At 40.1% G+C, this 122,516-nt stretch overlaps 4 protein-coding genes and 2 non-coding genes across 9 annotated transcripts; 2 read left to right on the top strand and 4 right to left on the bottom strand.

Moving 5' to 3' along the window:
- Positions 1-4,163: 4,163 nt before the first annotated feature.
- Rmdn3 (regulator of microtubule dynamics 3) lies at positions 4,164-25,124 on the top strand. Its single transcript, XM_020176071.2, has 13 exons — positions 4,164-4,367; positions 4,599-4,792; positions 6,986-7,178; positions 7,624-7,767; positions 13,808-14,081; positions 14,893-14,995; positions 20,947-21,007; positions 23,146-23,221; positions 23,378-23,455; positions 23,795-23,893; positions 24,151-24,204; positions 24,337-24,417; positions 24,508-25,124. Exons 2-13 carry the CDS (start codon positions 4,606-4,608, stop codon positions 24,559-24,561), a joined length of 1,404 nt encoding a protein of 467 aa, XP_020031660.2. The 5' UTR covers positions 4,164-4,367; positions 4,599-4,605; the 3' UTR covers positions 24,562-25,124.
- A 106-nt stretch (positions 25,125-25,230) lies between these two features.
- Positions 25,231-47,975, bottom strand: Rad51 (RAD51 recombinase). 2 transcript variants are annotated; one of them, XM_020175997.2, is made up of 10 exons: positions 47,752-47,975; positions 46,238-46,326; positions 44,116-44,253; positions 41,760-41,877; positions 39,684-39,775; positions 32,371-32,465; positions 28,556-28,669; positions 28,032-28,161; positions 27,709-27,830; positions 25,231-26,844 (listed from the first exon to the last, which is right to left on the bottom strand). In XM_020175997.2, exons 2-10 carry the CDS (start codon positions 46,322-46,324, stop codon positions 26,721-26,723), a joined length of 1,020 nt encoding a protein of 339 aa, XP_020031586.1. In that variant the 5' UTR covers positions 46,325-46,326; positions 47,752-47,975; the 3' UTR covers positions 25,231-26,720. The 2 variants fall into 2 exon arrangements, with proteins under 2 accessions (XP_020031586.1, XP_073921786.1); XM_074065685.1 differs by lacking the exon at positions 47,752-47,975 and adding an exon at positions 46,878-47,366.
- On the bottom strand, positions 31,355-31,458 carry LOC141421012 (U6 spliceosomal RNA). The gene has a single exon (XR_012445719.1). It is a non-coding gene; the product is annotated as a U6 spliceosomal RNA (small nuclear RNA).
- A 4,333-nt stretch (positions 47,976-52,308) lies between the features above and the next one.
- On the bottom strand, positions 52,309-107,549 carry Knl1 (kinetochore scaffold 1). 3 transcript variants are annotated; one of them, XM_074065682.1, is made up of 26 exons: positions 107,446-107,549; positions 103,469-103,522; positions 102,660-102,699; positions 101,332-101,391; positions 99,017-99,078; positions 90,295-90,347; positions 89,871-89,904; positions 87,276-87,313; positions 84,612-84,670; positions 78,359-83,377; positions 75,629-75,767; positions 75,177-75,244; positions 74,722-74,820; positions 71,470-71,585; positions 68,165-68,255; positions 67,468-67,584; positions 66,085-66,172; positions 62,239-62,316; positions 62,055-62,094; positions 60,880-60,981; positions 59,864-59,964; positions 58,202-58,270; positions 57,066-57,175; positions 56,757-56,875; positions 55,700-55,822; positions 52,309-54,150 (listed from the first exon to the last, which is right to left on the bottom strand). In XM_074065682.1, exons 2-26 carry the CDS (start codon positions 103,501-103,503, stop codon positions 54,036-54,038), a joined length of 6,975 nt encoding a protein of 2,324 aa, XP_073921783.1. In that variant the 5' UTR covers positions 103,504-103,522; positions 107,446-107,549; the 3' UTR covers positions 52,309-54,035. The 3 variants fall into 3 exon arrangements, with proteins under 3 accessions (XP_073921783.1, XP_073921784.1, XP_073921785.1); XM_074065683.1 differs by having other exon boundaries at positions 107,460-107,543; XM_074065684.1 differs by lacking the exon at positions 58,202-58,270.
- A 340-nt stretch (positions 107,550-107,889) lies between these two features.
- Positions 107,890-107,971, top strand: Trnas-gcu (transfer RNA serine (anticodon GCU)). Its single transcript has one exon. It is a non-coding gene; the product is annotated as a tRNA-Ser (tRNA).
- A 10,463-nt stretch (positions 107,972-118,434) lies between these two features.
- On the bottom strand, positions 118,435-122,179 carry Rpusd2 (RNA pseudouridine synthase domain containing 2). Its single transcript, XM_020176315.2, has 3 exons — positions 121,540-122,179; positions 120,048-120,344; positions 118,435-119,365 (listed from the first exon to the last, which is right to left on the bottom strand). Exons 1-3 carry the CDS (start codon positions 122,164-122,166, stop codon positions 118,643-118,645), a joined length of 1,647 nt encoding a protein of 548 aa, XP_020031904.2. The 5' UTR covers positions 122,167-122,179; the 3' UTR covers positions 118,435-118,642.
- Between the last annotated feature and the right edge of the window lie 337 nt (positions 122,180-122,516).

Raw genomic sequence — 122,516 nt, 5'->3', positions numbered from 1 at the left:
TGATATTGTTGTGTAATCCCTCTCCCCGCCCTCTGCCCCTTGGACTAATAATTTAGCTAATAGGATAAGCACGTTCTGCTTAAAAAGGGTGTGTTAAAACCCACAAGAGGACCTTCATATTAAAGAACGCCTACAGAGCCGGGTTTTGGTGGTGCAGCCCTGTCATTCCAGCACTCAGGAGGCCTAGGCAGCAGGATTGTGAGTTCAAGGGCAGTCTGGGCTACAGAGGGGGGACCCTGTAATCAAACCAGCAAAACAATAAAACCAAATTGTGGAAGAAATAGAGAAGTTCTATTTACATAAAGTCCATAAATGTGTTAAACTAAACAATATATTGTTTGGGGATAAAAACTGTCAGTCAATGCAAATTTAGAAAGTGTAACCATAAAAGAACTTTATTTGGAGGTCTTAGGAATTGCAATTTGGGAGACAGGTTCAGATGGCTCTGAATTGCTGTTCTGAAGGAGGTAGGGACAGTGGAGCTTATACTGGCAAAAGCTCTTAAGCCATTACATGTAATTGTATTAGTTAGCTTTGCATTACTGTAACAAAATACCTGAGACAGTTGTAAAGAGAAAAGGTTCAGTACTCAGGAGCCTGGAGCAGGACGATCAGGAGGCGGAAGTGTCCTGTTTTCAGTGCTGCTTCTATTGGGATGTTCCTTTTATCTTCACAAAATGTATGTGGTCAAGTTAACAGGAAAGTAGGGAATGATAAATAAAATATTCAGGGGAGCAGTTTACTTCTGAGAAGGAAAGGATGGAGGGGGATAGCAGGGGCATGTGATGTTCTCTTTCTTATACCAGGAGGTGGGTGCAAGGGTTTCTGAAGGTATTCTTAATCTTCAAACATGTGTTATTAATGTTCTTCTGTGGCCACTTAAAATTGAATAAAAAACATTTTTTTCTTTTGCTTTAAGTTATTTTTCAGGTCTCCCACTTTTTTCCCAGGCTGGCTTGGAAGCATGGCGCTCCAACCTATACCTCCCTTGTTCCTCCCTTGTCCGTTGTACAAGTGCCTGCCACAATGCCCAGTTTGTTTGCTGGGCTGCCCTCAAACTTTGATTCTCCCAATCCCTGTCCCCTGAGTAGCTAGAATTATAGGCATGAGTCATTAAGCCCAGCTTAAAAATAAGAATTTAACAAACGAAAATGTTCAGGACCTTAAGAGATAAGCTAGCAGGGGTAAGGCGACTATCACCTCCCTAGGCAGAGCCAGGTAGAGGAGGCAGATGTTCCTGGCAGAGGGCAGGACAGGAGTTTGGGGTCTGCTCTGCTCACCTCTCTCCCCTGGGCTGTGGAGGGAGTGGGAAGGGGACAGAGGGCCATGCATGGCTCAGGCTGTCGGGACTTTATTTTGATGGCAAAGGTGGTCTGAAGATGCAGCCTAAGATAGAGTCCTCCATCCAAACAAAGTAGTGCACTGCACTGCAGCCTCATGCCTGATAGCATCTTTAATATTCAGGGGAAATGAATTCTCCCGCCTCTCACCAAGACCCGTTATCTAGCAGAGCTGCCTCCCGCCCAGTAAAGAGGAGAGAAATCGTCCTTCTGCAAGTGACCTTTTCCTCCATCCCTTCCTTCTCCTTCCTTCTTCTGTTCAGCTTTTATGGATGGCTCTGCATCCATAGGCTCAGGAGACAGGGACAGGAGTCAGTTGTATGAGCCCTGCCCTGGGAGGGCAAGCAGTCTGGTGGGTACACAGACCAGAAAGCAAATAATCCCAGTGTTCTGGAGTAAGGGAGCCCAGGGAGCAAAGAAACAGAGATTCCCTCTCCAAGGTTTGTGTGTGTGTGTGTGTGGTGGGGAGTGGAGCTGGGAAGGCTTCCCAGAGGAAATGAGTTTGTTTCCTTGAAAATAAAGTTAATTTTTTTCTTATACAGAAGTGGTACCTGTTTAACCCAGAACAATGGAAAAATACTGGAAAGATATTATAAAAACACTTTTTCAACATTCATACTTAATCCTTTCATGTATTTCAAAAGGAACTGAGTTTATTCTTTTTTTCTTATCTTTTTGGTGGTACTAGAGTTTGACTTGCTGGGCAGGTGCTCCACTGCTTCAGCCATGCATCTGAGTTTAATCTTTAAGAACCCATAGAAGGGCTGGAAGTGTGGCTGAAGCAGTAGAGTGCCTGCTTTTCAAGTGTGAAGCCAAGCTAAAACCCCAGTTCCAACAAAATTAAAAAAAAAAAAGAAAGAAAGAAAGAAAAGGAGGAAAAGAGGGAGAGAGAACCAGAGAGGTGTGGCATGCTTGCCTAGCTTGGACAAGGCCCTGGGTTCGATTCCCAGCACTGCAGACAAACAAAAAATGAGAACAGGTATTGATGAAGCTCTGTTCCCTAAACTATAGGTGATCTCAGTGCTTTCATTCTTTTTTTTTTGTGATGGTACAGGGCCTCCTGGGCACGCCACTGCTTGAGCTATGCCCCCAGCCCTCATTCTTTACAATGTAAATATACATCAAACTTATTCTTATAATGTATAAAACACCTCACAATTTAAAGATAAGTATCTAAGTCTAGTCAAGCATTTTGAGAAGACTGGCTGAAATATTTCCACTGTTGCTACAGCAGAAAAATGGTTTGAATGTATATAAATTAGGAATTCTTAGAAACTGGCCCATATAGCCTGGCACTGGTGACTCATGCCTGTAAACCTAGCTTCTTAGGAGGCTGAGATTGGGAGGATCACTGTTCCAGGAGAGAGGCGGCAATTAGCAAGACCCCATCTCAACAGAAAAAAGCTGGGTGTGGTGGCTTGTGCCTGTTATCCCAGCAACAGCAAGCAGCATGAAACTGGAAGGTTATGGTACTGGCTGGCCTGTGCCAAGTGAGACGCTAACTCCAGATAACCAGAGTCAAAGGGGCTGGAGGCATGGCTTAAGCAGTAGAGGCCTGCCTAGTAAACTGAAGCCCACAGGCCCAGAGACTCTAATCCCAGCCCTGGGGAGGCTGAGGCAGGAGGATCTCAAGTTCAAGGCTAGCCTGGACTACACAGTGAGACCCTGTCTGAAAACAAAAGACCGGACACATAGTCATTGTATATATTTATCACAATGTGATGAGAAATTATAATTTCTTCTTGTTTTAGACTGGGTCTGGCTATGTAGCCCAGAAATTGAGATCCTCCTGCCTCAGTCTCCCCAGTGCTGGGATTACTGACACATGCCAGCACATGTGACAATTTCAACTCTTAAGAAATACATACAATAAAAAGGAAATCATGTCTACAAAGTCAGTGTTAGTTTCTAAAATTACAAGAAGTTTCATAAAATCACAAGTGTAAAAGGAAATTACAAAAGAATTTAAGAGTCAATGGTTAGCCCAGAAAAACTGATCAACACGGGTAAAAACAATAAACCCAAAATGGAGTCAGGCATGGTAGTAAGAACCTGTAATCCCATCACTCCATTAAGATGAGGCTGGAAGATAGCGGTGCCTGGTTTAAGACCCTATCTTAAAAACCCAAACCAGCTGCGCACTGGTGGTGCACACCTATAATCCTAGCTACTTAGGAGGCAGAGATCAGGAGGATCATGGTTCGAAGCCAGACCGGGCAAACAGTTAATGAGAACCTATCTCGAAAAAACTCAAACACAAAACAGGCCTGGCAGAGTGGCTGCCTAGCAAGTGTTAGGCTCTGAGTTCAAACCCCAGTATTGTAAAAAAAACCCAAAAACCAAACCAAACAAAAACCCAACGAAACTCCGTGAAATGATATCTGAGCCAATTTAAGCTATCTCAAGTTTCAGCCTCACCCAAATGTTTAAAAATCTTACTTATCATCAGATAAATGAATTTCACAGATTCACTATGGAAACAGCTTAACACCCTACTGCGGGGATGGAACCCCGGGCCGCCGCTGAGCCGCGCTCCCAACCTGGCAGATAACCCACAATTTCCCTGTTCTGATTTCACCTGGTTTAGGACTTAGTACAAGGTTTGAGTAGAAAAATCCCTAAACTATGTAAAGAAGCGAAGGAAGGAAGCGTGGCGCGGCCAGAGCACCTGGACCCGACAGCAGGTAGCTGGTGTGACCAGGCCGTGCTATTGGTGCTCAAGCTGCGGGCTCCGCCCCTCGAGCGCCCTGGGCTCCGCCCTCGGGAGCCGGAGCGAGAGGCAAGATCCGTGAGGTCATCTCTGCGCGCCTTCTGGCGGTGCGCCCACTTGGAGGCGCCGTGTGATGACGTCACGGTCACTGACAGCGTGAGGCCGCGGCGCGGGCTGCTACTATGGTGGCTGGCGGCGGGGTAAAGGTCTGAGTTGATCTCCTGCTGAGCCCAGAGCGGCTCCCAGCGGTGCGAGGGGAGGCCCGGAATTTGTAGCCAGGGTGGCGAGCGTGGCGTCTGCACTGCGGCGAGGCCGAGGTGTGGCTGAAGGCTCGGAAGCGGGGCTGTGTGATCCGGGTCCTGGGCTGCGTTGGAGGGGTGCCCGGCTTCCCGCGGGGTGGGAGGAACGGTAGCAGGGCCAGGGGGCCGGCGGGACCTCAGGTCCGCATTGGGGTGAGGGTAGTCGGGAGGTCAGGTTGGGCAAAGGCATCTCTCCTGGTCCGAATCTCCCGCCCTCTTCGTCTGCCCCGCGGCTCGGCCGGGCTGCAGGTGCGGCATGTCTAGACTGGGGGCTCTGGGCGGCTCCCGCGCCGGGCTGGGACTGTTGCTGGGCACCGCCGCCGGCCTTGGAGTCCTGTGCGTCCTTTACAGCCAGCGATGGAGACGGACTCAGCGCCGTGGCCGGAACCAGAGCCTGCCCAACTCCCTGGACTACGCGGAGACATCAGAGCCCGCGCGCCAGGGTGAGTTTGAGGCCGAGGTCATTGCTATAGATGGACCTGGGGTCCACGTGGCCCTTGGCAGAGCCTGTGGGACAGGGCGGCGGAGGGGGTGCCTGAGGGTTTCTTTTTCGGAAAGACACTGAAAAGGAAAGCTGTCTTCGTTTTCTATGTACTTTCCCCTAGCACCCCAGGAAAGCATCCTGCGAAAAGACTGCAGCTTTCACTTATAGTCCTGGCCACAGTGACACTGTGTGTGCATTAAAGGCACTTGCTTCGTGTGGGGCGAGGAGTGTGTTAAGTAGAGGAACAGTCCAAAAGAAGGCAAAGGAATACGTAATCTTGCAGGAATTAAAACTCTTGACGTTTATGTTTTAAGTTACACATTAGAATTTGAAGGGAATTTGGGGGACTAATCCTTTTTTTTTTTGTTGTTGTTTTAATCTTTTTTATGAGGAAAGAGAGATTCAGAAAGATTGTGTAACTTTTTCAAGGTTGTCACAGTAAGTGGCAAGGTTGGGCCTGCTCACCCGGCCCAGTGTACTTTCTGTAGTATGAGCTGGGCGCACACTCGTGCAACTGAAGCTGAATGTGGCTGGAAGCCAGCCTCAGCTGAAGTGGGTTGTGCGCTCAGCGTGGTAAGCCTTCAGTTTAACTCGTCTGAGCAAAGTATGGAGGGCTGGCTCAAACGTTCCCCTGCTGAGGATCAACAGTGTAATGAGGACCATTTTAGTCATCTCACACAATGTGAATTGGAAATGAGTGTTTTCTCTAACTACGATGGTTTGGGAAAGTTAGTTTTGGAAGAGTTTCCCAAGAGTTATCACCTTAGATTGCAACCCTCAGCTTTCCATGGTGTGGCATGGCCAGTGTGCTGTCTTACCTTTCCTTGTGCTTTGTCATTTGTTTGTAACTTCCTAGCAGTAATCTGTCTTCTGAGTTTGGAGAAGTGGCCACGTTGCTATGTGTCTTTCTTGCTCTACATTCTTTCTTTTCTGTATTTTGTATTAGCATATAATTATAAAAAAAGGTTTCACTGTTACATTTCCATACACACATATAATGTTCTTTGATCAGATTCACCCCTCTGTTACTCTTATCTGCCTCCCCCTCATTGAACAGTTTTTAACGGGTTTCACTATTCTGTTTTCATAAATAAATATATATGTATAAAGTGCTTGATTCATATTACCCCCTCCTGCCAGTCCCACCCCCAAACAGTCCTGGTGTGTGCTGCATTGTTGAACACTGTTTGGTATGTATTGTAGTCTGGCCTAGGTTATTACTAGCGCTCCTTTAATAAGGGATTTGTGCTCGCCTGTCCTGTGGGTCCCGCCTTCCTGAGTTCTTTTCCTCTTTTCATTTTTCAGTCCAGTTGCCCAAAGTGGCTCCCACGCTGCTAGCATTTCACTGTTGGAATTCACCTAGTGCTGAGTTTGGGGGTTGGGCAGGCAGGCTTAGCAGTGGTGTTTTTCTCCTGGGGTTTGGCTGGGTTTTCTCCATTGTACCCTTTCTTGGCAACTGACTCAGCTTTTTCTCCTTGCCCTCCTTTTTTTTTTTTTTTTTCCAGTACTGAGGCTTGAACTCAGGGCCTACACCTTCAACCACTCCGCCAGCCCTATTTTGTGATGGTTTTTTTCAAGATAGGGTCTTGCACACTATTTCCCCAGGATGGCTTCAAACTGTGGTCTTTCTGATCTCTGCCTCTTGAGTAGCTAGGATTAATAGGCGTGAGCCACTGGCGCCTGACACTCTTTTCCCTCTTTGATAATACTAAATGTAGTTCTCAAGAGAAGTAGAGTTTTCTTTCCTGTTCATTGTGAAGTGGGAGATCAGAATCTGAGTGAACTGTTGCTGTGTAGTTGGTATTGACTGCCTGGCGTTTGGTGCTGTAAAGGCAGGTAAAGGTTTTTCATTTACTCTAGTAGGGTGCTGTCCTGCCGTCTGGATACACCCGTGCAAGCATTCACATTATCTTCTGTGTGCAGCATTGCGGAAGGACCCTGGTGTGGCAGGTTCTTGGAGCAGATAGCCCCTGTTTAGATATTGGAATCTCCATTTGTTTCTGGATAGTTACTTGGAATTCACCATGAATTATGCTGTGAATCTATGCTATCTGAGCCTCAAGGTCTTCTCTGTAAATCGAACTCCAATGAGAAGTGTTCTAGAATCCTCTTTATCCAATGGGTATCCCTGTCTCCTGTCCCCTTTCTTCAGTGATGCAGTTTCGGGCTGTCCCAGGTGAGGCCGGAGATGCTGCAGTGCTGCCAAGCCTTCCACAGGAAGGGCAGGAGAAGGTGCTGGACCGCCTGGACTTTGTGCTGACCAGTCTTGTGGCACTGAGGCGGGAGGTGGAGGAACTTAGGATCAGCCTGCAGGGGCTTGCTGGGGAGATCGTTGGGGAGGTCCGGTGAGTAAGGCAGCTCCTCCCCCTTGACTTTGCCCCTGTGGCTTTCTCTGCTGCAGTGCTTTTTTTTTTTTTTTTTGGTGGTACTGGGGTTTGAATGCATGGCTTCACACTTGCAAAGCAGGCTGTCTATCTCTTGAGTCACGCTTCCAGTCCTGTTGTAGTGTGTTCTGACCTTTGCTGTCTGTATCTAAGAAGGAAGTTTTATACCTTCTAACCTAATTTGGTTCCTTACCTGCACAAGCTGCTTCTGGGCCCTCTTGGTCTGTTCTAGCAGCTGAAAGTTTGTTCTGCCCAAGTGAGTCTGCCATGCAGGCTGGGCCCAGGGAGCTGTCTTGTTCTCCTGAGGGAAGAGACCCAGAATTTTCTCTGCTTTGGCCTCTTCATGGGGGCGGGAGGGGGAGTAGTAGTGAGGGAAGATACAGGATGGATGGGGCCTCCTTTCCAGATCCCACATAGAAGAGAACCAGAGAGTGGCTCGGCGGCGCAGGTTCCCGTTTGCCCGGGAGAGGAGTGACTCCACTGGCTCCAGCTCTGTCTACTTCACTGCCTCCTCTGGAGCTGTGCTCACCGATGCTGAGAGCGAAGGGGGGTGAGTCTCTCCTGGAGGCAGTTGTGCCTGTAGCCAGGCTGGGGTTGGTTAGAGTATTATTTTTCAATGGAAAATTTAAACCCAGCTGCTGTAAATAATTTTTGAAGCAAGGTGAAACTCAGAACAGTTAAAACAAAAACCCCATCCAGTTTATGTCATTCAGACAAAAGGAAATGTTAACAGTGGTTATTGCATGCATCTGTTATTTTCCTAAGTCGACTTTTTTTTTTTGGAATGGGAGTGGGATTTGAATTTGGCTTCCCATTTGCAAAGCAGGTGCTCTACACTTGAGCCATACCTCCAGTCCATTTTGCTTTGGTTAGTTTAGAGATGGGGTCCCACAAATTATTTGCCCAGGCTGGTCTTAATCATGATCATCCTGATCTTAGCCTCCCAAGTAGCTAGGATTACAGATGTGAGTCACCAGTGCCCAGCCTGATCTTTTTTTTTTTTTTCGTATGTGGTACTGGGGTTTGAACTCAGGGCCTCACACTTGCTAGGCCACTTGGCCGCTTTACCACTTGGGTCACTCTGCCAGCCACTTCTTGTGTTGGGTATTTTTGAGATTGGGTATGGAGGACTATTTGCCTGGGCTGTCTTTGAACCAGACCCTGCTGATCTCTGCCTCCCTGGTAGCTAGAATTACAGGTATGAGCCATCAGCATCTGGCCTGTTTTGTTTTTTGAGAGAGGATCTTGCTGTGGAGCCCAGGCTGGTCTTGAACTCACTATATAACCCAGTCTTGGCTTTGAACTTGTGATCCTACTGCCTCAGCTTCCCTAATGCTGGGATTGTAGGCATGTGCCACTACACCCAGGTTTTGATTTATTTTTTTGCATCATGACTTTTTAAAATTAGTTTGGGCATTTTCCTGTGTTATCGACAGATTTGGAAAGCATTGTTTCATGACTTTGTTCCTTTTGTTGAGTGCCTGTGCAGAGATCTCTGCTGGAATGTGCTCACTCCCTGGGCATTACCTTCATCTCACTGGGGAGCTTTGTCCACATTCCCTTGAATCTTTACAGTGTAGAGGTGATTGTCCTAAGTTCTCAGTGACCAAGAAGGTTTTACCAAGGACTTACTGTGAGGCTGGACAGGAGGCAGGAATCTGAGGATACCTTTCTCCAAGCTTGGTCAAGCTAAGGGATTTCAAATTTCAAATCATTTTAAAACTTTGGTTCCAAGGACAGTCTGATGCTGTTGGTGGTAGCATCTGCCTGTCTGCTGCTAATCCCAGTCACCAAGGTAACCTGCATGAGGTTTAGAGACTGATCGCTCCTTGTGTCCTCTGCCGACCTTTCTTCTTCCTCAGGAACAGACTACTACAGAGAACACCAAACTTATACCAGTCTTAAGTGGCTAAATTAACTATGATTGTGCATATGGAAATAAGAAGCTAAAATTAGCCCTTTAGCATGATCTCTACAGATTCTCTTTAGCTGAAGTACTGCCTTCTACTGAGCTGCACTCACAGCCAAAACAAGTGAAGTCTTCATACAGAGCTCTAGCCTGCATTTGTTACTGATGTTACCTGGGCTGTCTGATCCTGTTACCTGTATTTGCAAGGCAGAAGTGGGCCTTTTCAGTTCAGTTTCCTTAGCTCATCTTACAACAGTAAAATTACTATATGACATATCTGGATGGCAAAGAGAGAGAGGACGAAATAGTTGACACTGGGCACTGAGACCTAATGAGCGTCTCTCTGTCACCCAAGGAAGCAGGTCATTTGGATGGGAAATTGATGTTTGAACTTTGTATTTTTTTTAACTTATTTTTTGTGGTGCTGGAGCTTGAACTCAGGGCCTACACCTTGAGCCACTCCACCAGCCCTTTTTTTTGTTTTTGTATTGGGTATTTTTGAGAATTATCTGCACAAGCTGGCTTTGAACCTTGATCCTTTTGATCTCTGTCACCTGAGTGAGGCCCTAAGTTCAAACCCCAGTACTTCTCCCTGCCGCAAACAAAAACCCAAACCCTGGGGTCAGTGAGAACCAGAGTGGGAGCTTCACTACTTGACGTGCTCACCGGATCTCCCAAGGCCACTAGGAGCAGAGCGGGGCTACCAGCCACCTGTGATGGGACAAAGGGATGGGTTGCTTTCTTAATTATAGCTCCAGCAGGCTCAGCCCCATGAACCATCCTGTGGCACATGAAAGCCAGTAAGTGGTGCAAGACTTTGCCTCAGCTGGCTGCTATCTGGGGCAGTGGCCATGGTGAATAATTCTTTTTGTCATGTCAGGTGCTATATAGGTGAAGGGGAAATTCTGGGAAGAGGCCACAAACTCCAAAATGGCTGTGAGCATGTGGGCCTTGGGCCAATAGCTTGAGTTTCTTTGAGGGGTGAAGGACTGAGCTCTGATGGGTACTCTATTCCACTGAAAGCTATATTCCCTATTTCTTCCAAATCAATAAAATAACTTTGATTCGCATGGGAGAGGCAGAATCATTATGCAGATTTGTGAGCTTATTCCTGGGCATTGTACCAAACAATGGGTGCTCCAGGGCAGAACCCAATTTGTCTTAGAACACAAGCTCCTCCAGTCAGCCTTCCCAGGTGCCCCAGCCACTGGGATTCCACAGCCTCTTCAGCTTCATTCCTGAGCACCTATCTCACTCAGCTTGGGTCCTATGTCTCCTGCCACTGAAAGCCTCTCAGGGTCAGGGTCCAAGCTTGGGCATCTCTGAATGCCCGTGGCTCAGCCCCTCTGCCAGGAGGGGTAAATGTGGGTAATGGAGTTCTTGGCTTCTGAAATGTGGGTTGTCCTTAAGGAACACTGCCCACTGTGGGAACAATGTGTTCCTCTTGAGTGCTAGATGTCCAAAGGCCCTTTTCAAAGGTCCCTACTTGATCTCAGAAGCCCTAGGCCATGTCAGAAGAGCCCCTCCTCTCTGGTGGATTTGCAACAAGGGCTGGGTTAGCAGTGTGGGAGGTGAAAGGTGAGAGACTGGCCTAATCTCAGGCACGTGATAAGTTGCAGGTTAGCCTGGCTGATGCCAGGCTGTGGGGCTTCAGCATGTGAGGTAGAACATCTTGAAGTGGGTTTGCTCCTCCCTGTGCCAGCCTTATTGGAACCTCCCTGCCTCACAGGACTCTATCAGCTCTCACCCTCCCAACAAGGTCCTTCCTGACCTCTGCTTCTCCTTGGCTGTGTGAATTCCAGCCTTTAGGCCCCAGGGGGAAGGCAGCACTGCATCCTGATTCAGCCTTATGGGGTGAGAGCAGCACTCCCTCCCTCAGTGCTGGAGACATAGAGCCTCCCATCTTCAACTCTCTCAACATCTTGGGAATATGGTCTCCCTATTTCCAGCAAAGGGAGCCGATGGCACTGAAGCTCCTCACGCCAGATAAACCACTTACCCTTTTGCCTTTGGGCCTGACTGGGCAGAGAGGCTGTGGTTTGACTTTTTTCATTTGGGGGCAGTTATCATCCAAGTCTTAGAGCTCAGTTGGAACTTTCTCTAGGTTGCCCCTGGGTGGTCTCACTCATCACTACCAAGGTTGGTTGTAAAATCTGATGCCACTTTTCCTTGTCTTTTTTTTTGGGGGGGGGGCGGTGGCAGTACTGGGGTTTGAATCCTTGTCCCTTTAACTTCTGAAGTTTTACTGCAAAATATTAGAAAGATGCTTGTGTATTCTCTCTTTTTTTATCTTTTTGCAGTACTGGGGCTTGAACTCAGGGCCTTCACTTTGAGCTACTACGTCAGCCCTTTTTGTATTGGGTGTTTTTAAGATAGGGTCTTACAGACTATTTGCCTGGGCTGGCTTTGAACTGAGATCCTCCTGATCTCTACTTCCTGAACAGCTAGGATTATAGGTGTGAGCCACCAGTGCCCGGCCTCAATAATCTCTTTAAGAGGAGAATTTAGGACGATTTTAAATACCATCACAAGTTCTTGCAGATATTCCTGGGGCTTTTTTCAGTCAGACTGGAAGAAGCAATCAGCATGCTTAGACCAGGGGTGCCAAGTCTGTTTGCCCACTTGGTACCTTCTGCTCCACCTGCTTGTCTGACTCTAGTGGAACAGCATTTTTGCCTTCAGCACTCAGCCCAATTTTAGACAGTCTTGTGTTGATTTTGCCTCCCTCATCTCTCTCTCCTTCAGTTGTTTTGCACCAGGCCTAAGGAGCTTGCCTTCATAGGAGCCTGCCTTCATCCTTCACTCCAGGAAAGTGGAAGATTTTCCCCCAGATGACCAGAGATCATTCCTGTGCTTTTGGACAGACCCTACTTTTCCCTCACTCAGTCTGGGGGACACTGGTGCCTCTTTCTGGCCCCTGAAACTCCTGCCTTCTTACCTGTCCAGTAAGATTGTCTGACTTAATTGGCAATTAAGGAAAACACCCTAATCAGCTGCTGATGGAGACACAAATCCAAGAGAAACTTGGCTTCCTCTTTGTGGCAGAGTTGGGACTCCCTAGGAACCACCTGGCCTATGGTAGCCCCAGGGACATCTTTTCAGGGTGGTGTTTGCTGGTTTTCCTGCTTCTAGCTGCAAAATAGCCCCTACCACTCTTGCATGTTCCTGAGTTTTCAAGAGCTTCTGTTGTGATTGAGAATTAGTTGTTGCCTTGGTCACAGGTATAAGTTTAATTGAGAAAGAGAATGGATGTGTGTGGCTGCCTATGGCCTCAGATGCTGGCACCACTCATGTTGGTTCTGGCGGGTGCCTATGGCGATAAAGATAATAATCGAATTGTTAGCCTGGTGATCAGTCTAGTGGTTCTTGCCTTTTTTTTTGTTTCAGTGCCAGCCCAGTTATCTTTTTTTTTTTTTGTGGTACTGGGGTTTGAACTCAGGGCCTCACACTTGCTAGGCAGGTGCTCTACCACTTGAGCCACTCTGCCAGCCCCCAGTTCTTATCTTAAACATTTATTTATTTATTTATTTTTTTGAGACAGGGTCTCACTAATGTAGCCCAGACTGATCTTGCACAATTTTTTTTTTTTTTTTCCAGTATTGGGTTTTGAACTCAGCCTTATGCTTGTTAGGCAAGTGCTCTACCATGTGAACCATGACACCAGAAGGTCTTGAACTCCTCCTGCCTCCCCCAGTAACAGGCATGCACCACCATGCCTGGCTAAATATTTATTTATAAAAAGAATACATGCTTATTGAAGCAATTGTGTAATATTAAGATAGAAGAAAACTACCTTGTATTCCCCTACCCTGAAAGGTCTACTGGCAACATTTTTTTTTTTGTGGTACTGGGACTTGAACTCAGGGCTTACACCTTGAACCACTCCACCAGCCCTTTTTTGTAATGGATTTTTCGAGATAGGGTCTTGTGAACTATTTTTCTGGGCTGGCTTCAAATCATGATCCTGTTGATCTCTGCCTCCTGAGTAGCTAGGATTACAGGCATGAGCCACCAGTGTCTGTCTTAACTGGCAACATTCTGAATATATCTTTCTAGGCTTTTTTTTTTTTTTTGAACTGGAATTTGAAATCAGGGCCTAACGCTTGGTAGGTAGGCTTCTACCACTTGAACTACTCCACTAGTCCTCTTTTCCAGTCTTTTTAAATTTTCTGGCAAGTTTTGCTAGTAGCTAAGAACAGGGTTCTCATATTAAACCTGATCAACACAAAGCTCCCAGCTGGTTGAATATTTTTTCCTCCCAGCTCATAGTTTCCATAGTAAGCTTGCTTGTGCTTGCTCACGCTTTCTCTCTTTGATGGGACTGGGTTTTGTTTGAATTCAGGACTTTACTCTTGCAAAGCAGGTGCTCTACCACTTGAGCTACATCTCCAGTCCATTTGCTCCGGTTATTTTGGAGATGGGGTCTTGCGAACCATTTGCTTGGGCTGGCCTTAAACTGCAGTCCTCCCAATCTCAGCCTCCTAAGTGGCTAGGATTACAGCTAGTGTCTGGCTGGAAGTTTTCTTTTGAAGACCAATTTCTGCTCTTAAGTGATGAGAATGATTCTTAGCACACTGGACAACAGTGCCAGAGCCCCTCCTTGTGGGTGGAGGACAGACCTGAGAGGCTTTGAGCTGAATAATTCCCTTCATTAACTCATTCACTTACAATTCTCTGCCAGTTATACAACAGCCAATGCTGAGTCTGACTACGAGCGGGACTCTGACAAGGACAGTGAGGACGGGGAAGACGAAGTGAGCTGTGAGACTGTAAAGATGGGGAGAAAAGATTCTCTGGACCTGGAGATGGAGGCAGTGTCAGGTGCCCTGGAGGCTAATGGTTCCTCACGCCCTGAGGATGTGCTGCCCCTCCTGCAGCAGGCTGACGAGCTGCACCACGGCAGTAAGCAGGACAGGCAGGAGGGCTTTCAGCTGCTGCTCAACAACAAGCTGGCGGTGAGGCTCAGGCTGTGGCTGCCTTCCCTGCTCTCCCTTCCCTCCCTCCATTCTTCCCTCCTTGGCTCTTTCCTGACCCCTAAGGAATGAAGTAGCTAGTGACCCTACAAAGCAGCATGAAAAGGGAAATGTGGGTGAAATGGCTGGTGCTGTGTCCATCCTCCAGGTTGCATATCCTCTCCCAGGAGGCCCAGTGTGGACCCTGAGGCCAGTGCACTGCCTGCCCCAGAGATCCCCACTCCCAACCCCCAGGGAAGAGGAACATAGTCTATTGACTCCTGTAAAGAACCGCAGAAAGTGCTCTCCATAAGGAAAATGTGGAAAGGATGGGAATCTCTTCCTGCACCCCCATCTCTTCTATTTTCCTTGAGGCAGAGCCTACCCTACTTGAAGTATCTGTCACAAGTGACAACTGTATAGGTCACTCATCCAGAGTTTCCTTCTACTCAGGCTGATGAAATTTATGCCCAGTCAGGTATAAATTCTGTCCCAAAGTTAGAATTCTCCCTTTTTTGTGGGCAACTTCACATTTTTTCATATGTCTCTGAAAGACATCTCATTATGCCTCCTTATATCTTCTTGGCGTTGACCTTTCCTCCTGGCAGCATCAGGAGACCAGAATGTTCTTCCCCTGCAATTGTGCAAGCTATCACTACAGATAAGTCATCAGTTAACTGCACATGGCACAGGGGTTAGCCCCTATCAGTGATTTGTAGCACTATCTTGGAAACTCAAACTCATGGAGCAGGGGAAGGCCAGGGCCCCATTCTCCATGGCTGACAGGACTCATTCCTTTCTGTTTGGTCTACAGTATGGAAGCAGACAAGACTTTCTCTGGCGTCTGGCCCGGGCCTACAGTGACATGTGTGAGCTCACTGAGGAGGTGAGCGACAAGAAGTCATATGCCCTAAGTGGTAAGTGTAGCAGGTTCCTGGTAGGATGGTGGTCAACTGTGCAGGTGCAGTTGGCCCACGTGCTGGGGCTCTTGGGAATCACTAAAATGCTAGCCCAGGGGCACCTGCCTAGCAGGCATTAAGTGCTGGTTCAATCTCTAGAACCGCAAAAAATAATACAGCAAAGCACAGCACAGTCTACATACCTGCACATCCTGACGCTAGGGTAACACAGGTGCACGTTTTTAGTAGTTGTATCACAGAAGCATTATTCTTTGTTCTCACTCCCCTCCTTTCTTAACCAGAGGAGGTTCTGCCTGCCACTTAGGTATCTGGTTTCAGTCATGGAGCCTGTGGGCAGGTGTTCTGAGAATATAACGAGTGAAGTATATATGGAGGGCACCAAGGAGAAGCAGTTTGGGAGATTATTAGAAGTCCCAAGGATCCACTTAGCAAGTCTGTTGCCTAAGTATCCTGGAGGGGAGAGGGGAGGGTGCTTGTGACCTGTGCCAGGCTTGGGCTCGGCCATGTTAGTCATGAATTAAGAGAAAATTGGACTTGAAAAAAAAAAAAAAAGACCTAGATCTCAAAGAAGAGGTGAAACTGCTGCCCAGTCACCCCCAGCCTGACTCTGCAGCTCCTGTTGCCAGGGAGAGGGCCATGATTCAAAGGAACCAAAGCAGTTGAGGAAGGTACTTATTGGTGGTCTGAGCTTTGAAACTACAGGTGGCTCACACCTGTAATCCTAGTGACTCAGGAGGCAGAGATCAGGAAGGTCACAGTACAAAGCCAGCCTGGGCAAATAGTTTGAGAGACCCTATCTCGAAAAACACCCATCACAAAAATGGGCTGGTGGAGTGGATTGAGGTGTAGGCCCTGAATTCAAGCCCTAGTACCGCAAATAAATAAATAGAATAAAAATAAAAAATAAACTTCAGGTGATAGTTTGAGAACATTTTGAGAAATGGAGCACACTTGCAGAGACCCCCAAACAAAACATTGCAGGGGCTTTTGTTTTGTGCTGGACCATATGAGCTTGTTGATGGATATATAGCAGAACCAAAGAGAGCTGTTTCTGTGGAGGATTCTGTAAAGCCTGGTGCCATCTAACAATGAAGAAAATTTTTATTGGTAGCATTAAAGAGGTTACCTAAGAATGTAACTTGAGATTACTTTGAAAAGTATGGCAAGATTGAAGCCTTAGAAGTTACAGAAAACAGGCAGAGTGAAAAGAGAGGATTTGCTTTTGTAACTTTTGATGCTCATGATAGTTTCTAAAATTCTTGTTCAGAAATACCACACCTGAAACAGCAGAGGTAGTTATGGAGGCAATGTAGCAACTATGCTGGTGATCCTGGTTGAAGTAGAGGAGCTATGGTGGTGCTGGAAGGACCTGGAATTCAGGGTGGTGAATACATTATGATGGAGGAGCACATGATTGTTATGATGAAGGAAGAAATTTTGGCAGTGGTTTATGGTGGTGATAGGAATTAGGATTTTGGAAATTAATAGTGGACAACAGGAAGAAAATTATGAACTGATGAAAGAGGAGCAGTTTTGATGTTTGAAGCTCTGGCCATCCCTATGTTAGTAGTGATGGATCTGGTGGTGGATATATGACAGCAGTTTTTAAAAACAGAAAAGGGCTGTAATTCTTAGGAGAATAAGAAGTTGTCAGGAAAGCTGCAAATTATTTTGAGACATTCATCTCAAGGGCCTTAGAGGAACTATAAAAATCTGCCACAGAAGGAATGATGATCTGTAGTCAGAAAACTTACTGCACACTGTGGATATGGTTGTACACACTTGTAATCCCAGCACTTGGAAGGCTGAGGCAGGAGGCTTGTGAGTTCTAGGCCAGGCTGAGCTACATAGAGTTCTAGGCCAACCCTAGCTATCAAAACAACAAACACAGTCTAGTCAATTAGATGTGCATTCCTGAGATTTATTATGTGTTGTAGCTTTGTCTTTTTCTTTTTATCACATCAGGTATATTGCCCTGTAAATTGTGGTAGTGGTGCCAGGAATGAAAAATGAAGGGATTTTTAACTGAGAAAGGGACAGAGGCAGAGAGACAGACTGAAGTGTCCTGTTTAGCCACACACACCCTGCACCAGGTACCAACAATGGGCTTCTAGGTCTCTGGTCCAGTTAATTATCTCAAGGTAACTATCTAAACTGGATTCGTCTCCTCTCCTACTTACATAAATATGCTTTTACAGACATTATCGAACCTTCAATGACAAGGTCAACATACTAAGCTTTTGAATTCTGTTGATGAATAAAGACATGCTGAGTCGAAAGTTTACTGATACAGACCCTCAGAAAAGTCCCTGGAACTTTTAAAAGGTGCTCAGTTACTGTTTGCTTTTTTCTCTCAAAAAGTTTCTGCTTTCAGGGCTGGTGGAATGGCTCAAGTAATAGAGTGCCTGTCTGGCACATGTGAGGTCTTGAGTTCAAATCCCAGTACTGCTGGGGGCAGGAGGGAACGTTCTTCTTTCAGCTGTTGGGTGGTACACAGCAGTAATTCTAGCACTCAGGAGGATCAAGAGTTTGAGGCTGCTGGAGGTGTGGCTTAAGTGGTAGACCTAACAAGCACAAGGCCCTGAGTTCACACTCCAATATCGCCAAACAAAAAAGTTCATTTTCCCTCCTAAATTTCAGGTGACAATTCTGATCAGCATCTGGGCTGATTTTTTGCCTGTTGGTATGAACAATAATCTTTCCTCTTCCTTTAATGATTTCTTATTCCCCCTCTTCTCCAACCAATAGGATTTGTCACTATGAAGTCTATTTAAACAGATTCTCAGACTGGTGGTTCATGTCCCATCAGCTCATTCATCTTGAACAGGGGTCTCAACCCAGTAGCTTTTGTTTTTAGTGGAACTGGGGTTTGAACTCAGGGCTTCATGTGTGCTCCCAGTAGGTTTTCTAGAGCTACCACCTTTCTCCATGAAGTTCTGTGAGTTTTCCCAATTTAAACATGGACTTTAGTGTTTTTATTTTTCTAATGAAGATACAAAGGGGATGGATTGGCAAGCCTTTTCTCTCTTCCAGTGCTGTGTGAAATCAATTTAACCACTTTGAAGTTATTTGTACATTCAGGATCATGATTTCTACCATCTTTTGGATTTGACAGTCCTGTTGGTGCTATGCATGAGATCTTTGTATCTAATAGGTGCCTTTTTTTTCTTTTAGTAAAATCAACACAGGATAGACAACCAACCAGTAGTACTGACAATGGCATGAACTTCAATTATGGCCAGCCATTATTTTTGGCCACAGGACACATTTTGCACAGGAAAGATCCATGCCATGGAAGATAGGCAGTTTTTTGCTCCAAACATCCTCAGTAATTAGCTGTAATTTTCTAAATGAAACTTCACCATTCTACAGATCAGCAAGGCTCATTTTAAACATGACTCTTGGCCTGAGGCCAGCAGATGCAGCTCTGGTGCTGTGAGTCCTGATGATCATTACCTCTTATATAGAACATAGCAGGTGCTTTCATGTCAGACCAATCTTTCTTAGAAAATGGATCAACCACTTTCTTCTTGGCTCCTTTTTGCCACTTTTTGTAAGGTGCTTGTTTTTGCCAACTTCTGTGGTGCTGGCTCAGCCAAAAGGGGCTGGTCAGTTTTTAGTAGTGTGAGTAATCATCATGAACACTGAAGGCAGAGGTGGGGACAGTGGTTAGAGGAGCATCCACAGCCAGCACTTGTTTGGTCTGGCTTTTCAGTGTAGCCCCCTTGGATAAGTCTGTTCCTGCTGGAGGTTGGATGACTAGAGGATGCCTTTGAAGGTTCCACTCTGGAATTGTAGCCTTTAGGAAACATCCTAACTGGGGTTAAAGGTCATTTTGTTTTGTCTCTAGATTCTGAACCACCAGGAGGCAGGCCTTCTGTGGATCTCAGGCAGTGTCTTGTCTACTCCTTTTGTTTAGCTTGGCAGGAAACTAGTTGCATTATTCACTGTTATTTTCCTAGTGAGATAGAACTTTTTATTTTTTGGTGGTACTGGGGTTTCAATTCAGGGCCTCACTCTTGATAGGCAGGCATTCTATCACTTGAGCCACTCACCAGCCCTTTTATGTGTTGGGTATTTTTTCTTTTTTTCTTGGCAGTACTGAGGGCAGAACTCAGGGCCTCTTCCTTGATAGGCAGGCGCTCTATTAGCCCTTTTTTGTATTGGGTATCTTCGATAGGGTCTTGTGAACTATTTGCCTGGGCTGGCTTTGAACCTTGATCCTCCTGTTCTTTGCCACCGGAGTAGCTAGGATTACATGTGTGAGTCCCTGGTACCAGGCTGAGATAGCACTTTGAAGGGTGCAGAGAAAAATACTCTAAGAGGCAATATCCCTCATTGGTGGGATTGTTCTTCTGTTTGGAAAGGAGGATGTAGAGCACACACCATCAATTCTTTTTTTTTGAGACAGGGTCTCACAGTGTAGCCTGGGGTGACATTGAACTCTATCCTCTTGCTTCAGCTCCCAAGTGCTGAGATTATGGGCTCCCTACTGTCATTTGTCTTAAAAACTGTATTTGTGGGGTGGGGTGTGGCTCAAGTGGTAGAGTGCTTGCCTAGCAAGCTTGAGGTCATTTCAGTTCACACTGCCACCCTCCCCCAGTTGTATTTGTTGTGAAAACAATATAATTATCACTCAAATATTAGGAAACATTTCGGATTAGCCAGCCTACAACCTCAACATATTCCATTTGTGTTCCACCTTCTCCATGTTCAATGCCTGTCCATTTTAATCAAGGAGAGCCTATTTCATTGTGTTTTCTTTATTCTCCGATGGGTAGACATGATGGTTCTTGTCTGGAGGTCTCCTTAATACTTTATAGACGAGGGAGAGACAGTGGGGGTGATAGCTAACCAATGTACAAAATAAGCCTAATCGGAATTGTCACTATGAATCCCCTCTGTAAATGAATATATACAAATAAAAAATTTTTAGTTTCAAAAAATACTCTAGAGGACCCTTGTTAGGAGTTTTCATGTGTCCAAACTCCCCTCCCCTCTCTGCCCACTGGTGTTTAAACACAGGGCCTCACATTTGCTAACTTTCAGCAAAACCTTAGTGCATTTGGCTCCTGTCAAAGAGTGTTGGCCTATGCTGGGCATGTAGCTCAGAGGCTGAATGCTTTCCTAGCATGTGTGAGGTCCTGGGTTCAATCCTCCCCACACATGCTCTTTGGCTTAGCAAGTTCAATCCTCAGCACCCCCGCCCTGACACACACACACTTTGGCTTAGCAGGACACCACCGGCTCATGCCTATAATCCAAGCTATTAGGGAGGCTGAGATTGGGAGGATCATAGTTCGAGGCCAGTCTAGGCACCCCATCTGCAAAATAATCAGAGTAAAATGGACTAGAGGTGTGGCTCAAGCAGTACAGTGCCTGCTTTGGAGTTCAAACTCTAGTCCCACAAAAAAAAAAAAAAAAAAAAAAAAGTTTTGGTTTAGAGCTGTAATAAACGTTCTTGGATTGTAGATCTTTTTGAGAATTTTACCATTTTATCAAACCTGTGAATCCTCTCTCCAATAAAACACAGCCATATCTAAAATTTTACAGTTTTAGTGATGCATGGATATCATACAATCTGTCTAAGAGTAAGGTTTGTTGGGGATAGTTTCTGATGGATCCTTTTTTATTTGAAATGCTAAAATGTGCTTCAAGCATACTAGGTAGGTATGGTAAAGACAGCTTGAGTCAGGTGTGGTGCTACACATCTGTAATCCCAGCACTTGGGAGCTGGAGGCAGGAGGATCTTGAGTGTGAGAGCAGTTGGGGTTACACAGTGAGATTCTATCTTAAAAGAAAAAAAAAGGTAGCTCAGCTGCTGATGGCAGACAGGTTAAGTGGAAGTCGTCCCCGAGAAGCTGAATGAGGCTTTTTTTCATGAAGTGCTTCTTGAGGAAGTGTGCATGGGAGCCCATGTTAACTCTGGATCTACCTTTGTTTTTCAGGGAAAGAAGAAGCAGAGGCTGCTCTGGAGAAGGGGGATGAGAGTGCTGAAAGTCACCAGTGGTAATAACGCCCTTTAGGGTTCTGGGAAGAGCCAGCAAGGGCCAAAGCACTGAGAGCCCTTGCATCTCTATTCTGGCCAGAGGCATTTGTCCAAGGAACCAGGAGGGGGAGCTCTAGTTTGAATTTCTACAGGTCCCTCCCAGCACTCCTTTCCCCACTAGGGACCAGAGAGTTTCCTTTGGGAGATGCTTTGGGGGTGAGGCAATGGGGGTGAGGGGGGGAATACAAGCCTTTTTCTGTTGGGGTTAAGAGAAGTAAGTACTTTCTAAGTCATCCTAGCTACAAAACTTGTTGATTCTTGGCTCCTTAGGGAGGTTGGGACTACTTGCAGCTCCCCTGTCCTGCACAAGCTCATTTCCCCAGCTGTGCTTACTGGCTGGTGGTGGATCTTGGCTTCTTTGCTTTGTTTGCATGAGAAAAAGTGAATGTGAGTTTACTCCCAGGAAGTTCAGAGGTCAGCTTATTAGCTTATGGAGGGGCGAAATGCTTGCCTAGCACACATAAAACCCTGGGTTCAATCCTCAGTACAAAAAATAGACCCCCTCCCCTACAAAATGCACATTAACCCTTTTTGTGGTCTCTTAGGAGGCCAACTTCTGTCAACTTCCATGCAATAGTGTCTCAATCTTACTGAAAGTATTTCTTTTCCCACTGTTACACTGGCTCTCCAGATCTCTGCCTTTACATTGTTAGCTAAGTGAGTAGTTTTTCTCTATCAGTTGCTGAAACTTTCTCTGGAAGGGCTCTTCTTACAGGCCAGGTATTCTTTCTACACCTTCCAAAGATGAAAACCAGCATACATTCTTAGCGATTCCTGAGGAACAGCTGTCTGTATTAAACATGAAGTGAGCCTCTAGAAGTGTTTTATCTTTAGCAAATGCATGAAAAGCCAGCACGGGTCTGGTTAGACACTCAACTAATGTATACTCTGCTTCTAGAAACAGTGCTTGGGGAGGGAGATAGTAATGTCTACTGAATTTATTATTTTTTTTGGTGGTCTTGAGGATCAAACGGAAGGCCTTGTGCTATGCAGCCTACCACTGAGCCAAACTTCCAGCTCCTTTTAAAAAACTTGTTTTTAGACAGGGTCTTGCTAAATGGCACAAGTGGCCTCAAACTTTCACTCTTCTTGGCCTCAGCCTCCCGAGTAGCTTGGGTTAAATAAAGGCATATCCCAGCTTTTTTCTTGTTATTGTACTGGGGTAGGACTCAAGCTTGCTAGGCAGGCATTCTTACCACTTGAGCTACTCTGCTAGCACAGCTTCTTAGTTCCACCTCTAGTCTTCCTAGGACCTTGTTTATAAAGACAGATTTCAGGAAGGTAACTGATTTGTGCTGCTGGCAGGAAGGACATAGAGGGAAGAGCCAAAACGGGTCTTTTTTCCTCTGCTTTTGTTGGTTCCCAAATGGGATTTGAACTCAGGGCCTCACACTTGCTAGGCAGGCACTCTACCACTTGAGCCACTCTACCAGCTTTTTTTGTGTTGGGTGTTTTCAAGATAGTATCTCTGGAACTATTTGCCCAGGCTGGCTTCAAACCACAATATTCCTGATCTCTGTCTCCCAAGTAGATAGGATGATAAACACTTTTTTTTTTTTTTTTTGGGTGGGACTGGGGTTTGAACTCAGGGCTTTGTAGTTGGAAAGCAGGTGCTCTACCACTTGAATCTTAATAAAGACTACCTGTATAATTCTAAGGCTAAGGAGACCTTCTTTTAGTGTCTACTTAGAAAATGACAATAGTCAGTCTTTCAAGTTTGTTTTTTTTCAGTGCTGAGGATTGAATCCAGGGCTTCATGCATGCTAGGCAAGCGCACTCCCATTGAACTACAATTACCCTGCTTTTTCAAGTTTTAAGATACCTACGACTATACTCCCATGAGAAAAGGGGAATTTGGAGATTTGGACTAAGACCTCGCCGAAATGATTTTAAGTGTTAAAGGAGAGACTTCCTGTGGAGGGAGGGCAGCTTTTTATACTTAGAATATTTAGGAGACTTGTAAGCCTACCACTGTTGCTAAATACTAACTGGTAGCAGAGGTCTGTGCTGACAGAATACTGTCAGCAGTAGTTGAGGGAGGAGGGGCAGTGCGGGCACCTAGTCCTCATCCCTGAGCTTGCTGCTGCTTCCCCTCTAGGTATGCAGTGCTTTGTGGTCAGCTGGCTGAGCATGAGGGCATCCAGAGACGCATCCAGAGTGGCTTTAGCTTTAAGGTGAGGATAGGCTTCTCCTTCCCTTATGCTGGTCTAGTCTAGATATCCTGCTCCTTCCCAGATCCCTTAGAATGTCTTTTTCACAGCCTCAGTGCCTTGTTGCTCTTACCTGAGCAACTCTGGTCTGATGTGGTTGTATTTCTATTTTCCCCTTAGGAACATGTGGACAAAACCATTGCCCTCCAGCCAGAAAACCCCAGAGCTCACTTTCTTCTTGGCAGGTGGTGCTACCAGGTGAGATATTGCCCAGGGCCTGACATAACAGTCCTATCTACCTGACACTGATTTCTGATGGGTCCTCAGCTCCCATAGTCTGCTCTGGCTCAAGTCTCATTTCCTCTGAATTGTTCATGTTATTGGTAGATGACTCTTTTCCTTGTGTATGTTTTTAAGACGGGATCTTGCTATGTAGTTCAGGCTGGCCTTGAACTCATGATCCTCCTGCCTCAGCCTTCTCAGGGCTGGGATTACAGATTGAACCACCACACCCAGCTACTGTTTTTATAGAATACTCAGTATTCCTGAAGATCCTTCTAAAAACCTTTTATTTACATCTTGATATTTTGGTGGCAGGTCTCTCACTTGAGCTGGCTAGAAAAGAAAACTGCAACAGCCTTGTTTGAAAGCCCTCCTAGTGCGACTGTACAGGATGCCCTGCAGAGTTTCTTAAAGGTATCAGGGAAGGGTGGGCAGCAGCCAGAATGTCAGGGTAACCTGTTTCTCCTGAGACCTTTAATGGGAGGAGTTTGAGGCACGAGGCAGTTTTGTTTACCTGGTATGTGGAAAAATCAGAAATAGCTTGAGAGCTTATAAAAAATACAGTTTTCCAGATCCACTGAATGAGGCTTCTGGTTGGGAAGGGACTGAAATCTATTTAATAAACTCAGCTTCACTTAAATTTATGACCCTATTTACTGAAATGTCTTCAGGCTGAAGAACTACAGCCAGGATTTTCCAAAGCAGGAAGAATATACATTTCCAAGGTAAACTCAACCAGTTTAGCATTAATGAAGAATGTTTATTGGTGCTGGGGAATGGGCTCATGGCCTTTGCCTGTTTTCTGGGAACTGGGAAGCACACGTACTCCCAAAGTTTTCATTGTTGTCTCTTCTCAGTGCTATAGAGAATTAGGGAAAAACTCTGAAGCCAGAAGGTGGATGAAGTTGGCCTTAGAGCTGCCAGATGTCACTAATGAGGTAAAACTTTTTTTTAATTGCATGCTAGGCCAACACTCAACCACTGAGCTTCTTCCCTAAACCTTATTTTTGTTTTCTTTGTCTTCCTAGGATTCAGCTTTCCAGAAGGATCTGGAAGAACTACAAGTAATTCTGGGAGAATGATCACACTTCAATGGCTTTGGTGACTTCCTTAGATCCTATTCAGACCAGAAAACCAAACAAGACTGGTTTAGGAAGTGTCCTGACCCTGTGGGCTGGGTGCTACCCACTTGCTCCCCAGTTAATTTATTCTAATCTCTTAACTAATCTAAACTTGGGGAAGTATTGCAGCTTGGGTTTTATATTGTAAGTGAATTCTTGAAAAATCAAGACTTAATGTAGCATTTACCCTAGGGTTAAGTGTGGGTGCTGTCCAGAAGGCTGCTAGAGCTAAGTCTGCTGGTGCAATAGATGAAGGTCAGAGTGAGACAGGAACAAGTACAGAACTTGTCACTAATCTTTTTCACCGATTAATGTTCAACATCTACAGCCCTAAAAATCACAGCTTCCCCATCATGTATATTCTACCTGTATTCCTGGGTGGAGGGGCTAGACCACTTGACTTCCAGAGTTCTGGCAGTTTGGAATGACAGCAAAGGGTTTATGATAATGGGAAATGATCTGAAGAGGTGCCTGGAATATATTTTGGTACACACTTGAAATAAACCAAAGTTGATTACAAGTGATCATATCCTTCCTTTCAGTTATTATTTATTCTTGTCTGGCAGCTTCATGATTATTTCCTCCTAGTGAGGAAATTGTAGACAAGTAGAAAACGCACCAAATACTTGGTTAATAGTTGTATGTAAGATACAGGCACAGAGTTTATTTTTAGCCCAAACAAGGCTTATTACAATTTTTGCCCCTCTCGTTCATTCTTAGGACCAATAGCACAAAGCCTAAAAAGAAGAATAGGACTATAGGATTGAGATGCTTCTGTTTAAGAACCAACCTTTCCCTCCAGCATCTGTCACTGTGGCCTTATTATGCTATCTCAGGTTTATTTTATGGTAGACAAAAGAGAAGACCTAAGATAGACTCAATTCTGAGAATAAAACAACTTTTGCTATCTAAAACCTAGATAAAGTTTCTAGCTAGTCGCTGAGCACCTTGGATATGATCTGGATTAGAAGTCCTAACTAGCCATGATGCCTTACCTCCTGAGAGTAGTTCAGGCTATAGTCATGTGTTACTGTGCTAATCCTTAATTCTTAAAGGACGGAACTACTTTAAAATCAAAGCTGAATTAATTTGACTAGATTCTTCCTGTTGGCCTATGTGTAGTTGCACTTCAGAGATTTTCAGGGCCTCTCCTCCCAGTACTGGCAGAGAGGCTAGCAGGTTAAACCTGTCACAAGCAGAAATACAAAGGGGAGGAAGAGAAGTAGCTCAAACCCTTGACGTACAACTAGACAAAGAACACAGGGAGTGTGGTACGTTGGTCTTGTAGTATTTTCCTTAGGGTGAAGAAGATACACTCAGTCATGAGTGTAGGACTTCCTTTTCAGTTTTCAGAAAAGTCCACAGAAACTGATCAAACTATCCAGCTCTACAGGACATATGGAAACCCCATCTTAGAATATTTAGCTGGCACTAGAATAACTCCTACAAACAGTACATGCACTACAAATACTTTATTAGCAGACTCACAGTCAATCTGCTTATTTAGCCCTTGAAATACTTCAGACTCCAGAATTGTCCTAAGTTAGTCTGAGCAGTAAGAAAAAGACCCAAGTAAGCGATGATGAAGCCCAGCAGGACGCATGTAAGATTCCTTAACCAAAAACAAAATTTTATGAGTTCAGGCATTCAACTTTAAAACCTGCTTGTGATTGACAGATGAGTATTACTGACAAAAGAAAAGAACCTGTGAAGAGACCCATTTCCTTAGCTACAGAGCTCAGGCATTTTATCTTGCCATTATTCAGAAATGAGAGAAGAGTCAGGTCTCCAGCTTTAGTCTTGGAGACATAAGATTGTTTGGTAGATAGCTGATAGACCTGAGTCCACCCAAGGCACTATGTCAAAGGTATTTCATACCTCTCCTCCAAACACCAGCGATAATAGACATTAACACACCGGAAGGAATAAACATTTCAGATCAGTTTGAGTACTGACCTATCTCCTATTTACAGGATCAGAAAAGCTGGTACAAATAGCTGTTTTTCCGGAAGCCTTGTCTTGGCAGTCACAACAGGAAGAGACTTGTGAAGAACCCCAGGGAGCATCCTCTCTATTAGGCTGTAGCACTTAAAGTTTATCACAGGAAAACAGCCAATGATTCAGTCTTTGGCATCTCCCACTCCATCCGCATTGATGGCAAACATAGCTTCAGCTTCAGGAAGGCAGGGAGAGTCATAGATTTTGCAGATTCTGGTTTCTCCTCTTCCTTTCCTCAGGTATAGTCTGATTCAAAGACAGATCAAACCATGGAATTATATAATTAAACAGTTCCATTCCTGACTTTATGATAGAGCCAATTTTTAAAGACATATATCTTTCCAGAAGGATTTTAGGGCTCTTTCTAAGTGTATTTAGTGTACTTCCAATATGGAGGAATCCATTTCTGCTCTGAATCCCCTTAGTGGAATGCTCATATTGAAGCAAACTATTCTTTTTCCTCTTAGTGGTTTGAACTAAGGGCTTTGCACTTGAAGAGCAGGTGCTCAACCATTTGAACCACATCTTTAGTCCATTTTTCTCTAGTTATTTTGGAGATGGGGGTCTTGAGAACTACTGCTCAGGTTGGCCTCAAATCTCCCAATCTCAGCCTCTCAAGTGGCTAGGATTACAGAAGCCACTGGTACTTGCAAACTTTCTCTTTTTAAATAGGAAAAGAAACTGGGAGAGTGGCTCTAGTTGTAATACACCTGCCTAGCAAGTGTGAAACCCTGAGTTTAAACTCCAGTACCACCAGAAAAAAATAAAAATAATCGGCTCTATTACTGTGTCACACCTGTAGCCTTTGTCTGCTTTAGTTTGTTAATCAGATAGGGTCTTGCTTTTTTTTGCTGGGCTAGCTTCAAACCACAATCCTATCTCCACCTCCTGAGTAGCTGGGATTATAGCAGTGTGCTAACTTAATACCTTTATGAATTAAAAGCAAACCCCTGTACCAACCAGAGCATGACAATTAAATTTAGCAAGAGTCCCAAGTATCTAATTATACAACAGCAGCTTTAATAGGGTTCAGATGGAAATGTGCTTCTGTCTGTCTCATGGTTAACATGATGTTCATTCTGAGAAGAAGCGTGTCTGCCATCACCTTACCTGGTTGTTGATGCATGGGCGATGATGTTTCCTCCAATAGGTTTTTTGGGATCTGCAGCAAACATAGCTGCTCCATCCACTTGGGCTACCACCTGGTTGGTGATTACCACTGCTACACCAAACTGATGGGAAAAGTTGTCAGTTTGTTGGCCACAGTCATTACAAGAACCTTAATCCCTGTTACCACTCCCCCCACAAAACAATGAATAACTGTTTCTTTTTTCTAAACTCCTAACTCAATGATACAGGCATGATGTCCAAGCTTCTCAGCCGGGTTCTTGTAGCCACCGAGAAGGCTTCTTTGTCCTTTCCCTACAGCTTACCTCATCAGCAAGCCGCAGAAGCATCCGCAGAAACCTGGCCAAGTGCATCTGTCTGGCTGACAGCTCTCCTCGACCTGAGTAGTCTGTTCTGTACAGGGCGGTAGCACTGTCTACAATAAGAAGTGCGTATCTATGGGGAACGAGAAATTCTCTGAAACAATTTCTAGCCAGTGTCAGATTCTGCTCCCTTCCTCACCTCCTGAAAATCTGCTATGCATAGTTTCACTTGAAATGGATGTTTTGTTAAAATATTTGTACAGCATTCACATCTGAGGAAGTTTTTTCTTGCTGTTGTTTGGACAGACCTGACCAACAAGGCCTCATGCATGATAGGAAAGTGACCTCCCACCAAGCTGTACCTCCAACCCTGGCTTCATTTCTAGTGACTTGACCTACACCACAAAGCAAGGGTGTCAAAATAGGAGCTAAAACTTAAGTACCTCCATTTCTAAATTAAGTTACTATTAACAAGATTCAAGGGAAGGGTTCTGGGAACATATGTAGTGTGTTCACTTAGCACATACCTAGATTCTACCATCATGGCTGATGCTTGATAAAGAAGCTGGGTCTGGTGGTCTGTGTTGAACCCTCGAGCATATGCTACATTATCCAGGACATCACTGCCAGAGAGGCCGTATCTAGAAAACAGAACATTTTTAGGTCGCACAGAGAAATCATGCAGACTGGAAATAATCTCTAGTACTTACATTACCTGGATGGGCAGGTAAGAAGTGTTGACTGGCTTCAAGGCCCAAGTGTATAATTTGCACTCTATTAGGAAGTTTAGGCAAGCTATATAGAGATGACAGTAGCAACTACTTTGGATAAATCTACCTGCAAAGACTTAAGGAAAAATCAAATTTATTCTTGAGGACTTCTGAACTAGAATGATAATTTCCCATCATAAGGAAACAATATTCTTCCAGAAAAATCAAGGATAACATGACAGAATTTGGAAAATCAAAACTAATCAAAGAATAATATAAATTTTTGCTATATGTGAATAAAACCTATGTAAGGATTCCAAACTGTAAGAAGTTCAAGAAAAGTGAATACATGTATTTCATTTCTTCTAAATGAAGAAAAACTAGTTACAATTTAGAATATGTGACATACATCTCGTTAGATAAAATGAGTGACACTTTAATTCCTCTTAAGGCTCAATGATTTTTTTCTTTTCATTTAAAAGGGCAAATAAGTTGTGTGTGGTGACTCACACGTATAATCCCAGCTACTTGGGAGATGGAGATCAAGAGGATCACAGTTCAAAGAACGCCTGGGGTGAGACCTCATCTCAACCAATAGCTAGGTGGTGCACACTTGTCATCCCAGCTACACATAAATAGCAGGACTGTGGCTCCTATTAGCAAAGTAATGGAAACAACTAGGGAAGTGGCTTAGGTGATAGAGCACCTGCCTAGTAAACCTAAGGCCCTGGTTTCAAACTTGACACACACAAATAAGGAGCCACCTGCACCTGAGCAGAACTGTAAATGTAAATGCAACATTCATAAACAGATTCAGCACCCTCATATCCTGTATTCTACTATCCAGTCTGAATATGGGTTTTTTGAGGGAGGAAGGGGCAGTACTGGGGTTTAGACTCAGGACTTTGTGCTTGCTAGGCAGAAGCTCTATCACTTGAGCTATGTCCCCAGCCCTTTTTGCTTCAGTTATTTTTCTAGTAGGTCTTGTGGTTTTTGGCTAGGCCAGCCTGAATGATAATACTTCTATTTACACCTCACATGTAGCTGGGATGGTAGGTATGCACCACTGTACTTGGCTTGTAGATTGAGATGAGTCTTGCTAACATTTTGGCCTTGTTTGGCCTGGAACTACAATTCTCAGATTTTCATATCCCAAGTACATAGGATTATAGGCATGAAACATTATGCCTACCCTGAGTACTTCTTACTTAAATGTTACTGGACAGGCTTAGTAACTGTCCAAAAGGCAATTCTTCAACTAGTAAATTAGAGTACTTAAAAATCTGAATTGTAGCTGAGCATGGTGGTGCATGCCTATAATCCCAGCACTTGGGAGGATGAGGCAGGAGGATTGAGAGGTCAAGGTCAACCTGGGCTACACAGTGAGAACTTGTCTCAAAAAAGTGATTGTCAAAACAACTTTGGGAAGGAAGATACTGTTCAGTATAAATATATTCAGAAAACTAGGGTCAGGTTGTAAGAATTGACCTTTTTGATGAAAATTGGAATTTGAATTTAGGGCTTTGCCCCTGCAAATTCAAGAAGGGGGTCTTGAGAGCCATTTGCCTTGATCCTCTTGATCTCAATCTCCCAATAAGCTAAGATTACAAGCATGAGCCACTGGCACCTGGCAGGAATTTTTTCTTGACAGAGATTCTATAAATAATTGCAAAGGTATGCAATTATTGATCCAACCCAATTTTATGCCTCAATGGCTTACATTCAATTGACTGGATTCCTCAAAATATACAGTGTGAAAACGAATTTGATTATAATAATCAAATTAGAATATTCTCAATTCACTCAGGTACATTCCAACTGAGTCTGACAGCCTAACGTGCAACTAAACTCTTATTTAATCACTAGGTTTCAGTAAAATGTGTGGTGAGGACTAAATGATCATATTTGACCTTAGAGAAGGAAAAATAGCTAAAATAAATTTTAGTTTATTTGAAAGCTGTTTTAGGAGAGGCTGAGGCAGGAGGAACTTGGATTTGAAGCCAAGCTGGGCTACATAGTGAGACTGTGTCTAAATAAATAAAATTAACCTGTTAAATAAGAAAGAAATTGATGAACTTTAGTAAATGCTAAGTACACCTAATTAAAGAACATTTCCATCACCCTCAAAAGATACCAAGTCCATTTGCAGCCATTCCCCATTCCACCTCTCAGTAGCCATAATCTTATGTTGTTACTGTGGTCACCCTCTGATACCTGCCTTCCAAGTACTATGCTTAACTTTTTAAGAAACCGTGAACTATTTTGAAAGTAAATGTACCACTTACATGCTAACCAGCAATGTCTGAGGGTTCCAGTTCCTCTATATTCTTATCAACATTTGTTACTATGTCTTTTGGAGACAGGTCTCACTATGTGGCACACAATCTGCCTGTTCTTGACTCCTAAAATCTGGGATTACAGGCATGTACCACAACGCCGAGCTCGTTACTGTCTTTTTGATTACAGCTCTCTTGGTGGGTATGAACTGATAGCTCACTGTGGTTTTAATTTGCATTTCCTTGATGGCTACTGATGTTGAGACTCTGTCCATGAGCTTATCAGACATTTGTATAACCTCTTTGTAGAAATATTTATTCAAACTCTTTGATCACTTTTTTTTTTATGGAACGCTTCACGAATTTGCGTGTCATCCTTGTGCAGGGGCCATGCTAATCTCTGTATCATTCCAGTTTTAGTATATGTACTGCCGAAGCGAGCACCTCTTTGATCATTTTTAAATTCGGTTGTCTTTTTATTGTTGGGCTGTAAAACTTCTTTATATATTCTAGATACTAGACTCATCAAGATATGATCAGCATTTTTTTTCCTCGTTCTTTAGGTTGTTTTTTCATTTTCTTGATACTGTCCTTCGAAGCACAAAAGTGTTTAATTTTGGTGAAATCTAACTTGTATTTATTTTTCATTCGTTTTTTTTTTGGGTGGGACTGGATTTTAAACTCAGGATTTCACACTTGCAAAGCAGGTGCTCTATCACTTGAGCCACACCTCAGGTCATTTTGCTCTGGTTATTTTGGAGATGGGGGTCTCATCAACTATTTTCTTGGGCTGGCCTCGAAACGCAATTCTCCCAATCTCAGCTTCCCAAGTAGCCAGGATTACAGGTGTAAGCAACGGGCCTCTGGCTTTATTCATTTTTGAGACTGGGTCTTGTTCCAGAGCTCAGGCTTGCCTCCCAGTGCTGGGATTACAGGTGTGCACAGTGTGTCTGTCTCTCTGAGCTTTTTCATCACCACAACTGAAACACTGTACACTTGTGGCTTATACGTATAATCCTAGTTACTCAGGAGGCAGAGATCAGGAGGATGGTGGTTCAAAGTCACCTCAGGCAAACAGTTTGTAAGACCCTATCTCAAAAATACCCAACACAAAGAAACAGGGCTGACAGAAAGGCTCAAGTGGTATAGCATCTGCCAAACAAGTGGGAGGCCCTCAGTTTAAAGCCCGGTATAGCTACAACAAACAAAAAAGAAAATGTTTTTTTTTTTTTTTACTCAGAAAGGGTCATTCTTTTGAACTTTGGTATGAAGAGTGGTAGAAGAGACATTTTCCAGCCAAACTAACCTTGGAGTGATAGGTTAGCCATAGTCTTCTCATCTAATTTAGTAACCTACCTCTCAGCCACTGCCAGCAGCCGTTCTGGCCTAAAGGTGCCCTCTGTGTCAATGTACATGGCCTTTCCTTCACCTCCACCTCGGTCAATGGGAAGCTAGAGAGAAAAAAAGGAACAGTGAAATGGTCACTATTTCTGATACAGCTGACCAAAGTCCTCATGATGGGTCTAGAATTCCTCCCACTCCCAATAAAGGAAAAACAAACACTTTAAAAGTGACCATCAGAGTTAGCAAACAGGCATTCTCCTAAACAGACATACAATTTAGAAGATATGGAGCTCACTGTGGATCACAGAACATACAGCTAGAGTCTAGTCAGAATGGATTATGTGCAAATACAGTCCAGAGAACAAGGTAAAGTTCAGACTGAATACCAACGGAAGACTGATCAGTTCAAGAGTACAAATATTTGAGATCATTTACCTTAGATTTAATCAATAAGGGATGCTAGTCTAATACTCAATTTTAGTATGTCCAAACCAAACTTACGGTTCACTTTACTGAACATCTCAATCCTGAGAGCTACACAAAGGGGCTTGTCAGTGCCCCAGAGGCACTATGAGCAAGAAAGAAAAATGGTATTTGTTCCAATAGTATATACAGATGCTAAAAATGAACAAAGGAAAAACCATTTTTCTTTTTTCGGTAGTACTGGAGGTTGAACACAGGGCCTCTCACTTGTTTAGGTAGGTGCTCTATCACTTGGGCCACTCCATCAGCCCTAGAGGTTTTTTTAAAAAAGAAAACTGTTTCATGAGCCACTTGAAGAAATGTGCTTTAGGCTATGATCCCGTATCTGGCACCTTTTAAATCTTCTCAAAGTTTTAAGTGAATGACGAAGGATAGTTTCCAACCTAGAAATCTACTTTAGAGCCACAATTCACCTTTAAATTCTAACATTAAGTGCCTGGTAGCACCATTTTTTTTTCTCTTATCTTTGAGGAATTTTTTTTAAATTATAAAAGAAGGAAATACCTGGGGTAAAAATTCAAACAACATAGTGGCTCAGTACCAGTGGCTCACACCTCTGATCCTAGCTACTTGGAAGACAGAGATCAGGAAGACTGCAGTTCAAAACCAGCTAGGGCAAATAGTTCCTGAGACCTTATCTCGAAAAGAAAATACCCAACAATAAAAGGCTGGTGGAGTATCTCAGGTGGTAGCCTCAACCTAGCAAGTGTGAGGCCGAGTTCAAAATCCCCAGTATCACACACATGCAAAAAAAAAAAAAAAATTGAAAATTTTTTTTACCACTCCCCATCTCTGAGAAATAACCTTCTAAGATTATATTCTGTGAATTTCCCCATAAACACTTTATATATGGTTCAACCACTTACTATGACTGAGAGCATTCTCAGCTCTTTTCTGTAAAATGCAGATAAAACCCACCTATGGGATTTTTTCAAAGATTAAAGTGAAACAATTTATATAGTGTTTAAACATTGTCTGATAAGCAGAAAGTACTTTCAAGATATAATCCCCCAATTTTTAGGGTACAGATTTTAATGTATACTTAGTTACAAAAGGCTTTGTTAACTTAGAAGGGGAAAATTATAATTTGGAAGATTGGCAGATAAAATATTTCAAATCATGGGAATGTATGGAAGGAACAAAGGACATGCATACAACAAAAAAGGGTCTCAATCCAGTAAAGATTTGGAACCCCTGGCCATTACAACAGAAAGCAGAAGCTGCCTTGGTTCTTAGAGAGGAAATCAGGTGAGCGAGGCGCCCTTTCTCTCACCCTGTAGTATCTGCAGGGCTATCATGAGAGGTTCTTTTGTAAATGAGTAGACTTCTTCAGGCAGAAGGGAGGCTATAGGTGACAGGGCACAGGAAGGCAGACTGACTGTTGGGGAGCAGACAACATTACAGGGCCAGCTGGGCCAGTGGCAGCCTGGAGCAGACGCGGAAGAATGGACTATATGCTCTTTCCCAGCATATAGTCTTATTTTGCTCTCTCCACCTTGCCATTTTATGTTACTGCACTGTCAGGTTAGCAGTTGTTAAATTAGTACCATAATTTAATTATGCTTCCTATTTTATAACAATACATGTTATTTCTCACTTTTATCATTTTAACAATGCTGTTGTGTAAATTCTCTCCTTATTTACCTCTGGAAATATATAAAACATCCTGCAAGATAACTTTTCTGTGTAGGTGTGGCTGGCACTGCATGTCTATAATCCTAGCATTTGTGAGGTGGAGTTCAGTGAATAAGACAGCCTGGGCTAGATGGTGAGACTATCTTAAAAACATCCAATGAATTTTATGATAAAAAGCATGTGCGTGTTTGGGTTTTTGGTCTTTGTTGGTATGAAATAGGGACTCGCTGTGTAGCCCAGGCTGACCTTTAACTCATAATCCTCCTGCCTGGATTCCAGGCATGTATCACCATGCCTGGTGAGCCAGTTTTTTTTTTTTTGCAGTACTGAGGTTTGAATTCAGATTCTCAGGCTTGTTAGGGTGCTTTACCCCTTGAGCCACTCAGGCAGTCCCAAGCATGTGGTTTTAACATTGTTGGGTGCTTCTCAGAAACCCTAGTAGCACCCAAAAAAAAAAAGGAAAAGAAGGTCTTTGCTGAATTTTAAGATAATTCTAATACTTCAAACAAGTACAAGTTGCTTATTTTGTAACCTAACTGTAGCAGTAATCTAGTAACCTAACACCTCTCTATACCTTTGCTTCCAGTTTTCTTTTTTTTTGGTGGTACTGGGGTTTGAACTCAGGGCCTCACATTTGCTAGGTAACCACTCTACCATGTGAGCCACTATGCCAGCCATTTTTTGTGTTGGGTATTTTCAAGATAGGGTCTTACAAACTATTTCCCTGAGCTGGCCTCAAACAGTGATCCTCCTGATCCTGCCTTCTGAGTAGGAAGGATTACTGGTATGAGCCACCTGTGCCTGGCTGGTTCCAACTCTTAAGATTGGTGAAATACAATCTTTTTTGAGTTGTCATGGCAATGATGGATAGTGTATACTGTACTCTAAATGTTTATTCCACACCAATCCTTTTGAAACATGGAGAAAACATTTCTATTTAAAAAGGTCACATATCATGTTTAATGACCCATGTCAGGTTGAATTGTTTGTTGTTTATTTATTTTCTTTTTTGAGACAGATCTCACCTAAATGCTTGATCTTCCTGCCTCAGCCTCGTAAATGCTAGGAGTACAGGCATGTACCCCCATAGCAGACTAAAATCCGCATTTTTGGCATATGTCATCTTTTACCATAACACAGCATTATACTGATATAACATTTTTGATAAAGTACTATTTGAATTAAGAAGAAATTATAAAGGATGGTTCTTAACTTGTTTTCTAAGGGGGAAAAAAAAAACCAAGAGAATTTATATATTTGACGTCTAAATGGATAACTGAGGCTGGCAGGGTGGCTGAAGTGGTAGAGCACCTGCCTAGCAAGTGTGAGGCTCTGAGTTCAAACCCCAGTGGTGCCAAATTAAAAAGGATAACTGAGTTCCAAGAACTACTGTTACTTCATTGAGAAACAATAACTCACACTTGAGAGAAGAAGAGTGATACACTGCTGAATTTTCTGCTTATGAAATAAAATTACTTTTCAGGATTAAATTTGAAAATTAGCACTACAGAACTGTGGATGAAGGTTTCCCTTTTATAAGAGTTTTGTTTTTTACCAGAGCTTAAACTTCCATTTGGCAATTTCTTACCTTTGAAATGTTAACATTTGCTAACTTCTGGATATCCTTCTGGTTATACCAAAGAAAAAATATGGCTTTTTTCCCCTTGAACTGCCTGCAGCATCATATCCTAATTTAGAAAGGTTTACCAAATCTATTATATATATTGAAAAAAAATGGTGAATAGCTCTTGTTAGCTAAATAAACTGATACAGGTTGGTAGGGTTTGGCTATTAATTAGCCCTGGAGAATGAGGTTTTAGATAAAAAAGATTTTTTTGAAACAAACAAACAAAAACTCACATTTGGAAAGACACTAGGAAATTTCTCTAACACAGTGATTAAAAAAAAGTTATTCTTGAACTCTACCAATCCTTATGTATTTTACATCCTTATATACTTTAGTGGTAGAGCACTTGCTTAGTGTGAATGAGGCCCTAGATTGAATTCCTCCCCAGTACTGCCAAAGGAAAAAAATGTTATGTCCATGGCAGAACTGAGAATAATCAATCTATATTAGAACAATGAAATTTTTGGCTGGGTGTATGGCTAAAGTGGTACAGTACCTGCCTAGCAAGCACAAGGCCCTGAGTTTAAACCACAGCACTACTAAAAACAAAAAATAAACTAATGACATTGTCTTCAAAATATCTAAAACTGGCCAGGTACAGTGGCTCAAGCCTATAAATCCTAGCTTCTTGAGAGGTGGAGATTGGGAGGATTGCAGTTTGAGCCAGCCAGGGCAAAAATTTGAGAGAGCCCATCTCAACCAATGGCTTGACATGGTATCACAAGAACCTGTCATCCCAGCTATGCAGAAAACACAAATAGGAGGATTGCTGTTCAGGTGGGCCCAGAAATAAAGCAAGACCCTATCTCAAAAATAACCAACATAAAAAGAGCTGCAGGAGTGGCTCAAGTGATAAGACTACCTACTGGCAAGCTCAAGGCCATGAAACCAAACCACCAAAAGAAAAAATTCTTAAAATTGTAATAAAGCCTGAAGAGATCTTAACACAAGAGTTGGTCTATCAAAATGGTCCAGACTCAAGGGTAATTTGTTAACTGGCCACTCACAACAGCATATCCTTAGAATATTAGGAAAAGAAAAAAGGGCTCCACCATGAAACACTGCTTGAAGTTGTAGAATAAGGAAAAATTCGCTTTCTCTTTTGTATCTTATTCCCCTCTGCCATAAATCTTTCATTTCCAGAGATTCCACTGTTACTTCTTCTGTATGATGTAGTTCCATATCCCTCAAGACTGTTAGGCATAGCTGCAGTCCAGCTACTTAGGAGGTTGAGACAGAAGATCACTTGAGCTGAGGAGTCTGAGATTAGCCTGAACAACACAGACCTTGCCTCAAAACACTACCAGGCACAGTGGCAGGGAGGTAGAGATTAGAGCCATTCAAGGCCAGGTAAGGCAAAAAAATTAGTGACACCCAATCTCAATCAGTAAACCAAGCATGGTGGCATATATCTGTGATCTCAGCTACATGAGAGGATTGCCATCTGAGGCTGGCCTGGATAAAAACATGATTGTACCTGAAAAGTAGCTAAAGTAAAAAAAGGGCTGGAGGAGACTGGCTCAAGTGGTAAGATTACCTGCTTAGCAAACAAAAGGTCCTGTGTTCAAACCCCTATGCTGCCAAAACCAGAGAAAACAACAAGGAAAACACTGCTAAATGGCCTAAGGGTATATACAGCTCACTGATTTGCCTGGAATGGCAAGACATTGAGCTCAATCCCAGCATCACATACACAAATTTAAAAATACTGCTAGATATTTTCACTAAGAGCCTTTTTTTTTTTTTGTCACTTCCAACCTACCACCTCTAAGTTTGAATTCATCCCTCCATAAAACTATCACCCCTTCCCAAATCCTTTGTAAGATTACAAAATTAATACATTGTTTAGCTAAGGGCTATTTTTTTAAAGGGGGACAGTAAAGTCATTAAGTGTTGCCCTTTATCATATATTCTGCCTGTTTCCCCTTGGTGATTTGTTTGGTCTAACCAGTTAATGCTTTTAGAATTCCTAAATAAAATATTCTCAGCTCTAGTCTTTCCTTTCAATCCATTCAATAGGTTGCTATCAGAATATTTCTGTTACATTTTTCGGTTGAAAAACATGAACAGAATGTGAAAAATTCTTTTCATAACCAAGTTTAAACTTCTTACCTTCACACATGTAGTCTTGTTAAATGTTTTTCTTTTGTCAGCACTGGGTTTGAACACAGAGACCTGTGCTCTTTAGACAGGTGATCTACCATTTGAATCATTCCACCAGCAGTCCCTTATTACATCTTTTTAAGGTTTATTTCCTACAACTTTTCTAAACACCCAGCAGGGCTTTTGTTAATGGGTTTATTGTCTTCTCATATATTATGCTTCCCCATTTCCTATTCCTTTGTCTATCCCATGTGATGCAGTTAAATGCTTATAATTGCTTTGTCTCTCCAAATGTAGGATTCCTCAGTCTCCTGAAATACTGTTTGATATGCAAGGGTAAAGTAACCCCTCTTGCTTCCTGAACAGTTAAGCTACTATTTCCCCTACACCATTCACTTTGCGTCGGGGCATGCCTTAGGACATCTGTTCATTCAAGAATTATGATTGAATAGGACATGGTGACATGTTCTAATAATCCCAGCAGTAGAGATAGGAAGATAGGAGAATCTCAAGTTTGAGGCCAGCCTACACTACACAATGAGACCACCCTGACTCAAAAAAATTATCCAGTGTTTACTGACTGCTGAGCACTGACTTAGCTCCCAGCAATATAGCAGAGAGCAAGCCAGTTAGAGGCTCTACCCTTATGTTTTAAGACCATGGGCTCTAAAGTCTGGCTTAATTCCTCTTTTTACCACTTAAATGCACTATATTAGGCAGTAATTTAATCCAGGAGCATAAGTAAAGAATGAAGAAACTGAAGGGGTCCAGGGAGGATTTTTTTCCTAATAGAGAAAAGAACAGGCACACCTGTGTTCCAATGAGAATAATCTAGGAGAAGTAGGACAGAGTAGTCTTTGAGAAGGTGACAGGAGATGGTTACCAGATTACACTACTAGGATGGACTATGATAGGAAAATGGACTCTTTCTCCATTCTAATTTGAGATAGGAAAAGATGGGGACAAATGTAGCCGATTTATAGATTTAATGTGAAGAGTAGGTTAGGTCATTAGCTGAGTAAGGGACAGAGGTTTGAGGAGAGCAGATAATTGCCTGAGTGACAAAGTATATTTAAATGGAGAAACTCAGTAGATTCATCAGGTAGTACAGAATACTAATTTAAAGTCTGTCATCTTGAATTTAAGGCGACAGCCCGCTAGGGATATAGCCAGTGGCAGAGCACTTGCCTAGCATGCTTAACATTCTGGCTTTGAGCCCTAGCGCTATAAAAAGTGTTTTCAGTCAGCTCTATGGTAAGATTTTTCTTCAGTATGGTCAGTATTTTAGGCACAGGCACTAAGAAGACAGGGTTCAACTAAGATTGACATCTCTTCAAATATGTAAACTGAGGTTATTTGTAAATGAATCATAAAGCAGACCAATGGAGAAAAAAGCAAGGAAAAGTTAGAAGAGGCCTAGGGGATAGTAACAAAGCACTTAAAATTAATTTGATTAGCCAGAGCCCCAACAGCTCACCTGGCATGTCACAGCCAAAGTGTGACAGATCTGGGTCTTCCCAGTTCGGAATTCTCCAAACATCTCTGTGATAGATCCAGTCTCAATTCCACCTAAAAGTATAATAAGATGCACTGTTTAGTACAACATAAACATTTAGAAACTATAGTCATAGCAATATTCTTGGAGCTGATCAAAGATTTTCATATAATTTGGAAATCCAATTTTCAACAAGGAGCAACTGAAAAACTTATCTTGATATAATTATAGATTTATAGGAAGTTACAAAGATGCAAAGAAATGTACAGGGAGGTTCTGTGCACTGGCTTGTTCTCTGCTATACTGCTAGGGGCTAACTTGTTAACTTGCCTCCACAGTGTTAACATCTTGCATAACTATAGCATAGTTATACACAGTGTACTATAGCATATTGATATCAGATGTCAGTATCAGAAAGGTGACATTGGAGGACTGCAGGTGTTAGCTCAGTGGTAGAACACTTGCCTAAGCAAGTACAAGGTTCTGGGTTTGAAACCCAAAAAGCCATAAATTGTAACTGGGCATGGTTGTGCACTCTTACAATCCTAGCTCTTAGGAAGTTGAGCATTGAGAGGTCAAGGTCAGCCTGGGCTACATTATTAACATACTGTCTCAAAAAAAAAAAAAAAAAAAAAAAAAAAAAAACCAAGTAACTTGACATTGGTAGAACCCACAATTTGCTCAGATTTCTCCACATATAAACTCATTTGTGGGGCTATATAGTTTCTAGACAATTTTATTCTATGTGTAGCTTCATGTAACCATCGCCATAAACAAGCTACAGAATTGTACAATCACAGATCAACAAATAGACTTCATAAATGATGAAGTAAGCAGGGCAGTGGTGGCTCACACCTAGCTTCTCTGGAGGCAGAGATCAGAGTTGAAAGCCATCCTGGGCAAACAGTTCACAAACTCTTATCTTGAAAACACCCAACACAAAAAACAGCTGGTGGAGTGGCTCAAGTGGTACAGCATCTGCCTAGCAAGTATGACACTCTGAGTTCAAGTCCCAACACTGCCAAAAAAAGAATTAAGTAGTATTATCTAGAAGTCACTAAATGTTTGTGCACTTAGCATTGTGCTATGTATTTATAGGCATCATTCATTTAATTCCAATAATCAAAGAAGGTATAAAGTCCTTTCATACTCATTTCGAAGAAAACTGATGCACAGAGATATTAAAAACCTTTCACCATGTAATCCAGGCAGCGTATGTTGGGAGTGGTATCACTCAAATTTGAGTGTAATTCCTGGATTTATACTATTTTCTACCCTGAAAAGTGAGAAAGGTTGAATGATTAAATAACTGGGTAAGCATCAAGGACCAAATCTAACCTTACAACAATTAGGACAGCTATACTCTCAGAGTTCAAAACCAGCCAGGTGCAGGTGGCTCACACCTATATCCTAGCTTCTCAGGAGACAGAGATCAGGAGGCTCTTGGTGTGAAGTCAGCCCCAGACAAATAGTTCTTGAGACCCTATTTCAAAAAAAAAGGGCTGGTGGAGTGGTCAAGGTGTAGGCCCTAAATTCAAGCCCCAGTACTGAAAGAAAGAAAAAAACAAACAAAAAAACAATGACTGCCTAGTAAGCATAAGGCCCTGAGTTCAAACACAAGTGCTGCCAAAAAAAAAAAAGTTCAAAACCTTACAGCTTTCCTTAAAGTCCTAAAGACGAATTTGCATTAATATTTTGGGGATGGGAATATAGCTCAGTAGCACAGCGCACATGGCCGGGATATGACGCACATGCACACCCCCCCCCCCACAGTCATTAAATCTTCAACCTTGTGACAGAACACAGTAGGTTATAATCAGTTATAGGCACAGGAAAATTATTCTGTGAGTACAATATTAAATGAAGATTGAATTACTTAATATACAGATAATTATAGTATTTTGAGTCAAGTCCCAACAGCAGGGACAGTAGTCTTTCTTTAGCAACATTCATTCTTCTCTTATGTTGTAATCACATCTAACATATAAATCCTACCCATACATCTTAGTTTTCTTCTATGGCCTGCACGCTTTGCTAACTAGAGTTTATAAACTATACCTTGAAGTAGTTTGTCAAGCTCTTTGGAGCCAGTAGTAATCTGTATGATCTCCGACCGCCTTTGGTGGAATTCAGTTGCAGTTGTGAAACCCATTGGAACTAATTTAGCTGCCTCAGACTAGGAAGAAATAAGAACTATTAGATCAAAATAATACCCGTTGAGTAACCAGAAACATTTCAGATTTAGATTTTTGTCACATTTGGAATGCTTACCTAACAAGGGATTGCGCAAAGCCCTGGGTTTGATCCCCATCATCAAAAACAAACAAACAAAAAAAACCCCAAAAAACAAACAACAAAACACTATTAATTCTGTGTGTGTGTGTGCGCGCGCGCGTATTTTTGGCGGTACTGAGGTTGAACTCAGAGCTGCATGTTTGCTAGGCAGGGATACTACTCTGTGAGCTGCTCTACCAGCCCTTTTTGTGTTGTTTATTTTTGAGATAGGGTGTTCTTACGTTTTATGTTCATGCTGGCCTGCCCTAGAGCCTCCTATTTGTGCTTCCCTTCCAAGATGGGATGACAGGCACGCACTACCACACCCAGCTCTTGGTTGAGATGGAGTCTCCCAAACTTTTTTCACCAGAATGGCCTGGAACCACAATATTCCTACTCTTTACCTCTGAGTAGCTAGGATTAGAGGCTTGAGCCACCATGCGCAGCTATATCTTAATGTATAACGAGATATTAAATAAGTACACAAAATCTCAGATTGGCCATTTGATTAAGCTACATGGCATAACTAAATGCACTGAAGCTACTCAATAATAAATAATGCATTCTTTTTGAAGCTTCTTTAGCTTTTGAAGATTATATTTCAAAGAAAATTTCTTTGGAAGTTTAGCAGTAATCAACAAAATGTATGAAAATATAATTTTGTAGATAACTTTGTTTCACACTACATAAAACTTCAAAGGTAAAGCTGAGCTTAGGGTGTACATTGGTGGTAGGGCACTTATCTAGCTTGCAGGAAGCTCTGGATTAGATCCTTAGCGATGGAAGGAAAAAAAGTGCTGTGTTGAGCCAGGTGTGGTGACACACTGTACTCCAAGCTATTGGGAGGGTGAAGCAAGAGGATCACCTTACAATGAATTCCAGATAAACCTCAGCAACATAGCAACACTGTCTCAAAAAGGAAAAAAAAGGTAAAGCTAATCAAACTGTAAATATACAAATACCAAAGCAATTAGATTCATACAATAAAATGCAGTCATGGAGAATTAAGGGGGCTACAAGAAAAACAGGAAGTGAAGTGTCATTTTTAAGAGGATGAAAATTACGGCATTCTAGTCTTAGTCTTGAGTCATGTACATGTAACGTGACACTGGATAAGATAACCTTTGTATTTAACTTTATAAAATAGAAAATATTGGTCCTGTCTTCTAAGTGTCACTATGAAGGTAAGCTTGAGACCCTGAGTTCAAACCCCAGTGCCACCAAAAAAAAAAAAAAAAAAAAAAAAAAGTAGACTTCAGAAAATTGAAGCAAAAAGATTGGCTTGGGTATAGATCAGTAGTAGGGCTCATACTCAACACAGGAAAAAATCCCTCATATTCCTATCTAGAAATAACAATGTTATTATTTTAGTGTATTTACCCATAGGGCATGTTGTATAAATACATATGTAAATACACACATTTTAAAAACAAATATCGAATATATATATTTTGCTAACCTGCTTTTGTTTTTCCTTCAGAGCTGGGAGCTGAATCCAGGGCCTAAAGCATGCTAGGTCCTGCTGACCTATATTTCCAGCTCTAACTTACATTTTCCTTTTCTTTTTTTTGACACCAGTTTTTAATTTAATGGGAAAAAATGGTTAACAAGAAATCTGGTAGCTGTTTCACTAATAATGCTAATATATAACTTTGTTTGAAATTTTTTTATTAGAGTATATTTGTTATATAGAGGGAATTCATTGTGACAATTCCAAATAGGTTTATATTGTACATTGGTTAGATCACCCCCACTGTCTCTACATTTTCTTGTATCAAGAATATTTTATCAATACTTTTCTAAACTGTTGTAGTGGCTTCATACAGAATGAATGTATTTCTAAGATATGGACCATAATATTTTAAAAAGATAATGGACACTCTAATCACTGCACGTGGGAGTGTAAATTGGAATTGAATCTAGCAATATTTTAGGTCAAATCCCATGACACTGCAATTCTCCACACAAAACTTGAATTCATGCCAGGAGGCTCATGCAAAGATAAAAAACTGATGACTATCAGTCCTAGGAAGACAGACAGGATGCCAAAAGAATGACGGTAGAGGAGGAAGACTATCTTTCATTAGGTACCGTTTTGTACTGTTCCCACTGTGGCCCTAGGTCACATAGCTGTACTTACCAGAATCTTATCAGCTTTGGCCTCACTAATTCCCTTAATATTTATTAGCTCCTTCTTTGGTGCATAGGCAACAGCCTCCACAGTATGGAACCCAGCTTCTTCCAATTTCTTCACGTCATTGGCATTTATGCCACATTGCTGTAAGTAAAGAAAACCATGGATAAAATTAAGCCTCACTTCGCTTATCTAACATGGATACTATGTCATCTCACTACTTCACAGAGATGCTTAAAGAATTGTAATACTGGACAACTGGCAGGGCTCAAGATGTAAAGTACCTGCCTGGCAAGTGCAAGACCAACTTCAAACCTCACCACCACCACCACCCACCCACCCACACACAGTAATACTATATACAAAAGTCTGAGATGTGTGCCCTACATATGAAGCATTAAGTAAATTATGAACCTTTTCATCATCAAAACCAGTAGTTTTAAACTAGCACTATGCCAGGTCTATTAAAATGAGCTCTTATTAACAATTAGGATTAAAACAGTAACTACCAACCTTTTTTGATGGTGCCTCCCAATAATCTTCAAGACCTTGACCTCTAAAGCCACTTTATTTAAACCAATGTTTCCCAACACTCCACATCAAGTACATAGAAAATGTTATTTATATACTATACTAAGTAAATACAGAAGGCCGTCCCCAGGCCAAGAAGAGCAGATCTTGGCATATTAACAATCCCCTGCCTTTTTATTTTATTTTTTTTAAGAACAGTAACTAGAAGGCTCTGCTTTAACAACTGACACTAACAGCAGAGTGTGGAGGTATACACTGTAATCCCAGCTACTTGGGAGGCTGAGGCAGGATGGCAAGTTTTCGACCAGTTTGAGCTACACAGAGTTCCAGGACAGTTTAGACTATACAGCAAGACCCTTGTTCTCCTCCTTCCTCCCAAAAAGAGAGAAAACCACTTTTAGTCAATAAATTTAGGGCTTTGTGCTTGTGAGGCAGGTATTCTACCATTTGCGGCACACCTCCAGCCCAGGCATGACTACTTTCATATGACTTCCTAAAACAAACCACCCAAGGGCTCCTCTTTCTTTCTCCCTATACACAAGGTCAGCTTTGGGTTTGGGGTTTTTTTTTTTGGTGGTACTGGGTTTGAATTCAGAATCTCATGCTTGCTGAGCAAGCACTCTACCACCTGAGCCGCGCCCCTATTTCCTCAGCTTTGGATTTATTTACCACTGAAACCAAAACTTCTGACAGAACATAAGTTAGTGGAAGGATGTATATATTTGGGGTTCAGGGCAGATTTAGGACAGAGCAAAGATGAGTATGTGCCAGCAGAAACTACATATGCTTATTAATATTTAAGTGATACCAATATGTAAGTATACATACATGATGATCATGGCACCATGAGTCATGATACAGGGCTGGGGGTATGGCTCGGTGGTATAGCACCTGCCTAGCATACATGAGGCACTGGGTGAGGTCCCCAGCACCACATAATAAATAAATGTTACAACTCTGAACTCTCAAATGTTCATCACAAATCCATTTAAGTAACTTGTAGTGTCTTGAAGCTTAACTGGAGGTGGATTATGAAAAAGGAGACAGAAGGTGATGGCTTTCCCTCCCACTTCTTTCAGTCCCAATCACCTGCCTCACAAAATAAGGAAAACCCCAGCTTTTTTGCTTGATAGTTTTATGCAGAGTCCCAAGTGGAACTTGGCTCTAATACCCTAGTAACCCCAAGCCCTTCTTCCTGTCTGTAACAGCTTTCTTGTTAGTAACTTCAGCAGAGATCTGGGTCACTGGAAGGAAAGTGCTCCCTCCTCCCTGCATAACTTGTCCAGGCCACAGTAACTCCCTAGACAGTACTTTCATACTCAGTATAAGAAGCAGATTCAACCATGGAATCCTAGGCCTTAGTTTCTGGCAGTCCAGCTCTTAGAAAGAAAAATGACAAAGTAGAAAGAGAACTGTGGACAAAAGAGAACTGGATAGCAAAAACCTACAGCTTTCTACAGAGCCCTGACAACCTCCTGAAACCAAAATTTGGGTTTTGACCTTAGTAAACCTATGGTTTATGTAAAGGTTATATGTTTATTAGGTTGCAGAATGTAGCATAGCATTGTAATTTAAATATGAGCAACGAGGAACATACCTCTAACCGTGAAATAGGTTGTGGGCCAAAGCTTTCTTCTTCTACTGACGTATCTGCATTGCCTTCAAGCTGCATCTGCATAGCCATCACTGAAAAATACAGACAGCTATCAGTATAGACACTAGAGAAATACTGTACTGTTGGGTTACGTATAGAGCTGCAAGCTAGTTTGGCAACAAGTCTCTGAAGAATTATAGCTGGCCCTCCCTACCTTAGGGTTCCCTGTGAGATTCAACCAACAGTGGAATGAAACTACTTTCCACTGAAAAACACTGGGATGGAGGCTGGGCGCAGTGCTCCCAGTTACTCAGGAGGCAGAGATGGGGAGGGTCATGATCAGAGGCCAGTCTGGGCAAAAAAGTTAATGAGACATTATTTCAATCAATAAAGCTGTGTGTGGTGGTGCACGACTGTCATTCAGCTATTCAGGAAGCACAAATAGTTTCTGTCCAGGCTAGCCTGGGCAAAAACTTGAGCTCCTATCCCAAAAATAACTAAAGCAAAAAGGCCTGGGCGGTGTGGCTCGGGTGGTAGAGCACCTGCCTAGCAAGTGAGGCTCTGAGTTCAAACCCATACTGACAAAAGACAAAAAACATTGCTCAGCTTGGAAAGAATTAAAAACAAAACAACTGTAAATTACCTTTAGTAGCTGGAAGCCAGTGGCTCAAACCTGTAATCCTAGCTACTCAGGAGGCAGAGATCAGGAGGATTGCAGTTCCCAGCTCAGGCAAATGGTTTGTGAGACCCTATCTCAAAAAACCCTTCACTAAAAAAGAGCTGGTGGAGTGGCTCAAGGTGTAGGCCCTGAGTTCAAGTCCCAGTACCGCAAAACAACAACAAAACCCCCAGCAATCTGGAGAATCATAAGTTCGAGGCCACCGTGGGCTACGTAGCCAGACCCGTCTCTAACAGCAAACAGGCCGTTATTAAATGGCGTCAGAAATGGCCGGGCGCCCGGGGGAGGCTCCCGGTGTGACGGCATCTGTTTCTCTCTGAGTGCTGATCACATGCTGTTCACTTTGCAATAATTCACGGAGCCGGGCACGCCTGCGAATTAGACACTTCACTTTACAAAGAAAGTAATTTTTTTGCAGCCCAGGCTGACCTTGAACTCTGATCCTTAGACCGGCCTACTTTAGAATTGTTTTTAAGCCAAATCTCACTTCTGATCACTCCCGAGGCATTGCACGAATGAGTCTCCACATTAAACGACGATCTTCTCGGCAACTGGAGGCCAGTGCTTTGGAAGCAGAGGGATGAAGGCCGACCCGGGCCGCGGAAGCCCTCGTGCTAACACCGAACAGCTGTGGCTGCACCTGTCCCGGGCCTGGCTTCTTCGCTGAAGCCACTACGGGGTCTAAAGGATGTCTTCCCTACCACGAACGCTGAGGGTCGGTTAGGGTCGGTTGGGTCCGGGCAGGTCCCTGCTCCGCCATTTTCGGGATCTCAAAAGCGAGGGGTGGAAGAAAGCCTGGGTCGGCTAACTAGAGAGGGGCCGCCCGCGCCGCACTCACCTGGGACTGCAGAGCGGCTCGCTCCACTCACCGCGGGAGCCCCGCTCGTCAAGTCCCCCTGTCCGGCCTTTTGGACACAAGCGAGGAGTTTCGGCTCCAAACTGCGCGCTCCCGGCACACCTCAGCTCCGCTCAGGCCCGCGCGTCTCGCTGCAGACACTCCCAGGCGGGCGACTTTCGGAAATCCCGCCAAATCCTCACGGCAGGTCACGCCGGCGTCGACGTGACGTCGCCCCGCCCTTCTCGGACGCGCAATCTAGCCACTTCCGCCTCTGCCCGCGAGCCGGACAGATGGGCCAAAGGAATTTAAACCTACGAGGTATTGTGAATTTCGGTCTTCCTTCCTCCCAAAGAACTAATTCTAACTTTCCGAGTGGTGCCTTCTTCTCCTTATAAGCAGAGGACTACAAGTCCCAAGAGGAAGCGTGTTCTTCTCCGAACTACATTTCCCAGCACGCACCGCGGCGGACGCTCCTCTTGTTCCGTTTGTGAGACATCGGAACTTGGACCTTGGAATGTTATGGTAATTCAGCACCTCCGAGTCAAATCCCGGATCCAGAAATAGTTCAAGGAATAGTGCTGTCTGTCAGAGGAAGTTTCCGGAAAGTTCTTTAAAGGATGCTAAGAGTAGTTATGTTTAGTGCAGGGTGTTTTGTAGGGAGCTTTGGACTTTCTTCATTAGGTAATGGAGAAATCTTGATTTTGTGATAAATGTTCAGCACAGCTGAGCAGCGGAGTAGGTACACAACCAACACAAACTCAAGGATAACCTTGAAGGCAACGATCCTGGACATATCGCTGGGCATACTGACCTGTTTGGATACCCCAGTCACCCCAAACTATAATGTCCCCACTAGCCATCCTGGGATAGAAAGACTTGCCTTGCTTCCAAGAGCAGATGAAATTGGAAAATGGTTAAACAAGCAATCTACTTAGGACAAGTACTGATGGGTGATTATCTCACCATCACTCTACAAGCATCTTGGAATGCCATAAGTGTACTGGTTTAACGGTGGTACTGACCATTGACAAGCAGCGACTATTTCTAAGAATTTGTGTTTCTGCCTTTCCTTATTGAACGACATTAATTTTAGAATTTTCACAAGTGAGGTTTAAATTACACTCTTTTGAACTTAGTTATGTAAATTACTTGAAGAATTGTATGTACTTCTGAGTTTGACACAGAAACGGATTTTACACAATCTGCTTATTCAGTGTGAAATCTGTATATTTAGCCATGTACAATTATATATTATTCTCTCACAACGTTGATTTCTGCAATAATACTGTTATAATATTGTCCTGATGTGAATGCTAATTGTGTTTACAATAAAGTACGTGGATAATTGAATTTGTTAATTTTATTAATTTTTTTATTAGTAACATTTCTGGTTTGGAAATGAAGGTAGTTTGCATACCTGAAGACAGAAGTTCCTAACTCTGGATTTTGGGTTGTCAGTGGCTCACTACTGTAATCCTAGCTACTCAGGAGGCAGAGATCAGGATGATAGTGGTTCGAAGTCAGCCCAGGACAAATAGTTCAAGAGACTCTCTATTGAAAACACCCATCTATTGAAAACACCCATCACAAAAAAATGGCTGGTGGAGTGGGTCAAGGTATAGGCCCTGAGTTCAAACCCCAGTACCACAAAAAAAAAGATAATTTCCTAACTCATTAATTTTTGCCCTCAATATCCCTGGTGAACTCTTTTAATAGGGGTGGAATATGTATTTGAGTCATTTGGGATTTGTTCTCCTTTCAGTCTAAACACCTTCATTTTCAGCTGTGAGTGGAACTACCTCTCAGCCATGGGTCCCACTAGACTCAGTCTGATATTATCCTTTCACAAACATTGGAACTGCAGATAAGGAAATTTTGGAAATAGATGTTATCAATATTTTGGGGGCCAACTTGTTGCCCCACAGGTATCCTTGGGTTTTTCTTTTCTGGGGCAGGGGACTGACCCAGGGCCTCACGCATGTTAGGCATATTCTATCCTTGACCTACCCCTAAGACTTCCCAAACCTTTTTTTTGGGCACAAGGGATTCTCCAACCCAGTCAGTGGAGTGGCTGATACTACTGTATGACCATGGCACCCAACTGGTCTGGCATCTAAGTCAAGTGGAGCTATTTTGAAATTATGGGGTTTTTTTGGTGGTACTGAAGTTTGAGTTCAGCTTGAGCCACTGCCCCCCACACCCCCAGCCCTTTTGTGCTTTAGTTACTTTTCAGTCTAGAGTTTTTGTCCAGGGCCAGGTTCAGACTGTGATCCTCCTACCTGGGACTCCTGCATTGCTAGGATTACAGGTGTGAGCCACCATACCCAACTTCTGTTTTTTATTTTTTTTAATGGTATTGGAGTTTGAACCTCAGGCCTTCACATTTGCTACACATGTGCTCTACTACTTGAGCCACTCTGCCAGCTTCTTTATGTTTGATATTTTTGAGATAGGGTCTCTCAAACTATTTTGCCTTGCCTAGGGTTGAACCATGCGTGGCCTGAGTTCCTGAATAGTTTTTTCTTTTTTTTTTTGTGGTACTGGAGTTTGATCTCAGGGCCTATACTTTGAGCCACTTCACCATCCCTTTTTTGTGAAGGGTTTTTTTGAGATAGAGTCTCGAGAACTGTTTTGCCCAGGTTGGCTTTGAACCTTAATCCTCCTGATCTCTGCCTCCTGAGTAGCTAGGATTACAGACGTGAGCCACTGGTGCTGGCTTCCATAGGATTTTCTATATATGAGATCGTATTATTTGCAATGCTTTACTTCTTTTTTTTTAATTTTTATTGTTTTATTATTCACATGTGCATACAATGCTTGGGTCATTTCTCCCCCCTGCCCCCACCCCTACTTCTTCCTTTCTTGTAAAGATAGATGCCTTTTATTTCTTTGCCTATTTGCCCTAATCATGGATAAACAAATGTGGGATTTCTACAGAGTGAAATGTTATTTGGCCATAAGAAATAATGAACAGATCCAGAGTCTATCCCAGTGGAGAGCATTTGCCTAGCATGCATGAGACCCTGGTTCAATCCCCAGTCCTGCCAAAATGCGGTGGGGGTAGGAAAGACTCACCTTTACATACCCTAACATAAATGAGAATTGAAAATACTATGCTAAATAAGCCAGTTACAACAGATTACAAAAAATTTATATTATTACACTTCTATGAAATGTTCAGAAAAGGTGTCTACAGAGACAGAAACAGATTATTTTACAGGGAGAGTGGGAAGCAAAGTAAAGGGAGAGGCAATACCTTTTTAGTTGTAGCACATTACACAGAATATTGCCATCTTAACCCCTTTCTTATGGGGACGACTGGAGTTTGAACTCAGGCTTCATGCTTGCAAAGCAGGTGCTCTACTGCTTGAGCCACACCTGCAGTCCATTGTGCTCTGGTTATTTAGGGGGGAGGTCTCTCAAACTATTTTGTCCAGGCTTACCTCAAACCTTGATCCTCCCAATTTCAGCCTCCCAAGTAGCTAGGATTACAGGTGTGAGCCCCCAGCGCCTGGCATCTCCACCAGTGTTTTATGCATACAGCCGTGGTATTAAGTACATACATGTTTCATAGCTTTAGCTCTCACATTTAGGTCTTTGATTCATTTTCAGCTAATTTTTGTATGTGGTGTAAGGTAAGGGTTCAACTTTGTTCTGTTTTTGTTTTTTTCGGGGCTGGGGATTGACCCTAGGTCCTCACATTCGAGAGCAGCACTGTACCATCATTATATCCCGGCCCACAACTTAATTCTCTTGCCTGTGGATATCTAGTTTTCCCAGCACCCATTTCTTGAAAAGCATTTGAGGTGATAAAAAATCTAAAATTAATTATGGTGACAGTCGTATGTATCTGAATATACCAGAGCCCAATTAATTATGTACTTTAAATGGGGAATTTTATGATATATGCATTTTGTTTCAAAAAAGGTGATTAAAAAAGAAAAGTGTGTGGAAAAATCCTACAGATTTCTGGTCCCTATAGCTTAAGTGGGTTTTGTTGTTGTTGTTGTCTCTCAGTGCTAGGGACAGAACCCAGGTCCTTGCATGTGTTAGCTAGGCAAGTGCTCTACCAGAGTTACATCTCCTGTCCCAACACCTACTTTTTCATTCTATAAGGTTTGGGGTAAGGCTGATGCTGCTAATCTGGGACCTATATTTAAGAACCACTGCATTTAGCTCACAGATATGATAGTTGTCTGAGGAACCTCAAAAATATTTTAAAAACTTTTATTATCATACTATTGTTATATTGGGTTGTTTTGTTTTGTGTGCGTGCACTAAAAATTCAACCCAGGGCTTTACACCTTTTAAGCACGTGTTCTACACAGAGGTACACTCCCAGCCCCCACACAGTTTTCATTTACTGCCCTTCAGAGACATAGGGATAGCTGGGATTTGTACCTGGTTCTTACGTTCAGGTTCTGACATTTTAGTCTTATCTCAGGTTTCAATTAGGTGAGTGCTCCTAGAGGGAGGTTTCTTTGGTATAACTTCTCAAAAGGTCTGCTGAATACATGGTAAAATACTCTCAATAAAGAGACACTATTTACAAAAGAGTTTAAGTAATAAACTTTAGTAATACAAAAAAAATCTTTCCAATTGAAAAAAGAAAAATTTACACAAACTTTTATGAAGATAACCAACACTTTGAACAAGGAAAACGCAAATTCCTACATAAACATTATAATTACATACTCCACACCCAAGAAAGCAGAAACCATCTCAATTCAAGCCAAATCATTCTTGGAGCAGGTTGTTCTAGTTACTAAATTGCATAAAACAAGACCTCTAAACCTTAGACATGTAGGAAAAAAAATAACTCCAGTAAGAAACTAACTTAAGTTTCATGGGAAACAGACCATACTGATGACTAGCCAAATGAATCTTGTGCTGACTTTTGAAGCAAAAAAGGATATGTAATCTTTTGATGCACAGCTGAGAAGTAAAAACCAAAAGAGGGAAGATAGCATTCATGGGACCAATAGAAGTTTAAACTGATCCTGAAGTAAAGAGCAAAAATTTCAGACAAATTAGTTTAAAAATGCAAATATATTTTAGTTTAGAATTAAATATGAAAGAAACAAAAATTATCATGATTAGGGTTTCACTAAAATTTGGGTAAAAGTTCTCTCAGATTTTTGTCTATGTTATACATAATACTGCTCATTTAATGATCAATGGATATACTTCTTTTTGTGTATGAGGAAGGTATGGCTTCAGGACCCAAAGGTACATTAAGTTTTTTATTATTTCCAAAAACTAGTGTTTTGAGTGTGATGTTGTTTGAAATGTCATTATTTAATAAAAGAAAATTGATAGTCTTGCTGTAAAGCATCCTTTCAAAGGATGGTAACTGCCTAGGCAGAACACCACTAACTCCTTACTACATCACAAATGCAACAACACTGACATATTTACATATATGTACTGGACAAAAATGAATTAACTTTCCTATAAAAATTGTACTAAGGAATTATTAAGAAAACATTAACAGACACTACAGAACAAAAGGCAAGGCTCTCAAGAAAAGATAGCAACTATTCCAGTAGCCTAGTGCTATTGCTTTCTCTCAATAGCATTTCTGAATGGAGGAAAGGGAAAATGAGTAGTTTGTAAGCAGACATGTTCTTTTATTTTTGAGAAGGCATCTCACAATGTTGCTGATGCTGGTTTTGGACTCAGGAGCTCAAGTCATCCTCCCTCTTCAGCCTCCTGAGCAGCTGGAACTATGGGTGTACTACCACTCGAGGCAGCTGACAGACATGTTTCTATTTTAGAGATATCTGCTAAGCAGAAGCCAGGGTACTAAAAATCACAGCTCTAAATATGGGGAAACAGCTAATCTTCAAAGAGAGCACTTTAGTTAGGAGAAATTTTCCCTAAGTGTTCTCAAATATGGGTACAAAGATAAAAAAGCTGATAACAGACAATTGAGGCTTTTAATTCCTGACCACAGATTTTAAATATTGCCATACAAACTAATTATAACATTACCAGGAGAAATTTTACTAGACTTCTATGATGCAAAAGGTTAAAGAGCAATGGAAGCCATGACATAATAAAATCATTAAGTTTTTTTGTTCTTGTTAATGTTTTGTTTTGGTTTTTGGACACATGATCTCACTATGTAGTCCAGGCTGGCTTGGAATTCACTATTGTAGCCCAGGCTGACCTTGAACTCATGATCCTCCTGTCTCAGCTTCCCAAGTGCTGTAATTATAGGTATGTGCATTATGTCCAGCTAAGTACATGTGTCCTGGATGTTACAGCTATGGTCTGTGGGTCTAGCAGTAGAAATGGCAGTCCCGAAGTAAAACTTGATAAATTTGCTTGACTACATTCTTCAGGTAATTGTCCTCTAATGGCACTTTAGATATAATGGTAGCAATCTCATCATGGCTGTAAAGAACAAAAGGTTAATTAATTTTTCTGAAAACTCAGACTTATTTCCAATTCAGTGCTATTCATGGTCTTGGATACCATCTCTGTTTCCTAGGAAATACAAATGAGCATTTCTAGATATAAGCAGCTTTGGCTAGATAAGGTGGCTCACACCTATAATCCCAGCTACTTGGGAGGTAGAGATTGGGAGAATCAAAGTTTGAGGCCAGTCCAGGCAAAAAGTTAGCAAGACCACATCTCAACCAATAGCTGGGTGTGGTGGTACATGTCATCCCAGTTATTGGGAAGCATAAATAGAAGGATCAGTCTAAGATGACCCCAAGCAAAAAACAAAACAAAACCAAAAAAATGGGACCCTATCTGAAAAATAACTAAAGCAAAAAGGGCTGGAGACATGGTTCAAGTTTTAGAGCACATGTTCTAGCAAGCATGAGGCCCTGAGGTCAAACCCCAGTACTGAGAGAAAAAAAAGAAAAAGAAAAAAAGCAGACTCTGCTTGAAATGGGATTCCAACACAAGGCCTAAGAACCACTTCTGTATATAATTGTGAAGTATCTTGACCTAGTTGCTTTCTTTAACTATAAAATTCTAAACTGTTGTTGACAGCTCATGGATTTAAAGTGGGCACATTCTAAACTCTGTATCTTCCAGTGTGTCATCAGTGTGTCTAAAAAGTCACAGTAACAAATTAAAGCTTAGTAAGGATGAGACCCTTATAGGTCTGGTTGCACATACTAATTGAGATTAATATTATAAGTGTGCAACTTCTAAAGCGATATTCTGCTTTAAGAATACAAAAACTGTTTACGTATGATCTGGGCTAAGCTTATGTAGAATTTTTTAATCTCTTGAATCCATTTTAGGTAGGAAGATTCAAAAGGTAAACAAGTATAAGAGAACAGACGGATGGTCTCTGACATCCATTGGAGATAGAAGTAAAGGCCACTGATTTCTTTTGTTTGTGTTTTGACATATCTTACAATGTATCCTAGGCTTGCCTCAAACTCACTATGTAGGCCAGGCTGGTTTCAAACTTGCAATCCCTCTGCCTCAGCCTCTCGAGAACTGGGATTACAGCTGTGATAACCATGCCTGGCCCAAAGTCACTGACTAAATTTTTTTATTGTATTTATTTACTTAATTTGGCAGAACTAACATTTGAACTCAGGGCCTCACGCTTGCTAAGCAGGTACTTTTACACTTGAGCCAGCCCTTTTTTTGTGATGGGTTTTTTTCAAGATAGGGTCTCAAGAAGTATTTGTTCGTGACTGGCTTCGAACCACAATCCTCCTGATCTCTGCCTCCTACTGAGTAGCTATGATTACAGGCGTGAACCACTTATACCTGTCAGTCACTAACTTTAAAAGGAACAAATTCTGCAAAACAGGTCACTGACTTTACAAGAACAAATTCTGCAAAATCAATCAGAAAAACAAAACATGTAGCTCTCATTGCCCATTTGCTGACCACTTCAAGGGATCTTTTTGATGAAATAATGAAGGTTAGAAAAGAGCTCAGAGTCTTATTCTGCTGACTGTTTACTTACCCAGTGTTCCCAAGGTGATTTTGAATGGTGAAGGGTATTGGTACCAATGGATAATGGGCTGAGAGAGACAAAGTTATCTCAAACTTAGCAAATGCTGCAGAGCTGGAGAATAAAAGCCTCAACCTGTAAGACAAGATTCACAATTACAGACTAAAACATGAACACATTTTCTGTTTACACTGGCATGTGAGACTTAAGAATACATGATTTCTTCTTCTTATCAAATGGGACAGAAGATGGGTATATTTGGTTGTTTTTTTCATTGTTAGTCATGAAACATATATACATATGTGTGTGTGTGTCTGTGTATATATATATATGTGTGTGTGTATATATATATATATTTTTTTTTTGTTGTTGGCTGTATTGGGTTTTGAACTCAAGGCCTACACTTTTGCTAGGCAGGCACTCTATCACTTGATCCACTCCATTAGCCTTTTTTTGCATCAGGTATTTTTGAGATAGAGTCTCTCCACTATTTGACCCGGCTGACTTCACTATAATCTTCCTAATCTCTGCCTCCTGAGCAGCTAGGATTACCAGCGTGAACCACTGGCGCCTGTCTAGTCATGAAACATGTGAGTTGAGATATATTCCTGTGTGCTGAATATGTTTTGATATGTACAAGTGCTAACCCCTAATACCTCAAAATGTGATCTTATTTAGGAATCAGGTCATTGCAAATTTAACTAGTTGAGGTTTGGGTTGGGGGTGTAGCTCAGGGATAGAGCACTTCCCTTGCTTAGTTTGCATGAGACCTTGGGTTCCATCTCTGGCACACATAAAAAAGATGAGGTTCTGTTGGTTGGAGTAGAGTGGAGCCTAATTTGGTATGACTGGGTCCTTGTAAAGGGGGAAATTTGGCCAGGTGCTGGTGGCTCACGCCTGTAACCTTAGCTACTCAGGAAGCAGAGATCAGGAGGACTGCAGTTTGAAGCCAGCTAGGGCAAATGGTTTATGAAATCCTATCTTCAAAAAACCCATCACAAAAAAGGTCTGGTACAGTGGCTCAAGGTGTAGGCCCTGAGCTCCAGCTCCAGGTAATTAATGGACTTACTCAGTATTCTTTACATCTATGTCCATTAGGTTATAATTTGGTCCCCATCTCTTTAAAAATTCAATCTCCTCTCCAAGGAGTCTGCAATGGTTCACAACCAGTGAAAGTTCTTGAAGCATCTAGAAAAAATAGACAAAAACATCAATGAAATTATAAACTATTTCATTATTTAATGACTCTATTATAACCCCCAAAATGTTAAACAATTGAGTAAACTTAGTATTTCAGTGTACCACTATATAAGGAGAAGCTCAGTAGTGCTTTATAGGACAGACTGTAAATTTTCCTTTAAAATACCATCAGACTTACCTGGGGTACTTGATGCTGTGACGTACATTGCTCCTTCCAGGATTCTTGATCCTCAATGTACTGAAAAATAAGCTTATGAACTAAAAGGGAGGAAGGAGGAGCTCTATCCTCTGGAGATGGAAAAAAAATAATCAAAAACAGGATATTATTTACATTTTATATAAGGCTAAGAAAACAATATTACATAAGCTGGAACTATCCTCAAACTACTACGTACATAAGTATCGTCTTGACTTTTACTTTAAACATGATTATAATATAGATGGTGAGTATAAGACACTCCTACAAAACCTCAAGTCTAAACATACAGAACAGTATTTGGTTTAAATGTAACATGTATCAGAGTTCAAATCCTGGCTTTTTTCTTGTGTGTGTGTGTGTGTGTGTGTGTGTGTGACTAGGGTTTGAATTCAGGCTTCACACTTGCAAGGCAGTCATTCTGCTGCTTAAGCCACACGTCCAGTCCATTTCGCTCTGGTTATTTTCAAGATAGGGGGTGGGTCTCTTGAACTATTTGCTGGCCTCAAACTGCAATCTTCCTGGTCTTACCTCCCAAGTAGCAAGGATTACAGGTGTGAGCCATGAGTGCCTGGCTAAATTCTTGCTTTCATTACCACCTAAGTAGTAAACACTTAATTTTTCTGATCTGTATTTTCCTAACTTGTAAACAGAAGTAATACCTACCTCATAGGAACTGATCCAAATAATACACATGCCTCATATAGACTAAGAAATCATAATGGTAATTTTCAAACTATGCAGCCAGCTATTGTTAATCACTGCTCAAGATCTGGTAATAAGCCGGGTGCCGGTGGCTCACACCTAGAATCCTAGGTACTTAGGAGGCAGAGATCAGGAGGATCACAGTTTGAAGCCAGCACAAGGAAATACTTAGTGAGACCCTACCTCGAAAAAAACCCATCACTAAAAGGGCTGGTGGAATGGCTCAAGGTGTACCCCTGAGTTTAAGACCCAGTACAAAAAAAAAATCTGGTAATAATAAAAATAGTTTTATATCTAAAAACCCATTTTTAAGGACAAATTTTTTCATTTATTCTGTGAAAGAGTTACCAAGAAGTAATTTATACTTGTAAATCATCAACAGATTTTTAGAGGATTAAGTATTTTGAACTTACCATCTAACAGAGACTGAAAATTAAGCTCAACAATCTTCCTCGAAGCCTTGTTCAGGAAAGGGAGACCAACTAAGAAGAATCAAAGAATAGTATTTCTTTTTACTATTTCTTGGTATGTTAGAACTCTGCTCTTCAGGGTAGCAGGGTTTTTTCATAGCAGTTAAAGGTCTACCTTTGAATTGTATCATTCTCTGTATATGGTAAAGGCACCCCTGACACTGCTCAATTACATTCATTCGGTAGGACCTTTGTAAGGTTTTTTGGCAGTACTGGGATTTGAATTCAGGGCCCCACACTTATTAGACAGGTGCTCTACCACTTAAGCCATTCCACCAGCCCTATTTGGTAGGACTTTCAGAGAAATTCAAAGTGTACAATACAGACTGCTGTATTCGTTAATATCTCCTTTAATTTTTGTGCAAAAAAAATTTTTTTCTTAGGAATCATGTAAATAAAATGGCTACCACCTCTCTACACCTATTATCCCTGAACAAGTACAGTAAAATGATTAATGCTTTTAGCATTGCTGCAGTGAATTTTAGGTAATCATTATATATGCTCACTGTAGATTCTAGAGTTATCTCCTGTCTCCCAAATTTGCATTCTTATTAATTAATTATTTTTTTTTTTTGTGGTACTGGGATTTGAGCTCAGGTGCTCTACTATTTGAACCACTCCACCAATTCACAAATTTGGATATTCTCTTTGTTGCATTCTTTGCTAAATATTTTTTAGGTGGTAGGTACTATGGGTACCATAATGAGAAACACAGACATGATCAACCCATGTCTTGAAAAGGGTTTACATCTTGAGAGGACACACAGATAACTACACCAATAAACAAGTGGAACTACAAACTGGGATGCGTGATACTAAGGAAAAGTGCAGGGAACAATGAGAGCACATAACAGAAGGGCATATGCCAGAGAGAGTAGGTAAAAAGAGAGCCATGGAAAACTTTCTTGAGAAGTGACAATTGAACTTAAGGATCATCAGTAGGAATTTATTTGTGAAGACTGGGGAAAGCTGCCAGGCATAAGGAACATCAGTATTAAAATCCTGAGGAGCTGGGCACACATCTAAAATTCCACTGTTCAGGAGATTCAGGCAGGAAGATGTGACTTCAAAGCCAGCCTGGGCTACAGAGTGAGATATTATTTAAAAAAAAAAAAAAGAAAGGGAAGGAAGGAAGGAGGGAAGGAGGGAGGGGAAAAAGGAAGGTAGGAAGGAAGGACACAGGGAGGGAGGGAGGGAGGAAGGAAGGAAAGAAGGAAAGAAGTCAGTCAGTCTTGAGGTAGAATGGAATGACTGAACATGAAAGACCATGATCACTTAAGGAAATGAAAGAAGTCTGTCCGGTCAATGTGCAGAGAATATATAGGAAGGTGGTATAAGATGAGGCAGGAAAAAGAGGGAGAAATCAAATTTATGTAAAGTTTTACTGGCTACATAAAATATTTTGATCATTAGCCTGACAGAACATACATGATTCCAATTAACAGTTACTATAGCTACAGGGTAGAGAATGAATTGGAGAGGAAAAGGAGAAGATCCAGAAAGCCCAATTGGAATGTTACTACAGTCTTCTGGGTTAGAGGTGACTATTGACAGAAGAGATAGATAAAAGTGGATGAATATTAAGAATATAGGGCAAGCACTCACCTACTGGCTCTCCAAAGGTGATGGTAAGTTCTATTGTGTCATAAACAAAGGTGAATACAGCTTGATCATCACTCCATTCAGTGACATCCCACTCAGACAAACTAGAGAGAGAGAAGCAAAAATGCAATCTTCTCCCCCACCGTGCTGAGCTATATCCCAGCCCAGAATTCTTTTGAGAATGTCTGATAACACCCAAACAGTACAAATGGTAGCTACATATTAGAGAAAAAAAGTGTATGCAAAAGTGGTAATTTTTGTTGTTATTATTTTGTTCTTTTGGCAGTACTGGGGTTTGAACTTCACTCTACTACTTGATCTGTGCCTCCAGCCCTGCTTTTAAAAGAATTTTTTTTTAAAGACAGTAGCTTGCTATATATCCTATCTGGTCTTAAACTCACAATTGTCCTACTTTATACCTTAGCCTTCCAAGTGTTGGAATTACAGGTCTGAGTCATCAGACCTGGCTTAAAAGTGTTAAATATTTTAACATCTTTCCATAGCTAGCTCTCCCATCCTGTATATTTATTTTCACCTCAGTTTTGAATACATGGACACTTTTTGAGGCCACCTGCCTGTAGTCCCATCTTCTTGGGAGGGTGAGGAGGGAGGGTTGCTTGAGCCCAGGAATTCAAGGCTAGCATGGGCAACACAGTGAGACCCTGTCTCAAAAGCAAAACAAAGCCAGGCACTAATGGCTCACACCTACAATCCTAGCTACTTGGGAGGCTGAACTCAGGAAGATCACGGTTCCAGGACAACCCAGGCAAAAAGTCTGAAAGACCCAATCTCAAAAATACCCAACACAAAACAAGTGATGGAGTGCCTGCTTCACATGAGGGAAACCCTGAGTTCAAGCCCCAATACTACCAAAAAGAAAAAAACCCAAAAAACAAAAAACCTAAAGTACCCCAAAAGCCTCTAGAAACACTTAAAAACATATCAACTACTATAGTAGGTTAAAACAACCACTACAGTATAGGCTAAAATAGAAACTAATGACACTTGCTTTTCCTTACCTCAACTGATCCAGCAGCTTTTCAGTTCTATTTATTTGATTTTGTGCAGAGTCTAGATGAGCAAGGGTCTGCTTTTTCTGAACCTCCAGTTCTAATAGCTTTCTGAAAATAAAATTAGGTATTCACACAAAGATATTTATTAGAGAATTCAGACTATTAAGAAAATGGTTTATGATAAGAAGTCACATGCTAGATGGCTCCCAGTGAGGTAATGTTTTGTTTTTTTTATAAGCATTAATTAATATAAAAGTAGGTCTACTTAGAAGAGTATAAAACATTGTCTCTCAAATTAGGATCCATGAAGATATCTTTTGGGGTTCCATGCATTTTAAAATAATTATTGAAAACTACATTATTATTATTATTATTATTATTTGCAGTATTGGGGCTTGAACTGAGGGCCTGTATCTTGAGCCACTCCACCAGTCCTTTTTGTGGAGGGTTTTTTTGAGACAGGGTCTCACAAACCATTTGCCTGGGCTGGCTTTGAACTGAGATCCTCCCAAGTAGCTAGGATACAGGCATGAGCCACTGGTGCTCAGCTTACTTTTTTATTTTTTATGATACAAAATAAACACAATGTAGATCATAAGGATGCCCACAATAAAACTACACACGGATTAACTTTGTTGCTTGCATTTGATTTTGTTTGTTAGAGTTAAATGAAATTTATGGTTTGTGTCTAGAAATTTTGCTTGCATCAATTTAATTTCAGCTGAACATTCCTATCAAATTAATAATTGTTAAGTGGAATTTTATTGATTTTGTCATAATTTTGACAATTTCAAGTGTAAGAAATCCTGCTTTGGATTAATGGCCTATAAAACAGTAACTGCTTCAAAAATGACATTGGCTGAAATGTCCTCTAGGGTATAATTCAAAGTAGAGCAGAAGCCCTGAGTCAGCTTTAAACGTACATTCCTAAATCTTGAAAGTCTTCAGGGGTAGGAAGTCATTAACCTTGTAGAATTCAGTATATCTTCCTCCCTCCCTCCTTTTCTCCCTCCCTTCTTCCTCCTTCCTTCCTCCCTTCCTTTCCTATCTCTCTTTTTTTTTTTTTTTTTGCACCACTAGGTTTTGAACCCAGGGCCCTGTGCTGGCTAGGCAGGCACTCTACCACTTGAGCCTTGCCATCACTTAGCACTGTATTTTCTAACATAGGATTGAAGGCTGACCTTTGAAGCTGCTCCTCTTCAGCTTTCAGCTGTTCCAGTTCTATGAAAAGAAAGCATAAAAAGAACACTATTAAAATGTTGCCATACATATCATCTGTTTTATTGAAATTTCTCACTTACTCTCACCTAATTTGTCAACAAACTCAGAACGAAGGGTTTCCCCCACCATTACTCTTTCAGTTACCTTTCTCTGCAGCTCTCATTTCAGAACCCTGTTCTTCCATAGGATTATCTTTCTCTTCATCTTCCAAATTCTTAGTTTCTAAAGCAGACATCATGCATTAGAATAATTCAGTCAAAAATAATTTATTAGGGCTGGAAGTGTGGCTCAAGTGTAGGATGCCTGCCTAGCAAGCACGAGGTCGGGTTTAAACCCCAATAATAGCTATATAAAAAATAAATAAATATCACAGATGAAAAGGATAAACGGTCCCAAAATGAAGTGTTCGAACTACTTCACAAACACCCACCATTCTCTGCCAATAAAGCAGAGAATATAGCACTGCCAATAAAGCTCTAAATTATAATGTCATATAATGATTTCTGGCAACCCATATGGGCTAAGCAGAAACAAACACATAAAAAAACAAGTGAGTACAACTTAAAATCTTTGTTTTTGAAACCTGGGAGTCATCCTTAAAGTTCTTTTTCCCCACATTTAAACCAAGTTTACATTTTACCTCAAAAATACCTTTTTCTTAGCTGGGTACTGGTAGCTCATGCCTGTAATCCTAGCTACTCAGAAGGCAGAGAACGGAGGCTCGCAGCTGAAGCCAGCCAGGGCAAATAGTTTGCAAGACCCTATCTCAAAAAACCCTTTCCAAAATAGGGCTGGTGGAGTGGCTCAAGTGATAGAGTGTCTGCCTAGCAAGTGTGAGGCCCTGAGTTCAAACCCCAGTATATATTTTGTTCACACTCACCAGCATTCCTTTATGTAAAGTAATGCTTATTCTTGACCATACCAGCCAATAACTACCAATAATGACTTAACTGGTTGCATTTATTCTTCGTTTTTTTTTTTTTTTTTTGAGGAATGGTTTTGCTATGTAGGTCAGGCTGGCCTGGAGCTCAATATCCTCCTGCTTCATCCTCCTGGGTGCTAGAATTATAGGCCTGGGTCACCAGGTCTGGCTTGCATTTGTTCTTGATCTACTCAAACCCAATCTTTATACCTGTAATAACATTCTTCCAGTGGCTGTTCTTGGAAAACTCTAGATCTCCTTAAGAGGCCTCTTAGACTTGGTCACTAGTAACATCTCCAGTTTTATTTCAGATCATGCTCCCTTTTGTTCTCTATTGTAGACATGTTGGCCTATTTTCAAACCCCTGCAGTTAGTACATCTCTTTCACATAACAGTTTCTATGTGCGTTATTCATAGTGAATAATCTGCTCTCCTTTCCCTTTGTACTTTGTTAAGTCCTATTCCTCTTTCAGATCCTAACTCAAATGTCATTTCTTTAGAATGAAGGCTATATTGACTTCCTAACTTGGTTATATTACTCTTGTAGAACCTCACAACACATTGTAATCTCTTCCACAGAAGTTGCCATTACTTGTTTTTCTAAAATTAATTAATTAAATTTTTGAGCAGTACTGGGGTTTGAACTCATGGCCTTGAGCTTGTTAGGCAGCTGCTCTGCCATTTGAGCCACTCGGTCAACCCAAATTACTTGTTTAAACAAGCTTATAATCTCTGTTGGACTCCATAAAGGCACAAATAATGCTTGTTTTTGGTTCCCAGTATGTTCTTAGTCCTGAGTACTGTACATGGCACATAAAAGGTAACAAGGAAATTTGCACAGTTAATAATGAAGGACCAAGAAACAGGAAGCCATTCAGTGCTACCTAAGGAGGGAAATATGGGTGGGTGCTTTATTTGTGGGGTGGAGTTATGGGGGGAGGATAGAGTTATATCCCCAGCCCAGTTTTTGGTATTTTTGAAGATGAGACAGAGTTGAATATAATCAATGGAAGTGGAAAGGTTAAATATATGAACAAAGGAAAAATTAGTGATGTAAGAGTCCTGAAAAGAAAAGAAGACTAGAAATCAATGTTTAGATGTAAAGATTGGTCTTAGGGAAAAGAAAGGAAGCATGAAAGAATGAACATTGACATATTTTTTAAAAAGTGTGATTTCTTTGGGAGTAGGAAGTATGGAAGTTCAAGCCTGGTGGCTTTTTTTTTTTTTTTTTTTTTTGTGAAGTAGAAAGTAAAGTAATAAACAAAAGGGTGTGGTAGTCTAAGACTATGAAATTCATTTACTCATCAATTCAATGCAGAACACAAAAACCAGGTAGTTTTTTACTTTTCTTGGTGGAAAACAGGTGAATGTATTAGCAGAAAAACGAGGCAGAAGGGCTGGGGTATAGCTTAGTGTTAGAGCACTTGAGCAAGGTTCTACCCCCACACCTACTCCACCCCTGGCCCCCCACTGCTACAACAAAAGCACAAAGCGGCAGAACTGTGTAGTAATGGCAAAGATTTGGTTGGAATTTAAGATGTGTAAGGAAGTAGTAACAAATAATATAAGAAAGAAAGATTTGAATTTGATTAGAAGAGAATGTTAACTGTTAAACTTAGATGTTTAAACATTATTTGAAATAAACAGACATAATGGTTTTTCAGGGGAGAAACATAATGCAAACTGCCTTTCATAATTATTAATCTGGGTTTGGGAGCATAACACCAATGGTTTAGCACCTTGTGCTTAGCAAGCACAAGGCCTTGAGTTCAAAGTTTGAACCCTACTCTGGCAGCAATGTTCAGTTTGTACTGGAAGGAGACTGAATGAAGGTAAGATTAGTAAGGAGACTCGAAATAGCACACTTCAGAATTAATGAGGTACTAAAGAAGGAATTAAGAGAGCATCAAAGAGAATGGTATGGTGGGGTGGCTCAAGTGGTAGAATGCCTGTCTAGCAAGGGTGAGGGCCTCAGTTCAAACCCCATACCGCCAAAGAGAAAGAGAGAGAGAATATCAAAGAAAATGTAAGTGTTCACCTTTTTTACTTGATTTTTTTTGGTGAGCTTAGTGTTTCAATTCAGAGTTTTGTACTTGCCAAGCGGGTACTCTACCACTTGACTCACACATTCAGTCCATTTTGCTGGGACTATTTTGGAGATGGGGGGTGGGTCTCATGAACTATTTGCTAAGGGCTGGCATGGAATGACGATCCTCCTGATCTCAGCCTCCAAGTAGCTAGGATTACAGGCATGAGCCACTGTCACCTGGCTATGTCCTTAATCTTTATTGTACATTTTTATGGTCCTCCCAACTCTTTTCCAAGACTCTAAAAATACATTCTGTTATTGGTTAGATGGCACATTGTTACCATGTAAATTTGGAGGGAATAACATGTGCACGTGCACACACATCAAAAAAGAAAAGATGAAAAAATTCAAAATTCCAAACAAATAGAGAAAGAGAGGCCAAAGAGGAGTTAAAAGAAGCAGCCAGGAGAAAAGAATAGTGTCAAATTGGTGCAAAATCATGGAGGTTAACAGAGATAAAATTTTCAGGAAGAAAAGAACAATAAGCAATGTCAAATATGGAAAGAGGTCAAGATGCCTAGGGCTGGAAAGAATAAAATTTGATGATTATGTGGAATTTTGAGAAGGTGGTTTCAGGAAAGAAAAGTAACAAGTTGGAATTATGAGAAGCCAAACTAAAAGTTTAGACAATTTTCAAATGAAGATTAAATTCATTTATTAAAAAATACAAGATTATGGGCTAGGTTATTATGAAGTACTTTCCAACGGGACTCATTATCTTGGGCATCTCTTTACTGTGTTAAGGATGATCATAGTAAAAGACTTTTAATTTGTAATTTATTTTCTCAAGCTGCTAAGATAGCATAGTAAGACCAACAACCTGCTACAGGGAGATACTGAGATAAATATTATTTTAGAAAAGTATTTATTTATCTTTTTCAGTGCTAGGGATTGAATCTAGGGCCTGCTACATGCTAGACAAGTGCTCTACAATTGAGCTACATCCCCAGCCCTTAGACAAGTATTTAAAATAGTTTACCTATTTCCACTTCAGCGAGACAGTTATTGATCTTCATAAGTATTTTGTCCATCTCATTTATCCTCATCTGAAGTTTCTCCCTCTCATTCTAAACACAAAATATTATAGGCTGTAGGTTAACTCTCCAAACAAGACATTATAAATGATCTGAACTGCTATGTCATGATCACAAACAGTCAAATCTTAAAGTCAAAGCTTTAAGTCTGTCTTAAAAATTAAAAAAAAATTTCAATAGCAGGTAAATATGAGCTAATTTTGCTTTTTCATTTATTACAGCATTTATATATGTTACATGGAATATTGGATATTAATATTTATTAAGTACAAAGAATTCTTTAAATTTTTCCCTATGGTCAGAAACATGGGAAATACTGATCAAACAGAATTACAGCATTTTTACTTTCAGACTTAACTTTAAATAAAATTTATATTTCTTTAAATAGGATACTGCATGCAACATTTCCCATACTTATTTGCCAATGTAAAGTTTTTTGTTTCTTTTTTTCAGCACTATAATTTGAACTCAGGGCCTCATGTTTGCTAGGCCGGGGCTCTAAGTTTAAGCCATCCTGTCAGCCTCTGCCAATGGAAAGGATTTTTATGGTTTTTTTTTTTTTTTTAATGGCACAGTGGACCAAAGACATAGGGCATTGAGAATGTTAGGTGAGTGTTTCATCACTAAGCTACATTCTCAGACCTATGCAAAGCCTTCTTAAAAGGATGATCATTGCTGGGCACTGTGGCTGAAGCCTGTAATCCTAGCTACTCAGAGGGCAGAGATCGGGAAGATCAGGAGGCCAGCGAGGGCAAAGTTTGAGATCCCATTTCAATGAAAGCTAGGTGTGGCAACACACACCTACCATTCCAGTTGTGCAGGAAGCATAAACAGTCTGCCTGGGCATAAACTTGAAACCCTATTCCAAAAATAGGGTTTTTGAGCACTGGGGGAGTGGCTCAAATTGTAGAGTACCTGTGAAACAAGTGCAAGGCCCTGAGTTCAAACCCCAATACTACCAAAAAAAAAAAAACAAACAACAAAAAAAGGATGATCATGTTGAGAAATGTTACTGTAACACACAGTAACTTTTAAAGGTGGGCACAAGTATGAAGAAAATACTACAGCCTGTAACAATGGGAGACCAGAATCCTATATATTTTACTTCAGTATGTACAATGAGTGGCAGTGGTTGAGATGAGACATAAGCATGTTATTAACTATGTGCCAAGAGTTGCCAGTGTTCACTAACTGAATCTCACATCCTATAAACAATTGTTTTTATTCAAGTCTCACTCAGATATCTCCTAAGAAACAGCCTTCATATTCTACAACCAGTATACAATAATTTTAGTAGCTATTTCCATGGGTTAATTCTGTCAAATTACCTGAGCTGATTGTACCAGCTTGCTGTACAGAGCCACCTTTCCTTGGTGAGTGAAGACTTTAGTCATCTTGGTAGAACACGATTTTATTTTGTTAAGGTAAGTCCCAAAGGCCTTCAGCTGTAAGGGAGAGGTAGAGTACAGTGCAGTAAAACAAATTAGTCAGATAAAGTGGTCTGGGAAGGCAGGCTCAACTGCCATGCTAGGCTTTTGCCTATTCTCGATTCTGATTACTAAGGCAGGATACTTCTCATTTGCAGATTTAATTCCATATACTTGTTTAAAAAAAGAACCAAAAATTTCAGTTTTGATTGCTGGCTTAAATTGATTTGTTCATGGTACAAATTAGAAAATGACAGGCTCTTAATTGACAAAACACTCAATATATTAAGGCACATATAAAATGGGTTGAATATTATTTAACCAAGTAAAGAGAATCTTTTCTTCATTTAAATCTGAGTGAAAGGTGAGTAGGAAGGAGGAAACTTCAAATATATTCTATATATTAAATTGATCATCACAGGTTTTAAAAGATTATATATTAACAATTACTTGTATAAATAAGAACTTGGTAACATTAATTCTAAGAAAGAATTTAAAGAACTCATCACTAGTTATCAAGTAACAGTTATTTATTCTACCATAAACATTATTCAAAATATCTGTATTTACTTTCATTCAGAAAATGAGACAAAAGTACCTCTTCATCAGAGCAGTGTCTCATTTTCTCCCACAAGTTTCTATTTACATCAGTCAAGAGTTTATCTTGGCTCATTGCAGAAACCTTTAATCTAAAATACAGAGAAGTTAGCACAGGGTACAGAAGTCAGCTTGAATGAACTGTTCAGATCTACAGACAATTAATTTAGTTCTTCTCTATGTTTTTTCCTACATAAAAAGAATTCACTCAAAAAAAAAAAAGTGGCCAGCCTGATTATTCAACACTTAAAGAACAGCAGTTCAAGAATGTCACAAACCGAAAATACTTCGCTAGGACTGGAGGTGTGGCTCAAGTGGTAGAGCATCTGCCTTGCAAGCTCAAAGCCCTGAGTGCAAACTTCAGTACTGCCAAAAACCAAACCAAAACAAAAGAAAAATTTCTCTTACAAATAAGAGTTCTCATTTCAATGTATTAGCTTGCCCCAATGTGAAAACATGTTGCTTATAACCCAAGGCTTGACAAAGTATAATTACTGTTAAGTTGTAGAGAGTATTTTAAATAACAGTCCCCAAAGCCAGGCACCAGAGGCTCATACCTGTAATCCTAGCTATTCAGGAGTCAGAGATCAGGAGGATCATGGTTTGAAGCCAGCCCTGGCAAATAGTTCATGAGACCCTAGCACCAAAATACCCAACACAAAAAAAAGGACTAGTGGACTGGCTCAAGTGGTAAAGCACCTGCCTAGGAAGTGTGAGGTCCTGAGTTCAAACCCCACTACCACAAACATAAATAATTAAATAAATAAATAACAGCTCCCAATTCAGAGCTGGGTGTGGTGGTGCTTGCCTGTAATCCCAGCACTTGGGGGCGGGCAGAAGCATGAATATCTTGAGTTCAAGGTCACTTTGGGCTACACAGCAAGTTCAAGGCCAGCCTGAGCTATACTGTAAGACTGTCTCAAAAGCAACAAAAAAATTCCAAATTCAGTTCAAAGTCTTATCTTACTTTTACAGAATAGTATTTATTAAAAAAATAGCTAAACTATTATAATCCTTATATATTAGTCTCTTGTTAATTAGTGGAAGAAATAAACTTTTGTCAAAGTTAGATAATATTATATTCAGGCACACAAACACAAAATAAACAGCAGAGCCAATCTAAACATGTTCAAGTAAGATTCCATTTCCTTTTTTTTTTTTTTTGGCAGTACTGGGGTTTGCACTCAGGCCTCAAGCTTGCCAGGCAGGTGCTCTACCACTTGAACCACTCTACCAGCCCTTTTTGGTGATGGGTTTTTTTCGAGATAGGGTCCCATGAACTATTTGACCTGGCTGGCTTCAAGCCACGATCCTCCTGATCTCTGCCTCCTGAGTAGCTAGGATTACAGGTGTGAGCCACTGGTATACAGCAAAACATAATTCTTTTTTATTTATTTATTTTTTTGAAAGGTAACTATACACATTTTAATTTAAATATACATATATTTTAAAAATGGTACATGTACATGTATGACTAAAGAGCATGCTGACATATAAGACCACGTCTACACTGGTCAGCTTTGAAGAACCATTTAATGTGCTGACAGTAGTACTGGCACAGGCAGACAGTAAGAATAAATTCTAGTGCTTTGGGAATAGCAGTAGTGACGGGCAGAGGTAACTGAGGAGCCTCACTGGATGCTGCTGCAGGAACAACCCCTTAGTAGTGAATATGCAAAGTTGCTGACCTCTGTGACAGATTGCCCAGACTACCCAGACAGCCTCCCTACTTAAAACAACAAAATTCTTAAAGATTATTTGATTTCTTTTGTTTATTAAATTGGTTCAAATGTAATTGGATAGTCCTAAATAAGTATAACATAACCATCCTTTTGAAGTATAAATTCTTTTGTGTGTGTGTGTGTGTGTGTGTGTGTGTGTGTGTGTGTGTATTACTGGGGCTTGAACTCAGGGCCTACACCTTGATTCACTCCATCAGCCCTTTTTTGTGATGGGTTTTTTTGAGATAGGGTCTCATGGAACTATTTGCCCAGGCTGGCTTCAAACTGAGATCCTCATGATCTCTACCTTCTGAGTAGCTAAGATTACAGGTGTGAGCCACCGGAGCCCGGCCCGATTTTTTTTTTTTTAATGGGACTGGGTTTTGAACTCAGGGCTTCACACTTACAAATCAGGTGGTCTTTGGCTTGAGCCATACCTCCAGTCTATTTTGCTCTGGTTATTTTGGAGACAGGGGAAGTCTCATGAACTATTTGCCCAGGCTGGCCTCGAACTGCTATTCCCCCCACACCAATTTTAGCCTCCCAAGTAGCTATGATTATAGGTGATTATGTATAAATTCCATATACCTGAGGAAATCCAAATATACCTGATTTGTAAATCAGTGTGCAATATTTATAAATACCAAAGCACTGGGTTATCTTCTGAGTAAAACAATGTCCTTTTATATATGTATTAAGGGCAAATTCCAACAGCAATCTTGACTTTAGATACTACATATAAATTTCTAAAGGGTACTATCTTCTTTTGAAGATGTTCGTTTGCAAATAATTTATGATGTCATAATCTAATAATTACTGTCTATTTTACTGAAGACTTATTTTTTGTTAAGAATGGTTTGGCCAGCTGCTGGTGGCTCACACCTGTAATCCTAGCTACTCAGGATGCAGAGATCAGGAGGTTCATGGTTCAAAACCAGCCCAGAAAAATAGTTCATGAGACCAGATCTTGAAAAAACCCATCACAAAAAGGGCTGGTGGAGTGGCTCAAGGTGTAGGCACTAAGTTCAAACTCTGGCACCGCCAAAAAAAAAAAGGTCTTGGGAGACCAAGATAAGGAAGATTGTGGTTTGAGGCAGCCCAGGCAAATAACCAGAGCAAAATGGAATGGAGGTGTGGTTCAAGATGTAGAACACCTGCTTTTCAAGTAAAAAGCCCTGAGTTCAAACCCCAGTCCCATCAAACCAAACCAAACAAAAAACCCCACAAAAACTAGAATGGTATAAAAATTTTTTTAAAGTGGTACTGGCATTTGAACTCAGGGTCCCTATGAAAACATTTTATGCAAACTATTTCTACTGCTCATTCTACCTCTGAGTAAGTATTATTATCACCACTTCAAAGATGTAGTCATGAAAGTTAAATGACTTACACAAGTTACACAGCTAGTGTTGTAGCCAGGATTGAGCTTCAGTACGTCTGATTACAAAGCCAAAATTCAAATTTTCTCCCATGTTGGTTTATTGTAATCAAAACCTTTCCACAGAGACTATTTGCTTATTAACTATCCACCCAACAAATCCCCACATAAAACTACACAGGAAAAAAAAGATTAAAACTTTCTCACTCTTCAATCTTTTGGCGAAGAACCTCACAATCTTCTCTATAAAGCTGTATCTTGGGTCCATAAACATATTGTCTTAACATCAGGTCTTCTGGAGTAGGTGATGTGTTTATAGCAAACTGAAAAAACAAACACACAAACAAGTCTGGTATCTTGAGGATAAAACCATGTACAAGAATGAATTCAAGTTTCTGTGTCTATTTTTTAAAGTTATTCAAAAAAGGCTGGGGATATATCTCATTGGTAGGGTGCACAATGCCCTGGGTTCTGTTCCCCAGCACTGTCAAAAAAAAAAAAAAAGAAAAAAAAAGTTATACAGGGCGAGGTGTGGTGGCACATGCCTGTAATCCCAGTTAATCAGGAAGTCAAGATACAAGAATTGAGGTTTGAGGCCAGTTCCAGCAAAGTTAGCAAGCTCTATTCTCAGTAAACAAGCCAAGTATGGTGGTGTACACATGTAATCCCAATTACTTGGGTGGCAGTGGTAGAAGGATCACAGTCTGGGGCCAGACTGGCAAAAAGCTTGAGGTCATATCTGAAAAACAAACTAAAAGCAAAAGAACTAGGGGCATGGTTGAAGGGGTAGACTATTTGCCTAACAAGTGTGAGGCCCTGAGTTCAATGCCCAGTACCACCCTCCCAAGACAAAAAAAATTATACAAAGAAAATTATGAATCCGCATAGCTAGTAAGCTATAAGTCAGAACTTGAGTTCAAGTGTTACACTTCAAAGTCCCATTCACCCTCAGATGTTCAGGAGAACTGAGGCTATTGACTCATAAAGGATTGACAGTGCTCACACCTGTAATTCCAGCTACTTGGCAGGCACAGGTAGGAGAAGCACAGTTCCAGGACAAAAAAAAAATAAATTAGTGAGACCCTATCTCAAAAAACAAGCCCAGTGTGGTGGCACATACTTATGATCCCAGCTATGTGGGAGGCATTGGTATAAGGATCTTGATCCCAGGCCAGCCTAGACAAACAGTGCAAGACACTATCTAAAAAATAACTAAAGCATACAGGACTGGAGATATGGATCAGGTGGTAGAGTGGCTACCAACCAAATGCAAAGCCCTGAGTTCTAATCACAGTACTGCCAAAAATAATAAATGTCTCTATATTATTTTATGAAAATCAATACATAAAATTAAAACTTACTAGGGATCTCTTTACTTTTTTTTTAAAGTTAAGTTTCCTAGATAATACTAGTGTCTTCCCATTCTCTACCCAGATCTTTAAGTTCTATATCTGACTAAACTCAAACTTTTCTGGCATATTCCCATTTATAAAATAAGACAGTGAAAATCTTGTTATTTTAAAATGTTTTAAAGCTTGGATCCAATGACTTTCCTATGTCCTCAATGGAAAAATCAAGTCAGCTTCTATGTCACATTACTTATGAGAATGAAGCAAATCCCCAGGGCTGTCCATCATTCACTGCGAGTGTAGCACAGATGGAGTCACTCATCTATGTGAGCACAACACTGACTAGCCTCTCAGAACTAGAGGAAAAAGTTTTTATGCTTTTAAAAAATACTTACCCAGGGCATACTAATCTGACAAATGTCAGTTTTCTGTTTCTTATAGGTTAAAGGGCAATTTACAGAGAAATATTAACCAACTACCATGTTGAGCCTCATTTGGTCCCAATTTAATATAGTGAAAAAAAAATGCATAAGACTGGGCTGTAAGTGTGGTTCAGGAGGTAGACTGCCTGCCTTGCAAGCATGTAGCCCTGAGTTCAAACCCCATAACCATCAAACAACAAAACACGTAAGACAATCAGGGAAACATAAATACTGACAGAATAACTCATTATTTTATGGTATGATTATAGTATACAGATATTTTAAAAATAAGAGCCATCTGTTTTAAGGATACATATTGAAATACTTACAGATAAACTGATAATACATGAGATTTGCTTCAAAATAATAGGAGTAAGGAGATGGAGGTTAGGCAAACACAAGAATTGTTTATTTAAAAATTTTTTTGGTGCTGGGAATTGAACTCATGGCTGTGCATACAAAGCACACACTCTACCACTAAGCTATTCCTCAGCCAAGATAATTTTTGAAGTTGGATGACAGATTCATAGTTTATTAAACTACTGTATATGCTGGAAATTTTCTATAATAGTATTTTTTTTTTTAAAGGGCAGGTTTGCTGGGCATGGTGGCACACACCTGTAATTTTAGAGACTGAGGACAGATGATCACAAGTGTAAGGACAGTCTGGACTACAAAGTGAGAGTCTGTAAACAAACAAAAAAAAGTGTGTGTGGCAGATGATGACAGGTTTCCTCATAAACTATTAAAGCAAAGTGCAGAAGCATGCTCCCAGAGATGTACCAGGGATGCCAATGGATGTTAGGCTCATGGACTGTGGAACATACTAGATGCAGTTATTGCTGTATGTAGTGGGTGGATTAATTTGCTGCACCTTGAGCTCAGGAAATATGCACAAGCCACTCTCCTCTTCTGACTTATCTATATTGCTTAAGTGCCCAACTTATGCACAATTAGAACTTGGGTTCCTCAGGCCTGGCAAGAGCACCTGCAGTAGTTCCTCAACTCTCTGCAGAGTATGAGTTACAGTACTTCAGTGCTTCATCCAGAGCCACCCCTTAAGCATACAGAGGTAGCAACAAAAAACTTCTGCTCTCCTGACACTGGTGGCTCACACCTATAATCCTAGCTACTCAGGAGGCAGAGATCAGGAAGATCTTGATTCAAAGCCAGCCTAGGCAAACAGTTCTATGAGACCCTATCTCAAGAAACCCTTCACAAAAATAGGGCTGGTGGAATGGCTCAAAGTAAAGGCCCTGAGTTCAAGCTCCACTACCAAAAAAAAACCAAAAACCAAAAAACTTCTGCTATACTTGAATTTTTTTTTTTGGTGGTAGTTACTGGGGTTTGAACTCAGTGCTTTGTACTTGCTGAGCAAAGCTCTACCACTTGAGCCACACCTCCAGCCCATATAATTTGATTTTTTTTATAATGCAGGAAAAGAATGTTCATTTTGTAACCAGGAAAAAAGTATCAAAAATAGATGTCAAAAGTTAAGAAAAATTTAAAATTTTGCTTTATCAGAATCCATAATTTCAAAAAAATCCATTTTTATGCTAACCAAACATGAAATTTATTTCTCTTGATTCTTTTACTTCCGCTATTCAATAAATTACTTGATGTAATTTAGTAAAAAAGTACAACATACTTTAACTGAGATAACTATTTTGCCAAGAAACTGCACTTACTTTGCCTGGGAGATTGCTCTGCCTGGGTTTCTGTATCAAGATGTGGACTTGAAGAAGTGTGAAGAACTCTCTTATTGTAATACTCCCATCTTTGAGTTTCTGAGAAAAGAAAAAAAGAAGTTTGTAGAACCATTCAAAGTGAGCTCACATTCACTCATTTGTTTCTAAATAGTGTAAACTAATTTGCACCATCTCAACCAATAGAAACCTGTGTGTGGTGGTGCATGTCTGTCATCCCAACTACTTGGGAAACATAAATAGGAGGACTGCGGCATAAAAGTGAGCCCCTATTTGAAAAATAACTAAAGCAAAAAGGGCTGACAGCATGGCTCAAGTAATAGAGTGCCTGCCTACCAAGTGCAAGGCCCTGAATTCAAATCCTAGTACTGCAAAAAATCATAAAAGCCAATTTTGAAAAATAGAATTTTTTCAAAAGAGAAATACATTTGACATACCTCCCTTAAGCTCTCTTCACAAACACTGTCACTGAGAAACTGTGATTCCATTTGACTATTGCGGTTTGCTAGAAGTAAAGCAAATTTATGTGAAAAACAAATAAGGATTAAATTGTAAACATAATTGTTATCTTCCAGATTTCTATGTGGCTCCTGATCCTGAAGCCATTCGCTGGGATGTTTCAGGGAAGATAGTCATTTAGCTATGCAAAGTATATTCCAGCTATAAGGTTCCATTCGATGTTTCCCAATAATTACAAACTACTGAAGAAAATAACACTGTTTGTAGTGTAACACTTCTCAGTTCATTAAAATAACTAAGAATTAAAAATTTTACTTAACTCTTTATAGCTCAGGAAAGACCTGTATAACATTCTTCCTAAACTGAAATACATTCATTACTAGTCAATGATTGAGATACTGATACTATTTAGCCTTCATGAAGATCTTACTGCTGAAGTCCAGAGAGGTCCCATCAGCCTTGACTGAATCCAGAGAGCTGCTGCAACTAGATGGAGTCCTGCTCAGGCTTTTTGCCAATACGCTGTAAACATTTTTATCCATATCTTCTTCACTACAGTGATCAAACCCCTGAAATTGTCAATAAAGGAACATCAGTAGAATAGTTATGACATTGTATAGTCATAATGACTAAAGGTTTGTTAAACAATACTATTTCTAACATAAAATTTATCTATACTTCGTATAAAACACCTTACTAAAGATTTAGAATGGCCAGATGCTGCTGATTCATGCCTGTAATCCTAGCTACTTAGGAGGTTGAGTTTGGGAGGATCTTGGTTTGAGGCCAGCCTGGGCAAAAAGTTCTTGAGACCCTATCTCAACCAATAGCTGTGACATATGCCTGTCATCCCAAATTAGCAGCAGGAGGCTGAGATTGGGTGGATTCCAGCTCCAGATAAGCCCAGACCTAAATAAATAAATAAAAAGTTTGTGAGATCCTCATCTCAATGAAAAAAACTTGGTGTGGAGGCATAAATCTGTCATCAGGAAACTGAAAAAAAAAAGGACTTAGGTCCAGGCCAGCCTAAGCAAAAAGTAAGACCCTATCTTCAAAATAATCAGAGCAAAAAGGGCTGGAGGCATAGCTCAAGAGGTAGAGCATCTGCCTAGCAAGCATAAAGCCCTCAGTTCAAATCCCAGTACCACAAAAAACAAAATAAAACAAAAACAGAAATATATATATATATATGTATGTATGCATATGTATATACACACACACATGAATTTTTAGTGGAGGAGGGGAAAAAAGAAAAGGTATGAAGTCAAGTTATGCTTCTTATAAAATGTTCAGTTATGTATGAAGGCATGAACACAAACACACAGCTTTATGTGCGTGTAAGCAAACGATTTCTCAGATATGTCTCAGTTATAGCCAGACCCTATAAGCGACCAAACATTAACTTATTCAATTATTTAGCTACTAGGCACCAATGGCAGAGCTACTTCACAGAAAGCCAGAATATTGATTATATGTGGTACGCTGGTTTAGAGCACACAGAAGAAATTATTTCTTGATTTTAGTAGTTTACTCAACTGACCAGGATCACTGGCGCTTATCAAATAAATCATATGGTCCTGATTTTACTATTTTAATCATTTGGTTTCCCTGCTTCAAATATCATCTTCATCTACCTATTTACATACATACGTATATGTATGTTTATATGTTTATAAACATATACATGTGTGTTTATATATATATATCTATATATAAAGTCTTACTGTGTTGCCAGGCGGGGTTTAAAACTCAAAATCCTCCTGCTTTAGTCTCCTGAGTAGCTGGGATTACAGGCATGCCCACCACATCCACTCCCATGCTTTTTAAAGATAATGTATTCTTTACCAATGCTCGATAAAAGGTTTTTATTGGTACATTTCCATGGATGTCATCCCAGCATTTAAAATACTGCATAGAGCATAGCAGAAACTCAATGTATAGTGAACAAAGTAATAGAATGTTACTTTTCATAAAAATCTAGCCAGATTTAATCTTATAGTTCAAGCTATTACTAGTTTCTCAAAGTTTCGTGACTATTTTCTTATGCTCTCATCTTAGCGAGCCACCTAAATCATCTTCCTGCCTTCTTATGTGTTCAAGTTTTGTATTCTACAAACTGAGAAACTTCCTAATCTTCATTTCCCCACCTGCAAAACTCATTTTGAGTGACAGGTTTTGCTCTAAGTTGTCCAAATCTGTGTTTCTTGACAAAAAAGGAAAAAAACCAAAAACAAAAAACTGTATCTTCCTTCAAGAAATATAAAATTTCACTTACTTCACTTTGAGGTACTGGGCTTGACCTAGGAATTATCCCACCCACTAAAGAAATGGATTCCCAGCTTCTGTGTCTCATTAGCCAAAAAAAATTGAATTAAGCTTCTCTTTCTGCAATTTGTACTAAAAAGGCTTTTTACTCCCCAAATATTTATAACACTGAAAATGACTTTTCAAATTACATATAGCCCTCCCAAGAGATTCTCATACACAAAGTAACATTGACAAGTCACCAGAAGTGACAGAATATTTATAATTAATACAGTTTTAGACTGGGCGTGGTGGTGCACTCCCATAATCCCAGTATGTGGGAGGCTGAGGCAGGAGGATCTTGAGTTCAAAGACAGTCTTGGCTACACAGTGAGAACCTATCTCAAAACAAACAAAAAATTACACACTTTCCTATTCTGTCTTTCTCTTTCTCTCTCAGCGGAACTTGGGCTTGAACTCAGGGCGTTGTACTTGCTAGGCAGGCACTCTACCACTTAAGCAAGGCCCCTAGCCCTGAATCACACAATTTCAACACTGCTTAATTTTTGTGCTTCTTTCCAGACCATTTTTGTGGCTATTTCCCACTACATATTATTTGAAAGTCTAGCTGTTAGTCAACTGACTCCTAAAGATTCTATATAGGAACATTTCTCTAGCTTATAAGAGGAAACAATCAGTTCTTATTTACTTAAGACTAAAATTAAAATTCAAGTACATTCCTAAGTTTAAAAAAATACAGCTAAACGTGGTGGCACATGCCTGTAATCCCAGCACTTGGGAGGCAGGAGGATCACGAGTTCCAGGCCAGCTTGGGTCATATATGGCAAGACCCTGTATCAAAAACACATTAAAATACAAAAGTGAAGAACATTTCTTGGCTCAAGACAGAGCTTACCTCCTGATCTTGTGTAGTATCAGCAAGTTTAATCTCATCTTTTCTCATCTTTTTCTCATGTGGAACAGCATCTTCTTGTTGTACCCTGGATCTCTTTTGGATATTGTAGGTGTCTTCCATTTTGCTTTCAGATAGTAAAATCTCTTTTTGGTAAGTGTCAACCAAAGCCTTTTCTTCAATTTCTATGCTAATAGAGTCTGAGGAATTAATCTCACCAGAATATACAGGAAGATTTTCCTCATTTATATATTGAGATGGACTTAAGTTCAGTTTGGCTGCAACAGCTCCAGTGCCTGTATCCTTGCTAGAGATTGGTTGGTTTTCTAAGTGACTTATGTCAGCTGTATTTACTGAAATCTGCTCCAGGTCATCCACACCAGTGACACTACAATTTCTCCTGTTCGGCAATCTGGGTAAAAAGATTCCCAAAGAGCATCTCCTCATTTTGTCTTTAACAGCTGTCTTTAATGGTGCAGAGGTAGTTTCAGCTCCATTAAGAAACTTTTTATTTTCTTCATCTCTACTATCTGCAGCATCATTGGAGACTACATTATGTATTTCTGTTGCTTGCACTATTCTCCTATTATTGCATGTCTTATTTCCTAATTCGAGTAATTGTTCTGAAGGAGGTAGCATATGAACAGTTCGAAAATCTAAAATCTCTTCAGTTTTTTCACTCAAATTATTCAGATTTGGTTTGACACTACTAAAACGTGGAGCATTAGATGCAATCATAGATTCTGATGCTTCTCTAACATTGGCGTGGGTTTGAATGACCTGTGTAGTCAAGTCTGAGTTGCTATGGAAATCTACGGCTGCATTACACTTAGTTGTTTCAGTATTTTCTTTAAGTTCTTTTTTACAGGCTATAGCAAAGTGTTTCTCATTACCAAGCATTTTGGACTCTTTTTCACAGGTCGATACAGAGGAATTTCCAGCTTTAGACAGTATTGCTTCATCTTTATTGTCAATAGTCTGTTGTTGTTGGGTTGAGAGATGAGGCTGAGAAGCAACATAAGTAAAGGCCTCCACTTGATCCTTTGGAAGCTTGAAAGATACATACTTTGAATTAAGCTTAGTTGTCTCCCCCAGATTTTGACTATGTACTAAAGCTTGATTAGCTAATAGATTTTTAGGCTCTCTAATCAGATCCTGATCTCTGCATAGTTTTATGGCACAGTCTAACTGTCCTTTAGAACCAGTTTGAATAGTTTCTTCCTTCTCTAACAATGGACAAGGCGCAGAGAGAGGTGGTCTCTCAGATTTCAAGTAATATTCACTGGCTAAAGCATCTGTGTAAGCATGATCATTTTGCACAGGGCAATCACTGGCATTCTCATTATTTTTATCATAGTGTATGGATGTGACATTATTCTCCAAATTATCAAAAGAGGAAATAACATTTGGTAAAGAGGAACAATTATCACTGGACCCACCAATGGCAACAATATGATGGTTTGTAAAACCCTCATTTTTTCTATCTGTCCTACTTAAGTGACAACTTTCAATTTTTACATCTTCTGATGTATAGGCTTGGTTTACAATTTTCCCTATGGCCTCATCTGTATCGGCTCCATGGAATTCGGTAATTTCCATCTTACCTTGACCCCTAGACCATGTATTAGTAGTAGGAATAGGGGCTGTTGTATTATGCTTTTGCTCAGGGTGAAAAACAATTTTGTTTTCTATAGACTGTGCTGCTTTTTTAGTGATTTCTTGAACACAGTTATCATTCTTAGGAAAATAAGTACTCAAGGTTTTTCCTCTTGCTATTCCAAATTTGGGGTACTCTTGAAGTACTTTCTCTGTGGCTTGACAATCAATGAAAACAGTGTGGGACTTGGTGACTTCCAAATCATTGTGATTATCTACAAACACTACAGTGTTATCTACAGGCCTAGTAGTTATTTCATCTGGGGAGACAGTTTCACATTCTAAGGCAGTTGGGTGACTTCTAGTGGTCTCCATGTCATCCTGCCCACATTCATACAAAACAGTTTTAGAAGTTCCTGCCAAAGGCTCCAAATTAAAGTCCTCTTTATCTTCCAGGGTACTTCTGTTATTTACTTCTACCATACAACTCTGGGTGACATCCATATCATTTTTATCATTGTCTGAAAATACAATGGTCTTGTCATTTTTGAGCCTAAGGCTTTTTCTTCTTTGACTTTTGCCTGACACAGGTTCATTCAGAAATCCAGCCTTTTGTACATCTTTGACATTTTTCCAAGTGGTTAATTTAGACATTTCCATGTTATCATCAGCTATAAATGTTACAGCTCCCTCTCTAGGATGATGACTAGAACACTCCTCCAGCACTGTTAGCTGACTGTCTTTTGCTGCTAGATGGTTGCTTTCACCATTTTCTGAAAAGAAAATACTCTCTTCAGCAAGAGATGTCATTTTCGATTTTTGTAGGCTTTTCCTTTTAGATATTTCAAAGTTAGGTCTGTCTGGAAGTACTGTTTTCTCCTCTGCTTGGCAGTCAATGAACACAGTGTGGGACTTTGTCATTTCTAGTTCATCATAATTATCTACAAACATTACAGTCTTCTCCACAGGCCTAGTAGTTATGTCATCTGATAAGACAGTTTTACAATCTAGTGCAGTTGTGTGACTTGTAGTGATTTCCATTTCATCCTGCCCACATCCATACAAAATAGTTTTAGAAGTTCCTGCCACAGGCACCAAATGGGAGTCACAATTTTCTAATAAAGGTCTATGGTTTATTTCTACTGTGTAACTCTTAGTGATATCCATATCATTTTCACCACCCTCTGAAAATACAATCGTCTTATTAATTTTTAGTCCATCAACACTTTTCCTCTCATAAATTTTGACATTTTGTCTTTCCTTCAGAAGTCCAGATTTTTGTACACTTTTGTCCTCTAACACATCCATATTATCATTAAATGTAAGTGCTCCAGTTTCTTCTAGAAGACTTTTATTGCAGTTTTCAATTTTTATAGCCATCTGTCTGCTTACTGTTGTAAGCTGGCTCATTCTGTGTCCCAAATTACTCTTACTAAATTCTTGTACTTCAGAAGAACCAAATCCAATGACAACAGTATGGCTCTTGGTTAGATCCATAGTTTGCTCCTCTTCTGAACAAATAATCACCTTGTCATGCGAAGAGTCAGGTGTGGGATCTTCTATGTTTCCCTTCAGTGGCTCAGGCAGGTTAGAACTCTGGCCTTGTACAGATTTAGTTAACTGACTACTCATAACGGTATTCTGATTTTTCATGGCAGGTTGTCTAGGCAGACAATCAGATGATGAAAATAATGGCTTTGTGGTAGAAAATGAAGATTGCTCACTTGAAACTGTACTTCCATTATTTCCTAGTGCCATTTGTTTATCGAGAACTGTAGCACAGTAGGCCACATTATGGTTTGTTGTGATGTCCTGATTATAATCAGCTGCTGAAGGAGAATCTTTAGAAAGATTGGGTGAAATCTTCAAAATTTGATGTTTTCCTTTGCCCCGGGTATCAGTTAGGATATTTTTAGGTATCATGTTTGGTTGTTGGGATGGTTTGATATGACTTTTGTTCATGTGTTCCCACTTATCTGAAGGGCTTCTGTTCCAAGAGAAAGATTTAGTAATATTCTCTGATGCTAGATTGTAAGATGCAAGAGGAGCTTGACTTAAGTTACTTGTGTGACTTTTAGTTAAATCCATGTCTTCACTTGCTAAGAGTTCAGTCTTTCTGTTAGTTAATGAAATAGATAAAGAATTTGTCAGATTCTGCTGTATTCTGTCCTTAGATACTACAGGAACTAAGCTATCATTTACATTTGTTTCCCCATCTTTTGAAAGAGTTATGTGATTCTGGAGCATCCTTTCGTTTTTAGATATTGGTGCAGCTGTTATTGGCACCTTTGCCTGATCCTGTTTAAAAATATGATTATCTATTGCAACTGTGTGACTCTTGGTAATGTCCATGCTATCTTCCCCTGAATAAATAGTTTTCTCTATGAGAAGAGGACTGGCATCTGGATTGGGACATATTTTAGAATAATTACCATCAGGCTCCATCGAATTTCTCTCCTCTCTCATACTTGAGAGACACTTGGTCAGTTCCATGGCATCATTACAACTAGAATAAAAAACTGTCTTATAACCTTGAATAGCTGGACCAGAACATATAGATTCTGAGGTCATAGCTGATGTTCTGGCATCTTGATTAGAAGTCTCTGAGACTGTTTGAGTTTCTGGCCCCATAATATGACTTCTGGTAATATGTATTTTATGTTGAGGGCTTAAGAAAGGATCTTGAAAAGCAGCATTTAGTTTATGCTTGAAGATTGTTTTCTTTCCTGGAGCTTTAGTTTCACGAACTGTTGTAACATCCATCATAATATTCTGAGTTTGATTTTCTGCTTCAGATAAATTATCTACTGAGGGTAAAACCTGCATAGTCTGGTTGGCGGTCAAGTCCATACAATCATCGCCATAAACTGTATTATCACCTTTAAATTCTACAAAGTCAGCCTCGCTGGATGTGGGAACCAACGTCTGAATATTGGCTGTATGACACTGGGTAAAATTCATCTCATCATCTTGTTCTCTAAAAATTCTAGTCATATTACTACTATTCTCATCTACATTAAGTGATAAATGCATTTGATGTATAGAAGAGGCACTATTTGATTGTTTAGAATAAATAGGTATTTCAGAATTTTCTTTATCAGGTCCTGTAGGACAAGCACTATACTTTCCTGCTTTCAATCTTTTTATGAAGTCATTGGAATTTATTTTCTCTTCTGAGGAAGTGTTTTGATCCATGGAAAATTTCAATTCTTCTTTCATTCTTGAATTCTCAGCATGGCGCTTTAAGTTAGCCAGAAAGGATGTGGTATCTATCTTGGTGGACTTTTCACTTTTGGTACAATCTACAAGGCCTTTGGAAATCATCACCGTGTGACTTGCAGTGAGGTCCATCTGGTTTTCATCTGAAAAGATGACTGTTTGGTCATTTGCATGTTTCCTTTCATAGTTGTGCTTTACAATTGAAAACTATAATGAAAGAAAATATAAGAGATCAGACTGAGTGTAAATTTTTTAAAAAGTAGTATTTTATAATATGTACTATGTACTATTCTCAGCCATGATTTCTTGACACATTGAATCACATTTGTTTGAATCAATGGTGTGCTATGTTATACATAATTTGTTATTAAAATTTTTTCTTTTTTGTGTTTTTCTCTATTTTTCATTTTTTATTTCTTGGAAAGTTGTGTTCCCTACATTTTTATTAGCATATATTAGCTTATGAAGGGGTTTTGTTGTGAAATTTACAAACATGCATGTGATGTACCTGGATCAAATTCACCCCCTCTACAGTTCCCTCTTATTCCTTCTGACCCCCTTCCTGAAACAATTTCAATAGGTTTTATTGTTCTATTTCATACATGTGTGCAAAGTATTTCAAATGTACTCATCCTCCTCCCTTTCATCCCCTCCTTTTGCCCTTCCCCCTCCTGCTGGAGAGCCTGTTTTGTAAATTTGTTTTTCCTAAAGTCTAAATAATTTATTTTTAATGTTTTAGGACAAATTAAAAATTCAAAGTTAATTACACACCTTCTAGAGTAAATGAAAAAAAGAAAAAACCCTGATAACATAAAAGGTAACCATAATGAAAATTCTACATTGGAAAGGTCATTCTTTTCTTAAATAAAATCTTGCACAGGCACATGAGGCTAATTTATATTACCCCTGTGCTCTGGTGCTTTTATTTGTAAGGACATAGTCTAATTCTTTGCTACCTAAACTACAGTCTGTGGACATATGTATGTGTGTATATACATACACATATATACATATATTTGTATATATACACATCGATATAAATATTTGTATGTATATACACATATATATTTGTATATATATGGATGTATGTGTATGTATATATTTTTGATGGTGCTAGGGATCAAACCCAGGGTCTTGTGTATACTAGGCAAGAGCTCTATACTGAGCTACCTCCCTAGCCAACAGATCTACATTGTAATGAAATCCTGAGATGACTCATATGCTCATTAAAGTTTGAAAAGTTCTAGCATAATAAACCTCCTATTATTTAAACTGGCGTGACTTAACTATCCTTAGTTAACTGAAAAGGTAGGAAGTTTTTCTAGTCTATGCCAATTTACTTCAGTAAATCATCCCTAAATCATGTCATCACCTAATTAATTTTTTTCTGTTTTTAACTATGGAGAGAAATGAAAATATAAAGGCACTTGAATGATCTCACCTCTCTTTGTTGCATCTGGGTCTGGGTCTGAATGGGAGCACGAAGCAATGTGTTCATCCCTATTTGGGGCGGGGAAGGGAAAAATTGTAGTCAGAAAAAAATATATGTATCATTACTCATTTTTTCTTAGTTCTTTTGGTAGTTACATGTATTTACTATTTAACTAAGACTTGCCTCAGTTTCCCTAGTGCTGGGATTATAAGCGTGTACCACCACACACAGCTGTCTTTTTTTTCCCTTTAGTGCAAGAAGATTGAACTCAATGCCTTTCGAATTCTAGACAAGTGCACTGTCACTGAGCTGTACTCCTGGTCCCTAATAGCCTTCTTAAAATGATAGAGATAAGTAGTTATTGAATCCTCCATGTGAAAGAAGTATTTTTAGAGTGTAGTGATGACTTTATAATTTTTGTTGCTATTTTTTTGAGGCAGGATATCACTATGTCACTCAGGCTGCCCTCAAACTTCAGGTCTTCCTGCCTCTGCCTCCCAAGTGCTGGGACTGTATAGGCATGGGCTGCCACATTGGGCTTTGGTGGTGATCTGGTCAAGGAGGAAAACTGAAGCTATTATTTATTGTTTTTTACTTCTCTATTTTTATTTCATGGATAGTAGAGGTACATGGTGAAAAATACCAAGTGATGAAAACAAAAGGTTAGGGTAAAACTTTGAAGGGTCTGTAATTCTATGTTAAGGAATCCAGATGTTTCCAGGATGATATACAGGTATTTAATAAAACTAAGTCCATTATAACATATAATGTATTTTATAAAATATGCATTTTAGAAAAGTAATAGAAAACATAATAAGGAAAAGAAAGTAGATTTAAGAGAAAATGAGCTAATGAGGAAGTTACTACAATAATTCAGATAACATGGTAAGAGTTTATGTTGAGCAAGAGACAATAAAAATGGTTAAAAAAAAAGAATTAGTTTCAAGATATTTAAAAATTGAAATAAAAAGGTTTGGATAACAAACCTGACTTTGGAAATAAAGGCAGGATTGGAGATGCTAAACTAAGACAGAAGATACATTTATGCATTATGTATATTTATAGCAACCTTTAGTGAAAATGAAGACATAATTACAGGCTTTTTAGTAAAAAGCTTATTTACATAAGGATTCCAGCCACTTATTCAACAAATATTGTTTCAGACCTACCATGTGCAAAAAACTCTCTCAACTACTTAACAGGCACAAAGAAGAAAACCAAGTTTTGGAATCAAAGAGCTCATAGTTTAATAAGACAACCAAAGTAAATACCTAAAATACAATGTGATAAATTCTGCAATACACTAAAAAATAAAAGGTATTGGGATAGTTACGGAACACAGTGACTACATCCATGGTTTATGTCAGAGAAGGGCTCCATTTAAGCTAGTGCTACTTGAAGTGTGGTAAAAGTCTGTGAACTGCTTGTTACCAATTCATAATGAGGTAAGGAACTTGAAACAAATGTAAATCATATATTCAAGCAGTAGTGTACCTGCTTTTGCAAGTGTGAAGCTCTGGGTTCAAACCCCAACATCAGCAAAAAAAAAAAAAAAAAAAAAAAAAAAAAAACCACAAAGGAAGAAGATAAAGCCTTGCTAAGAAAAAAAAATCAGCTGAACTAAACAGTGACTTAGTAACATCACTAATTTACATTATGGGTCAAATGTTCTCTTTGCCATGGACTGGCTAGTATGAATTGCTGCTGAAGTTAAGCTTTGTGAAGTAAAAGAATGAAAAGACCAATACGTCAACTGGAGTTGGAATAGCATTTATAAGTGCCTATAGGTACAAAAAAAAAAAAAGCTTCTTATGGGGAATTACAAGTAACTCATCAAGGGCTGAAGACAGGATAGTTATAAAGGGCAGGAGAGAAGGCTGGAAAAGGAAAAAGGGAAAATTACAAAGGCAGGAGAGAAGGCTGGAAAAGGAAAAAGGGAAAATTACAAAGGCAGGAGAGAAGGCTGGAAAAGGAAAAAGGGAAAATTACAAAGGACCTCATAGGTTAGTGTTAAGGAGTGTGGGCTTTACTCTGTAAGCAACGAAGTGCCATTAAACCATTTTAGGCTGGGAGGCAACAGAATTAAGATTTAAAAATATGGAAAATGAATTGGAAGGACAAAAATGAAATAGAATAGCCTAAGAGAAAAGAGTGAGGAGTCAAATTAATGTAGTAGCAGAAAGAGTAAGAGAACAGATAACAGACTTGCAAGATATTTAGGAGTGGGTATGGGAAGTGAAGGAAGAATTCAAAATGATTCCTTAATTCCTAAACTTGAGTTGATGACTGAATGAGTGGGTGTCCAAGATAGAGAAAACAGTAAATTTACAGGAATCAGCATGCTTGTGAAATTTTAAATAGAAGACTTTGTGTAAAGAACAAAGCTTTATTTTTTTTTTAGTACTGGACTTTGAACTCAGGGCCTACACCTTGAGCCACTCTACTCCTTCAGCCCTTTTTTTGTGATAGTTTTTTGTGAGATAGGGTCTCACGATTTGTCCAGGGCTGGCTTCGAACTGCAATCCTCCTGATATCTGCCTCCTGAATAGCAAGGATTACAGGTGCACATTACTGGCACCTAGCTTTTTCATAGTTCTTGTACATATTACTTATCAAGGAATTTGGATGAACAGAAAGGTATACAATAATAAAAAAAATTTTGGTCATACTCACCAGTAATCTCACAATAATTTTCATCGGAATTCTTAGTCCTAAAAATTAAATGACATTTTTTGTAATCTATATTCCAAACAATTGCCAAAAATCACAATAGGTAAAAGACTAGGGAAAATAAAAAAGTTTTTATAAAGTGATTGGTAGAAAATTAAAGACTTTTAAAAGAGTCATCTAAGAGTCTTTGCTCCCATTTCCTACATGAGGGCAGGAAATGTTTCTCTGTCTTTCTCCCCCCTCCACCAATAAATCCTTGCTAAACTTTCAAAAAAAAAAAAAAAAGACTCATCTAAGAGTGACTGAAAAAATGACAAGGATGCTTTTTAAAATGGTCTTTAAAAGTTTGTTAAATCAAGAATACTATAAAAATATATTTAACATGTGCTTCTTATTTAAAAAAACAGAATGACCTCTAAAGCAATTGATTTTCTAAAACTTTAAGCATTAAAAAGTAAATGAAAGGAATCAACCAAAGTGTCCACCAATCAGAAGCTGACTAAATGTTACTGTAGACATATAATATGATAGATGGGTAGATCTTCATGTAATGAAATGGAAAGTGATCATATACTATTAAACTCCATTTTTGTTCTTTTTTTTTAAGTTAAAGATAAGCATGTATTTGGACATATATAAAAATTTCTACAAGGACACTCAAATAGTAACAGTGGTTATCTGTGGAGAGTGGATCACTTGAGGAAAAAAAAATTTTTACTATTTACTTTTTACTATTCTCTACCTTTCAAAATCAAGAATACTTTTAACTTCCATTTATTTAAATAATTTTAATTTTAAAATATTATTAAGTAATACATTCACATAGCTGAAAACAAACCACAAATCAGTATACATTCTCTAGCAAGGCTCTTTTTCTGTAGGATTCCCCTTTATTTTTTTGGTACTGGGGATTGAACATAGGACCTCCTACAAGTGCTCTATCACTTGAGCCACATCCCCAGCCCTTTTGTTTCTGTAGTTTTATTTTCAAGACAGGATATTGCTAAATTTGCTTGAGTTAGCCTCAAACTTGCAATCTTCCTGCGTCTGCCTCCTGGGATTATAGGTGTGAACCATGGTTTCTATAAGCATTTTTACTAGCTTCTTCCAGAAATATCTTTCCTTTGGTTGATACTGGGATTTGAACTCAGGGCCTCACACTTGATAGGAAGGCACTTTTACTGCTTGAGCCACTATGCCAGCCCTTTTTTGTGATGGGTTTTTTCAAGATAGGGTCTCTCAAACTATTTGCCTGGGACTGGCTTTGAACCATGATCTTCTTGATCTCTGCCTCCTGAGTAGCTAGGAATACAGGTGTGAGCCACCAGCACCTAGCCAGAGATATCTTATATGTATATAAGTGAATATAAGTATATGTATATGTGAATATATATAAGGTACATGTACACTGTATCTATGTACACATGAGTAAATATATATACATATACATACACATGCTTTTCTTCAACCCCCCCTTTTATACAAGTGGTGATACATTATGTACTTTTAGATTAAAAAAAAAAAACAGTTGGTAATAGATTATTTTAGATTTTTGTGTTTTATCTGAGTAGTAATGGCTTACACATTTTTCTAATTACTATATAAAGAGAACCATTTTATTCTAGCTGTGTAATAGTTAATTATGCATAAAATGGACCTTTAGGATCTTTCATATCTTTTGGTATTACAATAAATACTGCAGTGAATAACCTTATATAGTCATCATTTCAAACATTTACAAGTGAATTGGTGCAGTAAAATTTCCAGATATGAAACTGCTAAGTCAAAGAGCGTATGAACTTAAAATTTTGAATATTACCAAATTGCCTTTATAATTTATATATACTCCTAATAACCAATAACTTCTTATCAATATTCATAATGATTAGATAAAATAAACCTCATTGTTTAGATTTGTTTTTGTCTTATGATGAACAAAGACAAGCATCTTTTCATTTGTTGGAGTTATACTTTTCTATATAGAGGGCCAGCATCCCTATTTGAAATTTGGAACTTTTGAGTATAATAGATTTTGGAGCAGTTCAGATTTTCCAGATTAAGGATGTTCAACCAGTTAAGTCTATACAAATATTCTATAACCGGAAAAACCTAAAATCTGAAACACTTCTGGTCCCAAGAATTTTGGATAAAAAATACTCAACATATCAATATTATAGTAAGAAAGATTAAGTTAATGAAAAAAATCTAAGACTTGCTATTTATTGTTTTGTGCTAGCTGATAAATTTAAGAATTTATATATGAAAGAAGAGTGTTTCATTATTATTAAAATTGTAAGTTGCACAATGCATAAATATTCATCAGATATAGGAATATACATACTAAATTCGATAAAGAATTTTTTTAAATTAATCCTAAACCACAAAAGGGGAGCAAAATTAAGAAACAAAAAACAAAAAGAACATTAAATTTTTAAGGAACTTAATAATAGGAAAAAACATTTTTTTTTCTTCTTTTTTGCAGTATAGAAGAGTAAACCCAAGACCCTGCTAGGCAAGTAAGTGCACCATCACTTGAGCTTGCCCCATGCCTGGAATAAAGAACAATTTAAATATGATTTGAGTATGTGTCCTACTTACTGTATAAGTGGAACATTTTCTCCTGCTTCTGTTTCTAAAAATAAAATTAAAATATACTGTTTAAGAACAAATTGATAATATATTAAAAATTACACAAGGTTATTATCAAAAAATTAAAGAAGTTACTAACTAGCCATCCTACTTTCTAACCTCATGTTTTGAGGAACACTTTTTTTTTTTTTTAACGAGATGGGGTCTTGCTGTGTTGTCTAGGCTGGCTTTAAACTTGAGATCCTACCTCAGCCTCCCAAGTACCCGGAATTACAGGTCCATGTCACTGTCCCCAGATTTAAAGTATACTTCTCCCTCCCCAGAGTATACTTTTTAAGGAATTAGATAATAAGTTATACTGATTATCTGGTTGGACAGTCAGAGCAAAATTTTAAAGAAAACAGATTAGTAGGGACTGCAAAAACATATTTACCTGCAGTTTCTGACTTTCTCACTATTTTCTTATGAGACTCTGCCTGGAATACCCTAGAGAAAAAAATAAAGGTTACTGAAAATCCTCAACTTTTAATTATAATCTTTTGGTGTCTATTCATAGTGTGTTCGTCTGTTTTGAGATAGATAATGATAATAGTTTTTTTTCATGGTACTGGAGACTGAACCCATGGCTTCACGAATACCAGGCAGTTCTATCACTGATCCAAAGACAACACTTTGGAAAAAAAAAAAAGATAACACTTTGACTTCAAGTTTTCTTTTACTGTACCATATACTACTGATTTTTCAAATGCCTAAATTAGTTTAGCATATAAAATCTGTTATGGGTTCTTAATGAGCTCTGACCTAATCATTATTTTATCCCTCTCAATAATGTAAAATATTCATTTATTTTATTCAAAATTTATTAAGCACTTATTAGACACCTGGTATATACTATACTCTGGTATACAAATACATGATCCTCCACTGTAAGCAGAGAGTTAAAACAATGATTAGAATCATTATTTCACTGACTTCTGTTAACAGCTAAGGGAACAGGAAAACAGGAGGAAGGAATCCCTTTTAAATTGGAATAATTAAGAATAAGCTTCATGTAATATATAATACCTGCCTTAAAGAATCTGACCAATTCATTATAATTCTAATTCTGCTAATATGAAGCATCATTCATTATATAGAAGTTACTCTTTTTTCCCTTGTATTTTAGTGGGACTGGAATTTGAATTCAGGGCTTTGCAATTGTAAAGCAGGTGCTGTTGCCTGAGCCACATTCTAATCTGCTTTTCAGTGGTTATTTTGGAGATAGGATCCACGAACTATTTGCCTGGGCTGCCTTGAACCTTGATCCTCCTGATCTCCCAAGTAGTAAGGATAATAGGCATGAGCCACTGGTGCCTGGCTACAGAAGCTACTCTTAATTTTAGAAATATAATTTTATTTCAATTATAAAAAAACGTGGAATTTTTTTGTTTATTGCTCTCAAGAGAAACACTTGCTCAGCAATATAGCACCTCCACCAATGAACTAACACTTACTCTTTTGCCTTGGGTCTCCAAGACTGACGAACTTTGTAATTTAAGCAGCCTACTGAATGTCTAATCTTGCTGTGTTGCCTGGTTTACTATGGCATGCATATTCCCCTTGTGATGCTTTGCTACTGCCAAATAACCATTTGAGACTCTCTACTTGTTATCTGGGTTATTTATATTTGTTACAAATCCAGTGAAAGAATGCATATAGTAGTTAGTATAGTAGCAATTGCTACTGTAAAATACTAGCACAATGGATAACAAATCAAAAGTTAACATATTTATACTTCTTTCAGTAAGTGGAAATGTGATCTTCCCAATTAAAGTGAACATTTCAACATGTTGACATGGCAGTCTCTTGGAAAAATAATTCAAAAGAAAGGCACCTATTACCAGGTTTTCAAAATCTGAAAGGGAAAAGAAGCTCTTAGAAGTTGCTTTTAGAAAGGAAAGAAGGTATTTCTATAATGCAAAAAATATGAATGACTTCTGATAAGCTCTTTCCAACTTTATGGAAAATAAGGAATTGGATTTAAAAATAAAAACAGTAACATCTCATTGATGCTCTATCTCACTCATTAACACCATAATAAACTTCAGACAAATATACTAAACTGGACCTGCTAAAAGACCAGAAGAAAAAATAGGTTTACTTAAAAACAAGTATTTGACATTTGGTATTTTAAAGAACTCTGGAAGTCAGAACCCACATAGGAATAGATAGGTGGGTTTAACCATATAAAAATTAAAAACTCTTATAAACACCCAGTGAGCAAAATCAAACCAGATTAAAAAATATTTCAATACAGATGAAAAATGGCTGATATCGCTAAGACTTAAGCAACTTTAACATGCAAAAGAAAAAGACAACTACAGTAGTTAGAGCAAGAAGAATCACCTGGAAATAATGACCAACCCAGTAAGTACAAAGGAGAACCTATAGCATCCAGACTGTGGTCTCTAAATGCTATTAACAGGAATAAGGGGCCCTACAAAAAAAAAAAAGGATTCCAGGTCTGGAGCAGAAAATAATGTACACAAGATGAACATAAATATTTTGTTAGACTATAAAGGAAAGAAACTCAATTATCAGAGTTATACCAAAAGGTCAGAAACCAACCTAAAGTGCCAGGCATAGTGATACACAATTATAATCCCAGCACTTGGGAGGCTGAGGCAGGAATATTATGAGTTCAAGGCCAACTTGAGCTATACAGTGATTCAAAAAACCAGGGGCTAGGAATGTAGCTCAGTGATAGAGCATCTGCCTAGCATGCACAAGGCCCTAGGTTCAAGATTTCACTGGTCAAAGATAGAACAATATAAGTATCAGTAAAAATAACAACTATATGAGACACATAAAATATATGTTAAGTCCAGGATGTAGACATTTAGATATTTAGATAAAGAGCTGGAGGCATAGCTCAAGTGGTAGAGCACCTGCCTAGCAAGTGTGAAGCCCTGATTTCAAACACCAGTACTGACACCAAAAAAGAAAAAAAAAAGTTAGATATTTAGATAAAGATTCTACAAAAAAACCCAAAACTAATTGGTTAACTTCAACAGCTGCTAGTAAACAAAGTCATATTGAAAACTAGCAAATAAATGGAAAAGAAAAATCCCAAGCATTTAACCTGCCTTTCCTTGTGAGCCATAATTCACAATTAACAAAATAGCTAATATTGGAAGGTCTTCTTAATAGAAGTCCTGTTAGTAAACGAAGAAGAAATGGTAGAATGAGAATAATTACCAACTAGCAAACTCTAAAGAAAAAAGATCAACCCAGGCAATTATCATCAATGGCTGCTAATGTCACAACAACAAATGGAACATATGCATTTGATGGGAGCACATGACAATAAGGATACAGTATCCTTGCTGAAAAAAATCCACTTAAGTAAAATCAAGCCTTCCAGATATAACAATTAATAGGAAATCTAATGTAAAAGAATATGTTAAGCAATATTATCCCACTGGGATATAATCAGTAAAATCCAGAATGTGAGACACTGTATAATAATCTAGCTTCTTCAAAAAAGAAATTATGACAGAAAAACAGAAGAGAAAGAACCTACAGACTAAGAAATTTAAAAGCTATTTCAACTAAATGCAATGTGTTAACTTTGTCTGGAGACTCAGTCATAAAAATTATCTAGAAAAAAAAGTGACCCAAAAGGAGAAATGTTGTTTCATGATATGAAATTGTCAGGTTTTTAAAAGTGTAATAATGGTATTGTAATTTTTCAAAGATTTTATATATTTTAGAGATAGATTACATAATGTTTACTAATGAAATTCACATGAAAATAATCTAGGAGGGAAAGGGAAGTGAGAGTGTAGTGAAACAAGAATGGTTATGAGCTGGTAATAGTTATAGCTGGAGGGCTATGGATGTAGCTTGTTGGCCAGAGCACTTGTCTATTATACTTGAGGCCCTGGGTTCGATCCCCAGCACTAGATAAAACAAAAGTTGTCGTTGGAAAATGAATATCTGGCAAGTGTGAAGCCCTGAGTTCAAATCCCAATACCACCACCAAAAAGAAATTTAGATATTTAGATAAAGATACTATAAAAAAATCCCAAAACTTATTAGCCAACATTGACAGATGCTAGCAAACAAAGTAAAATAATGAATTGAATAAAATTCAATACCCATTCTTGATTAAAAACAAAATGAGATTAGAGATGTTGCTGATAGAGTGTGTGCCTAGCATATGCAAAGCCCTGGGTTCATATCCCGAGCATTACAAGAAAATAAAACAAAAATGTGGAATGATAAAATTTAAAATTGCCCAATAATAAAGGGAAACAGAGCCAGGCACAAGGGTATATGCCTATAATCCCAGCACTTGGAGGCTGAGAGAGGAGGATTCCAAGCTTAAGACTAGACTGGGCTATATAGCATGATCCTGTCTCAAAACAAGCAAACAAAACTACACACACATGAAAAAAAAAAGAAAAAGAAAAAAAATTACACAAAAGAAGGAAAAGATAAATATAATTATGAAACTATTGAATACATTAACTTTTAGAATAAAAAAGGAGTAGAGCTAGACAAGTCACCATACAATAAAAGGAAAGTTAAAAATTGAAACCTAACAATGAATAACTCCAATTACATATATGGAAAAAATACAGGAAAAAAGTGAAAGCAATATAAAAATATATCTAGATGCCTCAAATCAAAATTTTAGGATGACATATATTAGGCAGGCAAAGAATAGTCTGTAAATTGGTATACTACAATTAATAAAGCAGTTAGCAAAACTATGTAAAGAACTAAAAGAAAGAACAAAATCATTCTTTACTCCATTTTTCTGTAACAGCAATCTCTCTGTCCCTTCCTTATTCTCTCCTTTCCTCCATAATCTACGATACAGGAAAGATTTTTAGGTATAATCTGAAGTAAAATTTATTTATGAACCAGAAAGGATATGTGGATTAGTAAATACAGAGACTCTAACTATAAGAATTTTTAAAAAAATTATTCAATCACACAAACTTTTTTTTTTTTTTTGAGACAGGGTCTGGCTATGTAGCCTAGGCTGACCTTGAACTCGAAATCCTCCTGCATCAGTTTCCCAAATGCTGGGATTGATTATAGGCATGTACCACCACACCTGGCTAATCACATAGGAACTTTATGGGCTGGAGGTATGGCTCAAATGGTACAGTGTCTGCTTTGCAAGTGCAAAGCCATGAGTTCAAGCCCCAGTCCCATCAAAAAAAAAAACAAGAAACTTTAAGTGAACAAACAATAGAAAAAATAGTAATTAGAAAGTACAACTGCAATAAGAGATAACACAATTGATCAAATCAGCTAAAAATAAAATTAAGTACTAAAATCAAATGTTTACAATATATAGTTGATCCTTGGTTCCAACCTCAAATTAAAAATACTCAGGGAAAAATGCATCTGTACTAAACATATACAGATATTTTTTCTTGTCATTATTCTTCAAACAATACTGTATAACAACTATTTATTAAGCACTTATAAGTATTACATAAATAAGCCAGAGATAATTTAAAGTAGTAGGGAGGGTGTGTGGGGGCTATAGGCAAATACTACACCACTTTATATAAGGGACTCAAGCATCAGATTTTAAAACCCACTGGGGGAGTATGGAACCAACACTCCACAGATTCTGAGAGTCAGACATGTTGGGGGGAAAATATATAAATACTAGTGGCATTAGCATCAATAACAGGGCCAGAAGAGTGGCTCAAGTGGTAGAGCAGGCCCTCACAAGTAGGAGGCTCTCAGTTCAAACCCCAGTTCTGCCAACAAAAATAAACAAACAAAGCAAAACCAAAAAGTTAAAAATCAGTAACAATGTGGGACATGCCTATAGTTCTAACTACCCTAGGAGGCTGAGAAAGGAGCAGAACTTGAGCCCAGAAGAGTTCAAGGCCAGCCTGGGCAACATAGTGAGACCCCATCGCTTAAAGAGCCAAACCAAACCAAACCAACAAAAAACAATAACAAAAATGTAATAATTACTACACAAGTACTTCTTCCCTTAAGCCTGGAAATTTTACTTTGGAGAACATAAATAATCCAAGAAAGCAATTTACCTTATCTACTGTAGCAGAAAGATGAGTTGCCCAAAAGATAGTTACAAATATTTCCATTAACATTAACATACTTAAAAAAAAAGTGAAAGTGAAGTCTGAAAAAAGTAAGTAAAATAAAATTTTAAATAAAATCCTCACCGCAACTATTCAAGGAGTAGACAAAAACACTCATGGCTGTGCAATAGGTACATATGTATTGACTGAGGAGATAGACCCATTAGATTTCATAGCCTGACATCATTAAACAACATTTTGAATCAAGTAACTAGCAATTCAGATTCCATGAAGCAAGTCATACAGCTGTATTTACAATATAATTTGCTTTCTTAGGTAGAATATTCCATAAGAAATGTGCTGATCTGCTCAAAAAAAAGTTCTGATTCATTACATTTGTATATATACATCTCTAGTGCATCTGTCTTTTTTTTTTTTTTTTGTGGGACTGGGTCTTGAACTCAGGGCCTACACCTTGAGCCACTCCACCAATCCTTTTTTTTTTGTATTGGGTATTTTCAAGATAGGGTCTTGACTACTATTTGCCTGGGTTGGCTTCAAACTGTGATCCTCCTGATCTCTGTCTCCTGAGTAGCTAGGATTATAGGCGTAAGCCACTGGTGCCTAAGTCTAGTCCATCTGTTCAATATAAGCCTATTTCTTAAGAGATCAACCCATTCTTGATATAGACAGAAATTATATGGAGTCTGCAAAACCCAAGGCAAGTTTCACAAAGCTACCAACAACTCCACCAAAGAATATGGTACCTAAGGAAGTCTATTGGCAAGCAGTATCAAGTCTTCCCTGATTACACCAAATCTCATTATATAATTTTTCTTCCAAAATTCAACACATGATATATTGCCAGCTCATGTTTACAACTGATTTAAGCCTAAAAGGTGAATAGGAAAATTATGAAACAATTAAATTATTATAACCAACAAAAAATTACATTTCAGAAGGCTTCTACTGTTTAGAGCTACTCAGTCTATTGCAGAGTGGAAACTCTTTTTTTTTTTTCTTCTTTTTGAGACAGGGTCTCTCTTAGTTGTCCAGGCCTCCAACTTCAGATCCTCTTGCCTCAGTCTTCTGAATGCTGGGATTATAGCCAACCACACGAGGCTAGGAACTCCCTTTTGTTTTAACCCCTTGCCAACATCTCCTCTAAGGATCTCAAGAATCCCACAACTGGCCAGGTGCTGGTGGCTCATGCCAGTAATCCTAGGTACTCAGGAGGCAGAGATCAGGAGGGTCACAGTTCAAAGCCAGTCTAGGTAACTAGTTCATGAGATCCTATCTCGAAAGTACCCATTACAAAAAAAGGGCTGGCAGAGTAGCTTAAGTGATAGAGCGCCTGCCTTGAAAGCATGAGTTCAAACCCCAATGCTGTCAAAAAAACAAATGAACAAACAAACAAACAAACAAAAAAAACCCCTAAAATCCTGAACTATAGTTGCTCTAAAACAAAACCTTGTTTTACGTGGAAATTAAGGAATTGGAGTACTTTTGTTATCCTAAAGGTAAAGAACTGGGAGACAAAGGGAAACAAATGAGGAGTGAGAAAGGATGTAAATCCAATCCCAGGTCTTGAAGGAAGATTTTTAAACATGAAATGATATGGCCTCATCCCCAAATGTTTGAATTCAGGTTTAAATTGATCTAGCCTTATCTCACAAAAGGCTAAGTTGAGGAAATCTAAGGTAAACAGAAAACAAAATTTGAAGAATTTAGCATTAATAGGTAGTCTGTCTTTATGACAACTAAAAACAAGGTCTTTGTTTACAGAAAAATAACTACCTTAGAATACTACCTAATGCCCTTCTTCACAGGGATGTTTAACAAATGGCTAGGTTCAGGAAAACCCAATTCATTCAATGAAAAACATAAAATCTATAAAGACGGTATGAGATAAAAGGGAAGAAAAGCATAGTACAATTCATTAATAAAAAAAAACATGGGAAGGATGTGCAGCTGAGCAGCTTTTCCTGAGGTGGCCTTGGCTGAGAACCTGGCCTTGTACCTTTAACACATATTAAGAATGCTACTGTAAGGTTCTCCCCTGCATTTATTTCAGATTAAATGACAGTGGAGACTGACTCCTTTTGAGCATCTGAATAAAAGGAAAATTGACTCCCAAAAAAAAAAAAAAAAAAAAAAAAAAAACATTAGCTGGGTGCCTGTGGCTCATGCCTGTAATCCTAGCACTTGGGAAGTTGAGATGGGAGGATCCAGGTTTGAGGCCAGCCCGAGCAAATAGTTTCCCAGACTACAGCTCCAAAATAACCAGAGCAAAATGGACTGGAGGTATGCGTCAAGTGGTAGGCCTCTGCTTTGCAAGTAAGAACTCCTGAGTTCAAAACTCCAGTCACACACACACACACACACAAATCATCATCATCAGAAAATGTCCCAAAGCAGATAAAAATTTTTTAAACAGTTTACTATGGATTTAAGAAACAAAAAGCAATTACCTCTATGAAAGAACACAGAGCAGAAACAAAAGGAAGAGATGATAAAACAGCAGGAAATAAAACATAGAGATGAAACTAATAAAAGAAGTAAAAGAAAAAAATACACCAATCCCAGAAAGAAGTCAAAACCAGAAAGGCTGTATTTATTTTGCAAAAGGTAATGGTTTACCTCCATTATTTCTAATTTTTTTTTTTTGTATTGGGGCTTGAACTCAGGGCCTACATCTTGAGCCACTCCACCAGCACTTTTTTGAGTTGGGTTTTTCTGAGATGGGATCTTGTGAACTGTTTGCCCAGACTGGCTTCAAACCAAGATCCTCCTGCTCTCTGCCTCCTGAGTAGCTACGATTACAGGCGTGAGCCTGTAACTATAATTTCTTTCTCTATTTTTGTCGATTAAAACCTCCAATACAATGTTAAATAACAGTGGTAACAGCAGATATCATTTTATTCCTGATTTTTATGGAATATTCTGTTTCTCTTTCAAACATAATGCTGAATAACAATCTTTTAAATAATAATCTCCAATGTTTATCTAATCAAGTCAATTAATACCAACATATTTGATTTGACACAGAAACATGTATTGTCTGTAATATTTTAATTATTTCTCCTTACAACTTACTTTATTGTATCTGCAAAGCTGACTCGACGAGAGCTTTTCCTATTTCTCAAAGCATTGGATTCCTAAGAAAGAACATATCATATGATTCTTAATAAACCATTGTGAGTACTATACACAGAAATCAAGTTGTATTCTGAATTAATTTATGATTCCCCAAAATAGTCCAATGTAGAACATGGAACTTAATGAACATGAATGTGATTTTCTAAATACTTTTTTTTTTGCAATGCTAAGGATTGAACCCAGGGCCTCATGTGAATATGATTTTTTAATATGAGTTAAAATAAGCATACTGACACAAACAACATGTAGCAAAAAAGATGGGACAAAACAATAAATATGTTACCAATTATATTGATCTTGATATAATATACTCTTCTAAAGTTAAAAAAAAAAAGAAGGGGGGGCATTGGCAGTTCTGGGGCTTGAACTCAGGGCTTCATGCTTTGATAGGCAGGTACTCTACTACTTAAGCCATGCCTCCAGCCTTAAAAAATTTTTTTCTTTATTCTTATTTTTTTATTCATTTTTTCATATGTGCATACATGTTTGGGCCATTTAAAAATTTTTAACATAACATAAAATTTACCAGCTTAACCACTTAGTGCCTTGGTGAATACTTAAGATTTTTGTTTGTGGTAAAACACGTGACATTAAATTTACCATCTTAGGCATTTTTAAATATACGATTCAATAGTATTAATAGGTCACATATCTACCTTTCTGTGCGACCACTCTCCAGATGTTTTCATCTTACAAAACTGAAACTGCAAGTATACCATTAAGAAATTCATTTCATCCTCCCCACCCTAGTCCCTGGCAACCACCATTCTGTTTTTGTCTGCCTAAACTTAACTATACTATTCCTCACGTAAGTGGAAACACAGAATTTGTCTTTGTGTGACTGGCTTTTCATTTAGCATCATGTCATCAAGATTCATGCATGTTGTAGTTTGTGTCAGAATTTCCTTCTTTTTGTGAGACTGAATTTCACCATATAACAATGTTAAACAGGTAAACAGTAGGATTAACATAGATTAATGTATTTTTTACTTAAAAAAACAAAAAACCCCAGAAATTTGTGTGCTATAAAGAACACTAAGGTAGAAATGAAAGGATTGGTAACCTCGTTTGAAGTCTGCCACATACCATTTATACGGATTTCGATAACATATTTAACCTCTTTGAACCTCATACTTCTCATTTATAATGGAGGCACTAACTTTAAGATTACTGATGAGAGCTCACTGGCTTCAAAGCTCTAGGAGTCTATAAATCTGTCATTTGCTCATTCAACACCAGTTCAATTAAATTCCTACTCTGTCACACAGATATAAAATACAGAGTGTGAAGGGTGCTTGCAGGAAGACTACACAAAAACCTACTTTAGTCTGAGAACATTTCTTTGAGGTTGTACATTTTTCCCCTCTTTGGTGGTACTGGGGTTTGAATTCAGGGATTCACACTTGCTAGGTAGGTACTCTACTACTTAAGCCATTCTACCAGCCCTTCTTTGTGTTGGGTATTTTTGAAATAGGGTTTCTCAAACTATTCGCCCATGCCGGCTTTGAACCTTGATCCTCCTGATCTCTTTCTCCCGAGTGGTTAGGATTACAGATGTGAGCCACCAATGCCCAGTGAGGATGTACATTTAAGTTGAGACCTGAAGGATTAGTCAGAAGTTAGCAGGATGAGTTTGTTAAGGGGAAAGCATTCTAAGCAAAAATGTATGCACAGACCCTGAAGCAGGAGAAAAATTGATGCATTTGAGAAATAACAAGGATAATTTTGGTCTCCAAAATTATATGCATTTAATCAGTGAACTACAATGGACTGAAAGCCAACAATGTATCAGACACAATTAAGTGCAAAAACATATGATAAAGTTCTTGCTCGGAGAGACTTCTTAATTTAGAATGGACAGAGGTTAAGAAAAAAAAAAGACAACAACAAAACAGAATGGACAGAGGTAAAACAATTATAATGGAAAGTGTTAAGGAATGATTTTCTGAGAAGTGGCACCCAAGCTCAGTCTGGAAGAACAAACAGGAATTAATCAAATAAAGAGGACTACAAGCCAGGCGCCAGTGGCTCACACCTGTAATCCCAGCTACTCAGGAGGCAGCATCAGGAGGATTGCTGTTCCAAGTCAGCCTAGGGAAATAGTTTGCAAGACCCTATCTCGAAAAAAACCCATCACAAAAAAGGCTGGCAGAGTGGCTCAGGTGAAGACCCTGAGTTCAAGCCTCAGTACTGCCAAAAAAAAAATCACTGAAAATAGTAATCTATAAAGATTTGCACTATTAGAGACTTACCTGAACTAGTTCATTTCCACCTCTGAGGTCCTGAAGAGGACTCCTTGGGGGTTTCAAAATCTAGAGGTAAGAATTAGAAGTGGTAAAAAAAAAAATAATAATAAATCTAACATAACTGTTAATAATCACTTTATTCCAAGTTGTACCATGAGTAGGAAGTTAAAATTTCCATTAAAAAGTCTCTGAAATTTCTCAGTCATATTGCTCAGTGTAATGTGGCAGATTTAAATATTTGACATTTATTTCTTCTCTTGGTCCACAAGCCCCAATCTGATCTATACTGATCAGTAATGATTGGTTCAGGAATGAGGATAATTGCACTAACAGGATTAATTTCTGAGTCCTTTGTTTTTCAGTCTTGAAGAAACAGATACCGTTCTTCAAATAGAACTTGAACAGGGAAGTTGGGGGAGGTAGATGTACCAAAGTAACCTCAGAGTCTGCCTGCTGACAGAGATTACCCACCCAGAAGCAGCAGTCAGAATAGAAAAAGCAAAAGGAAATCCTAGTGAGAGTGATGTTGCTGGAACCTTGAATAGTAAGTTTTGCCCTTTCTTTGGAGTTTTCAGTTTTATAACCCAAAGTGCATTTTGTGCTTAAATCAGTTGGGCTGGATTTTTGTTTCTTAAGTATGCACCACCATGGCTGCCATTTTGTTTTTGTTTTTCTTTTTTTTTTTAAATAGGGTCTTGTTGTGTAGCCCAAGCTGCCTTCAAACTTAAGATCCTCCTGCCTCTGCCTCTGGAGTGCTGGGATTACAAGCACATACCACTCTGCCCAGCTTGGGAAAAAATTATTTTTGGTAGGACTGGGGTTTGAACTCAGTGCTTTGTGCTTGCAAGGCAAGGTGCTCTACCACTTGAGCCATACTTCCAGCAGATTTTTGCCTGGGCTGGCCTTAAACCTGGATCCTCCTAATCTCAGTCTCCCAAGTAGCTAGGATTACAGGCATGAGCCACCTGTGCCCAGCTTCAGCAAACATATTTTTAACCGACAAAGCATTTTAAGCATATTTTAAACATTTTCAATAAATGAAGTATAATTTATGTTAGCATAAAATTCATTAAGTTAACATGTATTAAATGTTAGAACGAAACCCATTATTTTGTGCAATATATATTAATTAAAAACTCACCAATTTACAAAAAAATTTGTAAATTATGAATTTTAGTATAGTTACATGTGTCGCCAGTCTAAATATTTTTTATCAGTTTTTAATCAGAGATCAACAGGAAGCCAGTGGAAATGGGAAGGTGAAGCAGTCAAAATCGCTGTGGTAAATAACTATCACTCAATAAAGGTAACTTTATTAATTTAGTGTTTCTTACTGAGGAATGCCGTCTCCTAACAGGTCTCTCTGTATTGTCTCTGAAAAAAAGAGGAAAAAGTTATGTGCAAATATACAAAGACTGAATTTCCAGAAGCCATCATCGTATCACCCCTTATATACTTTTAAACTAGCCATCGTTTTACTTAGTACTATGGCTAGCCACATTTATATTATAGTAGGAGACTTTAAATTCTATACTTAGGAATTCAGTGTTTTAAAAGATAAATTGTGTCCCATAAGACTATCTCTTAAATAGCAATCAGTATAACATTTTTATCATATCTCCAGAATTTATTATGTGTAAGAGAAATAGTTACTGTGAAGACTATCATGACGTGGAGAATTTTGCTTGGTTTAAACATCACAGTCATTACTTGCTCTGTTTAGTGATCCTAAGCAAAAATAATAGGAGCCGGGTTGCCACACTTGACTTTTAAAGAGAAGCTGAAAACCCAATTATTGTATGAAATGTAGAGATTTTGCAATTTGGGTAACTAATTAAAATATGTACAGGCCAGAAAAATTATGTTTGCAGGCTACAAATAGGTTACTAGTTTGTCATGCCAGCTTAGAGAAATCATTTCATCTTCCTGGGCCTTAAAGAGATGGGAGGTAGTGTCTAAAGTCCCTCACAGTTAAACAGTTTACACAAAAATATGGCAGGAAGGGTTATTGCTTTGTAACAATTACTTCTTTTCCCAGAACACAATGTAACAGATTTCAGAAGTTACTGATAGATATTACTACTTGGAAAAGTATCTTTCTCAAAGAGAATATAACATTTTTAGTGACACTGAATGAACTTACTTTTCTTCATTAGTCTCTGAAGATACTCCATCCATATTTAAAGAAAACTTTATTCTGTAACAAATACACAGTATTTTAAAAGATGAGAAAGAGGGAAAAGAAATTACAGTCTATGAAGAGATTAACAGCACAGTTGTGACTTTAGGGTTGCTTTGTAGAGAAGAACAGGAATAGGAAGGAAAAATCACACTATGAGCTCTAAAACATGAGTCATTTAAGAGTTTTAACTACAGTGATCTAATTAATACTCCTGGAAAATTCTTATACTTGAAATAAAATTTGTGTTGGTCTGGGGACATGGCTCAAGAGGTGGAATGTCTGCCTAGCAAGCATAAGTTCCTCAGTTCAAACCTCAGAACTGCCAAAAACAAAAACAAAAAATCTGTGACTCACTCTGATCAGGATGATATGGACTTTACTGGTTCAAATAAAAATTTGACCTAGTTTATGGAGTATATAATAATTCAACTCCAAAACAGTGGATTTGCATCATAAACATATTTATCTTAAGAAAATGGAATTATTAGTCAGGACTAAAAAAAAATTAAGACATAAAAATAACATTTTAAGTAGTATAGCTAGTTATTGAAATTGAAATTTTCAAAAAGCATGAAATACAGACACACAACCTTATGTTTACTTACTTGGTTTCAGTTCCTACCTATTCATAACGATATCAGATTTTCACTTTATGTATTGACCTTAGAACCTCACTTCTGAGTAAGAAAAAAATGTCATTGCAGATTTAAAAAAAAAAAAAAAGAACTGACTCAATTATTATTAGCATTTCTATCACAACACTAAATACCATATCCATAAACTGTTACAGTCAATGTTCTTACTTTTAGCAGTAAGTAGAGAAAACAGGTACCTAAAAGACACTATATTATTTTACAAGCTTTTGGCATACATAACAAAAGCCAAATTAGGAAATAGTATTTCATAATGAATCTCAACTTCAAACCAAAATAAGTCTGCTTTTTGTTTTTTCTTTTCACTTATGTGTTTTTATTAATTTATTTCTGTGTTGGGAACTGAACCCAGGTCCTTGCACGTGCTAGGCTAGTGCTCTACCATTCAGCTGTATCCCTAGCTTTCTTTTACTTTCTTTCTTTTTTTTTTTTTTTTTTGCATTTTGTGGTTTGAAGTCAGGGCCTATACCTTGAGCCACTCCACAACCCTTTTTTGTGTAGGGTTTTTTCAAGATAAGAGTCTCAGAACTATTTGCCAGGGCTAGCTTAGAACCATGATCCTCCTGATCGCTGACTCCTGAGTTGCTAGGATTACAGGCATAAGCCATCAGCGCCAGGCTCCTAGCTTTTATCTGCTTCTTTTTCAATGCCATTGAAGTCAGTTAGCTTCGGTATGGATATGATGATGGGCATCTTATAGGATTTGACTTGTGATCCTCTCCATTTGTTCTCCATCACTTTCTCAGCATGCTTATCCATTTCTCTAGTTTTAATCATCTCTTATTCACTAACACTAAAATCAATTTAAAACAAAATTTTTATTTTATCTTTCAAGTACCTAGTATGGGGAACTGGTTACATAAGACTGGTCATAGATTACTGTGGGGTTTGTATGTTTTGGTGCTGGAGATATTGAACCTAGGGCGTTGCACATGCTAAGCACACATTCTTCACACTGACCTGCCTCCCCAGACCATGATTGCTAATTTTTAAATCAGCATCCCTGCATCCCAATTTCCTCTTTCTTAAAAGCAACTACTTTTATTTTTCACTGAATATTTTTGTATAAACTTTTGATTTTTTTTCTAGTTTTCTAATTTTAGGCATTAAACTGTCTTCCTACCATGGGAGATGATAACTAAGTTCTCTTTCCTACAACTATCTCTGTTATGCACACACACACACAACACACACACACAAAGCAAAAATAATACGGTGATTTGGCAATTTCACCACTGTAATAGAAAAATTCTAAATAAATATTATTTAAAAATTCCAGAAATTTGTATGTAAAAAGAATAAAATATCATAGCCATGTCTTTTTTATTCTAGGAATGCAAAATGGCTTAACTCTAGAGGATCAACCTTGTAATCTACCATACTACGAGATTAAAGGTGAATACACGGGAAAAAAAAGTTTGACGAACTTTAATATCCTTTCCTGTGTATATGTGTGTATGTATATATATATATATATATATATATATATATATATATATATATATATATACCTGCTAGGCAGGCACTCTACCACTTGAGCCACTCTGCCAGCCATTTTTTGTGTTGGATTTTTCAAACTAAGGTCCTGAGAACTATTTGCCCAGGCTGGCTTCCAACCACAATCTTCTTAATCTCTGCCCCCTGAGTAGCTAGGATTACAGGCATGAGCCACTGACCAAAAATAATCTCTTCACCAGGACCTATAAAGCTTTACAGGATATGGTTTCCTCTTGCCTCTTCATATCTCATCTCTTACCACTGTCTTCCTCACTGACTATTCACACTAGCCATTCAATTCCTGTGTCCACAGAGTGCTTTCCTAAATAATTCATTTATCCTTGCTATTCTCTCTTGGCAAGAAAGACAAGAAAAGTATTCTTGGTTAGCACTGTGTATATCTCATCTGTAGCATTACCACAACTCTAATTTAAAAGTCTTTTACATAAATTAACTATTCCTAATATCTCCCCAAACTACCCTTGCCCCAACAGTAAACCATGAGAGTAGGATTGGAGCATCTTATGTTCACTGTCACAGCTTTTTACATTTTTTATGATTTGTAAAAAACAAAGCAAACACCAAAACAAAGACATGACAGAGAATATGACAGTGACCTTGTAGACTGCAAAGCCTGAAATACTTACTATAGGACTCTTTGCCCACATGTGATCTTACATACCAGTATCGACAGTAAATATTTTGCAATGACATAGACCCTACTCTTGTACTGTCCAATACAGCAGTTATTTTCAGTTAAATGAAATATTTAAAATTGAGCACATTTCAGCTGCTCCATAGTTTCAGTTGCTAATGAAATGCTAAACTGTTCATATATTAAATATTACCATTATCACAAAAAGTTCTTCTATTTTCTCATTTAGCATCAAACACCTCATTATCACTCCATACATTTTCACTCAATTTACATATCTGTCAGCCACTCACGTGCCTGCTTTGAACCTAACCTTTAATTAGCAAAATCTTACAATACAAGGACTCCCCATGCCTGCAAGTCATCCCTCCATCACAGCGAACGTCTCATGAAGTTTACTCCCCATTGCCAAACGCCTGAGATCAGCCCTCCTTCTCTGGGTTCACCTCTTTAGAATGTCATCTAATTCCTTACTCCCTGTCTTGTATTACAGTAATTTCTGTACATGGATTATAATTCGGCGGATCGGGTCCAATTAAAGTGAAAACGGACTTCAGTCTTAACACCTGGAAGAAGCTGCTGCTTTGGCCTGCATCCTCAGCCTTCATCTTTTTAAAATTCCAATCGGAAGTATTCTTCTTCCCAAACTCCAGCGCTTAGGGGCTTTAACCCTGGGTCTGAGTAGTGGGGCGAGGAAACTTTTTCCCCAACCCCTCCCCCCTAATTTACAGTGCCCTGTTAGTGTTACACCCGCAGAAGCCGGGACACCTGTGGGGTGTCGATCCGACGCGGTAAGTCAACCCTAACCGCGCAATGCCGTCACCCCATCTGCAGCCCAGACAAGCGGAAGACAGATCACCGACAACCGCGAGCTCCCGGGGAAGTGCGTCCCGGCCCTGACGGAAGATGGCGGGGCAGGGCGCGGCGGAGGGGAGGGGCGCGGGCACCCAGCGAGGCCAGGGAGCCGAGGAAGGAGCCGGCACCGGGCCGAGCCCGTCACGCTGGGCCTGGCGTTCCGCGAGGCCGCCGGACCGACCCAGCGTCCGCACCTCCCACCGCCCGACCTTCGCTGTGTCCAGACAAAGACCAAGCCCGCCCAGGAGCCCAGAACGAAAGCTTCACGTTCTTCTTACCCGCCGCAGCCCACCTGCTGCACTTGTTTGGGGTCCGCGCGCGCCTCAGAAAAGGCGTCGCCTCACAACGCCCGGGCAGCCTCAGTGAAGTATTCAAATCTAACCGCCTAGGTGCTGCGCATGCGCAACGCAGCTCTATGCGTCGACTCCGCCCCCTTGGACGCCAAACCCACCCCGCCCCTAAGCCTTTTTTAAACTCCTTCGCCAGATCCTGTGCAAATTTAATTTCATTCAAGTTTATTTCATTTTTTACTGAATTTCCTTCACCCCTTCCCAATGCAGATCTCCTGTCATCATAGGAGCGGCCATCTTCTTTATCGATTGTCGGCTTTAGTAAAAGCAGTCGGACGTTGACTTCCGTACGAAATGGCGACTTCCATTAACATTGCGTCACAGCCCCCTAGTGTCACTCCCTATAGCTAGCAGGAAAAAGAAAGCTTCTGGGACGAGGTGGCCGAGTGGTTAAGGCGATGGACTGCTAATCCATTGTGCTCTGCACGCGTGGGTTCGAATCCCATCCTCGTCGGTAGTTCCTTTTTGCCTCTGACTTGCTCCGATGAATGTAAATTTTGTGGAAACTGTTTATTATATCTTCGATTGTGCTCTAATACTCAATTTAATCTGGGACCGTTAGTTTCGGAATCTAATATTGTTGCTTCTTTTCTGCGGTGCTGGGGGTCGAACGATTGAGACTTTTGAAATATGGCTTTGGGAGCCTTCTGACGTCACAGATAAGAAAAAAGAAAGACTTTTGTCTGGGAATGTGCTGGATTTAATTTCTTATGAAGTAAAAAAACAGTGCAAAGAATTCTACAGTAACTACCATCTCATATGTTCCAATTCTGCTCTGACCCAATGCTTCTAATTAGTTTTTTGTTCTGGATTTTGGTTTTTGCTTTGCTTTTGGCAGTACTGGGGTTTGAACTCAGGGCCCTTGAGCTTGCTGGGCAGGCACGCTACCACTTAAGCCACGCCCCCAGCCCTCCCAATTGGTTTTTAATACCTGTCCCTGATTACTCGGGGTTCTCTTCCAGACCCCAGGGGCTACAGGTACTCAAGAAATGTATACATCGGGGAATATTAAAAAAGGTGTTAATGACTTGCGAAGTCTAGATATTGCTAATATTCCAGATATTGGCAATATCTGGGGAAAGGGTTTACAAGAAATGATGACTCCACAATCATCAGTTTAGAGCTCAGCCCCATCAAGCCTCCGCTTGCTCCATTTCCCTCTTCCAACCCCTGTGCTCTCTCTCTTTGCACCCTCCTAGCCGCTCCTTTAGCCCTCGGGGTTTCCCAGCTTTGCCAGGCAGTATTACATTGCCCACTAGCAGGGACCAGCAAGGCTGCACATTTTCCTGAGCTTCCCAGCTTCCTGCAATGATGACTTCCTTTGGAAAATCAGTAAGGTTCATCAACGTGTCCGGTTTCTGTAAATAAAAGGTGGGTGGGGAACTGGAGCGTGGCTCAAGAGGTAGAGGAGGTAAGACCCTGAATTCAATCCCCAGTACTCCAAAGAAGAAGAAGAAGAAAGAAAAGAAAGAAGAAGAAGGAAGGAAGAAGGAGAAGAGAAGGAGGAGGAGGAGGAGGAGGAGAAGGAAGAAGAAGAAGAAGAAGAAGAAGAAGAAGAAGAAGAAGAAGAAGAAGAAGAAGAAGAAGAAGAAGAAGAAGAAGGAAGAAGAAGAAGAAGAAGAAGAAGGTGGATTCTTTTCATGCTTAGTTGTTCACTGGTCATTTCTTTTATGTGAAATTACAGGAGGACTTGCTATGAGAGTACTAATTTTTTTGCTTTTCTGTTAATTTCCCAATCTATAAAACTGTAAACTGTACTTCTCTTCCCTTTTTATAAGAGTTAAAAAAGAATCCTGATTATTTTTTAAAAGTGAAGGTACTGGACTGGAGGGGGGACAACAGGGAGGATACAAAAACTATCTGAATTAGTAAGGGGAAATAAACATAAACGTTAAAAAAAAAATCTGGGGCTATGGACGAGTTAGAGGCGCCATCTACTGGATCAGCTGCACCTGCAGAGCTTGAACAAGATCCTTCAACAGACATGGCTGCAACTTTTGGAAAGCCCAGAAGTCCTCAACAGAAATGATTCTCCATCAAGACCCTGCTTTTCCTCCCAAGTACTGTCCTGAGCCATCGTAGGACCCTTCAGTGTGCACAAATACATTACTAAATTGTTCCAGCTCTTACTACCTGAGTGCCAGCAAATGTGTCTTCCTTTTCTGTGTCCAGCTTGAGGAAGACTCCTTCCCTCTGTTGAGAATGAGGTTCTCTGGGAAGAATTGTCCAGTGTTTAGGTGGTGATGGCCACAGTCCTGGCAGGATGTGTCAGCAACCCTTATATGACCCATGTGTGTGTGTAAGCACTTACAGTTTATTTTTACCTCCCATAAGAAAAGCCCAGACTTCAGGCTCCAACACTTGCAAAGATTAGTTTTGAGAGGCAGGTAATGACAGAAGTCAGTTTATTAGGAAGTGCGGAACCATCTCTGAGAAAACAGCCATGACAAGGCCTGGAGAGGCTCAAGAATGAATCCAGACATTTTTCTCTGGATCTGCAACCCCTGCCCAACACATTTTTCTTGCTTAAATCTGAGCCGCATGCTGTCATATAAAAACATCCATCTTCCTATAACAGCTTCTGGGGATGTCTACTGAGCTGAAAACTAAATAACTTTTTTATATACTGCAGATCAGTAGAGCAAACACTAAAATCCAGTTTATAGTAACCTTCCTGAGGAAAGCCAAGATGAATGATAAATGCTAACAGACTAAGCAGGAATGGGAAAAACGCCATGCCGACAGAGTGATGGATAGTTAGCAGACTACCAGTTATATTTCCTTCCCATTACATCAAGGAGGTGGTTTCCTTTTCCAGTTGAAATCTCCAGAGTGAAGTAAAACTGAGTGGAACCCAACTCCAATGTGGTTCTAAAGATCTATAATTAATTATTAAGACCAGAGCCATGCCCTCTAGTATTCCATGCAGCTGGAAACACAAACAATAATTCCTTTCCTGATCATGATACTATGGAGTAGGAAGTTTTTCATCTTTCTCTTTGGGCTCTCTTTGACTTTCTCTAAGATTCTGAGATCCTTGAGTACTTTGGCAGTGCTGGGGTTTGAACTCAGGGCTTCATGCTTGCTAGGCTGGAGCTCTAACTCTTGAACCATGCCCTCCGGCCTCTTCAATCTTTTTATCTGAACGTTTTGACTTATGTTTATCAATGAGAAGTCAAATTCTTTCAATAAATCTTTAGTGGTGGTACTGATAGGCAAATGAAAGCATCATTTGTTCTGAGCTACGACAGCATACCGAGTGATTAAAGTGGATCATTAAAAAAGACCAAGTCAGTGCCAGGTGTGGCTCTGGGATTACACACTGTAATCCCAGCACTCAGGAGATGAAGCAGGAGGATAGAGAATTTGAGGCTCCCCCCACCCCCCATGACAGATATTGAATGCAGGGCCTCACACATTTGAGACAAGTGCTCCACCACTGAGATACACCCACAAACCCTAATTTTTTTTTTTTGAGACAGGGTCTCACTATGTAGTCCATATTAGAACTCAAGATCCTGCTACTTCAGCCTCTGAGTGCTGGGATTACAGGATTGCACCACCATGCCCAGCACCAAACCCTGATTTTTAAACTCTAGAATAAAACAGAAACTTGACATCTAAAGTTGTTTTTTCTTTAGTGTTTTGAAACTTTCAGAAATTGAAACAGTGCCTGGATGATAGTTTCTGGGCACTAACTGGAGGGATCACTTCCAATCAACTCTACTCTTAATGACTGTCAGTAATCGTTTTTGCTATAACTTAGCAAGTATCAGGGGCAGCCTTTACTTCACTCTAGGATGCAGAGATATAAAAGGCTTTTTTCCCCTCCTTCTGTTTAGAAAACTTAAATTGATTGTGTCATAGTTCTGGAGGGTAGAAATCTGAGACGGAGGTGTCAGGAGGACTGGTTTCTTTATAGGATTGTGAAGAAGAATCTGTCCCACTTCTCTCTCCCAGCTGCTAGTAGTTTGCTAGAAATATTGGGCATTCCTTAGCTTGGAAAATTCCTTTCTTTTTCCTTTTGTATAGGGTCTCCCTATGTTGCCCAGAGGATCCTCTCACCTCAGTGAGTACCTGGGATTATAGGCGTGCACCACCAATCCACCTTGAAAAATTCTTAATTCTTACAAATTTGCCTCCATTCTATTTCTGTAAGATTTAGGATGAGATATAACCCTTTTCTTTTTAAAAACTTCATCTCCCTTAACTTCAGCACTCAGAAATTTTTAAGAAAATTATTAATTTGAATTACTGAAGTATTTTCATGGCCTGCATGCTATGGTAATGAAATGTTAAAAAATGTGAGACATAAGACTCTCTTTGTGTCAGAAAGCATGCCAGATATAGAAAACTAAGGCCATGAACTGCTTTTAGATCCTAGTTCTATGACAAAGGAGTAATCTTTGAATGTAAGATACTTTGAAGAGGCCATGTTTGCAAATTATTATACAATACTTCTCACTACAGTCCCCAAATACCAGATATGTGGGGCTCTCTTTCTATTCCTGGTAAAAGTGACCCATGGCCTAGGCAATTGTTTTATCTTGAAAGGAATTATACAAATCATGACACAGTGTGTGTACATGTACTATACATGCCAGGTGTATATGACCCAGCTTTAAAAAGAGCACATTTCTAACACCTTTGGCACATCCTGTGTCATCCTCCCTCTGGCATCTTACCAAGAGACAGCTACTTCCCTGAATTTAGTGTTAATAATCGTCTTACTTTTCTACCAAATATGGATGCATATATCTTTACAATGTTTTCTCTTGTCTACTTTTGAATTTTATATAATGGAGTCACATTATATGTAGTCATCTGTGACTTTTTCCCTCAACACTGTTCTATCCATATCACTCATTCATTTTTGTTGCTATTTATTATGAAATTGTTTGAATATACAATTAGGTATCCATTCTCTCTTGTTCTCTCTCTCTCTCTCTCTCTCTTTCTCTCTCTCTCTTTTGGTGGTACTGGGGTTTGAACTCAGGGCTTTGCACTTGGAAAGCAGGTGCTTTATGGCTTGAGCCACACCTCCAGTCCATTTTGCTCTGGTTATTTTGGAGATGGGGTCTCTTGAACTATTTGCCCAGGCTGGCCTCAAACCATGATCCTCCCAATCTCAGCATCCCAAGTAGCCAGGATTACAGGCAGATATTTGATGGTCTCCAGATTTTGGTCTAAAATGCTGTTGTGAATGTTCTTTGTGTGTCTGGGGGCCACAGATACAGGTGCTTCTCTAGGTCTATAACTACAAGTGGAGCAGGTACATGAAAGTCATCTTTTCTGGCTAATGCTTAACTGCTAACTCTCAATTCTCCCTGGAGTCCAGGGCAGGAGTTAAGCATTGTTAGAGCACTGTTGAATACTGTTAAAGCACTGCTAATGTTAATAGACTTTTATTCTAAGCACCCCCTCTAATGTTTATTTTTCTTTAACTAAGCTAAGATGTTGGGGGCTGGAGCAATTTGACTCCCTAGTTGGCAGTATTAGACGCTTCCCTGGAGCCCTGGCTGCCCTCATGCCAGCGCTGGTCACTTTGAACTCAAAGGACTACTCCACCTCCTGAAGGCACTGCCCTAGTAAACAGCTTGCAAGGGACTTTTGGCCACACAAGCCTCTATGAATTCTAGAATACCCTGCAGTCACTTCCCCCAGGCCAGAGGGCAAGCACTTCCAGGTGGCCTAGCAGGAGAACTGTGACTGGTGCAAGCACAGTCCTTCATTTGCATGAGAGGATCAGCCTGACTGGTGCAGACACCCTGGTCACACTCTTTCTGGCTATATAAGCAGTTTGTTCAGTCCACTTTGTGAGTCAGCCAGGGGACATCCTTCTGTGCTGCCCCTTGTGTTGCAACCTTAAGCTCAATAAGGCTGCTCTCAGGTGGTCTTCCTTCCTACTTTTTTCTTCATCATTAGTAGAATAGCTGAGCTGGTAACAGAAAGAAGGGAAAAAGAAGCAGAAACAGCATTTGGGGCTGGGGCAGCAGGAGCCACCCTGGCAGCCAATCAAAGAGCTAGTGGTGCTGTAGTGGCAGAGCTGCAGCAGTGATAGTGACCACAGAGATAGTGATAAAAGGCAATGGCAGAGCCCATACAGAGCCACTGCCCAGCAGTAGCAGTGACAGTGGCCAGGATAAAAACAAGAGGGAACCGAGGTGGCAGAGATAGTGATGGATGGCACAAGTAAAGAGAAAGTGTGAGAAAGCAGAGAGCTGAGGCTGAACAAAGTCAGCTCCAGAAGCTGGTGGCTCATGCCTATAACCCTAGCTACTCAGGAGGCAGAGATCAGGAGGATCACAGTTTGAAGCTAGCCACAGGCAAATAGTTCAAGAGACCCTATCTTGAGGCCCTGAGTTCAAACCCCAGTACTGCCAAAGGAAAAAAAAAATTTAGAATACTGTGAAGACCTAGAAAGAAGAAACTGTGGACCCTGGTGTAGGAAGAGAGCTGTAATACTTTCTTACAGGGTCTGGCCCTCCAAGGTGTGGGAGCTGTAATACTTGTGGGAGGTCTAAGGGTCCCAACACCTGAGTCCATATAAGAGGACACCACCTGCTGCCACCTGCTGTCACCTCACTGCTCATGCTGATGATTATAAAGACCTGTCAAGGCCTTGGAATAACTGGACTAACTACCCACAATGCCTGAGTAGAGTAGGACCCCAGCTTATTGGTAATATTTTGTGTGGTTAGTGACTGATCAAGATGTAGTTTGGGAAAACATGAACAAGCTTCAAATGAAAGGAAAATAGAGTAAATGGAGGATTTGGAGGGGAAGAAGACAATAATCATAATATAGATAGACAGTAATGCCCACCTTGTACACGGCAGAATTCTGAGCAGAATGAGTGCATTTCTGTGTGGTACCTCTGACTGCAGTAAACTTGCCCCATCTAAAACCTGGTCAATTTCCTTAGGCTGCTTTACTTCTGTCTTTGGTTTCTAATAACCTTATGCTCTAGAAAATCTGAGTTGTGATGACCAGTGACTCAAAGCTCTGGAATGAACACATTTTCTCTGAAGTCTTTGGGAGCAAGCTTGACTCCAGAAAATCTAGGTCTTCCATTAAGAGGTACAGACATTCCAGGAAATTGATGGCTGCAAGAATCAAACCTTAAAAAACAGCTGACTGGCCAGCTGTCAAAGTCACTACATTCAGGGACCTCTGCCTCTCACACTATGGATAGAATGTAAATTGGTATAATCTTTAAGGGCAGTTTGGCATTACCTATCAATATTTGAAGCTATTGACCCCATCATTACTCTAAAAATTGTTGTACAGAGACATTACTACAAGTGTAGTTGGATATAATATAAGGGTGTTCACTGCAGCTTGAGGGTAATGAAACACTGCAAACACCTAAAATTCCACAATGGGAGATGGAGTCCATTATGTTGTAGGGCTGCGGGCGTGGCTCAAGTGGTAGAGCACCTGCCTAGCAAATGTGAGGACCTGAGTTCAAGCCCCCCAACCCAAAAAAATTATGATGTAGTCACACAATGGAACACAATGCCACTATAAAGAAAAAAATGTCTGTGTATGGGGTGTACAGTGGTAGAGCAAGTGCTTAGCATGCACAGTCCCTGGGTTCAATCCATAAAACATACACACAAAAAAAGGTGTCTTAGAGAAAACCAAGTTGCAGAGATTATGGGATTTTATTTTTTTAAAAACATATGGGCTGGCAGAGTGGCTTAAGTGATAAGAGCAAGTGGTTGCCTAGCAACTGTGAAGCCCGTAGTTCAAACCCAGTACCACCAGAAAAATAAAAAAATCCCCAAATTTTTGCATCTATGGATAGAAAAGCCAGGAAGGAGACCACTTAATTTTTAATAAAGTTTTTAAGTTATTTTTTAATACTTCTAGAGTATCAGAAGAGGAGGGGACTATAATAAGAGTTAAATTCTAAAAAATGGTTATTTTAAAATTTTTTATCATTACTATTTTTTTTTTTTTTGGCAGTACTGGGGTTTGAACTCAAGGTTTCCTGCTTACAAAGCAGGCATTCTATTACTTGAACCATACCTCCAGTCCACTTTGCTCTGGTTATTTTGGAGATGGGTGTCTCAAGAACTATTTGCCCTTTTTTTGTTGTTGTTTGTTTGTTTATTTTGGGCAATATTGGGTTTTAAATCAGGGCCTTGAACTTGCTAGGCAGGTTCTCTACCACTTAAGCCACAACCCCAGCTCATTTTGCTTTAGGTATTTTTCAAATAGTCTCATGTTTATACCTGGGCTGGGCTGGACTGCCATCCTCCTATTTACACTTCCCCCATAGTTAGGATGACAACATACCACCATGCCCAGCTTTTTATTGGTTGAGATGGAGGTCTCACTAACTTTTTTGCTCAGACTGGCCTCAACACACAACTCCACTCTCAGACTACTAAGTAGCTAGGATTACAGGTGTGAGCCAATATGCCCAGCTAAGGATACCATTTTATAAAGAGAAAAGACATATGAGAACAGCCAGCTGTTAACCATAGGAAAGATCAACTGCATTCAACCTGAGCTCCTTAGGGGCAGTACATTTTTCACAGGGTCTACATAAATATCCTACTATCTAGCACAGCATGTGACTACCTCAGAGACCAGTTACTCAGCTAGAATGTGCTAGGTGGAAGAACCCATGCGACGACCACACACACACACACACACACACACACACACACACACACACACATACACACACAGTTTTAGTTAGGTGTCTGCAGACCAGTGAGGGTGCATCGTAGTGGATTTTTAACTCATTTTACATAGAAAAGCAATGGTGTGCAACAGAACATTATGCAGTGACAGAAATGTTCTATATCTGTGTTGTTCAATATATGGTAGCTACTGAACTGGGCAGCTCTGAATGCTGAAAATGTGGCTGGTGCAACAGAACTGCATTTTACATTTCATTTAATTTTAATTAAATTTAACTAGCCACATGTGGCTTCTAGTAGACATAGCAGCTTTAAAGAATAGATTGAAATATGCAGACATTTTCTTCAGAAAAATAGATATATACACAAAGTTTTGCATACAATTTCAAGAGATGGAGGACCTTTTCAAGCCCATCCATGTGTCCCTACATCAATAACTTTTGAAATGGACTAAAATAAGAATAGGATATATTGAAAATATCCTGATATATAGAACAGAAAAGATGGAAAATTGGCAAATGTTAATGCTCCCTTTCAGAACCTTGGAAGGAACCCTGGTAGGTAGAGGCAGCCTCTACCTCCCTTCATCACACAGAACATGTTAATAATTGTTAACGGGTTTTTCCCATATTGCCCTGTACACCCAGACTGTATTCTCCATGGGCAAGAGTAGGATCATCTATCTTTTTGTTTTATTTGCATTTATTTTGTGTTTAATATGTTCTCATCCTACACATTTTTGTTTTTTCAGGCTTTTTCCCCCTAGGATCTTTTTCTTCTGTGCAACCTCCTCTCTGGTTCAGGAGCAATTTCTTCATTTCAGTAAGGATCATCTCAGTGTGACAGGGAATCCACATATGGGCTAGTGCAGCCATGAGTTCTCCAAGCATGGCAGTGCTGGATGAGAGATTTACCTCATTCACCTCTATATACCGAGCCTAGTATAAACCTAGTACATAGTTGCACTCAAATATCTGCTGAATGAATGAGTTTGAATATCTGATTTTTTCCAGTCCTTGAGCCTAGAGCTCCTGAGTTACAGAGGGTCTCCACGTAAGGGAAGTTAGCTGGTTCATGGGATAGAGATAAGGTTTCTGTGAAGTAGAACAGATAGATATTCAGCTTTTTTTCTTTTTTTTGTGGTACTGGGGTTTGAACTTAGGACTTACATGATTGCTAAGCAGGCTCTCTTACTACTTGAGTCTCTCCTTCAGCCTAAGCAGATACTCAGACCCATGAGAATCCTGCATCACCTGAGCTCTTGTTATGCCTTGCAGTTTAGAATATCTTGTGATATACAAGCCATGCAAAGGCCTCAACAGTCAGTTGACAATGACAATGACTGGGAGTTAATGGCCAAATATTCCTAAAACCATTCTCTTTGGGTGTCTCCTCTGTCTTATCTTTGGAATATACCTTTATTTCTGGAAAGGAGATAATAATATATTTGCTCATGTTGCCTCTCTACCTGGAGTTCTGCCTCTACCTTGGCAAATTCTAACTCACTGTTAAATGCCTCTTTCTCTGAGAAATCTGGGGCAACACTTCCAGACAGAATCGTATTGTATTTCCACCAGTCCCCTTTGTATTCTATACATCTCAACATGTGTGCTCTGCTATGAAGGAGCCAGGCATTCATGTGTGTATTCCAGCATTAAAAAATATTGGCATATAGATGAATCTTGTAAACATTTGCTAAGTCAAACACAGACACAAAAGCTCACATATTGTATGATTCCATTTATATGAAATATCCAGAATAGACAAACTCATAAAGACAGATGGTAGATTGTTACCAAGGGCTAGGGAGAAGTGAATAGGGAATGACTGCTTAATAGGCAGCGGTTTCCTTTTTGGGTGAAGAAAATGCTTTGAAACTATATGATGATGATTGTCCAACACTGTGAATATACCAAATGTCTTTAAATTGCACATCTTAAAAGTGGTTAATTTTATGGTATGTGACTTTTACCTCAAATAAAAACAAAAAAGCTGTGTATGGTGGTATATGCTTGCAATTCTAGCATTCAGAAGGTGGTAGCAGGAAGATCAAGAGTTTGAGGCCAGCCTGGGATACATAGGGAGTTCAAGACCAACCTAAGCTACAAAGTAAGACCCTGTCTCAGTAAAACCAAGGGCTGCAGATGTAGCTCAGTGGTAGAATGCTTTTCTAGCACTGCAAGGCCCTGGATTTGATCCCCAGCATCATAAAAATAATAAACATAATAAGAAACAGTAAGAAAAATCAGACACATAGGTGTTAAAAAAAAAGAGATATATTTACAAACCAGAAAATTCCCAAATTCTAGCTGGAGGGAAAAGGAAGGAGGTAGCAAGTATGAGCAGGTCTCCTTAGAGCCCAACCTCACTTTTATAGAAACCCTGAGTACTAGCTCCTGGGTCAGCCCCTGGGCCATGGTCCATCCCTGCCCCAACCAAAGAAGCAATCCCTCCACTGGCCACAGTCCTCAGTCTTCTTGCCAGTCTTCCTGGGCCCAGGCAGGCATGGGTGAAACATACTCAAAGTCTGGCCCCTTGTAGCGGAAGGCATGCAGGAACATTATGAGGTCCTGTGGCAAGGGATCCTGTCGCACCAGCCGGCACTCTGCACAGAGTGGGTCTGTCTCTTGATTCATACCATGTGTTTCAGCTGCCATACCAGGTGTGCCCAGATGCTGAGAGGCTGCCTCATGCACTCCATCCATCTTCTGGGGAGCTGTAGCCAACTCTTCCAGGCTATCGTTGGCTGACTCCGAGGAGGTGGCTGTCGAGTCTGTGAGTCCTGTGGACAGGTCACCCTCACAGAGATCTAGCACATCCAAGCTCTGTTTGGCCTGGTGCTCTGCAACCAAATCCCGGAGCAGTTCCTCATCTGTCTTGGGAATGTGGCCACCCCGGCCTCGGGAGGGACCCCAGGCAACAGAATTGTAGATGGGGTCATTGAGAATGGGGTGGCCTAGGAATTGGAGGTGGACTCGGATCTGGTGGGTACGGCCTGTGAGTGGCTGGCACCGTACCACACTGGAGTGGCCATTGTAGCTCAGCCTCTGGAACACTGTCTCACAGGGCTTGCCCCGGGGATCCACACGGCATACTCCCACCTTGTAAGACACCACTAAGATGGGTTCCTTGCAGGTCATCTCTGTGGCAGGGAACTCCCCTTCAACCCGGCACACATATTCCTTCTCCAGCTGCACAGGAGAAAAGGGAGAAAATCAGCACAGAGCCTGTACTCATGGAGTCCAAACTCCAGACAGAGTGAAAACTACACCAGTATCAGAAAGAAGATTCAAACCCTAGTGCCACCACTTTCCAGTTTCATGATCCTGGGTGCATTACTTAAATCCCCTTCACTCACCTAGAACATGTGAGATTAGAAAGACACTTACCCCACAGGGTTGTTCTGAGCATTCAGTGAATAAGGCTCTGAAGTGCTTGGTACTAAATAAGCTAGCTTTCACTCAAGAAATGCACTCAATAAATGTATTATGATCCAGGTTCAGAATTCCAAGTTTCAAGACCATGATCTCTACCTGTAAGCTCTTCTACTCAAACCTCTTCCAACTTTATCTAGAACCTTCCCACCAAGCAGGCTCTCCTCAGAACCTTAAAAACCTTCATCATCCTGTCAGCACTCTAGAACTTCAAAACAGCATACTACCAAGTGAGGCAGTTTATGTCATATCTAAAGATCTTTGGAAATATCCAGGATAACCTGTTCTTGGCATAGTTAGGCACTTAGCTTCCTGAAAGTAGGAAGCTAGGCCAGAAAAACATCAAGGCCCACTTTAGTTCTAGAATTCCATGATACTGTTCTGACACAGAGGCTCATGAGCCCAGGAAGTGACGTGGAAATGACAAAGCCTGGCTCACCTGCCGGTCCCGAACCTGCTCATGAATCCTCTCAGAGACCACAGCTGTCTTGGCAAACATGAGTACCCCTGAGGTCAGGCGGTCAAGCCGATGTAATGGGTGTAGCTCCTTCAGCTGGTGCTCCTTGCCTAGGATGAAGATGACCGTGTTGTGTCGGAAGCGGCCACAGGGGTGAACAGGAATGGAGGAAGGCTTGTCTACAACCACCACATCTTCGTTCTCAGCCAGCAGGCGAATAGGCTCTGCTGTGACTGGTGGCTCATGCCTGTGCACTGTGTTCCGCAAGAAATCATTGTCCTGTCAAAAACATCGATAACCAGTCAGCTGGGGCCAGCAGCTTCACAGGCAGCCTTCCTTGCTCTTTTGACGTGGAAGAACAGTCACAGAACCTCTTTAAGCAGAAAACACAGTGTGACCTCATTTTATAAAAATACAGACATACAGAGGAAAACAGCACACAATGAAAAAGTATACAACAATGTTAATGGTTATCTCTGGGTGGTGAGATTATGGGTATTTTCTAGGTTTGCTTGGTTGCTTATTCTTTACAGTAAAGTTGATTTTAAAAGTAAAATTGGGGCCTTGTACTTGGTAGGTAAGCACTGAACTACTTGAGCCACACTGCCAGCCCATACGTTTTTGTTTAATAAACTCCACCAATCATCACTTATAACCTTGAGCAATACCATGCAGTACTTCCAGAGGTCTGAGTTCTACACGTAGATTTGCCACAGGCTTACTACATGCTGTTGGGCAAGCTTCTCTGGGTCTCAGTTTCCTTCCGGTTAGACCACACCTGTGGTTTTCAAGAGATGGGAGAGAAGATCCCCAAATTCAAGCCAGTGTTTTTGACACAGGTTCTGGTCTCTCTTAGATGTGACAGAATCTTAAAGAAGGGGTCAAAGCACCTGGCCAGACAGTTTGAATCCCTATTCCTGACACCTAGTAATTTTATTACCTATCAGGCTGTGTGATTAATACTTTAAGTAGTAGTTATAAGAACACAGGCTTTGGAAGTGGTACTGTTGCCTACCAGCACGGTTTGCCTTATTTTAGTTTTCTTGCAAATAAAATGGGACGGCAATACCTCCTCCACAAGGTTGTCACTAGAATTAAACATTAAAGTACATACGATGCTTAATTTTGTGCCCCCCACACGGTAAGAATACATATGATAACCCCTATTATTATTATTATTTGTACAGAGAGGACGCAAGGTAGAAAATACGTAATGCCCTTGCCACAAGATAGTACATAGAAAGGAACGAGGGAATTTCAACTTCTGACCCTTGGAAACCTAGGATAAATAGGCAGAGTTCTGCAGCACGGAAAGGCCTGCGGAGACGAGGAGCGGGCACTGAAAGAGCTGCAAGTGAGACTGGGATCGCTTCTGAATTTCCATAATTTTACTTCAGCACCTATGCACTACGAAGTCTCATAAAACCCTGCCTCCCTTCCTCGCCCGCTCGTGGCCTGCCCCTTCGGACTCCACCTTGAGCACGATGCTGAGGTCTCGTACTGGCTTTTCGTTGAGGTGCAGGCGGCCTGCCCGGACCGCGGCCTCGTAGTAGGCCAGCGGCTGTGCTCGGAACTCGGTGCTGAAGACGTGCAGCAAGCTGTGGCCCACCCAGCGGCCTTTACAGTAGGTCCGGAAGTCAAAGTAATAGGGCCGCACCTTGCGCAGGCCGCCCTCGAAGTAGTAGCTGGTCTCTGCGAAATGCTCGTCGCCAAAGCTGACCCCAGTGCGCCTTTTCTTTGGGGGCGGCACCACGCGCTCCCCGGCTGCACCCCGCCGCTTCTTACGTTTGCCCGGGTCGGCAGCTGGCGCTGAAGCCGGCTCTCCGCTCTCCGGGGCTGCATCCCCACTTCCCACGGCCGGCTCCGCTCCGCGGCCTGTCGGCTCCGGGGGCCCCGGGAGCGACTCATCCTTCGCGTCGCTCCCAGCATCTCCGTTTTGCTGCACCAGCGTCCTCAGCCCGCCTCCTGACTCCTCTCCGGTAGACAGTGTTCCCGCCATCGGCCCCCTACAGCCACCCCAAGTCTTGGCAAAGCTGAAGGGCCGCAGAACCAAGCGCCACTGCACAAGGAAGCCGAGCCATCCGCGGCCGCCCAGCCACATGACAGCGCGGCCGCTCCAGGGTCGCGATCTGATGGCGTCACTAGGTTCCAGCCAATCTGCGAGACTCAGCGCCGGGGCGGGGCCCGCGCGGAGTGAATGAATGAGTGAGCCGCTGGAACTGAGATAAATGACTTGACTGGTGGCCAGTGGAGAGCTGAGGCTGTCTCACCAAAAGCGACCTCACGCCAACGTCCTTCTAGTAGGGAGAGACCACGTTAACTCATGAAGGAAATCTTCAGGCGTGCTCTGTGTAAAAGACATAGCAGGAGATGATCATATACGGTCCATGTACAAGTGTGCAAAGTTCCTTGGGTCTGGAGAAACGCTTGAAAGGAGTTTATTTAAAACAA

Source organism: Castor canadensis, chromosome 2 (assembly GCF_047511655.1).
Source record: "Castor canadensis chromosome 2, mCasCan1.hap1v2, whole genome shotgun sequence".
In the NCBI taxonomy this organism is placed as follows: Eukaryota; Metazoa; Chordata; class Mammalia; order Rodentia; family Castoridae; genus Castor; species Castor canadensis.
The sequence above is the reverse complement of the archived record's forward strand: the minus strand, read 5'-3'. Positions and strand labels throughout refer to the sequence as shown.

Excerpts from the sequence above, each read along its gene's own strand:
- Rmdn3 (XM_020176071.2), top strand. The coding sequence starts at position 4,606 with ATGTCTAGACTGGGGGCTCTGGGCGGCTCCCGCGCCGGGCTGGGACTG. Across the intron at positions 4,793-6,985 it reads ATCAGAGCCCGCGCGCCAGG|TGATGCAGTTTCGGGCTGTC; the intron begins GTGAGTTTGAGG and ends CCCTTTCTTCAG. Across the intron at positions 7,768-13,807 it reads GATGCTGAGAGCGAAGGGGG|TTATACAACAGCCAATGCTG; the intron begins GTGAGTCTCTCC and ends ATTCTCTGCCAG.
- Rad51 (XM_020175997.2), bottom strand. The coding sequence starts at position 46,324 with ATGGCTATGCAGATGCAGCTTGAAGGCAATGCAGATACGTCAGTAGAA. Across the intron at positions 41,878-44,115 it reads CCAAAGCTGATAAGATTCTG|TCTGAGGCAGCTAAATTAGT; the intron begins GTAAGTACAGCT and ends ATTTCTTCCTAG. Across the intron at positions 28,162-28,555 it reads GCCATGATGGTAGAATCTAG|ATACGCACTTCTTATTGTAG; the intron begins GTATGTGCTAAG and ends CGTTCCCCATAG.
- Knl1 (XM_074065682.1), bottom strand. The coding sequence starts at position 103,503 with ATGGATGGAGTATCTTCAGAGACTAATGAAGAAAA. Across the intron at positions 55,823-56,756 it reads ATAGATGTAAAGAATACTGA|GTTGAGGCTTTTATTCTCCA; the intron begins GTAAGTCCATTA and ends CTTGTCTTACAG. Across the intron at positions 54,151-55,699 it reads AATCACCTTGGGAACACTGG|CCATGATGAGATTGCTACCA; the intron begins GTAAGTAAACAG and ends TGTTCTTTACAG.
- Rpusd2 (XM_020176315.2), bottom strand. The coding sequence starts at position 122,166 with ATGTGGCTGGGCGGCCGCGGATGGCTCGGCTTCCTTGTGCAGTGGCGC. Across the intron at positions 120,345-121,539 it reads ACCTCAGCATCGTGCTCAAG|GACAATGATTTCTTGCGGAA; the intron begins GTGGAGTCCGAA and ends TGTTTTTGACAG. Across the intron at positions 119,366-120,047 it reads AGCAGGTTCGGGACCGGCAG|CTGGAGAAGGAATATGTGTG; the intron begins GTGAGCCAGGCT and ends TCTCCTGTGCAG.